We start from the raw sequence: 144,179 nt of genomic DNA, 5'->3' as shown, positions 1-144,179 counted from the left end.
GAGACGTTTTTGTAAACTGTTCACCGTAACGCTTGAGACGGTTTTGTAAACTGTTCACCGTAATGCTTGAGACGTTTGGGTAAACTGTTCACCTTAACGCTTGAGACGTTTCTGTAAACTGTTCACCGTAATGCTTGAGACGTTTGGGCATATTGTTCACCGTAATGCTTGAAACGTGTGGGTTAACTGTTCACCGTAACGCTTGAGACGTTTCTGTAAAGAGCTCACCGTAATGCTTGGGACATTTCTGTAAACTATTCACTGTAACGCTTGAGACGTTTCTATAAACTGTTCACCGAAACGCTTGAGACGTTTTTGTAAACTGTTCACCGTAACGCTGGAGACGTTTCTGTACACTGTCCACTTTTAGGTCTTAAGACGTTTCTGTAAACTGTTCACCGTAACGCTTGAGACGTTTCTGTAAACTATCCACCGTAACGCTTGAGGCGTTTCTGTAAACTGTTCACCGTAATGCTTGAGATGTTTTTGTAAACTCTTCTGCGTACCGCGCGAAAAGTTTCTGTAAACTGTTCGCGCCTTAACATGCGAGAAATTTCTTTAAGCTGCCCACAGAATATTGATCTGTGTCGTTTACTAAATACTCGCAGTTCTGATATTTTAGAGTTGCAATTGAAACTGTTATACTTTTATCAACTAGTACTGACAAGTTATGGCCGGGGTGATTTATGGAAACGTTGAACTTGCATTCACTGAGTGAGTACCGATTTAATCTACGCACGTATTTTGATTCCGGCAACTTTATCGCAATCTCACAGATGTGTTCCTCAAAGGAAGGCAAGTCCGGATTTAATCTACGCACGTATTTTGATTCCGGATACTTTATCGCAACCTTACAGATTTGTTTCTCAAGGGCAGGTTCGGATTTATTACTTTTTGGGCCCTAGGCCAAACACATCAATGGATCCCAAAATTTATAGAAACTTTGGCAGGTTTCAGAGCGAAAGACGAAGAGATATGCGGTTAAACTAGGTTCAATTTTATTTCAATAATTCGCTTTCACGTTTTATAATACGGAAGGATGGGGGGCGAGGACTTGAGGAAAACCCACGAGGTTGGACAAACGACCCTCTTCCTTGTCACGTACAAGCGGGTAATCGAAGTCACACCAGTTGACTAAATGGCAAACCGTATGATTTCATTTCCCGCGCACACGTTAAACCACTAGACGACCCAACTCCGCGGTAGATTTCAGTGTCCAATATATATTGTCATTGAATATATTATACAAGATGTTATACGCTGGCACGCAGATCTGTGAGCCCATATATACACGTAAACCCTATCCAGCCCTGCTCAAACGTCAGTATTGCGTCCCACTGAAATCTACGTTCGGAACTGGTCATCGGCCATTATCGAAGTCAGACGTTCCTTGATGCGGGAAGGGTGATGGCTGAATACCGAAAAACACCGGAAAACAACAGGAAAACTACCGGAAACTGTCATTGAGGTCCCGTGTACACATTGACGTGCACGTAAAAGATCCCTTGTCAGTTGGAATTCGGGATAAGAATAGGCCGTAGTGCCGCTGTCCTGGCAAAATTTCACTCATAGCACACTGTATAGCACATGCCCGCCTTCATTAGCCCAGTCAGAGCAGAAACAGTAGGGCGTTAAACCCCATTTCATTTAATTTAATTTCGACCCATCATAGAGAACTGTATACTGTGTCCCGTGGGCGTTTTTATGCAACAAAATGTACTTACTCCCGATAAAATTGAACCATAGGTTAGTCCTGAAATGACCTAGTTTGTGTCGCGTGAACGTTACCCCCATCTCTCTCTCTCTCTCTCTCTCTCTCTCCATGTACTTACTGACTGAACTCTCACCACTGTGTCCTGTGGTGTATTTAACATGATACATTATAGTGAATGACAGATTGACAGTGGCGGGTACTCCAACTGCGAGCTGTTAAGTCCTTGTTATGGAGTAATTCACTACCATGGACACAAGAGCTGATCTACGTGCTAGTTGATCCCTTGTTTAATGCACACAGCCTCATCAATGCCTCCATAATTGACATTTACGGTTATGTTTTCCTCTGACGTTACTGGTCTGGTTTGTTGACATGAAATGAAATGAAATGAAATGAAATGAAATGGGGTTCAGAGTGCGCCATATTGGTGTCTCTCGTGATTTCAGATTTCACTCGCTGGTCTGCCCGGTTTGGATAGGACGAAAAACCGAGATATACTCGGATACACGTTGGCTTTCATGTAAAGGAGAAGTCATTTTACAAAACGCTATCGCTGCACAAAAGTAGCCCCGCTTTAGAACAGACACTAAGCTAGTTGACCAACATTTAAAGTCCTAGATCGGCAATACTATACACCGGAAAACACGTGTTTTTCGGTGTTTTCCGGTGTTTTCCGGTGTTTTCCGGTATATAGTATAGCCCTCCTAGATCGACGTTTTAAAAAATAAGTAGTGTTAAGTAATGTATATTTCGAGGATTTTGAGGAGTATATATTCTGCTTTCATTTTATAAAATTGTGTTTTTCGGTGTTTTCCGGTGTTTTCCGGTATATAGTATAGCCCTCCTAGATCGACGTTTTAATCGAAAATACAAATTAAAAAATAAGTAATGTTAAGTAAAGTATATTAAGACGTATATATTCTGCTTTCATTTTTTAAATTGAAAAAGTTTAATTAGTCTTTTTGTGTATAACAGATGTGAACCGGAGTACAAAATAGTATAGGGGGGTTGGATGGCTGAATGGTTAGCACGTGCGTGCTGTATCATAAAGCCTGTCATTGAGTCAACTGGCGTGGTTTCGAATCCCCGGTTGTACGTGGCAAGGAGTAGGGTCGCCTGTCCAATCTCGTGGGTTTTCTCCGGGTCCTCCGGTTTCCTCCCACTGCTAAAAACCCTACGCGCAAGCGAATTATTGAAATAAAATTAAACCATATGTTAGTCCCAAAATAGTATACTAATTGCTGGATATGGGTAGCAGAACAGTAGGACGTTAAACCGCATTTCATTTCATTTGTTGGATATGGCGGCCATGTACAGCAGAGATCTATTCTCGAAGCATGACGTAGATGGATCTCTGTGACTTCGAATTTTGTCTAATGGTTTGGATTGTTCGTACTTGGTTTTATTTTATTTTATGGTCTCGCTGATCTGCTATATTTATTTATTTATTTATTTTTCCAAGAGGTAAATCAGACATGACAATAGAGATGATAATATAAAGTTACATGATAATAAAATGAGAAAGTTTTGACGAGAGAAAGAGTAATGATGTCATGTATGACCAGTCTCTTGAGGATAACTCAATAAAAACCTGCTTAAATTAAAACTAGGTTTATTTCCAATGGGGTCCTTGGAGGAGGATCAGAGGTCATGTTATCATCATAGAGCGGCAGATTCATTTATGAAAGATGAAGGGTGAAATATGACAATAAATAGTGAAGTATGTGTGTATCATATTGGATGTGAAGTACAAAGAGGTATTAAAGACATTGGGGAGTATACATACATAAACAAAGTACGACATTTATATTTGTTTTGCTAACAAGTGTTTTTTTAAACATTTTTCTTAAAGTTACAATTTCATATTTTCTAAGAAAGTCAAAACATAATTATTTCTATGTCTTTTGCTTAATAGGTTGTCAACTCACTATTATACGATCATAGGTGTCATTCTCACACTTAAAACTCATTTCCACCGGAAATAATAACACAATTAACTCCCAATTACCTCCCTTGTTTTTTATTCTCCACCATGGAGTAGCTAACTTCAAACGTTTGAATTTGTCGATGAAAATGATATTTTTGCCAATTTCTCAACTGGCAATAGTGAATTATAGGATTAATCTTTAACAAGGTAGGACTGTTTATAGATACCATCTATTTTAAGGCTTTATTTTAAAAAAATTAAAAAAGTGACAATATTCTCTATTGATTTAAGTTGGTTTGGAAGTTCATTCCAGGCCTGAATACTTGAATAGTAGAAAGTTGAGTATTGGGTATTATCTTTACATTTTGGTACAACATAATTATAAATGCTGCGTCTAGTACTATGTAGATGAGCATCCCTGACTAAACGGCAATTGGCTTTCATGTACACCGGAGACCCACTTTGACAAATTTTGTGAACGTGGTTCAAAGTCAGTTATTTGACTCTATTATCAAGACGTAAAGATACATTAGTTACTAGAATCGGTACAACAATAAACATATTCTTTAAGTAGCATTTAGTAACTGGGCAGATAAATAAACTATAAACATTCTTCTTGAAAACAGCTACTGATTTATTTAGGCGACGTTTCGAAGAGTATTCTCTCAACGTTTTCAAGCTAATACAATATAACAAAATTTGAAGCAAGATATATAGACAAAATTACAATAACAAGGTTGAAACCATACATGACAACAACAAGATCAAAGGCCTATGACACAATGGGGTTATGATATACAAAAACAAGATAAAAGGGACTAATTAACTTGTAAAAGCCACTGAGTAGTGGTGATGTGTAGATAATCTAAGTGTTGGTGATAGGGATTATCGGTGTTTACACAATATTATGTACACCACTTTAAGAAAACAAAATAGGCACAACTGATTAAGGATAGGGGCTTATGTATTGATAAAGCCAGATAATAATTACAGTATTTAATAACAGAGTGATTCCAAAGGAGGAGAGAAGGGAACTAGTGAGAACAATGGAGACCAACAACATACCATTCAACACTAAGAACCTACTCTTCCCGAGACCAGATCTGAAACTGCAAATCTTCGAACAAATCCACGCCCTAATGGACACAGTTGGACTAAGTAGAATAGTGAAGTAAGAGGGGGTCACGGTTAGACGGGCCCGGCATCTAAACACTAAACTACATAGGGGATTTATACCAAACTGGCAGGATAGTGGTGTAAGGGGGAGTCACGATCAGACGGACTCGGCATCTAAACACTATTCCACCAAAAACAGACACCAAACCTTCAGAGTGGGATAGTGGAGTAAGGGGAGGTCACGATAAGGCGGGCCTGGCACCTAAACACAAACCCCACAAAGATGACATCTACCAAACTAGCAGGAAAGTGGAGTAAGGGGGAGTTACGGTCAGACGAACTTGGCACCTAAACACTATTCCGCAAATAAAACTGATACCAAACCCAGAGAGTGGGACAGTGGAGTAAGGGGAGGCACCTAAACTCTAACCCCAAACGATGACATCTACCAATCCAGAAGCAGACGAGATCATCTACCAAACGATATGTTTTGTATTAAATAAAGGGAAGAACTTCCCACTAAACCAAATCCATGACCTAAGGCCAAATGGAAAGATTGCAAAATCATATTCTAAAAAACAGGAATCAGCTTCGGCTCTCCTATGTCTTGTCTGCGATATCACTCTTATGTGGAAGCAGACGTTAAACACCAAGAACGAACGAACGAACAAAGGTTTGGGCTGGTATAGGCATCTGATTGTACTGTACACCTTATTAAATAAATGGGACTAAAAACTAGTGGAGAGTAAACAAAAAAAAATGACAAAGTAATATTACAAGTGTGTAGTAATCAGGAATAAAATATTGCATATTTATGATTTGATAATTTGATCGTACGCGCTCGACAAAAATATCCCAATGTCGCGGTTAAGATCTGGTGTGCTTCTTCTGATATGTATCGCCTCAATTAGTTTGCGTGTCTTTTCTATGGGGATTGGGGAGATTAACTGCCAGGGTTTTGTATGACTGTATTCTATGTCCTTGGTTAGATTGGAGATGTTGGGCCACAGCTGAGTTAGTAGTGGAGGATTTAGAGTTATGTTGACTGATTCGTTTGTCCAGGGGCTGTCTAGTTTCATGTATATACTATTACACGAACAGTAGGTGGTGGTTTGTTCGGAGAAAGCTTGCCATCTGCCTTTAGGATGTCTTAAACAATAAACATAGTCTTGATTTTCCATTTTTGGATTAAAGATACATTAGTTAAGAGTTTAATAAAGAGTTGGTCATTCTTGCTATAATAATTAAAAAAAAATGATACAAAAAAGAAAATATTGAAAATTTCATTCAAATTACTTCATTTTTAGCCAAGTTATCATTGTTTGTAGTTTTGACAAGATGTGTGCACAGTGGTAACCAAGGCACTGGTATAATCGGGACTTAGCCTCGCTTTCCCATTTTTAAATTAATTTTTTAAATGGTGAACCGTTTTATTCTAGTTAAAATCTTGAGTATTCGAGGCCATCGAGAGTTGATTATGGTTTTGTTTTGTTAATAAATGTCTAATTAATAGTTTATATAACATTTAAGGCCTAAAGAAAGACCATCAATAGACAGATTTAGCTCTTGTATAATGTATGTTTAAACTATTTAGATCTTTATACCAATTTGGGTTAATTGAATTTCTTGGACCTAAGCCCTGTATGAATCGCATAACGTTGTTGTGAATAATTTGCATTTTGTTCTTCAGCTTCTTCTTTAAGCGGGATCATGGTGGCTAAGTGGGCAAGACACTGGCTCGCTAGTCTGGAGGTCGGGTGTTCAATCCCTGCATTGACCGATAAAGTTCATCCTGATTTTCCGGCGTGGTTCTCCCTTGTCAGTGATGCAAGACGGAGGGCCTGACAAGGAAAGCTGTCTAGTCGTTCCGATGGGACGAAAAACCGAGGCCCCGTGTACACATTGGCGTGCACGTAAAAGATCCCCTGACAGTTCGAATTCGATATAAGAGTGTTGATCATGGAAAATGTTTGGATGGTTCAAGGGTGTTCTACACGATTAATGGTTATCATCGCATCAACACGATTGCCATGACTGACCTCAAGCTATGTTAAGACCTTATAGGGTCACCACGATTACTCCATGATTAATCCCAGGCTTTCACGTGGTATACGAATGTCACGGAATTATCCCGAATCCACACTTTTCCGATTCGTAGATAAATCGTACATGATTCTTATTTGGTTCTTACATATTCGTATTGTCCGTAGCAGTTCGTAGCTCGGCCACGAAAATTGATATAGGTGGCCGACTGGGTTAACGCACGTGCGTTAGATCCTAGTCTGTCACTGTATGGCGTGATATCGATTCTCCGCTTGTACGTGACAAGGCGAAGGGTTCGCCTGGCTACCCTCGTGGTGCTTCTCGGGACTGTAAGTCTCCCCCGGTTTCCTCCCAATGCTAAAGAATCCTACGCGCTAACGTATTATTGAAATACAATCGAACCATATGTTAGTCCCAAAATAACCTAGTTTATGTCGAGTGGACGTTAAACTCTCTCTCTCTCCCCCTCTCCCCCCCCTCTCTCTCTCTCTTTAAACCCAGCAGAATCCAGACATAAATACCCTTACAGAGTGAGGGCAGAACATAATTATCTCGTTTGAACTATTTCATTTCTAGGATTAAAAAATCAAAAGTATTACAAATATTTACGCCCCAGATGTCGTCTCTCTCTCTCCCCCCCCCCCTCTCTCTCCTAACTAATAACGTTAATTATACAATATATTCAAGATACGATTACTTCCTTATTGACGTTGTAAAAGTGATGGATATTTCATACAATATAAAACAACAGATCTCCAGAAAGTAATCAACAAATAAAGATTAAAACATGTAACCCAGACAAACAATTAAAAATCCCTTTCATTTCTGACATCCATGGGAAATATAAACTTTAAATACATGAACAAGGCCGAATGAGACTATATTGCCTACTTCAGTCTAACAAATTGATGTCATTTCCGGTTATAAATCGTTCATCAGGAATGGCGTTTTCAATTGGTTACGTCGGTATTATGTCGATAATCAGGTTAGATATTTGTAACCCTAATTGAAATAATATCTATTTTTTTCAATAACCTCTTTCGCATTAAAACCGTTTTGTCAATCAAAATAAATTATTGCGAATATGGTAGATGTTACAACAGTAGAACGTCAAGTGACCCATTTCTGCAATAATTTCTTTTTTTATTTTCATCATCACCATAATCATTTCTGCCACTCCCCACCGCCTCTATCATTGTTAGAATCATTATTGATTAACGGCCACTCGACACAAACCAGGTCATTTCGGGACTAATATGTGGTTCAATTTTATTTCAATAATTCGCTTGCGCGTAGGGGTCTTTAGCAGTGGGAGCAAACCGGAGGACCCCGAGAAAACCCTCGAGGTTGGACAGGCGACCTTGCAGTCGGAGGAAACCGGATGTGCCTCATAGCACAATAGATAATGAAAAGGGGATGTCTTGAGAATTTCAGTCGACTATCTTTATTCTGCGCGACGTTAGGGTTGTGTGGAGAATAGTGGAGTCTCGATTGTCATTGCTACCATTGTTACGATCGTAAATACGGTCTCGGTTATCTATTCTTAGATTAAATCATTAATCACCAATCGTGTTTAAATCCGTTGAAAATCTCGAGCATCCGATGGCATCGAGGACTGATTATGGCCTTGCCAAGTTAATAAATGTCTAATTAATAATTCATATAACATTTAAGGCCTAAAGAAAGACAAATTTAGCTCTTGGATAATGCATCTTTAACTTCTGTAACAATAAGTTACACAGCGGTACAATGCAAACATGTTAGCAGCGCGCACAGATACCAGACGCCTGCTGTCAGCTTTACAATTTTCCAGATTCTTCAAATTTCGTTTCAGATAGATTTTGTTTTTCATAGGAACATTAGAAATAAACAGGAATAAAAAAAAGAGATTGAAAACAGGACAAGAACATCAATAAATCAGTGCCTATTTAATGAAAATAAAAACTAAATGCTGTTTAACGTCCCAGTGTTCTGCTCCGACTGGGTTAATGAATACGGGCATACGCCATACAATGTTCTATGAGGGAAATCTTGCTCGGACAGCGGCGCTACGTCCTACTCCTATATCGAATTCCAGCAGCCAGGGCCCTTATTCACGAAAACTTAAACTAAAATACAATCGAAATTTTAAGAAATACTGCAATTCGATTGGCTGACCAGTAAAATCAATTTGCATATATCCAATTTGCATATTGGTCAGCCAATCGAATTGCAGTATTTCTTAAAATTTCGATTGTATCTTAGTTTAAGTTTTCGTGAATAAGGGCCCAGGGGATCGTGTACGTTAACGTGACCTTGGGATTTCGTACTTTCCGAACCACTATGTGTTGTCCCTTGTCAGGCCTTCTATCCTGCATCCCTGACAAGGGGGAAGCACGTCGGAAATCCGATGAACTTTCTGGGCCAACACCGCAATTGACCACGGGAACAACAGGTTAGCGAGCCAATGTCTTACTCACCGAGCCACCGCGACCCCCGTCTTTAAGGCGCTATGCTCTAACTCGGTATTGTCCATATTATTCGAAATTACAAAGACAAATTATATTTCAATATTGATCCATTGCAATCTTGCCGCGAAATATGTAATCCTAATGTCCAATATTTAAGGGGGGTGGGGGGTGGATGGCCGAATGGTTAGCACGTACGCGCTGTATCATAAGGCCTGTCATTGAGTCAACTGGCGTGGTTTCGAATCCCCGGTTGTACGTGACAAGGAGTAGGGTCGCCTGTCCAGCCTCGTGGGTTTTCACCGGGTGCTCCGGTTTCTTCCCACTGCTAAAGACCCCTACGCGCAAGAGAATTATTGAAATAAAATTAAAACCATATGTTATTCCCGAAATGACCTAGTTTGTGTCGAGTGGACGTTAAACCCCACCTATCTCTCTCTCTCTCTCTCTCTCTCTCCAATATTTAAGACACAAATAACTGTTTTAAAACCTCCTCGATAATATATGCCACTTGTCAATGCGGAAAACATTTAAGATGGTTGATTCACAAACGACAAAATAATTAAAAAAAACAACAAAAACAACGTAGAGTGGACTAAGCAAGCGGAAACGACTGCCGTGCAATTTGGACTGTTCACGTATTTCACTGAACATAATTGAGTAGAAATTACAACAATGTTGAATATAAATCACTTTACATAAGTTCATATTACATTATTAGAGACTTTTGGCAAGCGGAATTTCTCCCATCCGTATCAAGTATCCGTGTCGTCACGTGATACGTTGCGTCAATGTAGTTTTAGAGTTTTGGCAGATTTTCGCGCCGAGTACGTATGGTTAGCTGAGCGCAGCTTAGTTCTTTTACAGCATGATGGCAGTTATCTACCAAGATTACCATCAGTACTAGGCAAGTGCCTAGCCTACAAATTCTCGGAGGGAGTAAAGTCGTTCGACAGTCGCTGAGCTATTGAAAAAAAATATTTATGTCGAATCTTATTAAAAATCTTCGATTCCTCAGCAATGTTTGGTTTCACTAATACCGCTTTACCATCGAATCACATCATATACAGATTTTGAAGGTACCATCTCCCTAAATTTAGCAGGTAGATCTGCCAGCAGGTAGACAGACAGACAGACAGCAAAAATATGAAAATTCTGAGATAAACTAACCAAAATCAATGATTAAATTCCAGTCTTTATCATGGTTAAAATCACATCAAATAATATACTGGGCGCCATGGAAAACGCATCACTTAGTTTTTCGTATAACAAAATGATCCTGTAAACATATCTTATTTATTTTGCTTCTTATTGTGAACAATATTCAAATGGGAACACATCAATAACAAAACATTTGTACACTTATGGATGTTTAATCTGTAATCAAGGGTATAAAGTCAGAGGGGTCAAAACCAAAAGTAGGACACAGATGTCAGTAGCGCGTGTGTCCTCCACGGGCCATCATCACGGTAGGCTACAGCATTAACGCGACCCCTGCAAATGTGTAGGTCGGTCCGGTGATGAAATGTGAAGTCTCCCCACACCATTACACTTTCCCCACTCCATCGATTCGTTTCGAAGACGCAGCAGTCTGCAAGACGTTCCCCAAAACGTCTCCACACACGTTGACGGCCATCAGTGTGGTAAAGATGAAAGCGACTCTCATCACTGAAGAACACACTTTGCCAGTCTACTCTTCTCCATGTCTTGTGTCCTTGAGCCCATATCAAACGCTGCTGACGGTGAAGATCCCCGAGGATAGCTCCAACATAAGGTCGTCGTGCACGGAGTCCTACTTCTCTTACACGACGTCTTACGGTGTTGGCACTTACTCGTCCTTGTCTTCCGACGACTGCTGCACCTGTTCGAGTCGCTGGGCGGAATCTGTCACGCAGATGAGTGACCCGGATGTAGCGGTCTTGAGCCTGGGTTGTAACGCGTTGTGGACCAGGCCGTTGACGGTCACGTGTTGATCCAGTAACTCGAACACGTTCCACCAACCTTACAATAGTGGACTGATGACAATTGAAGTGTCTGGCAATAGCACGTGTAGACATGGCAGCCCTGGACATTCCCATGGCTTCATTCCGTTGATTTTCAGTAAGTCCCGGCATCTCTAGCTCGATTCCTTCACACGTCAAACAACAAATTACGACAGATTGACGTTTCACATGTACTGCACATTAAATTGAAAACATGCTTTTAAAGGGCTCACACACAATGCTGCACGTGAATATTGGGTTTTTGGTGTGCATCTCGTGCATTTTTTTTTTGTGCACACGGGCCGATATTTTTTGCGTTTTGGAGCATTGTGTGAAACAATAGTTCATAGTATTGCATAATATTATACATACAAAACCACCTAGTAATAAAATATTTGGGAAAAAAAGTGATGGGTTTTCCATGGCGCTCAGTATATATACCTTAGTGTTCTAAGATACACATAGATTCAATAAAAACGCTATGGCACAAAATTTCAGCGTCTAAAAGTATCAAAAAAGACTGTAAAAAGACAAAGCTGTTCGATACGTGTGCCGTATCACGTATGATAAATACACACACATTGATGACGTCACGCAATTAAGGTTTTAAAGAATAGAGTTATACGCCCTTTAACCAGTCTGCGTTGTTATAGATCATCCCATGGAGTAAATCTGTAAGCTTGGTTGCATGTCACCAGCATTTGTCATTAAAAGCTAAATATATATTGGAATATGTCAACTGTCACTGGATGGATTTACCCTAATCTTAAAGTAATTCTGATCGATGTCCACCGTGATGTGCTGCTTGAATAAATAAAACCGGGAGATTATTTATATATAGCACACTATAAGCTACATTGAACTCTAGTAAACACGTTGTATATTAACGACTGTTCTTCTTCATGTAGGGGGCACCGGTTGTACGTGACAAGGAGTGGGGTTGCCTGTCCAACTTCGTGGGTTTTCTCCGGGTCCTCCGGTTTCCTCTCACTGCTAAAGACCCCTACGCGCAAGCGAATTATTGAAATATAAAACCATATATTAGTCCCTAAATGACATAGTCTGTGCCGAGTGGACGTTAAACCAATCTCTCTCTCTCTCTCTCTCTCTCTCTCTCTTGTGGGGAGTTGGGTGACTGCAAGAAAAATATTTCAATAGTTTGACACGAAATGAAATGGGGTTTAACATCCTACTGTTCTGCTCCGAATGGGCTAATAAAGACAGGCATACGTCATACAGGGTGCTATGAGAGAAATTTAGTCCTGGCTGCGGCACTATGGTCTACTCTGATGAGTTTGACACCCATTTCACGGAAAATTAAACTTGTTGTACTTATAGTGCGCTTGGGTGGTCTAGTGGTTGAATGTGTGCGCCTTAGATCATACGGTCTGCTACTGAGTCAAGAGGCGTGGTCTCGGGTAGCTTGTCCAACCTTGTGGGGTCTCTCGGGGTCCTCCGGTTTCCTCCCACTGCTAAAGACCTTTAAGCGCAAGCGTATTATTGAAATAAAATTGACCATATGTTAGCTCCGAAATGGCCTGGTTAATTTTCCAGTGGACGTTACCCCCCACCCCACCCCCTCTCTATGTTTCAATATTAGAGTATGTAGCGCCGCTGTCCGGGAAATATTTCCCTCATAGCACACTGTATGACGTATGCCTGTCTTTATTAGCCGAGTCGGTGCAGAACAGTAGGACGTTAAACATACATTATGCTAGAGCTAAATCTGCCTATTTCAAGTCTTTCTTTAGATTCTGAAATGTTTTCTAAATTATTAATTAGACATTAATTAACTGATTCAGACCATAATCAACTTTCGATGGCATCGGATTTCTCCGATATTAAATAGATTAGAACGGTTCAGTCATATTATATTTTGATTTGATTTAAAATTGGAGGAGCCAGACTTAGCCTCGAGCAACCAGTACGTTGGTTGAAATTATTGCACACGTCTTGTCAAACCTGCAAAAGCTAATATCTTCGCTCGCAATAAAGTAATTTGAATGAAATTTTCAAATTATTCATTTTACATTATTTATTTTCGAACTATCATATTAAGAATGACTAGCTCTTTATCTAAATCTTACATAATGTATCTTTAAACTTCATTTCATTTCATTTCAATTCACAATATTGTAGTGGGTTAACATTCTATCAACTGATGATGAAATGAATGAAAATGAAATGAAATGGGGTTTAACATCCTACTGTTCTGCTCCTATACTGGGCTAATGAAGACGGGCATACGCCATACCGTGTGCTATGAGGTAAATTTTGCCCGGGCAGCGACACTATCGCCTACTCTTATATCGAATTCCAACTGCCAAGGGATCTTTTACGTGCATTCCAATGTATACACGGGACCTCGGTTCTTCGTCTCATCCGAAGGACTAGACAGCTGTCCTTATCAGGCCCTCCGTTCTGCACCACTGACAAGGGGAGACCACGCCGGAAAACTATCAACTGATAACAAGAGGAGACAAATTACACCCAGTAAATGTATGCATTGAACAAAAACTATTGAAATGTTTTTATTTAAATTTTAAATGCTAAGTCTAGCCCAATGAATAATGAAGTGAAAACTGGGTTCATCATTTTGTTTTTTTATCTCATTATTTCTAATACGAAATAAAAGAAAAAACATTTTTTTTAGCTGATTGTTGAAACTCCAATTTTAAAAGGTTATGTAAAAGCCACGACCTACGCAATTGGAAAATATTGAATTATAATTTCCCCAGCTTTTTTTTTTTTTTTTTTTAAAAAGGGTATAAATGGGCATTATAGATGCTTTCATACATTTACAATTGTTTTCAGAATAACATTTAAATATTGTTTGGACAGAATCCTCACATTCTTATATAATTCTATATAAATATTTATAGTGTCATTTAGTATTGTAATATCAGTGGGAGGACCCGCTGCCGCCATGTGCGTTCGAGATGTCGATGATCTTCACTGCAATTCACATCACTTAACGCGTCAGGCCGCGCTCTTCATCGACGCACGAGGCGAGTGATCCAACGCCTACGGTCGTACGCTTTTGCTTTCATTAAGTCTGACGGCCGCCGGGATCACGTGGCTAAGTGGATAAGACGCTGGCTCGCTAGCCTGGAGGTCGGATGTTCGATCCAAGCATTTGCCGAGAAAGTTCATCCATACATTTTTTTCGGCGTGGTTTCTCCTTGTCAGTGATGCAGGAGGGAGGACCTGACAAGGACGGCTGTCTAGTCGTTCGGATGGTACGAAAAACCGAGGTCCCGTGTACACATTGGCGTGCACGTAAAAGATCCCTTGGCAGTTGGAATTCGATATAAGAGTAGGCCGTAGCGCCGCTGCCCGGGCAAAATTTCCCTCATAGCACACTGTATGGCGTATGCCCGTCTTCATTAGGAGCAGAACAGTAGGACGTTAAACCCCATTTCATTTCATTTCTGACGGCCGCCGAAAACAACGGCGAAGGCCCCGTGTCAAAGTGTTTCCATCATAGTGTGAAAAAAAAAATCAAGACCGTTGGAGGTCCCGGTGCTCATGGCCGAGACCCTTTGAACGTGCCCGCTTCCTTTCTCCGCCTACTTTTCAAATTCCAATTATCAAGGGACACATTTGACTTGCTCTGCGAATTTAAAACGAGTGGAAACCGCGGTGGCCCAGTGAGTAAAACGTTGGCTCGCTAATCTGAAGTTCCGTGTTCGCTCCCTGTGTTGTCCGAGAAAGTTCCTCGGGATTTTCCGGCGTGGTTCCCCTTTGTCAGTTGTGCAAGACGGAGGGCCTTGCAAGGATGAGACGAAAAATCGAGGTCCTGCCAAATTTATTCATTCAATCATTCATGGGCGGTTGGATGGCCGAATGGTTAGCACGTGCGCACTATATTATAGGGTCTGTCATTGAGTCAATGGTTTCGATTCCCAGGTTGTACGTGATAAGGAGTAGGGTCGCCTGTCCAACTTCGTGGGTTTTCTCCGGGTCCTCCGGTTTCCTCCCACTGCTAAAGACCCCTACGCGCAAGAGAATTATTGAAACAAAGTTGAATCGTGTGTTAGTCCCGAAATTACCTGATTTGTTTCGAGTGGACGTAAAACCCCATATCTCCCCCCCCCCTCTCTCTCTATCTCTCTCTCTCTCACACATTCATTCATTTGAACACGGGAACAATAACATTGTAAGCCTGGATGACCTGGCGCCTGGTACGTTCGGGCATTTTTATGCGCGAACTCTTAGGTTTTTTTTACTGGCATGCGCACAGGTACTATTTCTTTTTCTTTTAACAAGTACCCAAATCGGGGATTTCGTGCGGAGGTAGTTCGGAGGTAAACAGTCTGTGAAGTACAACACTTGCCACTGTACCTGTATATAGCTAATTATAAACCGAATGTGTGAAGACAGTTCATACATATCACTCAAAAATTTTTCAGTACAAACTCAGTTGATTCACGCTCGATTTGCTACTAAACAAACCCATCGGTTTATTTTCTCAACAGTGTGACCCGAAGTGACCGGGGATTTATTGACCTTGTATGAACTTATCCATAGCTATATCCTTACACCGAGAGAAATTATCTAGTCTCGGTGAAAAGAACCATGGTCATCTGGTAGAAAATTACTTTTGTATTTTTTGGAACGGAAAACAGTGTTTTTAGAAGCAAACTAACCTGCCGCACATGAGGAAGTCATTATACTAATAATAAAAGGCGAGACCTCTTTTTGCGGCGCAGGCTTATCACTGAGTAGTAAACCGTCCACAAACAATAATATAGGAAGCCTAGTGACGAGTGTAGTACTGTAAGTAGGCTATAGACTATAGGTTTGAGTCGAGATTACTCGCTTTCAGTTTACTCTGTTTTTGCGATAACCAATTATGTGAGAAATACCATACTGACATTCGGTTTTTAAAAGTTGTACGCGAACTAAATGCGTTTGTTAGATACTGACAGAGCAGCCCCGAGTCGAACAATCGCCGCCCGAGCTGTCTTCGTCAGCTAGTTTCACAATATCGTGCAATAGGTGTATTAATGTGATTTTTAGGTTTAACCCCGCAAATAATGCCAAAATAGTGTTTTCACTGCTTACAGAAAACTGAAATTTAAAAAAACATTTTTTTATGAGGGTGACCCTCCCAAACACTCCCTATCGAGCTGCCGCTCGGTCTGCGCAGCCTCATGCCTGGCACATACTGTCAACATTGTATATTTTTCGTTTCCGCCCTTCCCCCCCACAATATATATTTCACGGCTACGTTGCGACGGTACCAGCATACCCAGTTGTTGACACCCATTACATCACTCCTGTCTAACAAATCATAAAGCTGTGGTGTTACGGTGGCGGCATAGTATTTCACCGTAACACCACAGCCACTCTAACCATTCATAATACATCTAACTATCCCTTTACAGCACTTCACACCCTACACATTTCCCCTCATCCTACTTTCCCAAACGTCAACAACACATCTCATACATCCAGTTCGCTGATTAACCCTTGTACCACGTCTACTGGATGTGAGGTCAAGGTCAACTATCAGTTTGATTGTGAGGCCAGTGTCCGGGATACTAACTATCAGTAAATAATAATCTTGTGATTTATTTTATAATCCTAGTTATGGAGTTTAACGCCCTACTATACTGTTCTGCTTCGCCTGAAAGGAAGATGGTGGGTAATAACAGGTTGTTAATTCCTTCTTGTTCTCTAAAATAATTAATGAGTGTAATATTAGTTTGATGTCAACAATGAGACGAGTTGAGGACTAATTAGAGAGAGAGACAGAGAGAGAGAGAGAAATGGGTTTTAACGTCCACTCGACACAAACTAGGTCATTTCGGGACTAACATATGGTTTAATTTTATTTACGTAATTCGCTTGCGCGTAGGGGTCTTTAGCAGTGGGAGGAAACCGGAGGCCCCGGAGAAAACCCACGAAGTTGGACAGGCGACCCTACTCCTTGCCACGTACAACCGGGGATTCGAAACCACGCCAGTCGACTCAATGACAGACTTTATGATACAGCGCGCGCACGCTAACCATTCAGCCATCCAACCCCCCGAGCACTAATTAGACATTCAAGAACAGTCTTTACCTTATTCTCCATATTATATAAAGCACGCTTAAAGTAGCTAAGTCTCTAACTCAGTGATTCTTAACTAGTGTACCACGGCACACAGGCGTGCCGCGAGATCTTCCTAAGTGCGCCGCGAAATTTTGAACGGCACACTAATACGAAAATGCGAAAAACCACGTGATCCTAATTGTGTATTCACTGGTGTCGTAACTGAATAGCCATGTTTCTCCTCCTTTTTTTTTTGGTTTGAATAATTCTATGTGTCTATGCCTTGTCTCTGCCTAAGTTCATAGCTGTGTTTTTATTTTCCAAAATTCAAATATTTTTTCTATATATTTAGCCAGGTGTGCCATTATTTTTTCATGTGTCCCAAGGTGTGCCGGTGCCAGAAAAAGGTTGAGAACCACTGCTCTAACTCAATATCACCCAAAGTCTTACACGTTGAAAACACGAATTATTTGTCAATTCAAATCAACATTGGTGTTGTTATCTTACCGGGAAAGGGTAGGCTTCTGATATCCAATATTTAAGACAAAATAAACATTTTACCATTGGTACACGAATCAAGTACCATAGTGCGTTTCAGCGTCATTGGTAACAAGTGACCAGAAAGAACGAGGCTAGACATATTCCACAACTCATGTCAAACGGTGACGCCATAACTTATCTGGAGAGCATGTACAATAGACTGGAATAACCAGACCCTAGAAATTTCCATTTGGTTGAGACTCATGTCGTATTTCGCTGGACATAACTGATTTGAAATTCGAATCAAAACGGAGACAATTGAATGTAAATCAGTTTATATACAATCAGATTACATTATTATATGCGTTGTGATCCATTTGGGTCAATTTCTAAGGTCCCAAATATTAGTGATTTAGCTCATTTAAACATACATTATACAAGAGCTAAATCTGCCAATTGCAGATGTTTCTTTAGGCCTGAAATGTTATAATCTAAATTATTAATTAAACATTAATTAACGTATCCAGACCATAATCAACCCTCGATGGCATCGCTAGCCTGTGATATTTACTGGATTAGAACCCGGTCTCCTGCTTCTGATTAAATAAAAAAATGGATAATCGAGACTATGTTTTTTTTTATCGTACGAACTTTAGTAATGATAATAGAGGCTAGGCCGAAAATTCAATCGATAAATACTGGGTTCAGTGGGGAATTAATTTGACTGAAATTTTCTGCTAATTGCCTTTACATTATCTAGTTTTTAACTATTATATTGAGAACTACCAACTCTTTATCTAATCTCCCATAATGTATCTTTAATTAAAACACGTCGTGGAATCACTTCGATGGAAGCGGACGTTATATAAAGCACACTTAATTAACATACTTTGTCGATACCACTTCGGTGGAAGTGGACGTTATATAAAGCACACTTAATTAACACACGTCGCCGACATCACTTCGGTGGAAGCGGACGTTATATAAAGCAAGCTTAATTAACACACGTTGGTGATATCACTTCGGTGGAAGCGGACGTTATATAAAGCACTCTTAATTAACACACGTCGGCGATATCACTTCGGTGGAAGCGGGCGTAATATAAAGCATGCTTAATTAACACACGTCGGCGGTATCACTTCGGTGGAAGCGGACGTTATATAAAGCACTCTTAATTAACACACTTCGGTGGAAGCGGACGTTATATAAGCTCGCTTAATTAACACACGTTGGCGATATTACTTCGTTGGAAGCGGACGTTATATAAAGCACGCTTAATTAACACACGTCGGCAGTATCACTTCGGTTGAAGCGGACGTTGTATAAAGCACGCTTAATTAACACACGTCGGCGATATCACTACGATGGAAGCGGACGTTATATAAAGCAAGCTTAATTAACACACGTCGGCGCTATAACTTCGATGGAAGTGGGCGTTATATAAAGCACTCTTAATTAACACACGTCGGCGATATCACTTCGGTGGAAGCGGGCGTAATATAAAGCATGCTTAATTAACACACGTCGGCGGTATCATTTTGGTGGAAGCGGGCGTTGTATAAAGCACTCTTAATTAACACACTTCGGTGATATCACTTCGGTGGAAGCGGACGTTATATAAAGCTCGCTTAATTATCACACGTTGGCGATATTACTTCGGTGGAAGCGGACGTTATATAAAGCACGCTTAATCAACACACGTCGGCGGTATCACTTCGATGGAAGCGGACGTTATATAAATGACGTTAAACTAACACACTCCTTATAATGTAATGTAATATCATTTATCGCCCAATAATACATTCTACAATAGATATCGCATGTGTGATAAATTTCATAATCTACTATGATATCTCCTTAGAAGATATCGCTTTACATGAATTTGATTGGTCAATCAAAAAGGAACTACTTTTTTTTTTATTTTCAAGAAACAGTTCATTATTTATTAAAAGTAACTTCTTTCTCATTAAAAAGGAACTTTTTTTTATTCAATTGACCTTAACGGAAACACTGGGTCAATATAAAGAACTTTGCAATGGTTGAATTGCTGTCAAAAAATGATGTATCATTATGCCATAATGTAATCAGGTTCAGTAAAAAAGTGAAATCTATAGCAAAGAGTTACATTTATTTATTTATAAGAAGGGATTCGATGATAAATTAAATCTCCTACTCATCGTTTTTGATATCAAAAAATATCAACACTCGACTTGTGTTGATATATTTTGATATCAAAAAAAGACTGGTAGGATATTCTCTCTAAATGTAAATGTATTGTACGTTAAATTAAATCAACCTCTCCATAATGTCATATATAAAATGTATTGTATGTTTAATTTATAATGATCGATTCCCAAGTTCAAATTTGTTTCCCGATCCGGACAAAAATTCTGCCATTTTGAGAGTTCAATATACAGAAACATGGGCTACTAGTACTTTTTTTCTTTACATGACGGCTCTGTTAGGAAGACTCTGCTTAGATCCAGGAATGGACAGAGTGAGTTCCCCTGGATTCTCCTCCCCCATTCCATTTCCAGTGGTGCAGAACGGCCAGTTGGAATTCGATTAAAAGTAGGCGGCACAATCTCCAATCAAAGCACAATGAATAGCCATCTTCATTAATCTAGTTGGTGTGGTGGGACGTTAAATAACATTTACAAATTTTGACCAGAGAGAGGGAGAGAGAGAGAGAGAGAGAGAGAGAGAGAGAGAGAGAGAGAGAGAAATGGGGGTTAACGTCCGCTCGACACAAACTAAGTCGTTTCAGGACTAACATATGGTTTTTAATCTTATTTCAATAATTCGCTTGCGCGTATCGGCCTTTAGCAGTGGCAGGAAACCGGAGGACCCGGAGAAAACCCACGAGGTTGGATAGGCGACCCAACTCCTTGTCACGTACAGTCGGGGATTCGAAACCACGCCAGTTGACTCAATGACAGGCCTTATGACACAGCGCGCACGTGCTAACCATTCGGCCATCCAACCCCCTCAAATTTTGACCAGATTATATCAATTCTCTAAATAAACATCTAGTCACTAGATATAATGATTACCACCATTTTAGTTATACCGTATCCTGATCAAATGGAATGCCGGTGTCGACAAACTAAACCGGAAGCCAATTTTCCGTGAACCGGAAGTAAACGTGTTTAGCCGCAAGTTCTGAAATAACAAGGTTGCTTAGTTTCATGACTTGAGTGTATGCTGGTAATGATACCGTGTTTGCTGTCCGAACGAGGTCGCTCACCGTTTATTCATTGCTGACCTGAACCGAAGCACGTTCTCGGAGGAAATAATTTTCATTTCGTCATTGATATTTTATTTTAGACACGTATTATTATTTTTTTAAATCGGCTACCTATGCTGATACGAGTAAATATTCTTAACTTTGGTTTCCGTACGAAGGGAACTTTCTTGGAAAATATTGCAAATTTATCGCGGAAGATACTGCGATGATTTGCTGTACTTAATTCTAATCGTACATCTTTGAAGCTATTATTTAATATATTTTTTTATTGCCATTCGGTTTTAATATCTCACGTTTATCCAACATGCGTTATCGATTTTTTATAATTAGTGTCGACTTGAATCTAAAATGAAATCAGTGGATGTTAATGAAAGCGTGAAGATAAATAAAATACAAAAAGAAATGAAATTAAGGACGAAAATCGGCTTAAAGGGACAACTCGTTGGTGTTCGAGTGGTCTAACGCGTAAACTTTAGACCATAAGGTCTGTCATTAAGTCAAATGGCGATGTTTTGATCCCACGCTTGTACGTGACAAGGAGTAGGGTCGTCTGTCCAACCTCGTGGGTTCTCTCCAGATCCCTATGCGCTATCGAATTATAGAAATAAAATTGTAGCTTGTGTTAATCTCAAAATGACCTAGTGTGTGTTGGGTTGACATGAAATCCCATTTCTCTCTCTCTCTGTCTCTGTCAGAAAAATAAAAAGCCAGCAGTCTATAATAGATTTTAAGACCTCCTTTCCAAAGATTATTGAAATTGATTCTGTGAGTGATAGCCATTTACAGTCGTACTTTTCTACACCAACTGGGCTAGTGAGAAAGAGAGAGAGAAATGGGGTTTAACGTCCACTCGACACAAACTAGGTCATTTCGGGACTAACACATGGTTTAATTTTATTTAAATAATTCGCTTGCGCGTAGGGGTCTTTAGCTGTGGGAGGAAACCGGAAGACCCGGAGAAAACCCACGAGGTTGGACAGGCGACCCTACTCCTTGTCACGTACAACCGGGGAATCGAAACCCCGCCAGTTGACTCAATGACAGACCGTATGATGCAGCGCACGCGCGCTAACCATTCGGCCATCCAACCCACCCTGGGCTAGTGAAGACGGGCATACGCCATGCATGCAGTGTACTATGAGGGAAATTTGGTCCGGACACCAACTGAATTCCAATTGTCCAGTGATCGTTTATGTGTGCACGTCAATTTGTACGGGGGTTTTCGGGAGGGGGGGGGGGGCGGGGTGGTGGTGATGGGGGGGTCCATCCGATATCTCGTAAAGATAGAGAGAGAGAGACAGAAAGAGAGAGAGAGATGGGGTTTAACGTCCACTCGACACAAACCAAGTCATTTCGGGACTAACATATGGTTTAATTTTATTTCAATTATTTGCTTGCGCGTAGGGGTCTTGAGCAGTGGGGGGAAACCGGAGGACCCGGAGAAAACCCACGAGGTTGGACAGGCGACACTACCCCTTGTCACATACAACCGGGGATTCGAAACCACGCCAGTTGACTCAGTGACAGGCATTATGATACAGCTAACCATTCGGCCATCCAATCCCCCGAAATCCCGTGGAACTTTTGCGACCAATACCGGGATCGATCAGTTCAAGGACTTCCTGGTTAGCGAGATGGTATCTTCCTCACTGAACCATACACAATATCGACAGTAATAAATAGATGATTATATTTTTGACTTTTGAGACCACTTGTTCTTTCCTTAAAGATGCATTATGTAAGAGCTAAATCTGTCTATCGCAGGTGTTTTTCTGACTTCAAACCTTTATTTTCTCGACAAGACCATTATCAACTCTCTAGATAATCGGAAGGCGCCGATTTTAAATAGATTAAGACACCGCGGCCACCGCTTGTAGATAGGGGCGCCTTCTCAACCTCGTGAGTTTACTTCGGGTACTCCGGTTTCCTCCCACAGGAAAGATAAGATAATAAAATAGAATGAAAATAAGACAGCTTGTCTGCAATATCACCCTCGGTGGAAGCGGACATTAAACACAAAAAACAACAACTTGGCAAGACCATTATCAACTCTCTAGACCATCGGATGCCGGCGATTTTAAGTAGATTAGAACACCGCGGCCATTTAAGAGTTTGATAAAATAAAGTCGAGAATTAGTCTCAATTGTCAAGCACCGTCGCTACGATAATGAACAATCTACGCTGCATTTGTTAAAATCTTCAGACGTCGCATAAAATAATGCAATTTGACTGAAATTTCAACAAGAACGGCCATTATCTATTTTTGAACTATTATAGCAAGAATGACAATCCCTTTATCTATTTCTTACATGATGCATGTTTGGTTAAACATACATTATGCAAGAGCTAAATCTGCCTATTGCAGGTCTTTCTTTAGACCTGTTTTCTAAAGTATTAATTAGTTATTAATTAACTAATCAACTCTCGATGGCATCAGATTTCTCCGATATTAAATAGATTAGAATGGTTCAGCGATACTTTGATTTAATCAAATATGGAGGACGGAGACTTAGCTTCGATCAACCAGTACGGTGGTTGAAATTATTGCAGACGTCTGTCAAACCTTCAAAGGCTAATATCTTCGCTTGCAATAGAGTAATTTGAATGAAAATTTCAATTTATTCATTTTACATCATCTACTTTCGAACTATTATAGCAAGAATGGCTCGCTCTGTGTCTAAATCTTACATAATGTATCTTTAATGTTGGCTGACGTGAAATAAAAATTGCGACAAAATTCCAAAATCAGCTTAAAATTACAGGATGGCGCCAACGCCATTATTATAAAGATAAATATATTTGTGTTACAGCCACGAAGCATTGTTTATGGGATATCTATTATTGTGTGATATGATATTTAATAGTGTGCTGAAAAAGTATTATATGATAAATATAATTATATCCGAATGTATAGACAGAAATTCGATCTCTTGAGTGTAGATAATGTCTATCGATAGTAACATTATTTATAATCAGGCTCAAATACACGAAAATCGTGCACAGCTACCCACAAACACAAGATTTAACTATTTATATATATATAGGCCTTTGCCCGTTGTTCAATCCAATTCAGTTTATCGAATAAAATATTGTTTAAACTAATCTGTGATTTTTTAAAACTAGAAAATGAAAAGAAACGGTGTTCAACGTCCTAGGCGCAAGCGATTTATTTAACAATATGTCAGTCCCGAAATGACCTAGTTTGTGTCGAGTGGACGTTAACCCCCCTCTCTTTCTTTCTCTCTCGTTTGTGTAAATAGTCTAGTACGGCCTTTTGATTATTCGGCGCTATTATAAAGTCCGAGCTCTTCAAATCCAAGCAAGTAGGGTTAGGATGACCTAGTGGTCTAGAGTGTCGCGCTTCAAGCCCTAGCGGGCCGGTCATCTCCGGTTTGTGGTCAGGCCCTCAGTGATGCAGGACGGAGGGCCTGACAAGGACAGCTGTCTAGTCCTTCGGATGAGACTAAAACCGAGGTACCGTGTATACATTGGAATGCACGTAAAAGATCCCTTGGCAGTTGGAATTCCATATAAGAATAGGCGATAGTGCAGCTGCCCGGGCAACATTTCCCTCATAGCACACTGTATGGCGAATGCCCGTCTTCATTAGCCCAGTATAGGAGCAGAACAGTAGGACGTTAAACCCCATTTCATTTCATTTCCGGTTTGTAGTCGGGCGCCTTCTCTTCCTCGCGGACTTACTTCGAGCTAAGCATAATAAAATAAGACAACATGTCTGCGATATCCCCTTTGGTGGAAGCGGACTTTAAGCACTAATAGAAGATTAATATACATAGTCCAAAATGAACCAATCTGATTATAATAGAGATCTATATTTCGTTTCGCTTTTTTATACTTTCGATGACCTACACTACATGAAGATCTGACAAATTATAGCGATAGGTCACGTCAGGGGTCAAAAGACCGACTTATTACCTTTTTGACGTCAAACATTTGATTAACCAATCAGCATTGATGTTACTAGTGGATTACCCACAGTTCCGGGCAAAAAAGGTCAAACACTCGATTCGACAGACCATTTGATTGGCTGACCCCTCATTTCAAGCAGAACACAAGTTAAATAACAAGTCTTCCAGAACCAAGTATAGTAAAGACAAGTAAAATGAAATTTTGAACTATAAAAACGAAACGAAATAGGATCTGTGTTTTAACCAGATTGAAAATTATAACCAACCAAATTCTGCCTTGATGATGATCTTTATGTGGAAGCCGCTGTGGCTCAGTAAGTAAGCTGTTGGTTTTTTTACCTAGAGGTCTCGTGTTCCCCCCTTGATGATGATCTTTATGTGGAAGCCGCTGTGGCTCAGTAAGTAAGCTGTTGGTTTGTTAACCTAGAGGTCTCGTGTTCCCCCCTTGATGATGATCTTTATGTGGAAGCCGCTGTGGCTCAGTAACTAAGCCGTTGGTTTGTTAACCTGGAGGTCTCGTGTTCGATCCCGGGGTTGACTGAGAAAGCTCATTGGGATTTTCCCGTGAGGTTTCTCCTTGTCAGTGGAGCAGCACGAAGGACCTGGCAATGACCAGTGTCTAGTCCTTCGGACGGCATTAAAAACCGGGATCGCGTGTATACAATGGCCTGCAAGTAAAAGAGCAGACCGTAGTGCCACCCGACCGACACAGATTCTCTCAGAACAGACTGTATGGCGCATGCCCGTCTTCATTAGCCCAGCTGGATGAACTTTCTCGGCTTATGCAGGGATCGAACACCCGACCTCCAGGCTAGCGAGCCAGCGTCTTACCCACTTAGCCACCGTGATCCCCTAAAACAGTAGGACGTTAAACCTCATTTCATTTAAGTTATATATGTGACTGTTGACGCTGAAGAAATGTTCAACCAATCAAGTGCGTAGGTACTAATCAGGTTCATCCAGGCTTATTTTGATTTACGACCGTCCTTCTTGTTCACAGTCACCATGGTAATCAAAGATCGCACTTTCAGAAGACAAATCTCTCCCAAGGGAATTATAATTGCAAACACGCAGTATTCCATATCGGTAGGAAATGCGACGACGATTCCAACGGTGGGCTCAGGTGTGAAAAACAAAAAAACGACCAGATGTGACCGAGAAAACAAGGCTACAGATATGTCCTCCAGTTCGAGACATAATGATTTTATATCAGTATATTTATCATCTCAGATACTAAGGGGAGAGGAGGAGGGGCGGGGGGGGGGGCTGAATGGTCTAAATCTGACCTCCCCCCTCTCTCTCTCTCCCTCTCTCTCTCCCCTCCCCCTCTCTCTCCCTCTCTCTCTCTCTCTCTCTCTCTGTACCTAGATGACCTAATTTGTGTCGAGCAGGGGACTAAACTCCCCTCCTCCACCCTCTCTCACTGTCCCTGGACGTTACCCCCCTCTCTCTCTCTCTCTCTCCCCTCCCTCTCTCTCTCTCTCGCTGTACCTAGATGACCTAATTTGTGTCGAGCGGAGGTTAAACTCCCCTCCTCCCCCCTTTCTCACTGTCCCTGGACGTTAACCCCCCCCCCCCTCTCTCTCTCTCTCTCATCCCAATTAGCTCAATTATCGTCGACGATTTTTTAAGGTCTTCTAATCTATTCGTTTCTCCATTATCTTGTCAGATAGCATCCTGCACCCCCTCTAAGCGACATGTCTAATGGACAGAGTCAGAGTAAGTTATGGCATCAAAATGTATACACGGTTGTGACTACATTGCCGGTGGCTGTATAGAATGTCTTCTACCCCAGCGGGTTCTGGTCCGCTTGCTAAAAGCTTACACCTAAATATCGTCAATAATTACAATCAAACCTTGTTTTTCTCTTAGAACAAAAATCACAAACAAGCCGGTTTCACGTTTATTCTTGTCTTTGTGGACGATTATTATGAGCGTTCGTCATCATCCGTGGGCGTATTTCGGGTAATATACAAAAAATCGTCAACAAAACAGAGAGATAACTACATGGACAGAGGGTTACGTCATATTATGACCGACACCATTTCGGTCAACGGAAGTGAAAGGAAACGGGGTTTCACGTCCAACTGTTTTGCTCCGACTGGGTTAATGAAGAAATATCGGTCAACGTACACCAAAAGAGACGTGTTTATTTCCCATACTGTTTTAACTAATATAGGTTTATATCACAAAATGTTTTAACTAACAGTATTATGTTTATCGCCAATAATGTTTTATCTAAAAGTAACATGTTTATTTCACATAATGTTTTCTAAAAGTAACATGTTTATTTCACATAATGTTTTACTAAAAGTAACCTGTTTATTTCACATATTATGTTTATTTCACATAATGTTTTTACTAAAGGTAACATGTTTATTTCACATAATGTTTTTACTAAAGGCTAAAGGTAACATGTTTATTTTACATAATGTTTTACTAAACGTAACATGTTTATTTCACATAATGTTTTACTAAAAGTAACATGCTTATATCACATAATGTTTTACTAAAAGTAACATGCTTATATCACATAATGTTTTACTAAAAGTAACATGCTTATATCACATAATGTTTTAACTAACAGTCTTATGTTTATCACCAATAATGTTTTAACTAAACATGTTTATTGCACATAATGTTTTACTAAAAGTAACATGTTTATTTCACATATGTTTAAACTAAACATGTTTATTGCACATAATGTTTTAACTAAACATGTTTATTTCACATAATGTTTTAACTTAAAGTAACATGTTTATTGCACATAATGTTTTAACTAAAAGTAATATGTTTATTTCACATAATGTTTTAACTAAAATTAACATGTTTAATTTTCCCATGATGGTAGAAATTCCAAATTTCCGCCCAAATCGTCATGTAGCAGGGTTTCTAATCAAGGACGAAACGAAACACCAGGTCGTAGGTTCACTATTAAGTATATAATAGAGATAAAAACTCTGAAAAACATAAAGAAATGTATAAATAACTACAATAATGATAAATATTATATACATATTTTAAATTAAAGCGGGACCACATTTATTTGAAAAAGGAATCTATAAGATATTTACAATGAGTTCTTAACTAATACAAATACATATACATACCCTATAAAATAGGAGTTTATAAAAAGGGCTGATTATTTATATGGCTATCATACAAACAGAGTAATACTAGACTGAAATTAACAATGTGAATAGATTAAACTAAGTATAACATTCTAAAAATGAACAAATATAATTATAGAAATATACTGGTAACTAAGTTATTTCATATATAAAATATATTCTAATTATATTAAATAGATAGAAATAAAAGTCAAGACAAATGAATATAAAAGTTACCAAGGGATATAATTTGCTCCTCTTTGTGACAAGGTAATTGAAAGTGAAGCTGAGATGTGATTAGAATTGTTATTATAAAGACATTGTTGACCAGCTTCGAGATGTACTGTTAAAGGGATAATACCACAAACACCAAATATACCATAAATAACCAATATATTAAAGAGACAATAATACAACACATACTCAAGATACAATAAATACAAATATATTCAAATATACACTACCACAGTAATAAAATAGTATTCTCTCCATATGTAGCAATATTGTCGTTGCTGTTGTTGTTGTTGTTAGTTAGTTGTATTTTACGTCCGCTACCACCGAGGTGATATCGCAGACAATAACATGTTATGTATACAAGGTGCAATAATTTACAATGTGATTAGTGAAAAAGAGGATAATTAGGTTTTTATATATATGTACAGAAGACAATAGATAACAGCAAGAGACATGAGATAGCAGGTGCAAAGAATAAAGAGCTGCCAGTGGACGTTTACAAAACAGACGAATTTGTAACAAAACAGACATGAATGTGGACGAACATTTGGACAGAGACAAACATTTAGACATAGTATGTACATATATTATATTGACACATGTTTTGGCTAAATAACTCTTTTTATGTATATATATATATATATACATAATATATATAAATATATATATATTTAGGTCATTTTCGTCGGTCTGGTCGATTTGTCCGGTTGAATGGCAGGGCGGTGCAACTCTTCCTTGGGACTTGTTGGTGAGTGTAAGGCCTTGACCATTCTTCCTTCCATTTGATTTTGTTGTCCGGTATGGTGGTTGATTTCGTTATTATTTCTGTTGTTCATTCTTTGTTGTTGGTTCTCTGAAGGAAGAATCCAGCGCCTGAAAAGAGAAAGCTAGAGAAAAAAGAGTAGCTGGTCTTGTGATGGTTTTGTTTTTATTTCGTCTAGTAAGGCTTCGGGGGGGGGGGGGGGAAGAGGGGGCTGGCGTTTGAGGAGAAAGAAGAAAAAAAAAAAAAAAAAATGCATTTATGGCAAGTTAGTATGATATACATTCAATCAAAATTTATTAGGAGTTAATAAATACAATAATACATATATGGTGGCTTAATATGATCTACAATCAATACTTATTTAGTCAAATGAATAAAAGTGTAAAGAATATTTCAGGGTGTGTAGCGTTTCCCTCTTATGGGGACATTTTTGCGCTGTCACCCTGATTTATTAATTAATAGTTTTATTTGTGGTGTAGGACAGGTGGCGATTCCCTCTAGGGGACGTTTTTTCTCTTCATCCTACATTGTATAATTTGATTTATTAATTTTATCGGAGTTTTATTAGTAGTGTCGTTGCGGCATTGTTTTCAATTTATAGGCAAGGAATAGAGAAATAAGATGGTATTATATTTCATTAATTAATATCTTTGGCAAGTTGGTAGATTCCCACATATGTAGAACTGTACATGGGTTGACACATAAAAAGAGTTATTTAGCCAAAACATGTGTCAATAAAATACCACCAGATTACACGTGAGTGGAATTATTCTAATTGCATCATTTGGCTTAACGTAACCAATCATATCAGAAATTACACAAGTTCAGGACCATGAACACGCTTTCTTATGCGTGATATACGTGAGTGCTATATAAGATATCTATTTGAAACTTTAAGTAAAATTACATTAGATTCCAGAGAGGTTCCATCTGAGTTCCTAGACAGTCGCGAGGCTGGCAAGGGTGGAGAAATGGTTTTAGCTAGTATTGTTATTTATTATACTTGTATAAATGTATTCAGCTATATATATAACATGTAAAAACGAACTGTTGCATTGTTATAACTGGGAAGACAAATGTCTTAAGAAAACGGTAAGAAGTAAATACACAACGTGAAGCAGAAGTAAAGACAGCTGGAGACAATTCCTAGACGATCACAAGGCTACAGAAATATGTAGTAAGAAAAAATGCATGGGTCGTATGTAAGATGTGGCGACCGGTCTGCCACTACCCCGCTCTCCACGTCAGACAGAAGGCCCATGGTGCTACACATATAACCTTTACTATGTCTTTTATATAGTTTTTCGAAAATCCAACATGGCAGCAATTCAAAATGGACTAAAAAATGGCGGATTTTAAGTTAACCGTCATTTTGTCATGATGTATGTGGTTGTCGGTGTCGCTGGGTCTGATCTCAAAAATCAATTTCCAGAATCCATGACGGCAGGCAGAAATTCAAAATGAAATCAAAAATGACGGAATTCTATTTAATCGTCATTTGTTTCCGTTGGATATGGCTTGTAAAATGTCTTATGTAAGTGTTTTGAGGTTGCTGAGTTCAGTCTCTACCCAAAGACCTTGCCAAGATGGTATAATTTTAAAACGACAATCAAAATAGAATCCAAAATTGCGACTTTTATTGTTGTAAATATTGCTTGTAATAATATAACGTTTTCAGGGTTACCGAATTCAATATTGGGTTCAAAAATTAAGTTTATATAAGATTGTCACACATTAAATTTGTGCATAAGCTAGAAATTTCAAGACATACTAGAGAAAACTTAAATTTACAGTAACTTTTTCAAAAGAAATTTTGCGCCGGGGAGGAGAGAACCACAGCGGACCCCTGTGCAGTGGAAGCCCCTCGCGAGGCCAAGTACAAGAACCTTTCGGCCCCCGGTCCGTCTCTAGTATCATCTATATTCTCGATCGATTATAAACACGGGTTCATTTCTGTCTGTTCATTTCACGACAAGTTATTGCAATTGCCACGGTAATACAGTTTTTCGCTAACAATGGGCACTAGACAATACAGATATGATACCTAGGACAGGCTTATCTTTGCTCCGTGAGGTGAACGACGCGGTTCGAAATCTCTTTTGAAAAAAAAACAAAGAAAAAACGGACTATAAACGGTTCTTTCTAGACTATATTCTGGTGTTTTTAACTTATATTATCTTAACAATTCAGGGGGGTGGATGGCTGAATGGTTAGCGTGCGCGCGCTGTATCATAAAGTCTGTCATTGGGTCGACTGGCGTGGTTTCGAATCCCCGGTTGTACGTGACATGGAGTAGGGTCGCCTGTCCAACCTCGTGGGTTTTCTCCGGGTCCCCCGGTTTCCTCCCACTGCTAAAGACCCCCACGCGCAAGCGAATTATTGAAATATCCATTTTTTGATTTAATCATGAATTCGCGTCGAACAGGAAATCGGAACCTAATCCAATAAATATCGCAGGCTAGCGATGCCATCGAGAGTTGATTACGGTCTGGATAAGTTATTAAAGTCTAATTAATAATTTAGATAACATTTCAGGCCTAAAGAAAGACCTACACTTGGCAGATTTAGCTCTTGCATAAGGTATGGTAAAACAACTAGTGGTCACATTTTTGAAGATCCTGATCACTACCTCTTGCAATGCTCTTTATATTCAAATGCACGAAAGGAAACCATAGACAAACTACAATACGATCTCAAAAACATTAACTGTCTCCTGTTCGGGTCCTCAACCCACTGTATCGATGTAAACAACAATATTTTTAACCAGGTCCACAATTTTATCGATATGTCAAACAGATTTTAATCTTGCTTACTAGTTGTTTAATTTACAATTTTAATTTTAAATCTACTTAACAATGTAGCCTACAGTATATATTGTACATTCCCATCCGTCTCATTATATATGTATTTACACTCATATATGTATGTGTTTGTCATTTTAACTGTGTATATACACCCATTTTGTTCCTTTTAATACTATGTATGTATATTATCTAGGGAGAGGGGTTTTACATAGGCTAAGCCTGTTCCCCAATCCATACAGACATCCTGAAAAAAATATTGTTTAAAAAAAAAAAACTAGTGTGCTATGAGAAAAATTTGCCCAGACAGTGGCGTTACGAACTACTCTTGTTACAAATTCAAACTGCCAAGTGTTCTCGTACACGGGAACTTGTTTTTGGTACCATCCGAAGGACTAGACATTTTCTTTCGAGAACCTCCGTGCTGCAGCCTGACAAAGGGAAACCACGCTGGAAAATCCTGAGGTACTGAGCCACAGTTTCGGCCCAATTCTGAACAAACAGAATAGGTAAATTCTTAACTAGATATATATCAATCAATCAATCAACACAGAATTTGTATAGCGCAAACAATACTTTGATAAAGTTCCTAATGCGCTTAAAAGGTGTTTTTTTTTTATTCTTTTAGTGTTTATTTTCGTCAAATAGATGTGTCTTCAAACGTGACTTGAAGATGTCTAGAGTTTTTGATTCTTTGGTGTCTAAGGGTAGAGAATTCCAGAGAAAAGGTGCTGCAAAGTGAAAAGATCGTTTCGTCCGTTGAAGTTTGACAGCAGGAGTAACTAATAATGACTTGTTCTGAGATCTTAAGGTTCTACTGGATTCATATGGAAAGTAGATCTTGAATGTATTGTGGCGCTTGATTGTTGAGTGCTTTAAACGTCAGTAAAAGTATTTTGAATTTGATTCGCTGTTTTATTGGTAACCAATGGAGGGTTTTTAATGATGGCTTAATGTGATCCCTTTTCCTGGTTCCAGTGATGAGTCGAGCTGAAGCATTCTGAACATATTGAAGCTTCTGCAGATGCCACTGTGGTAAACCATACAATAAAGCATTATGGTAGTCCAGCCTTGAAGAGATCAAAGCATGAACGAGGATTTTTAGATTTTCACATATTAGATACTTCTTTATCTTTGCTAATTTGTAGATCTGGTAAAAAGCTGAAGAACAGATGGATTTGATGTGGGTCTCAAAAGTTAGCGTGGAATCAATGATAGCACCGATGTTCTTTGCCTTGTTTGTTGGTTGAATTAACTCCCCAGCAATCGAAAGGCTCCCCCTTTTTATATATATGCAAAGGTATATTAAAATTCCTCCCGTTTTGCTGATAAAATATTAAATTTTGCCTTCTGATCTGCGAGATCTAGTATAATTAATTCCAGTTGCTCCCCCCACCCCCAAACTACTACGCCTTTTTTTTTTTATAATAAGCCAATCCAAGAAAAAGATTCTTTAACAATTATCTACGATATTCAAAAATTATTTTTAAGGTAACATAAAAGTTCAGTTATCCTGAAAACCTAATAAAGGACATATTACAAGCCATACAAAACAGAAAAATGACGTTCATTTTAGGGAAAGTCTTGTTGCCATCTCGGATTTTGAAAACTCTTATTTCAGTGACACCGAAAACCCTCTAAATGGCATATTACAATGCATATCAAACAATAAATTGACGATTATCCGAAGCATCGAACATTTTAAACCTTATCTTGCGCCATACTCACCCATCCTAACTAGAAATTCATTTTTCGTTACATTTTGGAAATCGGACAGAACTCCAACCGAGAATAACGTCACAAAAGTAACATAATCTCAAAATCGTCGTCGGTGACAAAGTTCGCCCCAGAAACAACTCATCCCCAAATATCGTTTCGATTGTGACACCCCTAGCTAAACGTTCACTCAATTGGTACCCTGCCTCGCCGACGTTTAAAAGTCTACTTAAGACGTTTGTTGTGTTGAGTTAGCGGCCACCGCAGCTGTACAGAAAGGACCACTGGGCGCTTTTTTGTTTTATGCAAGATGAATAACTGAACATGATTTGTTAGTAAATCTTGGAAACAAAATGCCAAAACGTTGCTTTTTCCAGAATAATCTGTTGATCTGGAAAATATATGATTCATTCAACAACAAGTATCATATAGCAGTAAATGTGAGCCATATTCCTTTTCCATAGGTCAATATATATGTTCAGGAGTTATGAAGGTTTCTCTGACGCGCCAAATTTCAATGAAATAACGGCGGCATTTTTAAAGATGGCCGACACGATCGAATTTAACAAAGTGACCTGGAAGTTCATCAACCGAGTTAAAACACTTCAGGTACCAGGCTAACTGAAAATCATGGTTGAATTTATTCATCAAAAATTGGTAATGATGCTCCAAAATCCACAAAAAAGAGCGCACACAACTATACACAAAAGTTCATTGACCCTACGTTATGTTTTGTTAATTTTAACAATGGATTTTGAAAAGTTGAGTTTTTAATCTAGATTTAAAGATTGGCAGAGTAGTCACAAAACGCAAGTCAATTCCATCCTGCAGTAGGGACAACATCATATGTCCTTTGTCCAAAGCTAGCAAGCTACCACTTTGTTATCATCACTAGCTGCTTGAGATTACTAGCCTTAGGCTTTGGGTCATGATGTTTTGTTTTGTCTTTGTTAAGTTATGCAGTTTCTGCGCCTTATCTATAAGAAACAGGGGACCTTTAATTCAACGACAATCTTCACTTAAAAAAAGAAACCAATTGTCAAGGGATCTTTTACGTGCATGCCAATTACTACACGGGACCTCGGTTTTTCGTCCCCTCCGAACGACCAGACAGCTGTCCTTGTCAGGCCCAACGTACTGCATCACTGACAAGGGAGAACCACGCCGGAAAATATGGATGAACTTTCTCGGCCAATGCAGGGATCGAACACGCGGCCTCCAAGCTAGCGAGCTAGCGTCTTACCCACTTAACCACCGCGGCCCCCCTATAATGTATAATGTTTCAAATATACTGAACATTTCATTCAAATTACTTTATTCAGGTCTACCATTGATCCGATAATGAACAAATTCTCGACTATTCATTTTTAAATTAAATTATTAAACGGCGATTATGTTTCATTTCATTAAAAATCGGAGCTAATGAGGGTTGAATGTCCTACTGTTCTGTTCCAACTGAGCTAATGGGGGGTTTAACGTCCTACTGTTCTGTTCCAACTGGGATAATGAAGATTAACGTCCTACTGTTCTGCTCCAACTTGGCTAATGAGGTTTAACGTCCTACTGTTCTGCCCCACCTTGGCTAATGAGGGTTGAGTGTCCTACTGTTCTGTTCCAACTGGGCTAATGAGGTTTAACGCCCTACTGTTCTGTCCCAACTGGGATAATGAGGTTTAACTTCCTACTGTTCACAAGGGAAGGGGGACCACGGCGGAAAATATCAACCAATCTTCTCGGCCAACGTCGGGACCTCCAGGTTAGCGAGCCACCGCGACTCCCCAGGAAGTTAAGCCCCATTTCATTTTTAAATTTTTTAAATACCTGCAGACCAGATAAACAAATAATACTGTCTAATAAAATTGTTTTAAATTTATAATGAAGATTTATAGCTTCGTTAAATACGCTGGAAGATATAAACACATATTTACGTCTATTATTTGTGGAATTCGCGAAACATTATGTAAGTCTTAGATCGAGGTTATACTTGTCACAATTCTATGGAATACAATTACTGCTTGAGATAGAGAGAGTTTAACGTCCACTCGACACAAACTAGGTCATTTCGGGACTAACACATGGTTCAATTTTGTATTTCAATAATTCGCTTGCGCGTAGTGGTCTTTAGCAGTGGGAGGTAACCGGAAGACCCGGAGAAAATCCACGAGGTTGGACAGGCGACCTACTCCTTGTCACGTGCAACCGTGGAATCGAAACCCCGCCAGTTGACTCAATGACAGACCGTATGATACAGCGCGCACGTACTAACCATTCGGCCATCTCCCCCCCCCTAGATAATGACTGTATTGAAAATTACAAACAAATTACATTATTCTTAGAGAAAATGGCGGCGACGACGTCAGGATTGGTTCCTGGTCCATATCTACGAACTTGCATAAAAAATGCATAAATGCAAGAGCTAAATCTGCCAATTGAACGTCTTTTTTTAGTCCTGACATGTTATATAAATTATTAATTAGACATTTTAATATTATAAAGACCCTAATCAAATCTCGATGGCATCAGATGCCTGCGTTATTTATTGGATTCAAATACGTTTTGTGGTGGATGCGGTAACCGTAAAAATCGATAATCGAGACTTTGTTTCTTATCGTAACAACGGTATTAATGACAATCGAAAATACCCTATAATTAAATCTTCGATACCTTGGCTCAGAGTGAAGTAATTTGACTGAAAATTTCAAAATATCCTCTTTTCATTATGTATTATTTAATTATTATAATTTTTAACTACTATAGCGAGAACTATCAGCTCTTTATCTAATCTGGGGTGGTGGGGGCGGGGGTAGTGGGGGGCCGAATGGTTAGCATGTGCGCGCTGTATCATGAGACCTCTCATTGAGTCAACTGGGGTGGTTTCGATTCCCCGGTTGTACGTGACAAGGAGTAGGGTCGCCTGTCCAAGCTCGTGGGTTTCCCCCGGGTCCTCCGGTTTCCTCCCACTGCTAAAGGCCCCTACGCGCAAGCGAATTATTGAAATAAAATTGAACCATATGTTAGTCCCGAAATGACCTAGTTTGTGCTGAATGACCTAGTTTGTGCTGAGTGGACGTTAAACCTCTCTCTCTCTCTCTCTAATATCGCACCTTATGCCGCTTTAATGTAGTTTATAGCAATCATAGAAATAAACGAAATAAATATTGTAATCTTATTTAAAATAGATTGGAAGTCTGGTCGGAATAAATAGTTTATAGTAAAATGCTTAATGCTCATTATATTGTTTAACACTTACTTTAAAATAGTCTCCAGAGGGAGTTGTCTCTTCTTAAAGGGGCTGAATCGCTAATAATTGGGACCTAGAAATGGACACAAATGGGTCGCAACGCATATAATAATGTTACATGAATGTATATACATTCAATCGCTTCTGTTTTGACTGTAATTTCTAATCAGTTATGTTCGACGAGAGAGAGAGAGATAGAGAAATGGGGTTTAACGTCCACTCGACATAACTAGGTCATTTCGGGACTAACATATGGTTTAATTTTATTTCAATAATTCGCTTGCGCATAGGGGTCTTTAGCAGTGGGAGGAAACCGGAGGACCCGGAGAAAATCCACGAGGTTGGACAGGCGACCCTACTCCTTGTCACGTACAACCGGGGATTCGAAACCACGCCAGTCGACTCAATGACATACTTTATGATACAGCGCGCGCACGCTAACCATTCAGACCCCCCCCCCCGTATGTTCCACGAAATACGCCAGAAGTCTCAATCGAATTGCAATCTCTTGTGTCTGGTTATTCCATTCTACACCGATAGTATTTATTGTGCATTCTCTCCAGATAACGTGTGGAATATGTCTAGCCGCGTTCTTCGAGTCCCTTGTTACAAATGGCGCTGAAACACAATCTAGTACACGATTCGTGTACTAATGGTAAAATGTTTATTTTGTCTTAAATATTGGATATCAAAAGTCCATCTTTTCCCGGTAAGATCACAACATCAATGTTGATTTAAATTGACAAATAATTCGTGTTTTCAATGTCGAAGATTTTGGATAATATTGAGTTAGAGATTTAGCTGGAGGTCGTCGGTTCGATCCCGGTGTTAGCCGAGAAGGTTCATCGGGACTTGGGGGATCACGTGACTGAGTGGGTAAGACGCTAGCTCGCTAGCCTGGAGGTCGGGTGTTCGATCCCTGCATTGGCCGAGAAAGTTCATCCAGATTTTCCGGCGTTGATTCCCCCTTGTCAGTGATGCAGGATGGAGGGCCTGACAAGGACAGCTGTCTAGTCGTTCGGATGGGACGAAAAACCGAGGACCCGTGTACACTTTGGCGTGCACGTAAAAGATTCCTTGGCAGTTGGAATTCGATATAAGAGTAGGTCGTAGTGCCGCTGTCCGGATAAAATTTCCCTCATAGCACACTGAATGGCGTATGTCCGACTTCATTAGCCGAGTTCGGAGAAGAACAGTAGGACGTTAAACCCCATTTCATTTCATTATGTTTATTACACTGAGGTTAGCCACAAACATGTTTACGTCACATCTATTCGAAAAAAAAAACCTAACAGAAAAACATGTTATCTATCTATATTTTCTCACCTGGTTATTGCCAATATTAGTACAATTACACACATCTATAACCAGATAAAGAAAGGCTGCCACCTGTGGCTATAGTCGCCATTTTGTTACTCTATCTGCATTTTGTAATACATCAACATTAGAGCAGAAGAGAGAGAGAGAGAGAGAGAGAGAGAGACAGACAGAGAGAGTGAGAGAGAGAGTTTAACGGCCACTCGACACAATCTAGGTCATTTCAGGACTAACATATGATTCAATTTTATTTCAATAATCTGCTTGCACGTAGGGATCTTTAGCAGTGGGAGGAAACCGGAGAACCGGGAGAAAACCCACGAGATTAGACAGTCGACCTTACTCCTTGTCACGTACAACCGAGGAATCGAAACCATGCCAGTTGACTCAATGACAGACCATTCGCCCCCCCCACTAGTTGGAACTTGCGATATATTTAATTTGGCTTTTAGAAGATGACTTGTATATTCATATCTGTTCCTGATAGGAATATTTAAATATTTCAAAATATACTCTTAAAAAAAGTTGGGGATATTGAAATGCAAATTCCTATGCAGGTTGTGATATGATAAATAGTCATGGACACTTGACATGCTCTGGTGACATGTTCACAGATGAAGAACTTATCGCCCCAACAGAACCACTGAGCTGCACATGCGACACTCAATAGCGCCATACACGTGGGAGGGGTTCGTTGTCAAATTTGACACTTCAAGCAAGGGTTGATGAAAACTGCCGCGTGCTGGTTTATCTATCCATGTTAGCATTCCTATCGGTTCTTGCATAAGATTTACTGTTTAGCGTATCTTTGCTTTAGTGTGTTACGTTTAATTTGATCGGGAGACGTGTTCGTCGACGTCAACGTCAACCGACAACACTGCAAGAATTGGCCGTGGCACTGCAAGAGGAGTGGGTCAGATTGCCCCAAATCGTGATTGGACGGTTGATTAGGAGCATGCCACGACGAACTGCTGAATGTCCGAGGATTGGTGGAGCAATTACTCATTAAGACAAAAATCAAAAACGTCCATTTTCACTTTTGACAGTGTATCTCTTTGCGAGTGAAATGGGGCCGTCAGATAAGCCGCCTCTATGAACTGTTTATGTTCATGTATAGACAATTGGTCTGTTATTAACATACACTGGTTACCTCTAATAAAAACAGCTGTGCATTTTCCCCTACTTTTTTGGAAGAGTATATTTTAGAAGTCACGAAAGGCTATGAATATTGATTGATAGCCTAGTTGATTTTGCGAGTTAAAGAAAATAAAAACAAATGAATTTAATTGTGTGTTTTTACAGAAATATTTTCCAATAATGACGATACATCATATCATTCAACTCATAAATATCAAAATTATACATTTAGAAAAAAAAATATGATTATATTGCAAACTTTGCATAAGTTTACCAAATTGTGAACAAAAAAAATAATTCTCGAGCAATTTCTGGGCAAGAGATCTCGAGTTTTTAAAGAAATATTTTCCAATAATGACGATACATCATATCATTCAACTCATAAATATCAAAATTATACATATAGAAAAAAAAAATATGATTATATTGCAAACTTTGCATAAGTTTACCAAATTGTGAACAAAAAAAATAATTCACGAGCAATTTCTGGGCAAGAGATCACGAGTTCGTGCAATTCTTTTTTCCCAATTTAACTTTTGCTCAAATATTTGACTATCATATTACATGACTAATCGAAATAGATCATCGATCTTATTATTCATGAGTTTTTCGTTTGGTCACGACATGAACCTTTCAACTATTGCATGGATAATTGTTGATATACAATCCTGCATCGTTTTAATAAACACTAAATTACTCTATCTATTAGTAAAATAAACCCTCTATATCATATTGTTTTAATCTTGAAGACGAGTGTCACCACTCTGTGCTACAATATCGGCGAAAAATCGATAGAGTCCCAGTAAATTGCCGTCAAGGTTTACTATCTAGCGAGTTAGCGAATCAGCCGCTTACAAGAAACTGCCGTCGAGAGGTATTTGATGTTTAAAACGCCCAGAGTTGGAGGGGAAACAGTAGCGTAGACTTGTGGAAGCTGTTGGCTAGAACCGTTATATCAGATGGGAAGCTAATTGGTTGGCACACTCTGCTGTATATTACAAAACCATTTGAGTATGGATCTTATCTCATTCTAGCAAACGATAGCTCAAGTGATCAGGCGATGAATACAAGTTGAGAGTATTATTGACAAAGTTCTGTTATGAACAGTTATTGTCTAGATGTCGGGACGGAAGTACGATTGTCTTGTTAATTAATATCACGGGCCATGCCGTTTGGACACGCACACCTTTTCTTTCACTAATTGACCAGGCCAGTTAGGATTTGTGTGACGCGGTCTTGCCAGGTTCTTAATTGCAAAATATAGCTGATGAACGAAGCAGTCACTCTCTTCAGAACACGTGGGCGGTGGATGTATTTTTGACTTCCATTGATATTCCTTTTTATATCCATTCCTTAATATCAGGAACTTGGCGATAAAGTGTTGATGAGTTCCGCTGGTTATCTTTTGTGAAAGTTCATTCAAACAGAAACTATATTGTGTGAAAGACAATTATTTTGGACTCGGAACATTTGACGTTTTAGCGAATTATGGGCTTATTAGCAACGCCAACTGTGGACAAAACTAACGAGCGAGCTATTCATTTTTCCCGTAATGACAAAATGACATCCAAGTCTATATCTGTTCCCATCTCAATACCTAACAAAGCTTGGATCAAAAAATCACCAATCGCTGAACGTAAGTATATTTATGCTTTATCTCTTGTAATTATCAATCATTTAAATTTACATACTAACACATGGTACAAATTTCTGGATACGCCATTATTGAGTTTAATACTAAGCGATGTTTCGACGAGGCAATTCTCGTCTTTATCAAGCAACTGATACAGGTATGTGAATAGTAGACAAATATATACAGAATATGCAACAAAAATAACAATCAAATACAATTAAAACTTATGGCTAAGCGACGTTTCGACGAGGCAATTCTCGTCTTCATCAAGCAAATGATACAGTTATGTGAATAGTAGCAGTATTAAACTCAGTAATTGTGTATCCATAAAATTGTACCTTGTGTATCCATCCATAAAATTGTACATTGTGGTAATTTGATTTTATTTGTGAATGTGTTTTGAGGATAACGAAGATATACAAAGTTGACGTTCATAATCAGAATTTTTAGGGTTTCAGTAAATTTTACAACTCTAAACAAATAAAAGCATTGAGTTGAAACTCGTATCGCAAAGAAAACTCGAGAACTTCTAAGCAAAACATTAACAAAACAGATAATTATACAAGAAAACGACACAATTAAATTATATATACGTTTCACTTGGAGAAGATATTGAATTTTAAGACAAAAACGCATGAGTTTCCACGTCAGTACGCCTTGATGATCAAAGCTGTCAATCAAGAAACAATCCTATATATGTTTTGCTATTTTTCGTGAATATTACCATTACAATGATCCTTTCAAGTTATATCATGGATTTTATGTTCGTCGTTTTACATTGGAAATTGTTATAGAACAGTCTGTAAGCCCATTATCTTCCATCCGATATAAGCGCAATTCAAAACGAATCGATTCCGTAAATATTTCTGAAAATTAGGCAAACTATCTGGAACACGGCTTGGCCTTATCTCCGTGATACCTATAAAGGCTTTTAGTGTTTTCGTAATTTACTTTTGGTGTTTGTGTGTTATTTAGGAGACATGCGTAAACGTTGTCTGAGAGGTATAAATTGCAATTACTAGTAATTACATATATTAAAAAGTCATACAACAAAAGGAATACTTAGAAAACGTATGCAATATTCAACGCCTCGTTGATTTCTAATAACGTTCATATTGATCTTTAATAGCACAATAGTAAAAGGTTTCAATACGGTCTTTCATTGTTTTTCTCTATCATTGTCTGGCACTACCGGTTTATTATATTCTTATTATGACGGGGGGTTGGATGGCTGAGTGGTTAGCACGTGCGTGGTTTCGAATCCCCGGTTGTACGTGACAAGGAGTAGGGTCGCCTGTCCAACCTCGTGGGTTTTTCCGGGTCCTCCGGTTTCCTCCCACTGCTAAAGACCCCCTACGCGCAAGCGAATTATTGAAATAAAATTAAACCATATGTTAGTCCCGAAATGACCTAGTTTGTGTCGAGTGGACGTTAAACCCCATCTCTCTCTCTCTCTCTTATTATGACTAGCAGGTCATTCCAGGGCGTGGGGAGGTAATTTGTATATCGTCGGTGAAGTGTCCAAAGGGTGTATCTCGGGAAATTAGTCAAATACACTTTTTTTTGCATTTTTAAAATCTCCCAATTAATATGCACATTTATGTCTAAGCTGTGTATTTCTACGCCAATTAGAACTATTCTGGGTATCATGGAAATTTTGAAATGCAAAAGGTTCTAGAAATTCTTAGATACACCCTTTTGACACTTCAACGACGATATAGGGCTGTAACCTGGAGAATTGTTACCATAAAACCCCCCCACGAACAACTTAAATCTGAATACGAATTTATGTTAACAGTAGTAACAATGAAAAATTAACAAATTAAATATCTAATGAAAAATTAACAAATTAAATATCAAATGAACAATTAACAAATTAAATATCTAATTAACAAATTAAATATCTAATTAACAAATTAAATATCTAATGAATAATTAACATTAAATATCAAATGAACAATTAACAAATTAAATATCTAATATTAAATATCTAATTAACAAATTAAATATCTAATAAACAATTAACAAATTAAATATCTAATGAACATTTAAAAATTAAATGTCTAATTAATGAGCAGCATTCGGTGCACAATGTGATCGTCAGAAAATATACTGAAGTTATAAAATGGTTCGCTTGTTTGTTCCGTGATTCTTAACGCCGGCTTCCATATTTTATAATCGATCTTAAGGCTGTCGTATATAAATTGGTTGTTGATACACTTTTAAAACTTCGACAACTTCTTTGATAGGTATTTTCCGGTTTCCTCCCACTGCTAAAGAACCCTACGCGTAAGCGAATTATTGAAATAAAATAAAACCATATGTTAGTCCCGAAATGACCTAGTTTGTGTCGAGTGGACGTTAAACCCCATTTTGCGATCTCTCTCTCTCTCTCTCTCTCCCTCTCTCTCTCTCTCTCTCTCTCCCTCTCTCTCTCTGGAACATAAGTTTTTTTTATCGACCGGCGAACATCTTCAAAGCGCTCTAATATCTCACACCATTGAAAGAACCGAATTATTAAAGACTCTTTGCCTACGCCGTGTAATTAAATTCTCTTAAATCTGTTTTGTGAAACGTAAGAAAAATTGAAATGGTATAATAATAATAATAATGTGTCCATTTATATATCACCAAATACATGAAACATGCTCATAACGCATACACAACAAAATACAAATGTTCTTTGGTTCTGAGTAAATTTGCAGTAAATTTTTAAAAGAAAAATTTAGAATCGAGAATTGAAGATTGAAGTAGTCACAAAACGCAGTTCAACCGGGAGTGAATTCCATCCTGCAGCAGTGGCAACAGCAAACGTCCTTTGTCCAAAGATTAACAAAGGAATTTCAAAAACGAAGTTCTACTGGAAGTGAATATCATTGGTTTTCCTGCAGTGGCAACATCCAACGCTCTCTTTTCATATGTTACACAGAGAATGTGTGTGTGTGTGTGAGAGAGAGAGAGAGGAGAGAGAGAGAGTGAGGGTTTAACGTCCACTCGGCACAAACCAGGTCATTTCGGGACTAACATATGGTTCTATTTTATTTAAAGAATTTGCTTGCGCGTAGGGATCCTTAGCAGCAGGAGGAAACTGGAGGACCCGGAGAAAACCCACGAGGTTGGAGAGACGACTCTACTTGTCACGTACAACCGGGGATTAGAAACCACGCCAGCTGACTCAATGACAGACCATTCGGCCATCCCCCACACCAACAAAAACAAAAACCAAAAAAACAAAAACCAAACGAAATTCAACTGGTCCATATGTTACAAGTTTCAAGACACATAATATGTGGACCATATTTATAAAATAAAAGTCTTTTATAAGAGTAGTTTGGATTCTGAATGTTCGAGCCTGATAAAAAATATATCCTTCCGCCAATTTTGATTTTCTGTGAAGTAAATCTGTAATAGCTAATGCGGTTACAGCTTATGCACAATAGGTATTATTACGCGTAATAGCCTAGCTCCGCATTCCAATTGTTTTCAAGGAAGTAACCTATGAATGACACGCCATGTGTTATGTTTGTTTTTTAATAACAATATTGCGTGTATTTTTTTTTTAAATTACCGTCTGTATTATTTTTCATAAAAAGAAACGAAACTATTTTTTGTCGTTTTATTTATGAGAGTTGTTGGCGTTTAATCACCACGTTTGTTTTTAATCGCGTTATCAGTTTTTACGAACTGTACTTTGCCTGTTGCATTTTTCTAACAAACTGGTTATTAAATACTTCAGAGTTATGGAACCCGCCAATTTTCTCCCAGAAGATAAGAATGTATAATTATAGCGTCTCCGCTAATCCATCTCTCAAAAGCTATTTTGGAATATTTGATACGTTTTGAAAGGATTGTTTTATTAGTTTCCGGGGGTGGGGGGCGAATGGTTAGCACTTGCGCGCTGTATCATAAGGCCTGTCATTGAGTCAACTGGCGTGGTTTCGATTCCCTGGTTGTACGTGACAACCTCGTGGGTTTTCTCCGGGTCTTCCGGTTTCCTCCCACTGCTAAAGACTCCGACGCGAAAGCGAATTATTGAAATAAAACTGAACCTTATGTTAGTCTGAGCAGAAGAGTAGGACGTTATCTGCAGCGTTCTGTTAATGCTAAATTGTCATAAGACTTGCGAATCGGTTTAAAAAAATATATGTTAAAGAGACATTAGATGACGTCAAAAGTAAATAGTTATGACGTCATGTAACACTAGTATTTATAACTATTCTCCTGACCTTTGACCTCAAATAATGTGTTAAGCCACAAAGGGAGTTAATTACAGCTCTATTTTCATCCCACTGTGGATAAAATTAAAAGATAGAGTCCCCAGATAACTCTAGTGTTATCCGAAACAAATTCAAACATGGTTTCTAGTTTTCCTTGCATCGATACTTTGTTGACTTCTTTCTAAGGAATTAAAGAACTGACACAATGAAATCTTAGCTTTTAGGTGTTTTAGATAACTTTTTAAGCAATTTGCAAGAATGCTGGGTAGAAAACGACTTTAAAATATGTACGAAGCGTAAAATGGTTTGCCTCAAAATCTGCACACATTAAAGAGTAGCATAGTTGAGTAAAGAGTAAAACACGACCCATCCACTTAAAGAAAGCGCCAAGCAACAAAGAAGACAAAATATTGACTTTCGACGATTGCCACACCCATAATTCCTTTTTTTAGCAACTCTACGATAGAGGAGTTGAGTCGATCCCCTCCCACCCTCCGCCAGTCGCCCCTCGCTCGCCCCTTGCTCCCTCCAAACAAAAGAGCCAGAAAGAAAATAACAAACCGATAATTGACCATCGACGAATGTCTCTTTAAGCACTATATGATATTGCACTAGAATAAGTTGACAAGTCGTGATAAGGATGGTATCAAAATTCTAGTACAGCGTTTGACTGAAGAAGAACTTGAGTGTTTTTGAAGTATTTCTAGTATCCGATATCTGAATAGAATGGTTACTTCAGTCGAACATATTTGCCTTCCATATTTCAATTAATACGTGGCCAGTTATTACCAGATACAGAACTGATTTATTCCCTCAAGCACAATTAGATCCGAAAGTAGGACATTTGTAATGTAACTGACAAGTTCTATCTGAAAGTAGGACATTTGTAATGATCTGAAACCGTCAAATTCTATCTGAATCTAGGACATTTGTAATGATTAGAAACAGTCAAATTTTATCTGAAAGTAGGACATTTGTAATGATTAGAAACAGTCAAATTTTATCTGAAACTAGGACATTTGTAATGATTAGAAACCGTCAAATTCTGTCTACAAGTAGGACATTTAAAATTATTAGAAACAGTCAGATTTTATTTGAAAATAGGACATTTATAATGATTAGAAACCATCGGATTCTATCTGAAAGTATGACATTTGTAATGATTAGAAACCGTCAAATTCTCTCTAAAACTATGACATTTGTAATGATTAGAAACCGTCAAATTCCCTCTAAAACTAGGACATTTGTAATGATTAGAAACAGTCAAATTTTATCTGAAAGTAGGACATTTGTAATGATTAGAAACAGTCAAATTTTATCTGAAAGTAGGACACTTGTAATGATCAGAAACAGTTTTTATCTGAAAATAGGACATTTGTAATGATTCAATTATATGCTTAACTTACATTGTAGAATAGGCACACGATAAATTAAACAAGTTAATTAATACAGAGCGTCAATTAATGCGGCTATCGTTGCTCTGTGGGTTTTTGAATTACTCGCACACTGTTCGACAACGCCAACTGTAGTCCTATATTTGTCCTCCTGTAAGCAGACGTGCAATGACAAATTTGTTACAATGTGACAATTGTCATAAAACTAGTATCCAGATGTAAGGCGAAAGTCGGCGGCAAACCAGCATGACACAAACGCGACGATCAGCGATCTTTTCGTAGTGTTGTCTTGCCGGCGACTGGCGACTTTCAAAACATCGGTATGAAATAAACAACACTAGTCCTCTAAATTCTAAAAAGGTTTTTATCTCCGTCTTAATAACATTTATTTTATTATTCAGAATAATGCCTCTTTAAGTTTAAAGATGCATTCCCAACGTACTGTGTGATTTAAAGATGCATTCCCACGTACTGTGTTATTTGATGAGACATTTGAACTAAAAACTAATTTGTCAAGAGTTTGTTCCAATTATCCTCGACACATTTTGATATCCGGAAAACTACCACGTGCCCTAAGAATCTATTTTAAACAGCCTTGTTTGTCGCGTGACTTGATTGAGGGGGAATCCATTTTGAGTTTGTATTATTCGCTGTCCATTTACCATAAATATCGATAAACATCTTGTCCGCCGTTAATCGCAGAGTGTACTGTACGTCAAAGGCTCTCAATGTTCTTACAATCGCTAGCCATTCGATCAACACATACGGAGTGGTCCTTACGTCACTCGTGGTGCAAAACAGAGGGTCTGACAAGGACAGCTAGTAAGACTGACTGTCTCTACTTTCTATTTATCACCCAATAAAACATTCTACAGTAGATATCGCTTGTGTGATAACTTTCATAATCTACTGAGTGATATGTCCTAGATCGCTAAAATCTATATCAAAGATATATTCCTAGATTGTATTTATCACCCAATCCTTTCGTACACGCACAAATAAATAAATATAATTCTTTGCTATAGATTTCACTTTTACCGAACCTGATTACATTACGACGTAGTGATACATTATTTTTTGTCAGCAATTCAACCATTGCTAAGTCCTTTATATTGACCCAGTGTTTCCATCACGGTCAATTAAATAAAAATAGTTCCCTTTTAATAAGAAAGAAGTTACTTTTAATAAAAAATCAACTGTTCTTTGAAAATACAGAAAAGGAGATATCCAGTAGATTATGAAATTTATCACACAAGCGATGTCTACTGTAGAATGCATTATTGGGTGATAACAAAAAATCTTCTACTTGTCTTTCTTGATATCAAAAAATATCAACACTCATCGATAAAGTTAAAAAAAAATGACTCAGCAAAGCCCCGGCCTTTTTTTTTACATTATCGACTTCTGTTGATATTTTTTTGATATTAAAAAAGACTAGTAGGAGATTCTCTATATATACAAATATTGACAAACATTTATTTTAAATAAATACCCAATTCGTGGGAATATATCTCTATGGATTTGCCAACGGCACACCTTGGCACATGAAAGAATAGCGGCACACCTGAATATATATACATGTATATATATATATATATCCAGAAATATTAGCACAACCGTAAAGCTGCACTGCTTTGTTTCACGATAAACCATGAAATGATAAAAGGTATGCCGAGACAAACTGATTTCAACGCTGGTTTAATAACATTTATACATTTTAATAAATTGAACATTATCAAATTTCGTTCTGAGGTTGTCGTTTGATGCCAGGAGTGACCTGCTTTCGTTCACTGTATTAAAGAAGTTGGGATGTTGGGGGTTATGAGTCGCGACAAAGGTAATGATATTATCCGAACTGTCTTTTGCTTTAGTAGCCCTCAGTGTTTGGACACAATTGCCAAAGCCTTATTTATCATAACTTCTATTACCTCGAGGGGGTAATACTATTTCAATAAATTTCTTTTTAGCCCATCTAATCTGACAACCCGGAGGTCTTCATCTATCACAATGGTGCATATTTTTCTAGCTAAAGAAAAAGGTATATTATTTTTGGTATGGCGTGGGTGACATGATTTATATGAAAGATAGTTTTTCGTATCTGTTTCTTTAGAATACATATCCGTTATAAGGAGTTCTCCCCTTCGTTTCACTAGTGTGCCGCCCAAAATTTCGCGGCACACTTAGGAAGATCTCTCGCTGAACACAATCACCGGATTAGACTTACAACAATAATAACCACTAATATCATGTCGTTCGACTTTAGGAAAACAAAGTTAAAATTGATTTCTATTTGTCCAAGAAGACAAAAATAACATTTGAATTATATTGGAATCAATCAACAAATAAGATGTTTGAAATTGATTTCTATTTATTTATTCAAAAAGACGAAAATAACATTGAATCATGTTGCAATTGGAAATCAACAAAAATTAGAAGATGTTTAAAATTACTCATGGTCTGAGTCGATTCCAATATACGAGAGAGAGAGAGGGGTTTTAACCTCCACTCGACACAAACTAGGTCATTTTGGGACAAACACATTGTTCAATTTTTTTTCAATAGTTCGCTTGCGCGTAGGGGTCTTTTGTAGCAGTGAGAGGAAATTGAATGACCCGGAGAAAACCCACTAGGTTGGACAGGCGCCCCTACTCCTTCCATTATATATACGACAAAATATAAATATAGAAGTATAAAAAAAGGGTTGAAATGATGGTATGATTATTAATAAAACCAGATTAATGTCTTGGTCTTGGATTCCAATGATATTTATTTCATTAAAACTAATTGTCTGACCTTTCAGAGTATATCGTAAATGATTACTTTATTAATAATGTTTATATGATCGCTTTAGATCTCTGTGGTTATTGTCTTTGGAATATCAACATTGACCTATAATCAAATTCATTAACCTAGTTAATGGTATTTATTCCATGAAGTTCGAAGAGTTCAGATTGATTGAAGTTCAACGTTTCAATCTCGAAGGTGGCCATGATGGCCAAGTGAGTAAGGCTTTAATTCATTAACCTTGATGTCGCGGGTTTGAGAACTGTTTCGGCCGAAAAAGTTTCTTGGGATTTTTCAGCGTGGTTTCTCCTTGTGGAGGAGGGGGGGGGTTGGATGGCTGAATGGTTAGCACGTGTATCATGGATCATAAGGCCTGTCATTGAGTCAACGGGTGTGGTTTCGAATCCCCGGTTGTACGTGACAAGGTGTAGAGTCGCCTGTCCAATCTCGTGGGGTTAGTCCCGAAATGACCTAGTTTGTGTCGAGTGGACGTTAAACCCCATGTCGCTCACTCTCTCTCTCCCTTGTGGAGGAAGGTGGGCAAGTAAAATAACCTTTGGCAGCTGGAAGTCAACAAAGAATTGACGACAACGCCGCTTTCTGGCCAAATGTCCTCATTAGACAATGAATAGCGTTTTGGTCAAATGTCCTCATTAGACACCGAATAGCGTTCCGGTCAAATGTCCTTATTAAACACTGCATAGCGTTCCGGTCAAATGTCCTGAATAGAGACCGAATAACGTTCCGGTCAAATGTCGCAATTAGACACTGCATCGCGTACCGGTCAAATATCCTCATTAGATACTGCATAGCGTTCCGGTCAAATGTCCTCATTAGACACTCCATAGCGTTCCGGTCAAATGTCCTCAATAGACATTGCATAGCGTTCGGGTCAAATGTCCCCATAGTGTATACCCGTCTTCATTATACCGGTTGTTACAGACGTTAAACCCCCTTTTTATTTGTTTCCATTCTATTCTATATTGAGATCGGGGGCCACGGTGGCTCACTAAGTAAGATACTGGCTCTCTAACCAGGGGGTCATTAACCCAGTCTGAGCAGTTCATTTCATTTTTGTATAACCGCCCTGGTAGTTAAATAAACGTCTCTATTTCTCTATTTCTACAATAGGGGGAGGGGGTTGGATGGCCGAATGGTTAGCACATGCGCGTTGTATCATAAGTTCTGGCGTGGTTTCGATTCCCCGGTGGTTCGTGACAAGGAATAGGGTTGTCTGTCCAACCTCGTGGGCTTCTCACTGTCCCCTAGTTTCCTCCCCACTGCTAAAGTCCCGAAATGACCTAGTTTGCGTCGAGTGGACGTTAACCCCCCTTCTCTCTCTCTCTCTCTCTCTAGCTCTGTCTGTCTGTCTCTCTACAATAGCAATGGTTACTGTAGGTTCAGTGGCCTTTACGATCTCGTTAATAATTCAAAGAGAAGATTTGGATGAGAATGCGTATCTAATTCTATATAACTAATATTACAGCCATCAACTCGTCACATTTTTATTCGTGTGTGTGAATCAGTACCAGGAATTTGTTGTTTGGCTAGACTTAAATTTAGCACACTATGAAAACGTGCACGTTTCTATCATAGTATTATTAATATTACACGAACGTGACAAATTCTGTTTATTCAAGATTTTCTTGTAACGTCTATACATTTAGATTCTGTAACTTTTCACCTGACTGCCCATTAAAATAAAAAAAAAAATAAAATAAAAAAAAACACAACCCCCCCCCCCCAAATCGCAAAAAAACCCCAGAACAACAGAATCTTTATATAGAGTGAGAAAATCGAGTTTAATGTCCTGTTTATTTGGCACCGTCTTGGCTGGTAATAAAGATGAGCATACGCCATTCAATGTGCTATGACGAGGGAAACTTTATTGAAACAGCGATGCTACGCTCTATTTTTATTTCGAATTCCAACTGCCAAGGTTTCTTTGACGTGCAGGCCAACGTGTAAACAGGAACCTGAAAAAAGTAAAGAAACATTCTCGACCAATAGAATTAAGAGAGAGAGAGAGAGAGAGAGAGAGAGAGAGAGGGAGAGAGAGAGAGATGGGTTTAACGTCCATTCGACACAAACTAGGTCATTTCGGGACTAACATATGTTTTTTATAAATTTTTATTTCAACAATTCGCTTGCGCGTAGGGGTCTTTAGCAGTGGGAGGAAACCTGAGGGCCCGGAGAAAACCCACGAGGTTGGACAGTCGACCCTACTGCTTGTCACGTACAACCGGGGATTCGAAACCACGCCAGTTGACTCAATGACAGGCCTTATGATACAGCGCACACGTGCTAACCATTCGGACTTCCAACCCCCCGGAGTTTAATGTCCTATTTATTTGGCACCGACTGGGCTAGTAATACCCCCCCCCCCCCAAAATCACAAAAAAACCCAGAACAGCAGAATCTTTATATAGAGTGAGAAAATCGAGTTTAATGTCCTGTTTATTTGGCACCGTCTGGTCTCGTAATAAAGATGGGCATACGTCATTCAGTGTGCTATGACGAGGGAAACATTAGCCTTATTTCGAATTCCAACTGCCAAGGGTTCTTTTACGTGCACGCCAACGTGTAAACTGGAACCTGAAATAAGCCAAGAAACATTCTCGACCAACAGAATTAAGCTGTACCCAATAACATAACAATTTAAATTTTTTATCAGGATGCTTTTCCGTTATCAGTACGTAGCATATATTTTATCTTTATTCCACTATCGGTAACATGATTTCAAAAGGTTATTCAGTAAAAGATGGTATCATTTAATAAATTACATTACCTTTAAGATGCTTTTACATAAACACTGACTTTGAGAAGAAAGAAGTTTGCTTTCATTCCAAGAGATAGGAATAATCAGGGATAAAAATTGTTCAATCGATACAAACACGGATAAAAAAACCCCTCTGATACATGCTTGGATGTAACATGGTTACAGGTGTTACCCAAATTTAATTTTCCTTCAGCAGTTCCCGGTAATTAATGACAAGATTTTAAAATGTATTTTAGTTCATCCTGATAAATAGGGGTGTGTGGGTGGTCGAGTGGTCTCACGCGGGTGGTCGAGTGGTCTCACGCGGGCGGCTTAGATATCATGTGATCTGCATTCTGCATTGAGTCAAGTGGCGTGGGTTCGATTCCCAGCTTGTATGTGACAATAAGTAGGATCGCCTGTCCAACCACGTTGGTTTTATCCCTGTCCTCCGATTGCTCAAGACCACTGAAATAAAATTATACCACATGTTATGCTAGTTAGTCCAAAAATGACCTAGTTTGTGTAGAGTAGCTGTTAAAGCCCCTCACCCCTCTCTCTATCTCTCTCTCTCTCTCTCTCTCTCCCTCTCAAGTCTTTGTACAAACCATTCAAAGTTGTAGATTTTTTAGGCCACCAATTGGCCCCCAAGCGACAATCATCTTGTTTTTGTTGTTGTATGTGGGGGCGGAACTCTTCCATAAAAGACATGAAACTTGGCATGCTTGTTCCTTGGACAACTGCGCTGCGATGACTTCATAGTACACTGATAATTGTTATCATGACACGTGGTCTATAGTTCAAATAAGATGACTCAATTAGGACAGCAATGCATGACACGTCAACCCAATAGCTGTGTTAAATGGTCGAAAAACATTAGATTACAGAAACCGCTGCCAATCACCAGTTTCAAATAAAGTGCTCTTAGTACATCACGCGGATGAACTTCCTGTTCCCCTGTTCTTCACAATGAGCCGTATAATTCACCCGGAACGCCCTCGGATCAACCCAGCGGCCACGCGAATTGAAATTACTGTTCAGCACGAACAACCATATTGAATGGCCATATTGAGAGACAAGACACAATCCTTTTTACCCAAGGTGAACGTATTGAACTATTAAAATCGTTATGATCCGCATTCCATGACAAAATCAATCATGCTGACGAACATTGATGAATTATGGCAGTCGACCTTCTGGTTGGCATCAATAAGTCAAAAATATCATCAGAAATTATAATACTTTATCTTATTATCTGATTAAAACACAGATCCTACTTCGTTTCGTTTTTATAGTTCAAAATTTCGTTTTACTTGTCTTTACTACACTAGGATCTGGAACAGTTGTTATCATTATCGTGTTTTGAATGGTGTGAGGAATTAGCCAATGAAACCGTCTGTTACGGCGAGCTTTAGTTAATCAAATGTCTGACGTCATAGGACCAAAAGAAGCTCGTATGACCTCTGACGCGACCTATCGCTACAACCGGTCAGATCTTCTTGTAGTGTAGGCCATCGAAAGTATAAAAAAAAACGAAACGAAATATAGATGTGTATTTTAATCAGATTTTTTTTTATCTTATTACCCTGTTGTATATGAAGAATCCGGGGTATGATTCCGGTGTTATACTGTTTCCCGGGGTTTTCCAGCGTGGTTTCCCCTTGTCAGTCGTGTAGGACAAAGGGCCTGACAAGGACAGTGTCTAGCCTGGTTCGGATGGGACGAAAACCTGGGGCACCATGTACATATTCGATATAACAGTAGGCTGTAGAGCCACTCTCCGGGAAAAATATCCCTCATAGCAAACTGTATGGCTTATGGACGTTAAACCCCATTTCATTTGATTTCCTGTAAACCTGCATGTTTTGTACATAAACGTGAGAAGGTAAAACTCATTTGACAGTTGAAATTCCGGGGATCACGTGGCTAAGTGGGTAAGACGCTGGCTCGCTAGCCTGGAGGTCGGGTGTTCGATCCCTGCATTAGCCGAGAAAGTTCATTCAGATGCAGGATGGAGGGCCTGACAAGGACAGCTGTCTAGTCGTTCGGATGGGACGAAAAACCGAGGTCCCGTGTACACATTGGCGTGCACGTAAAAGATCCCTTGGCAGTTAGAATTCGATATAAGAGTAGGCCGTAGCGCCGCTGCCCGGGCAAAATTTCTCTCATAGCACACTGTATGGCGTATGCCCGTCTTCATTAGCCCAGGTTAGGAGCAGAACAGTAGGACGTTAAACCCCATTTCATTTCAGTTGAAAGACTATTTTTTCACCATTGTAATCCATATTTCAGACAAACAGACGTTTTTATCTTTCATTAGAAAACGGAGTCTTCATATTATAACATTGTTGAAAGTTCCAAGTTAGGGAAAGCCACATACTAATTGACTTCTGTATATAGGGAAGAGTTTACAAGTGCAGTTTCACTTGCTTCCCAGTAGAACATTTTTTTGTAACGTTAACCTTTCATGAGGTTGTCTGGCGAATGAGAGAACATAATTATTCACAACCACAAAAGGAGTAAAAAGAAGCTAATGGCTGCCGACGTGTGGCGTTGTTTTATTCATAAAGCGTTGTATGATGTGAGTGCATTGTTAATTAAGTTACATAATCTGCTTGTTCTCAATTCTACATGATCCAACCCAGACAAAAGCTGGTTCTTACAAATTCACTTTCATTGAAAACGCTCGAAGCATATAACTGATAATATGTAGTATTTCAGTCCATGTAGTCGAAAAGGAGATGAAATGATATGAAAAGGGATTAACGTCCTACTGGTCTGCTCAGACTGACACATGGTTCAGTTTTATTTCAATAATTCGCTCTCGCGTCGGAGTCTTTAGCAGTGGGAGGAAACCGGAAGACCTGGAAAAAACCCACGAGATTGGACAGTCTACCCTACTCCTTGTCACGTACAACCGAGGAATCGAAACCACGCTAATTGACTCAGTGACAGACCTTATGATACAACGCGCACGTGCTAACCATTCGCCTTCCCCTTCCGATCTATTAAGACTGACAACACCATGTCAGTAAATTCTGGGCTTTGTTTTAGGCCTACGACAGGGCCGGTTCGTGCCAGAAATATTTCATTGAAAGTCGGTTCGCACCAAAAATCTTTCATTGAAAGAGGGTTCGCACCAAAAATCTTTCACTGAAAGCCGGTTCGCACCAAAAATCATTCATTGAAAGCCGGTTCGCACCAAATTCCTTTCAATGAAAGCGGGTTCGCACCAAAAATCTTTCATTGAAAGAAGGTTCCCACCGAAAATGTTTCATTGAAAGCCGGTTCGGTTCGCACCAAATGTCTTTCACGGAAAGCCTGTTCGTACCAAAAATATTTCATTAAAAGAGGGTTCGCAGCAAAAATCTTTCATTGAAAGTCGGTTCGCACCAAATACCTTTTATTGAAAGCCGGTTCGCACCAAAAATCTTTCACTGATAGCTGATTCGCACTAAAAATCTTTCACTGAAAGCCGAATCGTGCCAACGCTCTGAGCGTATAATTGATGTATAGTAAAGAAGAAAACAAATCCAGGATTCCATGTATCCAGGCAGGTAATCATCACCATATTGATGTGAGAAGTTCAGATCGCCCGGGTTTCCCTGTGCCAGATTAATCTTTTACAATCAAGTTTCATACACGACACTAGTAAATAGTCCAAGCACGCTAACTCACATCCTGCTGTCTAGACGAATGGCTGCTGTTGACTGAATACTAGGCAACGGTAAAACACTAATTGGGGATGACTTCCCATTGCAATTTGATAGAGGGTATAATTTCTGTAATCAAGGCGAATTAAGATCCAATCACACATGTAACATGCAATGTCCTAGAAGAAAATCCGAAAACAACACGGTAATCAGGCTCAACTCCATTGATCTTTGTCATTCAAATACAGTTAACTAGACATGTCCTTATGTCCTTGGTCTATTAGAGAGAGGGAGAGGGAGGGAGAGAGAGAGAGAGAGAGAGCGAGAGAGAGAGAGAGAGAGGGGGGGGGGGTCAAATCCACTCGACACAAATTAGGTCATTTCAGGACTAACATATGGTTCAATTTTATTTCAATAATTCGCATGCGCGTAGGGAGTCTTTAACAGTGGGAGCAAACCGGAGGACCCGGAGAAAACCCACAATATTGGACAGGCGACTCTACCCCTTGTCATGTAATACCGGGGATTCGAAACCACACCAGTTGACTCAATGTCAGTCCTTATGATACTTCGCGCACGCGCTAACCATTCGGCCTGCCCCGCCCGGCCCCACTTTCTCTGTTACGACAGACAACAGCATGACAGTTAATTCTGGGCTTTATTTTAGGCCTACGGCAGGGCCGGATTTAGACCAATAAAGAGGAGTAAAGCACTTAACAAATTTCGGGCCCCAATATAGGCCTATATGTATTTCCAAATATAAACAATAATAAAGCATAAAATTAATTTGTATTTTTTCATAATGAGGATTTATATACACGTCATAAATAATTGAAGCAAACGCAGGCAAAACTGTAGCTACAAATGTCGTACCGTTAAACTGTGTTTAACGCTACAATTGATACAGTCTAAAACTCCTTACGCAAGTACAAATATGTTCAAACGCACAATTGTCAACTCATGTAATAACAGTTTGTATTGCCATAGGTAATTTCTATCACAAATGTAGTTATTAAACAGTTTTTCTTTGTGGTAATTATGCGTTCTACATTTTCAAAGCGACTTTTCTTTTAATGTAAGCCGCCATGACACCAGCCAGATGAAATCTCGCCAAATTTCGCGTAACAGTTGGATTTCATCAAATCATATGCGGTAAGACTTCACCTTTATTTCAATGGGAATTTGTTTATTATAATTATGTTAAGCTATGTGCAGTACAGTTTGGGGTCACTTATGTGTAAATTAAGGGGGCTATAGGCCAGTAAACTTTTTGTAGTCATTTGACTAAAAAACTTGCGCAAAGGAACTCCGTAGGACGAGCCACTACTGTGGCTGGAGTAAGGCGGAAGACATCAGTAGTGGAAATGAAATGAAATGAAATGGGGTTTAACGTCCTACTGTTCTGCTCCTAACCTGGGCTAATGAAGACGGGCATACGCCATACAGTGTGCTATGAGGGAAATTTTGCCCGGACAGCGGCACTACGGCCTACTCTTATATCAAATTCCAACTGCCAAGGGATCTTTTACGTGCACGCCAATGTGTACACGGGACCTCGGTTTTTTGTCCCATCCGAACGACTAGACAGCTCTCCTTGTCAGCCCCTCCGTCCTGCATCTGAATGAACTTTCTCATCTAATGCAGGGATCGAACACCCGACCTCCAGGCTAGCGAGCCAGCGTCTTACCCACTTAGCCACGTGATCCCCGGAATTTCAACTGTCAAATGAGTTTTAACTTAATGGTTAATCCACCCCTATCCGTCCGTCAGTTATCCTTAACTGCTTCTCTGAAAGTTCACTACATTTGTCCGTCGTCTTTAGGGGGGGGGGGGGGTCACGGTGGCTCCGTGGGTAAGACACTGGCTCGCTAGCCTGGAGGTCGGGTGTTCGATCCAGATTTTTCAGCATGGTTTCCCCTTGTCAGTGGTGCAGAACGGAGGGCCTGGCAAGGACAGCTGTCTAGTCCTTCGGGTGAGACGAAAAACCGAGGTCCCGTGTATACATTGGAATGCACGTAAAAGATCCCTTGGCAGTTGGAATTCGATATAAGAGTAGGCGATAGTGCCGTTGCCCGGGCAAAATTTTCCTCATAGCACACTGTATGGCGTATGTCCGTCTTCATTAGACCAGTATAGGAGCAGAACAGTAGGATGCTAAACTCCATTTCATTTCATTTCCGTCGTCATTAGCCCAGTCAGTGCAGCACAGTAAGACGTTTGTAATTATTTATTACCAAATACATAGTGAGAGAGAGAGAGAGAGGGCGAGAGGGAGAGAGAGAGAGAGGGAGAGAGAGAGAGAAAGAAAGAGAGAGAGAGAGATGGGGTTTAACGTCCACTCGACACAAACTAGGTCATTTCGGCACTTTCATATGGTTTAATTTTTTTCAATAATTTGCTTGCGCATAGGGGTCTTCAGCAGTAGGAGGAAACCGGAGGAAACCCACGAGGTTAGACAGGCGACCCTACTCCTTGTCACGTACAACCCAAATACATAGTATATAGGTTTTACAAAACAATAGTTCACAATAAAGTAGTGATGGCGGAGATGTACAATTATATAGGGTGTCTTTATAAGCGAGATTTCAGCGCAAAATGTACAAATTTTCCTAAATTATTTAACAATATACAATGTTCATTATTCAGCAGTTTTAATTTAAACCCTACTTCATTACGACGCTAGCCCCATCTGGACTAATTTAATTACGTCATCTGCTAAACACCCTAATTGATAGTTAGTACACTGTTTCTAATTGGTTCACTGTGCAAACAATATGGCAAAATACTGACATCAGGAAAACGTATATTTTTTACCAATATGCTATTTTTAAATTAAACATACATTAGCAAGAGTTGAATCTGCCTATTTCAGGTCTTTCTTTAGGCCTGAAATGTTATCTAAATTATTAATTAGACATTAATTAACTTATCCAGACCATAATCAACTCTCGATGGCATCGCTAGGCTGCGATGTTTATCGGATAAGTTACCGATTTGCTGTTCGATTTCCATTCATGATTAAATCATGAACTGGATAATCGAGACTATGTTTTTTATTCTACCGACTTTAGTAATGATGATCGGGGATAGGCCGAAAATTCAATCGCTAAAACCTCGGTTCAGAGTGGATCAATTTGACTGACATTTTCAGCAAATTCCCTTTACATTATCTAGTTTTTAACTACTATAGTGACAACTATCAGCCGTTTATCTAATCTCTCATAATGTATCTTTATTAAAAACTAGAGAATCTTCGTCGAAACGTCGTATATTAATAAACCAGTAATTGTTATTCCATAAATAATTTTTAATCTGTTATTAGGTTGTTGTTATTTGATCATATTGGGTAGTATGTGATGGTATTTAATGAGTATTTGGTAGTATTGTATGGAAGACCAAACAGCTCTTTATTCAATCCTTAATTCTTAATTAATAGTCTATAACACATACTTATGGAAGAACAATTACTGATTTATTTGGGCGACGTTTCGAAGAGTATTCTCTCAACGTTTTCAATGCCTCTAAAAGATCATAATTAATAGTCCTTAATTCTTATTTCTTCATTTGTTGTCGTATTTCGACATTTGTACACTAAAATTAGCATTTGTATTTTAAAATCAATATTTGTTTTACAAATCAGACATTTGTCATATCAGATTTGTAAAATGTATTTTAATTGTATTTTAATATAAAAATAAAATTTATTTTTGTAAATAAAAAAAAAATAATCTACATTTACATTTCATGATATACATACAACGAAAAACAAATCTTGAACAACAAATCTCCAAATACAAAACTTGCAAAACATTTCTCCAAAAACACTTCTTTAATAATATTAATAACATTTCTCCAAAAACATTCCTCGAAATTCACCAAACCGGAATATTATGACGACATAAGCGGATATCAACCTGGCATACAATAAGTCACCATACAATAAAGGATAATCGAGCAAACATATATATAATATATTCTTTAAGTGGCATTTAGCGATCAGGGAACAAATTAACAGAACACAGTTTTTATGGGATACAATCACTAGTTTATTCTAAAAGCACGACGTTTCGACAAGTATCCTCTTATCGTTATCAAGGATACTTGTCGAAACGTCGTGCTTTTAGAATAAACTAGTGATTGTATCCCATAAAAACTGTGTTCTGTTAATATATATAATAACAAAAAATCGCTCTATGACCGTGACTTTGCCCCCCCCCTCTCCGCTAGCTACGAGCCTCACCTGTGTCGTTAACCTGCATACTAATTGGCTCTCAATGTTATATTCTATACCTACGTCAGGTGTTATGTTCGCTTCATCTCTTTAGATCTCCGCGTTAAATACGTTAATTACAAATTGATAACAATAACAACTTCATGTATTGTGAAAAAGATGACGACATAATCACGTGCGGCCTGTTAATAACAGATTAACGCGTGTACAATAAGCGTGGGGATCACGTGGCTAAGTGGGTAAGAGGCTGGCTCGCTAGCCCGCAGATCGGGTGTTCGATCCCTGCATAACCGAGAAAGTTCATCCAGATTTTCAGGCGTGGTTTCCCCTTGTCAGTGATGCAGGATGGAGGGCCTGACAAGGACAGCTGTCTAGTCGTTCGGATGGGACGAAAACCCGAAGTCCCGTGTACACATTGGCGTGCACGTAAAAGATCCCCTGGCAGTTGGAATTCGATATAAGAGCAGGCCGTAGTGCCGCTGTCCAGACAAAATTTTTTCGTCTCACCCGAACGACTAGACAGCTGACCTTGTCAGGAGATTTGATATAACTGTCTTTGTATAAATGTTCTAACTTGGTGACATTTTGATGAGATTTCCCGTCTTCATTAGCCCAGGTTAGGAGCAGAACAGTAGGACGTTAAACTCCATTTCGTTTCATTTCATTGATGAGCTTGAAATATTTCATTGTTTTTATTATTTTGGGTATTTCATGTATTGATAAATAAATAGAATGACTATGTTTTGTGTACATTCAGGGTATTCTGTATTCAGTGTATTGTATTGAACAAAATATTTATCCGGCCCGCGTTCGGCATTCTTTCAGTTATATCTGGCCCACTATGAAAAAAGTTTGGTGACCTCTGATGTAGAGTGAACGTTACTCTCTCTCTCTCTCTCTCTCTCTCTCCCTCTCTCTCTCCTCTCTCTCTCTCTCTCTCTCTCTCAATAATAGATGTCTTAATGACATCGAAACGTCATAGCCAACCAAAGTTTAGACATTCTTTTCGTCCATAATATCCGGTTAGTCGCAATATTATGCAGTTTGAAAAATTGGGGAAGAAGCAAGTTTAAAATCAATTGTATATAAATATTTAACATATTTATCAGTTGAATTTTTGACACGAATTTTTGGACATCTTTTGAGGGCCTTGCAAGAATGAGACGTAAAATCGAGGTCGCACCAAATTTATTCATTCATTCATGGGAGGTTAGATGGCCGAATGGTTAGCACATGCGCGTTGTACCATAAAGTCTGTCACTGAGACAACTGGCGTGGTGTCGATTCCCCGGTTGTACGTGACAAGGAGTAGGTCACCTGTCCAACCTCGTGGGTTTTCTCCAGCTCTCCCGGTTCCCTCCCACTGCTAAAGACATCTACGCGCAAGCGAATTACTGTAATAAAATTGAACCATATGTTAATCCCGAAATGACCTAGTTTGCGTCGAGTGGACGTTACACCTGCCAACTCTCTCTTCGGACTCCGCAGAATGAACCGAAGGTTGTAATATAACATATTTCTGAAATTAACTATACATTAGTGTCCCTCATATTTATCGTGTCTGAGATAAATAATAAAACAAGGAATCTAAAGACATCGAAAGTCTCGATGATCATTCTCCCAAACATCTTCAATTGACGTGACCTTCTCGCTTAATGCAATTTGTTGAGCTTACGTCAAATTTAAACACTTGATATTCCATTGTTTCTGGGACAGATTTGACAAGTGAGCTGATAATACAATAAAAAACGTCTGGATTTGGAAATGTGATCCAGGACATTCACTTAACTAGAAAATTGCAGATTTATTCTATGCAGTTTTCTTTTTTGAAAAACTTTTATAAATTTTATGATGTGTCACAATTTAAATAAATCTTATGTCGACTAGAGGAATCTCAGAGAGAGAGAGAGAGAGAGAGAGAGAGAAAGAGAGAGAGAGGGAGGAAAACCCAAGAGGTTGGACACGGGAACATACTTCTTGTCACGTACAGTTTGGGGTTCGAAACCACGCCACTTAACTCAGTGACAGACCTTATGATCCAACGCGCACGCATGAGCCATTCCGCTACCCAACCCGCCAAAAGCTACGAGGGAAATTTTGCCCGGACAGCGGTGCTTTGGCCTGCTCGTATATCGATTTCCATCTGTCAAGGGATCTTTTACGTGTACACGGGAACTCGATTTTTCGTCCCATCCGAACGACTACACGTTATTCCTTTCCAGGCCCTCGGCCCTGCACCACTGACAAGGAGGAACCACGCCGGAAAATCCCGATGAACTTTCTTGGCCATCGCAGGTATCGAACACAGGACCCCCAGGTTAGCAAGTCATTGTCTTACTCTCTGAGCCACCAGAGGCATTAAAAACTTTCTACTTTAAAGTCTGATTACTGGGCATTTCATATTAAATGCAGACACGAACTAGAACAGGTACTTCACATATGATAGGTTTTATCCTTGCGGCATGTTCTTTCTTATGTGCTTTTTACAAAGTCAATAAACACGCATACTCCTCTCAGTGTTTCGTTTGATTAGACCTCATCCCACTCTAACACTGCTGTAACGAAAGCAAATTTTGGTTCCCAATTATAACTGGTCAATAGTCCGATTAACAACCAATATCTAACTGCGTAACAATATCATTCGGCTTTAAACAGAGCTCCTGATCTGTTTACATAACGTTACGCCACGACTCGCGAAATTTATTATGCCCAATTAACCAGTGCATAGCAGAGTATGCCGAAAAACTAATTGTGTGACAAACGAAGCTATCAAAACGGCAAACAATGTAAACAATAGTGTTTGGAGACGAACAAGAACTGCATGTCAGGGAAATGACACGGTAGGGAGGGTGTATCTCTCGAACCACAGATCAAAGGTGTACATTTCCGAAATGAGCACTGAGTGAAAACGGCGATCTGAAAGTAACAGATTTGGTTTCATTGGTTGTGTCGACATTAATATGAATGTGAGTCATCACTTCCTCAAAACAAATTTTCTCGTTTGTTTTGTTATGTAACCAAGTTTTCAAACGGTCTGTTTAGACTGCAATATCAAACGTACAAAAAGTTATCATTCAATTATTTACGTTACTTTGAAGTATATTTTTTGTTTTATCCTTATTTAAAAATATAGACGTTGTTATAAAATGCATGAAATATCATAACAGCGAATCTGTTAACCGATACAGCTACCTTTGATAACATTTCATTGATCTCCGCTTGCAACTTTTACAATTTCTAGCAGGAAGTAAACACGTTTAGACCAAGTTACATTTTATATTTTTTTCTTTTTTTCTTATGTTACCATGGTTCCCAGACCTTTTCTCGTTTCCGACATATTTTTCATCGGCCTGCATACGTGGTTTGTTTTCCTAAATATTTACGTCTCGCGCATCACTGATGCATGAAAAGGGCTATTTTTGTAATTTCGCGTGCCACAATATTACCATGGTTCCCAGACCTTTTCTTGTTTCCGACATATTTGTCATCGACCTGCATACGTGGTTTGTTTTCCTAAATATTTACGTCTCGCGCATCACTGATGCATGAAAAAAGGGGGGGGGGGGCTATTTTTGTAATTTCGCGTGTCACAATTTTAAACAATTAACATCGATAAATCATTATAGTTCCTACAATCAAAGGAAATACGGAATTAAGTTTTTGTTTTGAAATGAAAATGAAATGAAATGGAATGGAGTTTAACTTATGGAGATGAATTTAAATAAGCTATGGCTTGTTTTCAAATCCACAATATAAGTATTGTAAATACTCATGATATAATAGGGGGGGGGGGGGTTGGATGGCTGAATGGTTAGCGTGCGCGCGCTGTATCATAAAGTCTGTCATTGAGTCGACTGGCGTGGTTTCGAATCCCCGGTTGTACGTGGCAAGGAGTAGGGTCGCCTGTCCAACCTCGTGGGTTTTCTCCGTGTCCTCCGGTTTCCTCCCACTGCTAAAGACCCCTACGCGCAAACGAATTATGTAAATAAAATTAAACCATATGTTAGTCCCGAAATGACCTAGTTTGTGTCAAGTGGACGTTAAACCCCATTTCTCGCTCTCAGGATATAATAGAAATAAAATATTGTTTATACCAAATTCCTACTTTTCTACAAAAACCGGGATTATGGAGACTATCGTACGGTTTATTATTAGGATAATTTTGCCCGGACAGTGGCACTACGGTCTACCCCATTTCTGTAACAACAAAGGGCAAAGTCTAAAAGTTAAAACTGTTATGCTACCACTGGGCTAATGAAGTCGGGCATACGCCATACAGTGTGCTATGAGGGACATTTTGCCCGGGCAGCGGCGCTACGGCCTACTCTTATATCAAATTCCAACTGCCAAGGGATCTTTTACGTGCACGTCAATGTGTAAACGGGACCTCGGGTTTTCGTTCCATCCGAACGACTAGACAGTTGTCTGTGTCAGGCCCTCCGTCCTGCACCACTGACAAAGAGAGAACACGCCGGAAAATCCCGACGAACTTAGCCCAGTGGGAGCAGAACAGTAGGACGTTAAACCACATTTCATCTCATTTCTGTTTACTTTGCCGCCTCTCCACCACACCCACGACCTCCGGCGGTATGGTTTAGTGGCTTAAAGATCGATAATCATCGAACACAAGCGACATTATCTGAGAGCAAAAAGCCAATTATCGACATTAAAATTATATCACCAATCTTGATTGTTCCCAAGATAACACTCAACTCTAAATACTTAAGACATCAATATTTAAAGAAGATAATTAGCTAAGGAGAGATATAATCTTTTCTATAAGTGTCCATTGTTAAGACCAGGACAGGAATGTGTTAAAATCGACGATCCACGATTTTGCTGAGAGAGAGAGAGAGAGAGAGAGAGAGAGAGAGAGAGAGAGAGATGTGGTTTAACGTCCACTCAACACAAACTAGGTCATTTCGGGACTAAAATATGGTTTAATTTTATTTCAATAATTCGCTTGCTCGTAGGGATCTTTAGCAGTGGGAGGAAACCGGAGGACCCGGAGAAAACCCACGAGGTTGGACAAGCGACCCTACTCCTTGTCACGTACAACCGGGGATTCGAAACCACTCCAGTTGACTCAATGACAAGCCGTATGATAGCTAACCATTCGACCATCCAACCACCCGAGAGAGAGAGAGAGAGGGGGGGGGGGGGTTAACGTCCACTCGACACAAACTAGGTCATTTTGGGACTAACATGTGGTTTTTAATTTTTTATTTCAAAGTGGTCTTTAGCAATGGGAGGAAACCGGAGGACCCGGAGAAAACCACGAGATTGGACAGGGAATCGAAACCACGCCAGTTATCTCAATGACAGGCCTTATGATACAGCGCGCACGTGGTAACCATTCGGCCATCCAACCCCCCGATTTTTAATAGAATTCAATGAAAGAGCTTAAGATTAATATTTTATTTCACGAAAAGGTATCCGGATTCATATCCATATAGTTTTACGGATTTAAACTGGATTGGATGATCCCATCTTCATTGGCGCAGTTGGTGTAAAAAAAAACCGTAGCACGTTAAATCCAATTTCATTTCATTTTCGTGTATTCCACGTTAAGTCGAAACTCCATTAGGGTACAAATCAACAGTACAAAGAAATATTGACAGTATGGAATAAAAAAATGAAATGAAATGGGGGTTATCGTCCTACTGTTTAGCCCCGACTGAGCACGCTATGCAATGTGCTATGAGGGGAATTTTGCCCTGACAGTGGCTCGGGGACTTCCTCTTATATGGAATTCCAGCGGGCGTGGTTTCGGCTCCTGCCTTGAACGTGACAAAGAGTAGTGACGTCTGTCCAACCTTGTGGTTTTTCTCCGCCCCCCCCCACCACCACACTGCTAAAGACCCCTACCCGCTTCTCTCTCTCCGCCAGTGTACTCGCTGTGTTGCGCGTACAAGAAATCATGAGAGTTTGACGGGAATTCCACAAAGAGTCCGGGGAAACACTGTATGGTACACCACCCGTCTTCACATCTCCGGGTATAATACCATCAATAGTATCTATTAACTGGGGGTGGGGGGTGGGGGGGGAGGGTTGGATTGCTCGAATGGTTAGCGCGCTTTTATCAAAATGCCAGTCATTGAGTCAACCGGCGTGGTTTCGATTCTCCGGTTGTACGTAACAAGGAATATGGTCGCCAGTCCAACCTCGTGGTTAGTCCCGAAATGACCTAGTTTGTGTCGAGTGGACGTTACCCCCCCACTCTCTCTCCCCGTTCGCTCCTCTCATCGCGTCTGCTCCCCCCACCCCACCCCACCCCACCCCGTTTGTCGGTACGCGCATCTCTCTCTCTCTCTCTCTCTCTCTCGCTTTCTCTCTTCCATTAACTGACCGCATTAGTGATGTTCATGATCATTTCTTTGTCGCTTTGTACACTGTTGTATTATAAACTGGAAATCAGAGAATTTATATCCATACAGGGGATTCGTCCTAGGTTTTTTATAAGTCTTCCTGGTATTACTATCCATTCATCTGTATTTTCTGTTGGCTAAGGGTATTAAGTATCAGTTTTTATATTTGGTCTTGAAAAAAAAGAAGTTTCCGGTGACCATTTGTCGTTAATGGAAACCTGTTGAAGGGAATTAATTGAGCGGGAATATTCGAATTAAGTGCTTTTTTTTATATGATGGATTTTGCGAACTCGTCTACAGAAATTCTCACAGCTTCTCAATGTTATCTTCATAGCGAAGATGTTTGGAGGGAGATAGACATGGGGTTTAACGTCCACTCGACACAAAAGGGGTCATTTCGGGACTAACATATGGTTCGATTTTATTTCAATAAGTCGCTTGCGAGTAGGGGTCTTTAGCAGTTGGGGGTGGGGGGCTGGGGCTACTTAGAGAAAACCCTCGAAGTTAGACAAACGACCCTACTCCTTGTCACGTACAAGCCGGGAACCGATACCACACTATTTGCCTAATGACAGACCTTATGATCTAATACGCACGCGTTCAATCATTAACCCCCACCACCGGAAAATAAATTTGGTCATATTGTGTCAGGAACTGTGGCAAATCATCACTATCATCATTATCAGTACCACTATCATCATTGTCAGTACCACTATCATCATTGCTAGTACCACTATCATCATTGTCATCATTGTCAGTACCACTATCATCATTGCTAGTACCACTATCATCATTGTCATCATTGTCAGTATCACTATCACCATTGCCAGTACCATCATTGTCATCATTGTCCGTATCACTATCATAATTGTCAGTATCACTATCATCATTATCAGTACCACTATCATCATTGTCAGTACCACTATCATCATTGCTAGTACCACTATCATCATTCTCAGTATCACTATCATCATTGTCAGTATCACTATCATCATTATCAGTACCACTATCATCATTGTCAGTATCACTATCATCATTGCTAGTACCACTATCATCATTGTCAGTATCACTATAACCATTGTCAGTATCACTATCATCATTGTCAGTGTTCCCATCTTCGTGTTTCCCATTCTATTTTATTAAACTTTATGTAGGGCCGTGATTATTTAATGATGTGATTGTGTTTCTTGGAATTCGGGAACAAATTGTGCCTTTTTGAATCACCACAGTGCCACCTCTCATATTTCTGTGATGTGAAAACTGATGCTATGAAATTCGAAGACGAGTAAGTGGAGACACCGGAATGGGTTTAACGTCCCTATATTTCTATTCCGATCGGATTGTAACTCCTCACCTTCACCCGTACGTTAATCCCAACTCAAACATAGCTATCCATGGTTTCAATCATATTCCTGAAGCAATGGTCCGAGAAATCCCTCTCTGGCCATTGATAGATTGGCTTCTGATACTTAAGCTTTTGAGGAAGTGTGTTTATTCTTCTCGTCAAATCGAATACACCCCAAGTACAGCAACATGACAGCCCTTCGTTTATTCTGGGGTCTTCCCTAAAACTTTGGACAGTGATTTAAGTATTAAAAACCTTCGTCTCCAAGCAGTATTGTTTACATTGTAGCCAGTTTGATAGTTTTTCTGGAATATTCTATGGACTGGTTAATTTGGCATAATAAAATCGTGAGTCATGACGTGACGTTATGTAAACATTTTTGGCCCAATTTAGAGCTCTGTTTAAAGCGTTATGATATTGTTATGCAGTTAGCTATTGGATGTTAATCGGACTATTTACCAGTCATAATTTGGAACAGAAATTTGCTTCCTTTATAGCAGTATTAAGTGGGATTAGATATAATCAAACGAAACACTGCGAGGAGTATGGGTTTCAGTCCACACAAACATCGTTAGTACATCATACTTATCTCTTTGATATGACATCTAATAATTATTATGGTGTACAAGTCACCATTGATTGATAATAATAACTTGTGGGTGGAATAAATATAAAAGTACAGGACTTTGAGTTCTTGTAGCTTCTTTAATATGGACAGTCTTATGACATGATTGATATATTCATTGAATACATAGTATTTATAGGGTAATCCCATCTTGACAGTGATCTAATAGAATATAGACTTCTATACCAAGAACACGTGATAGATACTGCGAAATAAAATGACATGGGGGTTTAACGTCCTACTCTCCTGCGCCGACTGTGCTAATCAAGATGGGTTGTTCGTCCCATCCGAATGACTATACGTGTTCCATTGTCAGACTCTCCTCTCCGCCCGGCACCACTGACAAGGGGGGGGGGGGGGATCACCGTGGCTCCCTTGAAATTCCAGTAAAGTCGTCTTGGAACAACGTCTTCCATAACAAAGTTAAGGTTAAGTGTGAGTAACATACATTTGTGATGCCAGAAGACACATAACTGGTGCGTGTGTAGGATTTGATAGAAAGGGGTTTTGAAAGGCCCTGTTGACTCTGTATCTACCAGGATGGGGAAAACGAATTTCCTTTTTGTGCTTGCGCCCCCCCCCCCCTCGCCCCTGTCCAGTCCCATCTGGGACTAGTCTCTCGAACACCTCTTTATAATAAAGATTTGATTAAAAGGGGTTCCGAAAGGCCCTATTGGACAATGTATATCTACGAGGGTGGGGTAACGAATTTCTTTTTTTTTTCGCCGCCCCCTCCCCTCTTTCCAGCCCCATCCTTTACTAGCCCCCCGAACACGTCTGGCATGTTTCTTAGGAAACATTTGTCTACCATATCACCTTAGATAAAAGAGAATTTAACCCATATGAGTGAACGAAAGTACACCATTTCATTGCTCTATTCCCCCCGCGGGTTTACTAAAAATAATCGAATCAAAAGGCTGCTACGCTAAGAAATATCGGGCTGTGTTCTCAGGAAACACGTGTCTGCAATATCACCCTGGGGGAAAGCGGACGTTAAACCCTATGAATGAACGAAGGTACACTATTTGATTACTCTATGCCCCCCGCCGGCTTTGCTAAAAATAATCGAATCATTCGACGGATAGCCTAAGAAATATCGGGCTGTGTTCACGGCAGACTTTGATGTCGTTTTATTAACTCTAGCCAATATTCTGATTATTTAATATGTAGTTGGACATGAAAGGGAGACCCCAATCGCCGCCCGAGTTAGCCGATATCGCACTTTAAATTAACATCAATACCTTATAGCTGTTTCGAATCACGTGCATGATTGGGCCATATTTTATTCATTAGAGATGTCCATAACAACCTCATATTAACCGTCCTAACATTCGCGGCTTTCACCCAGTGTCTGACTCCTTAAGACTAACACTCCACTGGGGCGTATCTCTTCAAAAATGTTGTCAATGCCTTCACCGCGCTCATTCATAACCGGGGAAGATTCCGTTTGATCCTCTCTCGCAGAACTATCAATAAACTCGAGCACGAATTCCATCAACAATCAACAGCGCCTGAAGCCGAGGTTACTTGTCATTCTATGTCATCCCGAGACTGGATAACCCTGACTTTTAGCACCACGTGTCAAAGTTCCCAGCCTATAACCTAGAGGTAATTGAAATGGTATTAGGATAAGAGGTGCTAGCGGCCATTTTTATTTCATCGTTATAAAACGTGTCATTATATGACGAGTGTTGCCGGTCGAACTCTCGTCGGTCTTGCGGTCGTTATAGATCTATGGCAAATTATCGGCTTGTGTTGTATGCTTTGCTCACGGTATTCCTTTAAATCTTTCTGCACTACTAAACTAATTTTACGGAAACCAAGTTCCTTATGCAGCCGCGGTTTACCCATGTCGCTAACGTGTTTACAATCGGCCTGATTGAGCAAACTTTCGCGAGGCCATTAGGTTTGTGTTGATTTATGAATGAAGTTCTGAGCGTAACCATCAATTCCTTAGGGTGTTGATGTCTTTATACAATGTAACTAGTCATTCATTAGCGGCGATAACTCTCTTTCATCTCCTATCCTTCCAGACAAACAGTTCCCTTGTCTAGCAGAACGAGAGATGGAGCGAGAAGTTTGCTTAAACGTCTTAAACAATGTTGTGGAATATTTTTTTAAAAAAAATTAAAAAATTAAATGATTCGCTTTAAGAATGGCGTCGATAACACGTTATAGAGTATCTGGACAACAATTAATTGTAGGTGGATGGTTGTTTCGACCACAGAGGTTTTGGTCAATGTCATTACGACCACAGAGGCCTGTCATTTCGACCTCAGAGGTTTCGGTCACAGTTGTTTCGACCACAGAGGTTTTGGTCATTGAGGTTTTGATCATAGTCGTGTTGACCACAGATGTTTTGATCACAGAGGTTTTGGTCAAGGTCGTTTCGACCTCAGAGGTTTTCGTTAATGTTTCGACCACAGAGGTTTCGACCACAGAGGTTTTCGCCTCGACCACAGAGGTTTCGGTCAAAGTCGTTTCGAACACAGAGGTTTTAAAATCCTAGAGGTTTCGTTAACTGTCGTTACGACCACAGACGTTTTGGTCACAGAGGTTTCGGTCACTGTCGTTCCGAATCTAGGGTTTCGGTCACTGTCGTTCTAACGACAGAGGCTTTCGGTCACAGAGGTTTAGATCACAGTCGTTTCGACCACAGAGGTTTCGGTCACACTCGTTTCCACAACAGAGGTTTTAGTTCTAAAGGTTTTGGCCACTGTCGTTTCGACCGCAGAGTGTTGGTCAATGTCGTTTCGACCACAGAGGTTTCGACCCCAGATGTTTCGGCAACATAGGTTTTGGCCACAGTCGTTTCGACCACGGAGATTTTGGTCCCAGAAGTTTCGGTATCAGATGTAAAATGAGTGCTAACTAGTTGGGGTTAAACACCCCGGCATCCGAAACTTCGTCAGTTCCAATGTCTGTCCATTAATTTGAGATGCTTGTGTGGATGCGATCTAATTGCTGGGCTTGGTTGATAACATGTTCCTGAAGCAACGACAGCGAGTTTCACAACATCTGGCCGTTGCTTGTTTACTTCACAATTCCCGAACTTATAGCTATGTTATCTACAGACACGTGAGCAGTAGCGTCCAATCAGAGGTTGTGACATCGTGACCCCCACGGAAACCTCAACATTGGATGAACCTTGAACTTTGCAACTCGATTATCACAGGTAGACATTTTAGCTCGAAACACCGAGACTTGGTTTTCGCGACGATCGAGAAATCTGATAGGCTCACAAGTTGGGCTTGTACCCAATCGAAATTAGTGCTGAAATATGCAGGGTATTACGTGAAGGCCTTGATAAGATGGGCGTAGTTAAAGCGAAATCAAGCCTTCTATTGAAGATGGATTGATAAGTAACCAGGAAGTCCGAGACTTGCTGTTCCATTCCGGTATGTTCCAGCGTGGTTTCTCCTTGTCATTGATCCACGGCAGAGAGAGAAAGGGCGAGAAACCAGGGCCCTGTGTACACGTAAACGTGTACGTTAAATAACCCTTGCCTTCATAGCACACTGTGTGTCGGTACAGAAAATAAAATATTAAATCCATTTTATTTCAAACAGTAGGACGATAAACCCCATTTCATTTCATTTTGAATCAATGTATGAGTTTTTTGTGTGTGTGTGTTTTTTTTTACATAGTTTGATTATTGATAGAAAAACATCCATCTATATCCATTTGTACATGAATAGAATATCTGGAAGATGTTAATGGATTTCTCGAAAATAAAATCTGCCCATTTTGACACAATATAATATTACGAGATATGGCTTTTTGACCATTGTGAGGCAACAATAGACTTCATTACTCATGACTGCTAACAAAAACTCGACTTTCTAACTTATGTATGTACATGCATTGGCTTTTATTCTGGGATATTTATGTAAACGTATATATCTAATACAATGTTTAAAGTCAAGGATAAATGTGTTGGTGATCACGGTGGCTAAGTGGGTAAGACGCTGGCTCGCTAGCCTGGAGGTCGGGTGTTCGATCCGTGTTCAAATTGGCGTACACGTAAAAGATCCCTTGACAGTTAGAATTCGATGTAAGAGTAGGCTGTAGTGCCGCTGTCCGGGCAAAATTTTCCTCATAGCACACTGTATGGCGTATGCCCGTCTTCATTAGCCCAGTTCGGAGCAGAACAGTAGGTCGTTAAACCTCATTTCATTTCATTTCATTTGTTTGTTTTTAACTTCGATGACCTTGTATGATGCTATTCAAATGTTAAAGGTACTGATGGACTTAATTCCATGAGTATCTACGGTGGCTCGGTGAGTAAGACTCTACGGTGGCTCAGCGAGTAAGACGCTACGGTGGCTCAGTGAGTAAGACGCTGTGGTGACTCGGTGAGTAAGACGCCACAGTGGCTCGGTGAGTAAGACTCTACGGTGGCTCGGCGAGTAAGACGCTACGGTGGCTCAGTGAGTAAGACGCCACAGTGGCTCGGTGAGTAAGACGCTGCGGTGACTCGGTGGCTCGGTGAGTAAGACTCTACGGTGGCTCGGTGAGTAAGACTCTACGGCGGCTCGGCGAGTAAGACGCTACGGTGACTCGGTGAGTAAGACTCTACGGTGGCTCGGCGAGTAAGACGCTACGGTGGCTCGGTGAGTAAGACGCTGCGGTGACTCGGTGAGTAAGACACTACGGTGGCTCGGTGAGTAAGACTCTACGGTGGCTCGGTGAGTAAGACGCTGCGGTGACTCGGTGAGTAAGACGCTACGGTGGCTCGGTGAGTAAGACCCTGGCTAAACAACAAGAAAGTCTGTGGTACGATCCCGGTGTTGAAGGAGAAAGTTCCTCTAGATTTTCAGTGTGATAGCCTGACATTACAAGAAACACAATCTAGTCCTTCGTGTGGGATGTAAATCCGAGGTTCCGTGTACACGTTGGTATGGACGCCAAAGAACCTTAGCCATTTTGATTCGATTAAGGGTATGCTTAAAAGCCGACGAATTGTCTCACGCAGAAATATACGTGTCGTTTATTTTATTATTAGGTGCAGAAACCAAGGACGTTAAACCCCATTTCATATCATGATTTTTCAAATTACTATAATTATGGTTATTCGATACACAAATCATAATATATTTTGAATTACGGACCTTTTGGTTAGTGAGTGGCTTGCCTACTTGGCTCCCGGCAACTTGTGGCTAGTGAGCCGACGCCTAACGCATGGAACCAACATGGCTCCCGCAACCTCCTGGCTAGTGCGCCGGTGCCTAACGCATGGCGTCAACATGTCTCCCGGCAACTCCTGGCTAGTCAGTGGCGCCACCTTGCCTTCCGTGAAGTCTTATTAAGACGACTAGTCCCGAAACGACCTAGCTTGTGTCGAGTGGACGTTAAACCCCATTTCTCTCTCTATTAAGACGACCGTGGTGATTGTGGAGGTATGTGTTCCAGTAAATTTTAGTATTTCTAGCCACCTATGAGATAAAGATTATAGGGTCTAGTATACAGTTTAGTGGGTGGTCCAGTGGTCTAAAGTGTTGCGCAAAGATCTCTAACTGACCGGTCGAGAAACCTTATTACGAACATCAAAGCAGGCCAAATATTTTCTGGAGCCGTGTTCAATTCTCCATAACCCATGCAAAACAGATAAATGTCTAGTTATGTAGTTTTGCGCCGGTGAATATGCATGTATTGGTTGCGAACATCAATTCTTTCCAAATATTGCATGGCAAATACCGAACCGTTAGTGCAATTCTAAGGCATCGATGCAAACTGAATCTAGTTATTTGGCCCCGGCGAGCAGGTGTGTGTTTATAAATGCTCAACTACCATGTTAAATGGTCGTGCTGTACCCGGCATCCGTGTATGACTCTACCGATTCCCAATGAACATCGTAGGTTGCTGTTAGTTAATTTAATGAGCTCGGTCCCCGCGGAGCAATATTTAACCAGAAAAATATCTTCCTATCATTCAGCTTATTGATGGAATTTAATAGATCGTTTAAAATGCCAGGACTGTTTTTAGAATTTGAAACAGTTTCTACTTGTTTTATTCAGATAATAGATTGGTTGTTTTTTAAATTTGTAACAAGCGTTTTCCATTTATCTTATTCAGAATTTAATGCGCCCGAAGATCACAAGGGACGACTTAAAGGGACCCTATATAATTTTTATCATCAATAATTAATATTAATTATGAATAATACTCTTTTCAAATTAACCTTAATTATTGCGATTTAGAGAGAGAGAGAGAGAGAGAGAGAGAGATGGGATTTAACGTCCACTCGACACAAACTAGGTCATTTCGGGACTAACATATGGTTTAATTTTGCATTTCAATAATTCGCTTGCGCGTAGGGGTCTTTAGCAGTGGGAGGAAATCGGAGGACCCGGAGAAAATCCACGAGGTCCGACAGGCGACCTTACTCCTTGTCACGTACAACCGGGGATTCGAAACCACGCCAGTAAACTCAATGACAGGCTTTATGATACAGTGCGCACGTGCTAACCATTCAGCCATCCAACCCCCCTGTTCTAGGTTTGCTCTATGAAGAGCCACGGTGGCTAAGTGGGTAAGATGCTGGCTTGCTAGCCTGGAAGTCGCTTGTTTGATCCCAGCATTGGTAAAGAAAGTTCATCGGGATTTTCCGGTTTCCCCTTGTCAGTGGTGCAGGACGGAGGGCCTGATAAGAACAGCCGTCCAAAAACTGAGGTCCCATATCATCACTGGCCTACACGTAAAATATTTCCTTTGGCAGTTGGATTTCGATATAAGAATAGAGCGTAACGCCGCTGCCCGGGCACAATTCCCCTCATAGCACACTGTATGGCGCATGTCCTTTTTTCATTAGCCTAGTCGGAGCAGAACAGCTGGACGCTAAATCCCATTTCATTTCACTTGTGACAGTTCACCACAGGGTGTTTGTTATTCATTATCCCGGTTGGGCCGAGAAAGTTCATCCAGATTTTCGGGCGTTGTTTCCCCTTGTCAGTGATGCAGGACAGCGGGCCTGACAAGGACAGTTGTCTAGTCATTCGGATGGGACAAAAACCAAGGTCCCGTGTACATATTGGCGTGCACGTAAACGATCCCTTGGCACTTGGAATTCGATATAAGAGTAGGCCGTAACGCCGCTGCCCGGGCAAAGTTTCCCTCATAGCACTCTATATGGCGTACACCCGTCTTCGTTAGCCCAGTTTAGGAGCAGAACAGTAGGATGTTAAACCCCATTTCATTTCATTTCATTTCATTAACACTTAATTGATTTTTGGCCTTTCAATTCAGATATTTTGCGCTCTGGCAGTTTATCACAATGTGTGGTATTAGAATATTAATTATAAATCATAATTACACTACATTAATACGTTTATATACATGCAGATATAGATATTAAGTTGCTATGATTCGTGATTGCTCTCCTAGACAGCTGTGGTGAGTTATATTCACCAATCATATTTCATCTGATGGGTGGTGGTCCCGAGCTGCTTATCACCTACAAAGTAATTTTCAGGCCAAAACAATTGATGGATGGGTTATTAGAACATTAATTATGAATCATAATTACACTTTGCTCTCACTTCCCAGATCTTATGAATCGGTTTAGCCGAGCTTTGTTTTCTGCATTTGCACAGAATAATAAGGCGAATCTGTTTACGGTTACGTATCGGAGCCTATTGTGGGGGAGGTGTGTGTGTGGGGGTGTGTGGGTGGAGGTGGGATCATTTTGTCCTCTCATTTCTAAAGTCATAACAATCGACCTTGGCGTGTTTTAGTGCAGTCGACACTGAAATTTATGTAATCTGAGTCTGCGCTATTTTCCGGAGCCATACTCAGTACTTATACTCAGTACTTGCGCTAGAAATGCTAGGAAGTGAATAGTATGCACTTGTTTTGCCTAAATATGTAATGTGTCTGTTTATATTAACCGTAAACAACGTTTTGTTTTGGTGGTGGCCTTGTGGTGTCGCGCTTCCATCTCCATCTGCCTGGTCCCCACTGACTTAAGGTGTTAACGTATGTGGTTTTGAGTGATGCCTACCGAACCTCGAGAGTTGACCACTGTGTCCTCCCACAGGAAAGATCCCCTGCGTCCTCAGGTGCGCATGCGGGTGAATATACTAACATAAAACAACTTTTTTTTACGATATCACCATGCAAACAACAACTGTATTAGTTTGTTTTTATAATGTACAATGATTCAAACGGTGGAAATACAGAATGTTTCACCATATGTTACAGACCCTACACCTTGTCACGTACAACCGGGGAATCGAAACCCCGCCAGTTGACTCAATGACAGACCGTATGATACAGTGCGCGCGTGCTAACCATTCGGCCATCTAACCACCTGCGCACAAAACAAGAAAATGAATTGGCGTATAATAAAATATAAGACCCTACTGTCCTGCCCCGACTGAGCTGATCAAGACGCGATAAATATTAAATATCAAACACGCAACGTCTTCTTAAGTTTACTAATAAAACTAAAATCGATGAACTTTTTCTATTGTTGTTTGTTAGTTGTATTTTACGTCCGCTCCCACCGAGGTGATATCGTAGACAATCTTTTCCTATTAAAAGAAAACAGATCTTATAATTGTAGCAGGTTTTACCACTATGATCCCAAGGTCGGAACCTCTCCCAGTAAACAATCTTTTACATGTGTAATACTTAGAACCATTTCATTAAAGCTGTCCTAAGATAAAAATTGACCAGGATTCTCTGTCACGTTTGATCCACCGTGTTCGTTGGAAACATATACAACCAGTGTGGCGATGAGTTTCATGAAAGGGAAACCTATCTTCTTAATGGCCTGTTATTTGTGCCGAAACAGTCTTCTGTATTGATCAAAACCGAGTGATTTTCCGTGGAGTGGTTATAACGACACCCCTTTCAATACACGATAGGCTGGAGAACATCTCCGTTGACAGCCCGTTATTTTACCAAGTCTACGACTTTTGTGGGGATTCCTATTGCCTTTTGTAATCACTCGACGTTCACAGACAAGTTTTTAGATTGAAAAAAAATTAGACGAGAATTGAATGAACTGGGTGCTTTTCATGTCTATAAGAAAAGGTGTTTTGTTACTTTTACTTCTAAACCAGACGCCGTTTGGCCTGTGTAATGCCCGAAGTACTTTCACACGGTTCATCCAATCTCCAAACTGTCAAAGTTTTCCCTTTAAATTTTTGGTCAGTTGTTTGAGTGAAGTGGCTGAAGGAGTTCGAGTGATGCTCATATCAGCATTCGTGATTGCGAAAGATCAATACCGCATACTCGCGCGGATCACGTGGCCATTTCGAGCGACGGCAATGAATCGCGGTTTTCATGCAAAGCTCACAATGAACATTCTCATGTAGTGTAATGGTCGTGTAAATTAATTTTCAAGTTTAACGATGGACATTATCCTTTCTCATCATGGATCTTTATTCCATTTATAAATTGATATTTCATAAAAGAACACCAGAGCACAAGAAAACTACGTAAGTTTATAATATTATTTTTTTTTTATCAGCGTGTGTGTTTTTAATATCGTTTTTTCACCCACAAAACACGCGAATATCTTTAATGTGTAAAGTTTATTTGGGAAACTGAACACGAACTGTTATGTTAGCATCTCTTACTGTCAGTTATCTCAACACGATTTTCTTGTGATAAAACACGTTTTATTAATAGCGTTTAGATCTAATCGTGTTTTCTTACTTCACTTCATGTTTTTCTTTCGTTCCCTTTTATCAAATCCAAATTTTTAATGTTTTCTGTTAACGGACTTGGCAGGAGAATCTACCTAGTATCATGTTCAAATCGGGGTGGATTTCAGAAACTTCTTTGTAATTGATTTACGTGACAGCTAACTAATGATTCCTTTGTTCAAGGATATAGAAAATAAACATTCCCTTTTAAAAAAAAAAAAAAAATATGGAAGATTCCGATGATGGATAATAAATTTTAGACGTTTAATTTGATTTCGAGAAAGAATAATTTGAAAATATACAAGCATCATTCTATTGGGGTGCCGTTTTGGAAATAAATTAACTAATTATCTTTTCATGCCAGCTTGTCGGGCCATAAATTTTCTGACTAGCTTGTCTGTGTAGAAAGGCTTACAAGATGAATAGTAGTAACATAAAGTATGTAAAAATTTTAAACAGATATCTTATATTTAGCTGGCCTATTGCCAGATCAAAATTTAGAATACGCTAGAGTAAAATATTTAAAAAGATTATCTTGTCAAGCGTCACTCGTCTTTCGAATTAAAGATTCAGGAATTTAGTGCTTTTCTTGAATGGTTATATGTATATGTTTTTTTTTTCTTTATTAAATTCATGAAATTTTGATATAGCTATAACCCAAGGTATAAAATACAACAATTATATTTTCTTGAATTGATGGGAAGTTGGTATAAGGATATTAAGATTCGTTAAAATTTTTTGTAGCTATCACTAAAGAAATGAATTGAAATGGGGTTTAATGTCCCACTGTTCTTCTCCGGTTGGGCTAATGAAGGGGTTGGATGGCTGAATGTTTTACAAGAAAAAAGAAGCACGTGCGCGCTGTATCATAAGGCCTGTCATTGAGTCAACTGGCGTGGTTTCGATTTCACGGTCGTACGTGACAAGGAGTAAGGTCTCCTGTACAACCTCAGGGGTTTCCCCGGGCCCTCCGGTTTCCTCCTACTGCGAATAATTGAAAGAAAATTGAACCATATGTTTGTCCCGACATGATCTAGTTTGTGTCGAGTGGACGTTAAACCCCATTTCTCTCTCTCTCTCTCTCAAGAAAAAATAATTGTTGTATCTTCATACTTTAGGCTATAGCTTTATAAAAATTTCATGAATTTAATAAAAAAACCCAACCCAATCCATATACAAATAACCATTCCAGAACAGCACTTAATTCCCGAATTATCTCTCTCTCTGGGCTAATGAAGACAGAGCTATCACCAATTGTATATGAGATTTATATTAGCACGGGTAATACTGAGTGTTAATTCCCGGGTTAATAAACCCTGTAATTAACAAGTCAGCCGTTAATGAGAAATATATTACCTTTCGAATCCCCGGTTGTACGTGACAAGGAGTAGGGTCGCCTGTCCAACCTCGTGGGTTTTCTCCGCGTCCTCCGGTTTCCTCCCACTGCTATAAAGACCCCTACGCGCAAGCGAATTATTGAAATAAAATTAAACCATATGTTAGTCCCGAAATGACCTAGTTTGTGTCGAGTGGACGTTAAACCCCATTTCTTTCTCTCTCACCCTCTCTCTTTATTAAAACAATTTTGCAATAGAAAAAAAACCCCATTGAAATCGAACACGGTTGCATAGTTTGAACTTAAACACCGTCATATTTATGTGTCCTAGACAAAAAAGTAATAATAACTCAATCTTTTAAGTACACACGTACAAAATAGTAGTATTTTGAACTTTTCAGATATAAATGAACGATCTATGCCTTAGAAGAATAGAAGGCTGGAGGAGGCGGGGGGAAAATGGTTACCGCATGCATGCGCGTTGGATCAGAAGGTCTGTCATTGAACCAAGTAGCGTTGCGAGGTTTCGAGTTTCGATTCCTCGCTTGTACGTGACAAGGATTAGGGTCCAGTGAACGTTGCCCCCCCTCTCTCTCTCTCTCTTTAAAGAATAGGTTAGGATCTCACGTGTTTTCGTTTAACGTGGTTTCCCCTTGTCAGTGGTGCAAAACGGAGGGCCTGGCAAGAACAGCTGTCTAGTCCTTCGGATGAGACGAAAAAATGGGGTCCCGTGTATACATTGGAATGCACGTAAAAGATCCCTCGGCAGTTGGAATTCGATATAAGAGTAGGCGATAGTGCCCGGACAAAATTTCCCTCATAGCACACTGTATGGCATATGGAATTCGATATAAGAGTAGGCCGTAGTGCCTCTGTGCGGGCAAAATTCTCTCATAGCACTCTGTATGGCGTATGCCCGTCTTCATTAGCCCAGTATAGGAGCAAAACAGTAGGACGTTTAAAAACCCTATTTCATTTCATTTCGTTTTCGTTTAATTCATCTTGCACCCAACTCAAACTAGGTTATTTTGTGACTAACATACAATACGTTTTTATTTCAACAAGGTAATATAATGACTCAGTGAATGACACGTTGTCTTGCTAGCCTGGAGGTTCCATGTTCGACCCCGATGTTGACCGTGTAAATTCATCGGGATTTTTCGGCGCGATTCTCCTGTGTCAGTGGTAACTGTAACAAATAAATCCGTGAAAAAACGTTAAAAATTCCGGAAACAAAAAATACCAGGAAAATTTTATCCGTATTTGTTTTTCCTGTGAGTTACAGAAATTCCTTCAATTAACAGAAATACCATTTTCAATAAATACAGAAAAAAAAATCCTGGTAATTTTTGTTTCCTGAGCATGAAAGTGATAAAAATTTCACTGAATTAACCATTGACTCTATACGCGCGTGTGAAATAGCTTTATTTAACGCCCGCTTCTTTATACACAACCTTTTGCCGCTAATATAAGAATACGGAATATCCCAATCGAGGGAGACGAGCGCAAGGTATCATAAACCGCTACTCGTCTGTGATTTGACCGGTTAGAAGCTTTCAGATGTAGGCTTGCCGTAGTAGAGGCAAACCGGCTTATACTAGCCAATCGGTTAAACTCTCTGGATTTAAGCGTACTTGATTACCAGATAGTATAACCTATACATACAGATGTGGTTGGTTTCTGGGGGTTTTACGTCCACTTCCACCTAAGGTGATATTGTAGGCAAACATACAGAGCGTTAAAACATATTTTTATACATTTATAAAAATACTTACAATCTGATTAACGTATGACGAATAACGATACACTTTATAGATCTTATAAATAATGGAAATTAGATATACATGAAATGTAATATACCATAATTTACAAAATATGACTCTTCATATTATGGTTAATAAATTGAAATGAATATTATAACATGATAATTATCAGGAATGATTATATAAGTACGACGATTACTTATCGTTACATTTGCAAACAGAAATAATCTGTAAATGCCTAGTCATTCCACAGTTTACCCCGGAAAATAGCAGAATTAAGTTCATTATAGAATGGAATAAAACATTTTATCCCTAAATTTCACGGAAATTCCTGGTCATTCCAACGTTTATTCCGTAAAATAAGAGAATTAAGTCCATTATATAGAAGGGAATAAAACATTTTATCCCTAAATTTCACGGAAATTCCTGGTCATTCCAACGTTTATTCCGTAAAATAACAGAATTAAGTCCATTATAGAAGGGAATAAAACATTTTATCCCTAAATTTGACGGAAATTTCCTGTTTAATACTGAATATTCCATAGAAATACATAAAACACGTAATTTGAAGAAATAATTCACACTTTTAACACATGTTCTCCAAAAAAGTCATCGATTAACACAGAAAAACAGGTGTTAAACTAAGGACTTCGGCCACATAAAAAATGGATATTTTTTCAGCGTGGTTACCGGGCAGATGTCCTGACAATTGACAATGTATATATAGTTGTTCGGATTGGACGCAAACCCGAGTTCCAATGTACGCACTGGCTTGCACGCATAATAACCATTGGGAGCTGGAATTGGATAGAAGTGTAAGCCGCAGAACCACTGTCCGGGCAAATCATTCCGCTTATCACAGTAAAAGATCAGTAGGACCTTAAACGCCATTTCATTTAATCTCTCTCTCTCTCTCTCTCTCTCTCTCTCGCTCTCTCTCTCTCTCTCGCACACACATGGTACAGTATAGAAGATCAGCAGGACGGTAAACGCCATTTCATTTCATCTCTCTCTCTCTCTCTCTCGCTCTCTCTCTCTCCCCCTCTCCCTCTCTCTCTCTCTCTCTGGACAACCGATACCACTACTGCCAAGACTAACAGTACATAAATCATCAGTCGGATGACACGCTGTGAAATTACACCTGCTTTTGATGAGGTTTTATGATGAAGAAGATGGGGGTTAGAGGGGTCACCATTTATCTCGGATTAATTATAGATCATATATCCATAAAGCCTGATAATTACCCTTTTGATTAATATTGTTAATCACTAGAAAGGACAACATTAGCAAGAGGAGATCTATCCTTTATTAAAGATTCATTATGGGAGATTAGATAAAGAGTTGGCAGTTCTCACTATAATAGTTAAAAACTAGATAATGTAAAGGGAATATGCTGAAGATTTCAGTCAAATTGATCCACCCAGACCAAATTAAGGTCAAATAAAGGGTACGATGGACGTATTTGTCCGGGAGGCCATTTCAGAAGAGCCTTGGTTCGATGTGACTCAGATAGTTTTACCCGAAATTGGTTGTTCCACAGAAAGCTTATACAATTTGCTACCAGATGGCGCCATTAACTGAGGTCCGTTGAAAACGTGACTTCGATCGTTCTTCCCCGGGACTCTTCAAATGACATCGCGTCGTTGTTAAACAAGAGATGAGAGAGAGAGAAATGAGGTTTAACGTCCACTCGACACAAACTAGGTCATTTCTGGACTAACATATGGTTCAATTATATTCCCATAATTCGCTTGCGCGTAGGGGTCTTTAGCAGTGGGAGGAAACCGGAGGACCCGGAGAAAACCCAAGAGGTTGGACAGGCGACCCTACTCCTTATCACGTACAACCGGGAAATCGAAACCCCGTCAGTTAACTTAATGACAGACTTTGTGATACAGCGCGCATGTGCTAACCATTCAGCCACCCAACCCCCCAAACAAGAGATTAGGCGAATGCAAAAGAATGAGTTTAACGACTAGGCCCCCGGATCCATTCAGTTGATCTGATATATGTGCGTTTGTTACGTGTCTGTATATAGTGTCGTGTCCGTAGGTTTGTCTTGTGCAATCCCTCTCCACTTACTATTACGTGTCTGCACGGACCGGTATAATGGCCATGCATAGCGTAACATCCGACGTACTAGACACCTTTCTATTCCAACCTCCCTTCCCACACCAAGGACAAGGGGAACCCCAGCTGGATAATCCAAAGACACACAGGGATCAAACCCTAACTGTCCCCTTTCTACAATATTGACTTAATTGTCCCCTATCTACATTTTAAACCTACCCGACCACTTTTTACAATATTATCCTAATTGTCTTCTTTCTACATTATTACCCCAATTGTCACAATTTAAACCTAACTGACCCTTTTCTACAGTATTACCTTAATTGTCCCTTATCTACATATTACACCTAACTGTCCCCTTTCTGTAATATTACCCTAATTGTCCCCTTTCTTCATTTGAACCCTAACTGCCTCCTTTCTACATTATCACCTAAATTTTAAACCAAACTGTCCCCTTTTTGCAACAATACCCTCATTGTCCCCTGTCTACACTTAACCCCAACTGCCCCCTACAATATAACCACAATAACTGCACTATGACACTATACCTCTTCTACATTAGCCCGCCCGTCTTCATAAGCCCAGTTTAGGAGCAGAACAGTAGGACGTTAAACCTCCATGTTATTTCATTTCATTTCATTTTATTTCATTTCTTTCTACACTTGTCGATATCACTCTGAAATATTGCCCCAGGCAGCGCTAACAAGTCACATTTGTCGTGCACAAGGCCGACAATGCCTGATATCAGTTTTCATTTGAGTGGCCCACCGATAACTAACAAATGCGTGTCAGATTTTAGTGTTAATTATATACCGTTCTATTTAATATCAAACTACCCAGAGTATGTATACATGTAGATCGATATAGGTTGTTGTCCACATATCATTTTACATTGAGCGTGAAATATATATATATATATATATTTTTACTTTTATACGAGTTCATAGCTTCACGTCTAGACAAATTGTTCATGCCTAACGCATATACTCCGTATATTAATTCACAATAGGCTACTCACAAGGCTTTGAAATGGACCCAGGAAGCATGTGATATTTCCTGGCTTTTAATGAAACCACCGAACTATGATGCACGCATGATAAATTAGCAGCCCTGCCAGTTCGGTCAATAGCAGGTTAAATCAACAATCTAAATGGATAACTGTAAACAGTAAGGTCGTTGATACAGTGTTTAAGAGAGATAGAGAGAGAGAGGGAGAGAGAGAGAGAGAGAGATTTATTTCAATAATTCGTTTGTGCGTAGGTTGTTTGTTTAGCAGTGGGAGGAACCCAGACTAAATCCACGAGTTTGGACAGACGACCCTTCTGTTTGTCACCTACAACCGGGGAATCGAAACCCCGCCAGTTGACTCAATGACAGACCGTATGATACAGCGAGCACGTGCTAACCATTCGGCCATCCAAACCCCCAGAGAGAGAGAGAGAGAGAGAGAGAGAGAGAGTATATCGTCCAATCGACCCAAACTAATCCATTTTCAGACTAACATATGTTTCAAATTACGGCGTGTATTCGGTGTGAGGTGCACGGAACTGTGGGTAACCCATTAGAAACATCAACATCGTTTGGTTAATTAAACAAATGTCTGACGTCATAGGGTCAAAAGTCGCTCGTACGACCCCTGACGCGACTTTCCACTACAACCGGTCAGATCTTCAGGTAGTGTAGGCTATCGAAAGTATTAAAAAAAAAAACGAAACGAAATATAGATCTGTATTTTAATCCGATTGGGAACATGGTCATATCCAAACTCAGTATGTTTTCGCCTCTTTATTACCGAAATGAAATGAAATGGGGTTTAACGTCCCACTGTTCTGCTCCTATGCTGGGCTAATGAAGACGGGCATGCGCCATATAGTGTGCTATGGGGGAAATTTTGCACGGGCAGCGACACTATCGCCTACTCTTATATCGAATTCTAACTGCCAAGCGATCTTTTACGTGCATTCTAATGTATACACGGGACCTCGGTTTTTCGTCTCATCCGAAGGACTAGACAGCTGTCCTTGTCAGGCCCTCCGTCCTGCATCACTGACAAGGGGGAAGCACGTCGGAAAATCTGGATGAACTTTCTCGGCCAATGCAGGGATCGAACACCCGACCTCCAGACTAGCGAGCCAGCGTCTTACCCACTTAGCCACGTGATCCCTCTTTATTACCGGGACATAGAGCGTATTTTAACTGGTGAATAAGTGACAGGTCATTTTCTCCCCAAAATTGCATCGGGTGCGAGGCTCCACATAAACAGGGTCCCACCGAAAACCACGTATACAGAATTTTAACCAAAATTTTGTTTGGTTGGTCCGATTTAGTTACCTGCGATGATAGAGATTTTTATCAGAAGTCACCTGGGAACAGAGAAATGAGACACCGGATGACAATTTAAGCGCACACCTTTGGTGTGAATACCGGAAGTAGTAAATTGAATTATATAACGGACGTTAGAACCATAATTGAACATACATTATGCAAGAGTTAAATCTGCCCATTACAGGCCCTTCTTTAGGCCTGAAATGTTATCTAAATTATTAATTAGATATTAATTAACTTATTCAGGCCATAATCAACTGTAGATGGCATCGCTAGCCTGCGATATTTACTGGATTAGGATCCGATTTGCTGCTTCTGATTAAATCAAAAAATGGATAATTGAGACTATGTTTTTTTATCGTATCGACTTTAGTAATGATAATCGAGGCTAGGCCGAAAATTCAATCGCTAAATTCTCGGTTCAGAGTTGATCAATTTGACTGAAATTTTCAGCAAATTCCCTTTACATTATCTAGCTTTTAACTATTATAGTAAGAACTGCCAGCACTTTATCTAATCTCCCATAATGTATCTTTAATATTGTTAGAAATGTTAAAGTTTCTTACGTTCCATCATTTTGGAAATTTAAAATTCAAATTGTATAGGTATTTTATCTATACCAAGTACATGTAAAAGATATTTTATATTCAAAAATCTTGTAAATTTGTTGTTCAATTTATTAAAATGAAAAATTAAATCAATCTATGGATTATCCTAATCTTATTTTACACCTGTGTCAACTTTTACACCTTTTTCCAGGACAAGCCGCATAAATCCTTTCCTACTCCTGGAGATTTAAAAAGTCACATGTATGTTCATAATGGATTTTGGCCCACCATAATGTATCTTTAATTTAGACCGGTTTCCTCCCACTGCTAAAGACCCCTACGCGCAAGCGAATTATTGAAATAAAATTGAACCATGTGTTAGTCCCGAAATGACCTAGTTTGTGTCGAGTGGACGTTAAACCCCATTTCTCCCCCTCTCTCCTCTCTCTCTCCTCTCTCTCCTCTCTCTCTCTCTCTCTCTCTCTCCCCCTCTCTCTCTCTCTTACTCTCTCTCTCTCCCCCTCTCTCTCTCTCTCCCGGGTCCTGACAAATCGAATAAATGTTAATGATATGAAATGGGGTTTAACGTCCTTGGTTTCTGCACCTAATAATAAAATAAACGACATGTATATTTCTGCGTGAGACATTTCGTCGGCTTTTAAGCATACCCTTAATCGAATCAAAATGGCCAAGGTTATTTGGCGTCCATACCAACGTGTACACGGATCCTCGGATTTCTATCCCACACGAAGGACTAGGCTATGTTTCTTGTAATGTCAGGCTATCACACTGAAAATCCAGAGGAACTTTCTCGTTCAACACGGGGATCGTATCACAGACTTTCTTGTTGTTTAGCCAGGGTCTTACTCAGCGAGTCACCACAGCGTCTTACTCACCGAGCCACCGTAGCGTCTTACTCGCCGAGCCACCGTAGCGTCTTACTCACCGAGTCACCGCAGCGTCTTACTCACCGAGCCACTGTGGCGTCTTACTCACCGATTCACCGCAGCGTCTTATTCACCGAGCCACCGTAGTGTCTTACTCGCCGAGCCACCGTATTGACCTAGTTTGTGTCGAGTGGACGTTAAACTCCATTTCTCTCTCTTTAATTTAGATTAATAATAAGAATACTAAACAAGACAAATCCTTTATGCCCACAGTAATGCTTGTTATTAAAATATCTTTAGAATCATTAACAGCAACAAAATCATTAATTAAGCTGTTTATCTGTTTTACTTTCCTTATCGGAGCATGATTCTCTTAGTTTCATAATTAGTGTGTGTGAAATGGCTTTATTTAATGTCCGCTTCCACCGAGTTGATATCGCAGACAATTCATAATTAATGTGTGTTAAATAGCTTTATTTAATGATGATGCAGCAGGTAGGACGAGGAAAACGAAATGAATTGAAATCGGGTTTAACGTCCTACTGTTCTGTTCCGAACTGGGATAATGAAGAAGGGCATACGTCATACAGTGTGCTATGAGGGAAATTATGCCCGGACAGCGGCACTATGGCCTACTCTTATATCAAATTCCAAATTACGTGCGCGCCAATGTGTACACGGGACCTAGGTTTTTCGTCCCATCCGAACGACTAGACAGCTGTCCTTGTCAGGCCCTCCGTCCTGCATCACTGACAAGGGGGAACGACGCTGGAAAAATCTGGATGAACTTTCTCGGTCAATGCAGGGATCGAACACCCGACCTCCAGGCTAGCGAGCCAGCGTCTTACCCACTTAGCCAATGTGACCCCCGACGAGGAAAACATGTAACGCATGAAGCGTTGGGAAAGCATACGTTATTCTACTTTAATTAAGCTTGTAAATGAAATGAAATGCTGGTAAACCTCCTTCAATTCCACTCCGACTGACATGGGGGAAGCAGGCCGGTATAGAACACGCCATAACAAAGAAATCGCCGAATAAGATAATTAATATGGCCAGATATGTGCTTTGAGGAAAATTTTGTCTGGACAGCGGCACAACGGCCTACTCTTATAACGACTTCCAACGATCAGTGGTTCTTTAACGAGCACGCCAACGCAATGAGACTTCGCCTTTCCGTCCCATCCGAGAGATCATACGTTACCCCTTGCCTGACCCCCCGCCCTGTACTGCTGACAAGGTTGGTCCATGACGGGATCGAACACGGGACTTCCGGGGTAGCGCATATCAAAGACACCGCGAAATAAGATAATCAATTAATATGCCGACATGTATCAATGGGGAGTATTTTAACAAGTATAAGCCTACTGTGGACCAGGAACCACGCACGGCGATATATTAAAAATCGAAGTCAGCCAGTCGATGATCAATTGTCAAAGATAAAAAGCCCGTCATGTTTCTAGTCATCGATGAGCAATTGTCCACGAAAAAAAGCCTGCCAAGTTTCATGGCGATCGTAATGCATTAGCGGAGACGTCGGTAATTATTTTCAAATAGCGTCGTCACTAAGAGAGATAGAGAGAGAAATGGGGTTTAACGTCCACTCGACACAGACTAGGTCATTTCGGGACTAACATATGGTTTAATTTTATTTCAATAATTCGCTTGCACGTAAGGGTCTTTAGCAGTGGGAGGAAACCGGCGAACCCGGAGAAAACACACGAGGTTGGATCATCACTAAGAAGAATAGCACGACGAAGTGTGGTGCTCGCGGCCTAGTTCCTCGTTTGAAAATAATTACATTCTAAATTCAGAAAAAGATAAAGAAAAAAATTCCAACAAAGCAAAACCCATTCGAGATCCTGGAATCAGACAGCGGGAATGCAGGAAGTAGAATTGCAAGTAGCTAATTAGCTGTCTTAATCTCCATCGCCATGGAAATATTTCTTCTATTTCAGTGAAATATAGTTATGGTCTGCGTTCAGACGAATTTGGAATAAGAAAAAAAGCATACTCGGAAATACAGAACAGAAAACTACGCGAGTTGAAAATCTTTCAATTCTGGTGGTGACATTTGGGACTTTAAATTATTAATTGAAAATACGTCGAACTGTAATTACAGGCTCATATAGTGATAATAACATATTCAGTTACTTCTCGTATAAATGGAATCGACTTAATAAAAAAAAAGAAGTTAAAATCGATTTATCGATGAGGTCTGTGGATATTGATACAGTACAATAATATACTCTAATGAAATGAAACGGGGTTTAATGTCCTACTGTTCTGCTCCTAAACTGGGCTAATGAAGACGGGCATACGCCATACAGTGTGCTATGAGGGAAATTTTTCCCGGGCAGCGGCGCTACGTCCTACTCTTATATCGAATTCCAACTGCCAAGGGATCTTTTACGTGCACGCCAATATGTACACGGGACCTCATTTTTTCGTCCCATCCAAACGACTAGACAGCTGTCCTTGTCGGGCCCTCCGATACTCTATTGACCTATGGTGAATGTAGGATATCTGAAAAAGGGAAGGGGACGGTGAAATGAAATGAAATGGACTTTAACGTCTTACTGTTCTGCCCCGCCATGACGACAATATGTTTAGAAGTTGACAACAGACTAAATTTTATTAAAATAACCGTGGACAAGACACAGTTCATCATTCCGTCTGTTATCTGGACGGGGACCCGTCGTTCAAAATCCATCCGTTAATTGTCGTGTTCCAATCGGTGAACCGAGCTTCAAAATAAAACGAAATCAGCGATAAACACAGGAACCGTCTAGACAATAACACTTTCATATCTATAAAATAAATTGACGTCATTATCCCAAGATAAATAAAAACATGAACGGAATATTTTTTCCATATTAAGTGGTCTCAAGAATGCCGAAAACGGTGGCCAATTTGTAATTCTGAGACGAGTATAGTTACTTGGAATTCACCCCTACAGTATATCTATTAATTCTCCCCTGGCGCAGTAATTAGGGTTTAATGCCTCATAACATCGTAAATATGGACGAAACATAACAGAAAGAGACTGGCATTCACAGCCTGTGGTGGAAACAGTCGCAAAATAAAAAGACAAGCAAAAAATGCCCTGTGGAATATGGATTGGAAAGTTGTATCTACACTATAAAGAGTTCTTTCTTTTAAGAGAGAGAGAGAGAGAGGGAGAGAGAGAGGGGGGAGAGAGAGAGAGGGGGGGAGAGAGAGAGGGAGAGAGAGAGAGGGAGGGAGATGGGGGGAGGGAGAAGGATTATGAAACTAACACATATGGTTTAAATTTATTTCAATAAATCGATTGCAGTACGAGAACCCCCCCCCCCATCCCCCTCGCGGTTGGACAGGCAACCCTATCCTTGTGACGTCGATATTCCCCCCACCCCCCAGGATAAAAGAAACGAACAGACTAACAAAACACACACAGAGTAGCGGTTAAAATCGTTATTCTGGAAACCGAAAAAAAAAGTCTCTTTTATATAGATGTATAGATTTTATATATGGGGCTATTTATTTTGTATTTGGTGCAATATCGAATACCGGTTTTGACTATTAATGATTAATGCTTTATTATTGATGTTAGAAAGAACAATGGAAATTATTCAGCCCGGTATCTCAGCTTGTTTTATGCAAAACAACAATTTCACTAACAATCGTGAATTTTTAAACCTTATTAACAGCTCTTTTTATGAAAGTCAATTGCGGATATTTTTCAATCCAATTCCAGTTCATTTCAATATTAAAAAAAATGTAGGCATGAAAATTTATGGCGGATAGTTTTCAATTCATTTGGATTGACAGCAGTATTGGTTAAACATACATTATCCAAGAGCTAAATCTGACTATTGCAGATCTTTCTTTAGGCCTGAAATGTTATCTAAATTATTGATTAGACATTAATTAACTTATCCAGACCATAGTCAACTCTCGATGTCAACGCTAGATTGCAATATTTACTGGATTAGGATCCCATTTGCTGCTCGACTTTCATTCATAATTTAATCACGAAATGGATAATCAAGACTATGTTTATATCGTACCGACTTTAGTAATGATCGATCGAGCCTACGCCGAAAATTCAATCACTAAAATCTCGGTTCAGAGTGGTTCAATTTGACTGAAATTTTCAGCAAATTCCCTTTACATCATCTAGTTTTTAACTATTATAGTGAGAACTACCAGCTCTTTATCTAATCTCCCATAATGTATTTTTAAGTACGACCCACTTAAAATTAGCAACAGATTGCGAAATCTACAAAATATACATAATCATCTGAAAAGTACCTATTAAGTCATCTTTAGATTTGTAAGCCGATTTATAAATTCAATTCTAAATGTCAATATCACCATTACCAGTCCATTTACCATAAAATAGCTTCAAATACAGATTCTATTTGTAATGTTACTTAGTTTCTTTTTGTTTTATATTAATGGTAATGGAAATGAATTGAGGGTTTAACGTTTTGTTATACTGCTCCGACTTGGCTAATGGAGACGGGCATACGTCATACAGTGTGCTATGGAGGACATTGTGCCCGGACAGCGGCAGGGGACCTCGGTTTTCGTACCATCCGAAATGAAATGGAATGGGGTTTAACGTCCTACTGTTCTGCTCCGACTGGGCTAATGAAGACAGGCATACAATGTACGGTGTTGTCCCAGCTGAACGACTAGACAGCTGTCCTTTTCAGGCCCTCTGTCCTGCACTACGTCGGCAAGTCCCGACTGCAAGATCGACCACGCGACCTCCTGGCTGGCGAGCCAGCGTCTTAGCCACCGTGACCGCCCCCCCCCCCCCCAAGTCCACGTCCCATCCGAACAATTATACGTTGTCCTGCACCACTGACAAGGTGGAACCACGCCGGAAAATCTCGATAAACTTTCCCGGCCAACGCAGGGATCGAACACTTGACCTCCTGGTTAGGAGCCAACGCCTGACTCACTGAGGCACCGTGGCGAATTATTGTTTCATAAATATTAAAAACCTTGTTCAGAGGTCCCCTAGATTTTGAATAACTAGGCAAATGTGACATGTTCGTTTAGCTTTTATTTTATATCTTAAACAGACATAATGCAAGAGCTAAATCTGTCAATTGCAGGTCTTTCTGTAGGCCTGAAATGTTATCTACATTATTAATTAGACATTAATTAACTCTCGATGTCATCGGTAGCATGTGATGTTTATTGAACTAGGCTCGGATTTGTTGTCTATGATTTAATCATGAAATAGGTAATCGAGAATGTTTTTTTTTTATCTTAGCGACTTTAGTAATGATGATCAATCGCTAAAATCTCGGTTCACAGTGGATCAATTTGACTGAAATTTTCAGCAAATTCCCTTTACATTATCTAGTTTTTAACTATTATAGTGAGAACTGCCAGCTCTTTATCTAATCTCCCATAATGTATCTTTACTTGTCATACAAAAGAACCAAGGTTTGCTAGATGACATTTGAGTTAATCATCTTGAAGAAAAAAATTATGTTCCCGAAATAGCTTTAAAATACGCCATGTCCGATGAATGACTACTGCATTAAATATCAAAAGAATTTGTCGGGTTTTTTTCACAGAAATTTGAGACATCAACAAAGTAATCAATAGTTAAACTGTCAAATATTTTCTGGTTTAAATCGGTCTTGTTTGAAACGAACATCCGAGTCGTAAATAAGACCATAAAAAAATAGTATTTGATAAAATGCTCCGAAAGATAGGAAAAGTTGTTTCTTGCATTCATGGGGGGTTGGATGGCCGAATGGTTAGCATGTGTGCGTTGTGTCATAAGGTCATAAAGTCAACTGGCGTGTTTTCGATTCCCCGGTTGTACGTGACAAGGAGTAGGGTCGCCTGTTCAACCTCGTGGGTTTTCTCCGGGTCCTCCGTTTTCCTCTCACTGCTAAAGACTCCTACGCGCAAGCGAATTATTGAAATAAAATTAAACCATATGTTAGTCCCGAATTGACCTAGTTTGTGTCGGGTGGACGTTAAACCCCATCTCTATTCCTCCCTCTCCCTCTCTCTCTCTCTCTCGTAAAAGAACTCTTAATAGTTGGAAATCCATGAATAGTGGGCGAAATGTCCCATCCCATATAGCACTCTGCATGGCGTCTAGAGAGAGAGAGAGAAATAGGGTTTAACGTCCACTCGACACAAACTAGGTCATTTCGGGACTAACATATGGTTTAATTTTATTTCAATAATTCGCTTGCGCGTAGGGGTCTTTAGCAGTGGGAGGAAACCGGAGGACCCGGAGAAAACCCACGAGGTTGGACAGGCGACCCTACTCCTTGTCACGTACAACCGGGGATTCGAAACCACGCCAGTCGACTGAATGACAGACTTTATGATACAGCGCGCGCACGCTAACCATTCAGCCATCCAACCCCCCTGCATGGCGTCTGTATTTCTTTATTATCCCGCTTGATGCAGAATGGTAGGACGTCAAACCCCATTTTACTTCCAGGAATATCTCTCTCTCTCTCTCTCCTCTCCTCTCTCTCTCTCTCATTGACTGTTACAATACTCTACAGTAGATTATTTAAATATTCCCCGTTTTCTCTGGGGATGTTTTTATCAATATGTGTGTCATGCCCCTGTTGTTTTCTATTGATTCATTAATGTCATAGAGAGCCTGGAAATCTGTCGAGAAATTGGACAGACATCGCTATCTTTCTGGGGCAATTTTTAGGTGAATAATGGCAAATTGCTGTGGTCTATTATGGTGTTTTCGCTTACAGGATCTCTCGAGAAATTGGACAGACCTCGCAATGTTTTTTTGTGCAATTTTTAGGTGAATAATAACAAATTACTGTGGTATATTAAGGTGTGTTCGCTTACAGGATCTGTCGAGAAATTAGACAGACATCGCAATATTTTTTGGTGCAATTTTTAGGTGAATAATTGCAAATTTCTGTGGTCTATTATGTTGTGTTCGCTTCAAGGATGTGTTGCAATTATATCAATAAAAACTCAGGAAAAAAGTTACCCGGCGTTATTAAATATTGATATAATATTTAATATTTGACATAGACGAGATACGAATAAAAGTGAAATATCAGATTGCTTACGGCCACGGCGTCACTTGAGAAAATTTAATGTCGAACCATCGATTTGTCTATTTCCTTCTTTCATATAATCTAATAAAATGTTCAAAATTATGAAACGAGTAGTCTTTGTAAGCAATGGGACAAAGCGGTTATTTTTAGAGTTCATAAAGAAGCAGTAATAACTGTTGTAGAGGCACCCAATTGCAATTTGATTAAAATAAAGATCTATATTTCGTTTCGTTTATTTTTATACTTCCGATGGCCTACATTACACGAAGATCTGACCGGCTGTAGTAAAATGTTGCCTCAGAGGTCATACGAACAGCTTTTGACCCTATGAAGTCAGACACTGATTAATCAATCAGCGTTGACGTTTCTAGTGGTTTACCCACTGTTCCGTGCATCACACGGCAAGACATCGTCTGCACTGATGGTTTCATTGGCTAATCCCTCACGCCATCCAGAACGCAGGTTATATAACAACTCTTCCAGATCCTAGTGTAGAACAGTCAAGTAAAACGAAATTTTGAACTATAAAAGAACGAAACGAAATAGGATCTGTGTTTTAACCAGACTGACCCAATTGTAGCCTGGATCTTTGGATATTTTGGCGAATTATAAACTACATGGTACCCAACAGCGCAAGCGAATTATTGAAATAAAACTGAACCATGTGTTAGTCCCAAAATGACCTAGTTTGTGTCGAGTGTACGTTAAACTCTCTCTCTCTCTCTCTCTCTCTCTCTCTCTCCCTGCCTGGAGGTCGGGTGTTCGATCCCTGCATTGGCCGAGAAAGTTCATCCAGATTTTCCGGCGTCGTTTCCACTTGTCAGTGATGCAGGGCGGAGGGCCTGACAAGGACAGCTGTCTAGTCGTTCGAATGGGACGAAAAACCGAGGTCCCGTGTACATATTGGCGTGCACGTAAAAGATCCATTGGCAGTTGGAATTCGATATAAGAGTAAGTCGTAGCGCCGCTGCCCGGGCAAAATTTCCCTCATAGCACACTGTATGGCGTATGCTCGTCTTCATTAGCCCAGTTTACGAGCAGAACAGTAGGACGTTAAACCCCAATTCATTTCATTTCATTTCTCTCTCTCTTTCTCTGATATATGATGGTAAAGTGTATAGTTTGTGTGTAGTGCGGTCTTCCTTCATTTACTACCACTAAGAACAACATATTATTATATCAGTGTTCTACCTATATATCACTGTATTACATCTGACGTATTCTCCTCATTTATCAAAATTTACAGGGTTTTATATCCACCTGTTTCCCATTCAAATGTCTACATTCTATATTAAATGTATAGTAGTCACTATCTATCCAGGCAACAACTTGTGATAAATGTAAAGTAGTCGCTATCTATCCAGTCAACAATTTGTGATAAAGGGAGAAGAGCTGGAGATTAATGGGAAATCGTGTAACAGTTCAACATAGAAAAAAAAATGAAATGAAAAAATAAAAAAAAATGAAATAAAATTCGGTACAACAATAAATAAGGAAGTAGCTATGTACAGTTTTTTTTTTAACACAGAAAAAAGAAACCACAACAAAAAAAAAACGAAAAAAGAAAAGAAGTACAATGAATGAGAAAGCTGCGATATTGGAATATTGTTGTGAAAACATATTCAGAATTTTTTGTCGGTCAGACGATATTTTCAATTATTGCCCAAATCTCGACCGTACTCCATTTTGGTTTTTTTATTAGCACCGTCCGAAGTACAAAATTACCGAGATTATGGAACCAATTATTGTTTCCCCCCCCTCCCCAAAAAAAAAGTTACACAAATGTGATACCACAGACAAGATCTAGGAGAGCCGCCTTCTTTAAAAACTTTAAATAACTTGAATCTTTTCAGGAAAAACTTCTCCTTTACCATAAATCTACTCCAAATATATTATCCTAAAAAAGCCCCCCCCCCCCGCCCGTATTTCTTATTACACGTATTTGTACATGTATTCTGTATATCTCCATATTATAAGCATGTACATACATGATAAATATCTATTTATTCAAACTTTCTGTTTTATAAACTTGCATATATACTTAAAATTAATCTTTTAAGTGATTTGTATATATTTTCTTCTATTGTAAATTATTGTGGTGTGTTATTTAATGCATCAGTCTATATCTTTTGTAGTATATTTTCTATGAAGGGCAGGATGTTACAAAGGCTATTATAGCCTAATCTTCAACCCTTCTTAAATAAAGTCATTATTATTATTATTATTAATATTAAGCTTCTTCCTGTATTTTTAGAACATGATTTTTCAATCGTTCCACATGCGGCCTCCAGCCAAGGATTGATTTAGTTGGACGTTCTTACCTTTAACATACATTATGCAAGAGGTATATCTGCTTATTGCAGGACTTTCTTTAGGCCTGAACTGTAACATAAACTATTAATTAGACATTAGTTAATTTACCAAGACCATAATCAACTCTCGATGTCATCGCTAGCCTGCGATATTTATTGGATTCAAATACGTTTTGTGGTGGATGCGGTTACCGTAAACGGGATAATCGAGACTTCGTTTATTATCGTAACAACGGTATTAATGACAATCGAGACTACCCTATAATTAAATCGCCGATACCTTGGCTCAGAGTGAAGTAATTTAACTGAAATGTTCAAAATATTCTCTTTACATTATCTCTTATATTTAACTATTGTAGCGATAACTGCCAGCCCTTTATCTTATCTTCTATAGTGTCTCTTTAATTAATAAAAAAGAAACACCGTTTGGTATTAGAAGTTAACATAGGCAATTGCATTTACAATTATATTTTTTGTTGAGCTACGGTGGCACAGTGACTAGGGTGCTGGCTGACTAACCGTATTTTTTTACAGCAAAATTTGACCTGTGACTGGAATATTTACATCACCATCAAGTCTCCCGTCAAAAGGCAACACTTAGTAACTCACGTTTTTCTTATTTTGAGAACACAAGGGAAAACGTAATGAATGAATATTAAACTCCAGCTTATCCATTGATTTGACTATTGAGTTACTAGTTTTTCTGTGGCATACTAGGCAAATGAAGAACGTTGCTAGGTTGTTTCATGGGTGTAACTGCTTACAAAATGAAAAGATTGGAATATCTAGTACAACAACAGGAAGCACATACCCTAGTAACTACAAATTTGGTCCTAAGTCAATTTTGATAAAAAAGTGAGTTACTAGGTTTTGACTTATGACGGGAGAAGTAAGGTGCTGAATTGTAATGACCCCAATAAATAACTGTATTATAAAAGTATTTTAATAAATAATATAAATTTAGATTCAAATCAGTTAATAATAATAATAATAATAATAATAATAAAAATATTATTGAAGTATTCTAACCAATAATATAAATTTAGATTCCAGTCGTTCAACAGAAAAAAAAACCATAATAATTTTATTATTAAAGTAGTTTTAAAAAAATGTTATGAATTTAGACTCGTTTAATAGAAATAAAGTACTTTAGAAAATATATTATTAAAGTATTCTAACAAATTTGGATTCAATCGTTCAATAGAGGAAAAAACCCTAATAACTTTATTATTAAAGTAGTTTTAAAAACATGTTATGAATATAGACTCAACGGAAATAAACGACCATTTATAAGAGATCACTTTGTAAATGTATCAATATATTTAGTATTTCCTGTACAGTATTTCATTTTAGTATTAACTGATGACACATCAGAATTCATTGAAGGCATCAAAAATAGTTTTTAATCTTGTATAAACGTCATGCATGCATGGATGTTAAACCGGTTATAGTTTCACTGTAAATAGATATTCTACTTTCCACACCGATTATACTGTTTTTTCACAGTTTATGAAATCTGTTTCATTTTATCAGACAGATGTATCAAGCAAGGATAATATGTTTCTTGGTGATAGAGCTATCTACGTACGCTCACTATCTTAAAAGGCATTCGATGTTCTGGCAGTGACGGTGTTCGTGCTGTCGACTTATAAATCACCAGCAGGCTATCTACAATACGCTATTTGTTCAAACAAAACCATTAGAGCATTTCATATTCTACTCTCCCCTGATAATGCGGTTTCTAATACTAGAGATTGATTTGCAAGGCTTACATTACTTGAAAGCTAAACATCTCACTGATAATGGCCCGTTTACCATATATATACTCCACTCATTGTTCAACCTGTCAAATAATACATCAAGTTAAACACCCCTATTGAAGTTTCTCACTGAAATAATTATTACCAGCCTTATCGGCAGCGTTAAAAAATCATTTTCATTATGTTGGGATCTATTTTCTATTGACATGACTTATTAGGTGTAAAACGCAATCACCAAGAGTGTTGTTTCCTCCTCCAGATAAATGTTTGAAAGAGGTCAGAGAAGATAAGGTATTGGAACTGTTCTCTTCTTGTACTAGGAATCGTCGTCTTCCAGCAAACTTGATGTATCTTTGTGTACGTATCACGAACCTTTAATGATTTTCGTTCACCGGGAATCATCGTTTACCAGGAATAGCCATGGTCATGTTCGTTTATTCGTCAGGTCCGAGGATTCGTAGTGTTAGTGTGCTCAAGAAGATTCTGGGAACAAGACGATTTTTGGTGCAGACACGTTCCTGATACCGATACACCAAGAATCACCGTGATCCAGGAATTTTCGTGTACCGGGAATCTTCGCGAGTCTTCAACTGTGTACCAGGAACAAAAGTAACCTTAAAGAGGCACTAGCTCTTTGGAGATCTGGCATCTGAATTAACTATTTTTGGTGCAGACACATTCCTGATACCGGTACACCTAGAATCACCATGATCCAGGAATTTCGTGTATCGGGAATCTTCGTGAGTCTTCATCTGTGTACCTTAAAGAGGCACTAGCTCTGTGTGTATCTGGCCTCTGAATTAAAAATGATGGAGAGAAGCAATGCATCCGACCTTTAATTGTGAAAATCTGGTGGTAACCGAAAAAGACAAAAGAAGAAGTAGTAACGCGACAAGGAGTAGGGTCGCCTGTCCAACCTCGTGGGTTTTCTCCGGGTCCCCCGGTTTCCCCCTACTGCTAAAGACCCCCTACGCACAAGCGAATTATTGAAATAAATTGAACGGTGTGTTAGTCCCGAAATGACCTAGTTTGTGTCGAGTGGACGTTAACCCCAATCTCCCCCCCCCTCTCTCTCTCTCTCTCTCTCTCGCAATAATTGTTTTTAAGGTTAATTTGAAAAGAGTATTATTCATATTTTTTTTTTATTAATATTAATTATTGATGATAAAAATTATATAGGGTCCCTTTAAGTCGTCCCTTGTGATCTTCGGGCGCATTAAATTCTGAATAAGATAAATGGAAAACGCTTGTTACAAATTTAAAAAAACAACCAATCTATTATCTGAATAAAACAAGTAGAAACTGTTTCAAATTCTAAAAACAGTCATGGCATTTTAAACGATCTATTAAATTCCATCAATAAGCTGAATGATAAAATATTGCTCCGCTGGGACAGAGCTCATGAAATTAACTAACAGCAACCTACGATGTTCATTGGGAATCGGTAGAGTCATACACGGATGCCGGGTACAGCACGACCATTTAACATGGTAGTTGAGCATTTATAAACACACACCTACTCGCCGGGGCCAAATAACTAGATTCTGATTTGCATGGATGCCTTAGAATTGCACTAACGGTTCGGTATTTGCCATGCAATATTTGGATAGAATTGATGTTCGCAACGAATACATGCATATTCGCCGGCGCAAAACTACATAACTAGACATTTATCCGTTTTGCATGGGTTATGGAGAATTGAACACGGCTCCAGACCACTTTAGACCACTGGACCACCCACCACACTGTATACTAGACCCTATCTTTAACTCATAGTTGGCTAGAAATACTAAAATTTACTGGAACACATACCTCCACAATCACCGCGGTCGTCTTAATTAAGAGAGAAATGGGGTTTAACGTCCACTCGACACAAGTAAGGTCATTTCGGGAATAGTCGTCTTAATAAGACTTCACGGAAGGCAAGGTGGCACCGTGTGTTAGGCACTGGCTCGCTGGTCAGGAACCATGTAGGCGCCATGCGTTAGGCGCCGGCTCACTAGCCAGAAGGTGGCGGGAGTCATCTTGGCGCCATGTGTTAGGCGCTGGCTCACTAGCTAGGATATACTGGGAGCCATGTTGGTGCCATGTGTTAGGCATTCCACTCACTAGCCAGGAGTTGCCGGGAGACATGTTGACGCCATGCGTTAGGCGCCGGCGCACTAGCCATGAGGTTGCGGGAGTCATGTTGGTACCATGCGTTAGGCACCGGCTCACTAGCCACAAGTTGCCGGGTGCCATATGTTAGGCAAACAACTCACTAACCAAAAGGTCCGTAATTCAAAATATATTATGATTTGTGTATCGAATAACCATAATTATAGTAATTTGTATTAATAATATATATATTGATTTTAAAATTTTCGTCCATGAGGAATAAAATATTCCAGTCATAGGACAATTACAAGGTAATGAGACACTTAGTGCTGAAATGTTATAGGAATACTATGAAAGTTATAATTTGTGGATCAAATAACATTAATTGTAGTAATTTGTATATTACTAGCCATTTATTCCAGATAGGTATATATAGGCATTAATATCAGGTGCCCTTTAGATCTCTTTACTCACAGACAAGGCCTCGATTCCACGGCAATTACGTGCTTACAACCTTCTAAGAGTCTGACAATTTGTAATTCAACAAGGAAATCACAAGCTTTTCTACATATAACGGATATTAAAAGAAGAATTTAGGGATTTGTGCATCCATACTTATCTCATTTACATGATTATTATTTGTTTCGCATTTCATGAGATAATTCTGGACATGTCCGTTAAAGCTTTTTGGCAATGAATCAGAGCTTAGCTAAGCCCAGATTGACTCAAGGTGAACTTTTGTCTGAGTCAGTAAGCCTAATCGCAATACAATACTGTCCATTTAAATAATTAACTTTTGGATCGTAATGCACGGGCGTTTATGTTTCCTAGTTTTATCAGCACGGTGTTGAATAATCTTTATTAACAAAAAATGTTTCATCGTGAAGACGATACTGATAGAAATATATAGAGGATATTTGTCGTTTTAGAGTGAATAACATATTATGTTTCATCGAGAAGCAAGAAAACTTATATTTATAAACGTTTTCTTGCTTAGAGATGAAATAAAATAAGTTATTCACGACAAAACGACAAATTTATTTTATGATTTTACAATCATTTTAGGTAAAAACAACATGGACTACTGCTAGCCAGTGGAATAACACTTTTATTTCACTGATAAAACGCGGTATTCCACTACTGATCATAAAATAAAGACACCTCTCTCTCTCTCTTTCTCTTAATATGGCCCGAAGAGGCTCAAGGGGACCGAAAACATTAGCCACCTTTACTTGGTGCCATTTATTTTGTATCTGGTGCAGTTTTGAATCCTCTCTCTCTCCCTCCCTCTTCCCCTCTCTCTCCCTCTCCCCCCTCTCTCTTAATATGGCCCGAAGAGGCTCAACGGAACCGAAAACATTAGCCACCTTTACTTGGTGCCATTTATTTTGTATCTGGTGCAGTTTTGAATCCTCTCTCTCTCCCTCCCTCTTCCCCTCTCTCTCCCTCTCCCCCCCCTCTCTCTCTCTTAATATGGCCCGAAGAGGCTCAACGGAACCGAAAACATTATCCACCTTTACTTGGTGCCATTTATCTTGTATCTGGTGCAGTTTTTAATTCCCTCTCTCTTTCTTAATATGGTTTGAAAAGGTTCCATGAAGAGAACCGAAAATATTAGCCAACCTTTATTTTGGTGCTATTTATCCTGCATCTGGTGCAGTTTTTTAATGATGGGAATTCAAGATTAATGCTTCTGATGAAACATTTTAAAACGTACCAAACATTTTTATTTTATTTTACTGGCCAATACCTATCTCAAAATCACGACCATGTAGGACAAATTATATGATAACTATGATAATCTCTTATATTAACTGTGCTTGAACTTACACAAGTTCGATCCTTTGATTACCAATAAGCATATAGATAACCCATTACTTAGTTTGGTGATCATAATCTTGATAATCAGGAAGCTGTACCACATATCTGTGATTATATTGCAATAAAATTGGCCAATTTCCGTAGATACGTTTGAAGACGATACACATAAAACGAAACGTAAGACCCTTCGAGATTAAAAAGGTGTGATTTGCAATAATTTCTATAAATGCATGAAGGGCTTAAAAAGAATTCCTAGAATAAAAATAGAAACATCTTAATCTTTGAACATTGATAGGGTAGTGAATTAAGATTTTTTTTCTCTGGTATCCTCGTATCTCGGGACGAACTGTGCTATATAACCATCATCCTCGTATAACGGGACGTACTGTGTTACACGACCCGATCTTACCGTGTAATACGACCAACATCCTCATATCTCGATACGTATCATCTTATACGACCAAAACCCCCGTATTTCGGTACTTATCATGTAATACGACCAACATCCTCGTATCTCGGGACGTGCTGTGTTATACGACCAACATCCTCGACTCTCGGGAGGTACTGTGTTATACGACCAACATCCTCGAATCTCGTGACGTACTGTGTTATACGACCGCCATCATTATATCACGGTACGTATCATGTAATACGGCCAACATCATCGTATCTCGGTACGTACTGTGTTATACGACCGCCATCATTATATCACGGTACGTATCATGTAATACGGCCAACATCATCGTATCTCGGTACGTACTGTGTTATACGACCACCATCCTCATATCTCGGTACGTATCATTTTATACGACCATCACCCTCGTATCTCGGAACGTACTGTGTAATACGACCAATATCCTCGGGACGTACTGTGTTATACGACCATCCCCGTCATCGTTAGCCCAGTGGAAGTAGAACAGTAGGACGTCAAACCATATTTCATTTCATTTATGCGACCATCATACTCGTTTCTTGGGACATTCTGTATTCTACAACCGACACCCTCGTATCTCGGGACGTACTATGGTCTACGACCCGCATCCTCGTATCTCGAGACGTCTTGTGCCCGGCACCAATGACAAGAGGAATCGGCGTTGATAAATACCAACGTACGTACTTTACCGGCTAATACGACAACACCTTACCCACTCAACCACCATGGCGCTCCCACAAATTAACAAGTGTTTAAATTGACTTACAAATTTTTGGATATTTGCCTGCTTAAGATACACAGAGACGATTCCTTATAATTCGACTAGATTATTACGTCACGCGATTCAAAAAAAAAGGGAAAATTTCAAGAAATCACTTTTCTCGCTATCCTGTCAAATTGTTAATCAGTATACATGTAAAAAGAGTGTATATTAATTAGGATCCATTTCCTCTGGTACATTTATACGTGTAGAATTTTATAAATAATGACTTTAAGTGAAGACTGCCAGAACATCGAGCTATAAACAATAAAAGTATTATATGGTAAAATGCCAAAATTGACAGCGTATCTGGCTTTTTTTTTTAAAAAAATATCTGTGAAATAAGAAATATTTATATGAATATAAATGATAATAATAATAATAAAAAAGGTTTATGATTTATGACATGACAACAAAATTCGGTCAAATATTATTTTAAATCACACTTTTAGAAAATCTTTTTTATTGGTTTTATTTTATCCTGAAGTATCTGGAAATAAATAAGGCAATCCATTATAATTGTATAAACACGTAATTTTACCATTTAGCAAATGTTAACATATTTAAATAAATGCCTGGCTGTTCTTTTTACTGAAAAGGATGAGCATAGATAAGTGACTTTAGATTACGAATATCATTTTCAATGCATAATGCGCGTTTGACGTGATTGAATAAAAACACCGCAGTGAAAAATTACATAAAGTCAAAACATTGTGGGTTGAAATTATTTCCAGGATTCCAAGAAGTTTTTGGTTTTCGCATGTCTGAATAAAAGTACCCCGGTGAAAAAATTGCAAATAAAGTCAAAGATATTTAAACCGACTATTTCTTAGTTGAAATTTCGCGAATCCCAAGCAGTTTTTGTTTTCGCATGACTGAATAAAAATACCACGCTGGAGAAATTGCGAATAGAGTATAAGAATGCACCAACTATTTTTATGGGTAGGTGAAATTATCGCCAGAATTTCGCTAATCCAAAGGAGCTGTTGCTTTCGCTTGTCTTAATCAACACTGAAAAAAATTCAAATAAATTATAATACGGTAATGCACACTGATGAACTTTCTCCACCAATACCTGTATCGAACCCAGCCACCGCAGCTCCTATCACCTATAATGGTGTAATGAATTTGATAGTCAGTCTCATTACCTGTATACACGCTCATTTGATGTCATTTCACCCCAGGTGCCATATTTATCAGTTTCAATTCACCTGTATATAGGGAGTCACAGTGGCTAAGTGAGTAAGACGTTGGCTCGCTAGCCTGGAGGTCGGGTGTTCGATCCCTGCATTGGCCGAGAAAGTTCATCCAGATTTTCCGGCGTGGGTCTCACTTATCAGTGATGCAGGACGGATGGCCTAACAAGTACAGCTGTCTAGTCGTTCAGATGGGACGAAAAACCGAGGTCCCGTGTACACATAGGTGTGCACGAAAAAGATCCCTTGGCAGTTGGAATTCGATATAAGAGTAGGCCGTAGCGCCGCTGCCCGGGCAGCATTTCCCTCATAGCACACAGTATGGCGTATTCTCGTCTTCATTAGCCCAGTTCGGAGCAGAACAGTAGGACGTTAAACCCCATTTGATTACATTGTATTTCCATATTTATTAGTTTCAATTGATCGTATATATTTGAAACATATGTAGGTGTTATCTAATAGATTTATATAAAGATAGATATATTATCCTATTATTTATTTGAATCACGTCTAAACACATTATATAATCACTCGGATAATTAACGTCGTAAAGTAGGATATAAACTATATAAATAGGATTTATTATTTTGGGACATGAGCGTATTATGTGCTACCTGGTTGCAGGTTTAGAGCGTCAGTAAATACGACGATCTCCGACAAACTATGTAATTTCAGTTTGATCCAAATAAGTCCATAATCCGATCAAGGATGTAATGTTTTAATTATGGTAAGATACCAGGAAGTGTGTCATTCGAGTCTGTAGGAATAACGGGTGTACTGATTGATGTATACAGTCCCGTAGGGTATAGAGTCCGCATCCACTGAAAGTGATATCGCAGACGAGTGTTTTTTTTAAAAATTATTTTATTTTAGTATATTCAGCGCATGCGCAAACCAGATTACCCGTAGTAAACCCATGGTAACTGGAGTAAACCCACGAGTGTAATATCGTAAAATATTGTCCTAGGCGCAGGGATATCTTTCCAGATTAAGCTAACACACACTCACACCAGTTACCCCTACGCAATTTTGTCTTTGAAGTTTTGAAGTGCCCATGGTTACAACAGAATGGCAATTAAGAACGCCGTTCCACGCCTATCTAACGCATTAAGACTCCATTTTATATTTGTCAAGGGAAATGTCAAAGCACGTTGGTAAGTAAATTAACAATATACGGGCTATTATGTAGGGTAAGAGATATTGTAGACACCGTTCGTTATCGTTAATAACAGTTCAATTAGATAATATGACGTCTTCGGTAAGAAACTGTTTCTTTTTACTATCTATATACCCTTCTAATAGACCGTCATTTTGTCATGTTAATGGGTTTACTAGACGATATTTGGAGGCCATAAAACGTTGTTCAACACATTAAATATTATTTAGTTGTTCTTTGGTAGCGCCCGCGGTAAATTATATAATTGAAAGAGGTATCAATTTTCCTTTTTACCTACCATGGGGGTTTTCCATTATCAGTTCAGAACGTCCTGAACGACTTGACCATTGTCAGTTCAGAAGGTTCCCAAACGACTTGACCATTGACAGTTCAGAACTTTCCAAACGACTTGACCATTGACAGTTCGGAATGTTCCAAACGACTTGACCATTGACAGTTCAGAACTTTCCAAACGACTTGACCATTGACAGTTCGGAATGTTCCAAACGACTTGACCATTGACAGTTCGGAATGTTTCAAACGACTTGACCATTGTCAGTTCAGAATGTTTCAAACGACTTGACCATTGTCAGTTCAGAATGTTCCAATCGACTTGACCATTGACAGTTCAGAATGTTCCAAACGACTTGACCATTGCCAGTTGTTCAGAATGTTCCAAACGACTTGACCATTGCCAGTTCAGAAGGTTCCCAAACGACTTGACCATTGACAGTTCAGAATGTTCCAAACGACCTGACCATTGCCAGTTCAGTATGTTACAAACGACTTGACAGAATTGCTAACGAGTGACACAGAATTGAGTCCTGTCAGTCGATTTTTTTGTTTCAATCTCGGATCATTCAATCGAGTACCCACTCCAGATCCCTTAAACGTTGAATGCTTTCTATTTAATGCAAAATTGATTTAGCCATTGGTCGGAGTTTGTTGAATCTTTTGTATTTAATGCAAAGTGAGTTATCCTTTGGTCGGATTTTGTTGCGCTGTATATATGAATAAATTATTTTCATTATAAAAGAAAACAAGCACGAGATGACTACATGAACCGGTAACTGAGCATGACGTCATCGCAGACATTTTGGAAATGTGATACCATATTAAAAACCAAACCGAAGTTGGATCAATGCGCAATTTTCCAAAGAACAAGCAGAGTCAAGTACCAAGTCGATCGAATTCGAATTATCGAAGGCTTAGTTTTTGTTGAAAAGTTGTCGCCTCCAAGAACAATTAGCCCCGATCTTTTCCTACATGCTTTACGACTGCACTTTAAGCCAATAATGGACACAATAGTTTGTGATATTAATAATATTGACAATAAATATCTTTGAGGTAATTTACCAAGGCCATTGACATCATCTCTGACGTACACAGCTTCCGCCGGATCTGCAATCAACAGGAAACTTAGTTTGGATATTTCTGTCATGAACTGTGCTTGATAATCAACAGGAAACTTAATTCGGATATTTTTTGTTATGAACTGTGCTTTATAACCAGCAATTAAAGGATTTATCACCATATTTTTGTGTGGAGGAATACATAGAAACCGCAGGAGATATATTATAATCAAAAAACACTCTTGCTTGTTTTGCGGTTAATTGGTTTGTCAGACGATTTCGATCTTAATACAGAACATTTTCAGTAAATTTCGAAATATATGACAGATACCGGAGCTCCAGCTGTCAAATTCCATATATAGATATTCAACAGTTAGCATGCTTACCAACGGATGATGAAATTTAATGGTAGTTTGTCTCCATTTCGGAATATATGACAGATACCGGTGCTCAAGCCGTGAAATTCCATATATAGATATTCAACATTTAGCATGCTTACCAACTGATCATGAAATTTAATCGTAGTTTGTCTCCATTTTCGGAATATATGACAGCTTCGGGTGCTCAAGCTGTAAAATTCCATATGTAGTTATTTATATAGTATATGATTACCAGCTGATCAATTGCGTCACAGTATTCTCGCTGTTTGTCCTTTTCACTTTTAGGATTGTCATAAATCAGGACATATTGCCCCACTGTCATAAACCAGGACGTATTGCCCCATTGTCATAAACCAGGACCTATTGCCCCATTGTCATACAGCACGACCTATTGCCCCATTGGCGTGTTCGATCCCTGCATTGGCCGAGAAAATTCATCGGGATTTTCCGACGTGGTGTATTGGTGCAGGACGGAGGGCCTGACAAGGTAGCTGTCTAGTCGGTCGGATGGGACAAAAAATCGAGGTCCCGTGTATACATTCTCATGCACGCAAAAGATCCCTTGGCATCCGTAATGCCGCTGCCCAGGCACAATTTCTCTCATAGCACACAGTATGACGTATGCCCGTCTTCATTAACTCAATAGGGACAGAACATTTATTGCCCCATTTTCATATACCAGGACCTATTGTCTCGTTAACTAGTCATAAACCAGGTCATATTGCCCAATATACCAGGACCTATCCTCCCGTTACCTAGTCATAAACCAGAAAATGAACAAAAACTCCAGACCATGTTCACTGTGTAGTATGTTTTCTAACAGCCAGACGTAACCTCGTCATCTAGCTTGTATCAAAGTTAGGACTCTTTGGAGACGTCGTCGACTCACTTCTTTAAAATGTCATGTCTACCAATTATCCTGGATACAAATCTTGGTTGGACGATCACCTGGGATTTCAGCGAAACGTATGTCTGGGTTTCAGTTAAACAAACCATCATAATTCCCTTATTTTTAAACAACCGACTTAAAGAGATTTTTGGTAGGAGTGTCTATATTTATATTTTTACTTGGGGGGTGGGGTGGAGGGTCAATGGCCGAATGGTTAGTACGTGCGTGCTGTATCATACGGTCTGTCATTTCGGGATTAACATATGGTTCAATTTTATTTCAATAATTCGCTTGCGCGTTGGGGTCGTTAGCAGTGGGAGGAAATCGGAGGACCCAGAGAAAACCCACGAGGTTGGACATGCTAGTATAGAAGAGTAAGACGTTAAACCCCATTTCATTTCATTACAACCAATGAGTTAAAATGAACAATCCCTTTTTCTTGCAACCTGTATTTTCTATGTCTGCAATTCAAAAACCGTTAATATGCTTGTTTTTCTCAAAACCTCCACGAACTCAAGCAACAGACATGTTTTGCCACATTTTAGACTTTTTAAAGACGGACAATCAACCCCAACTTCTTGCCACCAGTATTTTCTATTACTGCAATTCAAAAACCATTAAGCGTATTTTTCTCAAACCCCCCACGAACACCATCTACATACATGTTTTTGCCATCATTAAGACTTTGTTTACGCAGTATAATCATCCTGCTCATTCCCGAAAATCTCATCCGCCCGTTTGCACGGTTCAACCTAATTTATCACCTGTATTTTAAAAAACCGTTAAGCGTATTTTTCTCAAAACCTTCACGAACTCCATCCACAGCCATGTTTCTGCCACCATTCAGACTTTGTTTACCAAGTGTAATCAGCCTGCTCGTTCCTGAAAATCTCATCCAGGCTGTTTACACGGTTAACGCTGAGTGATTTGTGTGTTTGTGTTCAAGTACCAAGGTTGATCCAATATTGACCGACTACTTGTAAACTTTCATCATATTGTCTAAGTCAAATAATAACACAGATACAACAGTAGCAAACATGTAGCAGAACAGTAGGGGTGGGGAGAGGGAGAGAGAGAGAGAGGGGGGAGGGTTTAATATCTACTCGCCACAAACTATGTCTTTTCGGGACGTTTAACCCCATTTCATTTCATTTGTAAAACCTTTGAGAGAAAGAGAGAGAGAGAGGGGGGGGGGGGGGGTAACGCCTACTCGCCACAAACTATGTCTTTTCGAGACTAACATATTTTGTCAATTTTATTTCAACGATTCGCCTGTGCGTATTGTTCTTTAGTAGTTGGAGGTAACCGGAGTAGCCGGAGAAAACCCACGAGGTTGGACAGGCGACCCTACTCCTTGTCACGTACAGGCGGGGAATCTAAACTACGCCATTTGACTCAATGACAGACCCAGTGATCTAACCCCCCAAACACCCCAAGATTCAACAGTGTACAACCTACAATACCAATAGCGCTTAATTGGCTGGGGAAAAGGGACTCCCATTCTACAGTACAAATAGCGCTTATTAGAATGGAAGAAAAAGGGGGGTTGGGGGTTGGGGGTTGGGATGGTTCTAGTGGTCTAGAGTGCCGCGCTTCGACCTCTAGCTGGCCGGTCACCTCTGGCTTGCGGCTGTGGTTTCGATTCCTGGTGTGAGCGTATGTGGCATGGAGATAAGGGCGCCTTCTCAACCTCGTGGGTTTACTCCGGGTACTCAGGTTTCCTCCCACAGGAAAGACCCCTGCGCGTGCGCTAAGATGATAAAAAAATAAGACTTGTCTGCGATATCACCTTCGGTGGAAGCGGACGTTAAACACTAAGAACATGGAAGAAAAAAAACGATAAAAAATCCCAACATTATTAGAAACGATAACGGAACAATAACTAACCAATTAGGTAGCCCGGAGAAACGAGATTTAAGACTCGCGGTCCTCATTTCCAACAATTGGTTGTTTATTGTTATTGCTTCAGGGCCGGTCACACAGGCTTCCGCGAGTTGATCACGAGTGTATCGCGAGGAAGAACTGTCAAACGCGAAGTAAGCGCGGTCACAAGTGAATGACACGTGAATGAAACGTGGTGGACTCGCGAATAACAAGTGCGCACACGCGCGAAAAATTTTACACGCGCACGGAGTCCGATTTTATTTTTGAGCAGCACAAAAATTAGGCGCAACGGCCACCGCGTGTCGCACACGTGGTGTAAACGCTGTACAAACGCGGGCCAAACGCGATAACACGTGGTACACTCGCGGATCACAAGTGGACGACAAGTGGTCACTCGCGGGCAAACGCAAAATTTCTTCGTGTGACTGCGTGTGTAGCACTTGTCATCCACTTGTGATCCGCGTGTCTACAGCGTTCCTACCACCTGTGATAGCGTGTGCTCCACGTGTAAAAGGCTTCCTCAGGGATTGTGTCACGAGTCATCCGCGGGCCATTCGCGTGTTTTCGCGTTGAATCGCGATTGAACCACGACTGATTCGCGTGTCGTCCACGACCCAATCTCGTTTGTACCACTAGTTATTTCTGCTATAAAAAGATCGCGTGTGGGCCATTTTTCATCAGTTGTGATCAAGACGTTGAAGAGGCTCCGAGACTTTTGCCTTCGGCCTGGGCCTTGCTTGCCTCTTCATCTTCTTGGGCGTGGAGTTGCCCTTCTTTGATTTCGGTGCCATGATTTTGATCTTTACTCTACGGAATATTGATCGATACTGATCCAGAACACCGGACGCGGCGGCTTTTATACACGCGGGCGGCAAGCGGAGCACAAGTGATCGGCACGTGATTCACACGCGGAGCACATGTGGAGCACAAGTGATACACACGCGCTGCGTGTGACCCCATTTTCTGACCACAAGCGCTCACACACGGAGGACTCGTGGTGGACACGCGATGCACACGCGCGCGTGTGGTCCACTTGTCATTCGCGTGTCCAGCATGTCTGAGACAAATTGGTTGATTTTCACCGCGTGTAGAAAAAATTTGCAAAATTTATAGCAAAATTACACGTGATCAACTCGCGGAAGCCTGTGTGACCGGCCCATTCGTCTATATAGAAACCATAAATTTTTATTAATGGTCGAGTAATATTGTTTGCACAATCAGGGTAATCATAAAGTAAAAAAACCCAACGTAATTGAACAACAGATGTCAGTGGTATTGGTTTATAAGTAATAACTTCTCTAATATTTGTTTAATATCATGGCCAGTTAATTACCAACTTGGTTCAACACTGAGAGTAGGTTATGTCATTTTGTGACTGTAATTGGTTGTTCTATATTGGATTATTTACCCGAGTAATGCACTAATGACGAACATTAGCGATCTGTTTACTTTTGATCAGGGTGTGGGCGATTGTTTTAACGCTTAGTTTGGGATCACAGTGGCTAAGTGGGTAAGACGCTGACTCGCTGGCCTGGAGGTCGGATGTTCGATCCCTGCATTGGCCGAGAAAGTTCATCCAGATTTTCCGGCCTGGTTCCCCCCCTTATCAGTGATGCAGGACGGAGGGCCTGACAAGGACAGCTATCTAGTCGTTCGGATGGGACGAAAAACCGAGGTCCCGTGTACACATTGGCGTGCACGTAAAAGATCCCTTGACAGTTGGAATTCGATAAAAGAGTAGGCCTTAGGGCCACTGCCCGGGCAAAATTTCCCTCATAGCACACTGTATGGCGTATATGCCCGTCTTCATTAGCCCAGGTTAGGAGCAGAACGGTAGGACGTTAAACCCCATTTCATTTCATTTCATTTAACGCTTAGTTTATAGCTTTGGGGGGTGGGGGTAGTAGCTGAATGGTATAACGCTTAGATCCTAATCCTTGGGGACGTGGGGGGGGGGGGGATATAGCCGAATGGTTTAACGCGTGCCTTCAGATCTTGGTTTCTGTCATAGAGGCGAGTGGCGTGGCTCCGCTCACCAGCTTGTACATGACACGGCGTAGGACTCGACTGATGGAAATGAAGGATCCAGGGGAAGAACGATCGAAGTCACATTTTTGTCTTTTCGCATAAAAGACAAAACAGCTTTTGGACGAGAATGTTTAACGCGAGTGGGTTTAATTACAACTTCAAAATGTTGTTTAATACGAATCATAATTACCAGTACAACAACTGACTTCTACTTTTCAGGCAAATTAAGGTTAAAACCCACGAGGTTGGATATGCGACCCTACTCCCTGTCACGTACAACCGGGGAATCGAAACCACGCTAGTTGAGTCAATGACAGATCTTATAAAATGGGACGCTTACGCAAATGCAATATATATATATATATATATATATATATATATCTGTTTCAGTGTTGTTTACCCGACAGAGAGAAGGTAAAAATGATGTAATATATATATATTATCAAGAGTTTTTTTTTACCAACTTAAATACGATTGTCTGACGTTCATAAAATCTGACGCTCACGCAATTGCGATAATAAGCAGAACTTTATACCTCCTTTAGTTCACGATGGCCGTTAAACAAAGTGAAAAGATTATATACAATGTCAAGATAAGGGGGAATCGTGTCTACCAGCCTTCATAGATGGATCTGAACTTCATGAAATCTGAGGCTTCTGCCACAGCAATTGTAGTACTATCGGACTTCTGTTCTTGTTGTGTTTGTTTCTTCGTGATCGTAATAACACTACAGGATAAATGGTTCTTACAACTTTATTGCTAAGCTGTAAAAGCTTTGAAGGTTCCTCAATAATAATGGCTGCTTGTAATATCTGGATCAGCTCTGACTAATCTCGTTCTACACCTTGTTTTATAACCACTAATTGCTGCAAGTCTTAGATAGACTTGACGTTAATTTCCATCCCAAATACGGAATAAACCACTTTATTTCACAAGACTAAAGGAGGGGACATTACCTTATTTGGTCTACCAACCATGGGTCAATTAACAGACAGAATTTGATTGATATTTTGACAATGGTTATGATTTTACCAAAATATCACTGGTTTTTTTTTATGTATAACTATATATTCCTGTTCATTAAGTACGTGTGATTTGACTCTATAGACAAGAGTGAAGCAACAATTTTTCAAAGAACCAAAATTGTCTTAATTGTTACATAATAACCCACATAATTATGTACAATGTCAAGATAAGGGGACTCGTGTCTACCAGCCTTCATAGGTGGGTCTGAACTGCATGAAATCTGACGCTCGTGCCACAGCAATAACCCACATAATAATTATATATGTCTCCTCCAGAGTTTAACACCCGGAAGACAAAAAAAAAAAAAAAAATATGTAATGTGTCAACTTGTCCGTTGTATTTGACAAGTTTTCACTCTAACTTGTCCAACAAGAAGACTGTGAAGTAGAATTTCTTGACTAGTTGAAAAGATAGGGAACGAATCACGTCTAATGAAGCCGGATTGGTTGAGAGTTGCCATTATTTGGGAGTTTTAAGAGGCAAACCCTTCAGTCTTTGGATTGGACATGATAATACTACTTCAACCAAATTGCTCTATTTTCACTCCATACACAACCACGGCTTCCAGTCTGTATCGGAACCATAACGAAGAGACGGCGTTTCTTACCACGTTCTCGGCTCAGCTTAGACGAGTATTTTACGTCCAGAAGCCAGCCAGTGTTGACTAAGCCGCGATTAATAATTTTTATTTGAAGTAAGGTTTTATCGCGCTATCGTTTCATTCCAGAAGCCATGGAAATGATGTTAATTGCTGACTACGTTAGACGATTTGACACTAAGATGACAAATTGCGTTTCCGACGCCTTGACAGCGGTACAGGTGATTCCACCATAACGTTTAATTATTCTGTACGTGTAAAATCCCTTAACTGTAATGATGGATGCGATTTCCATAAGTTGATTGATGTTCTACTATCGCACTTACTGACCATATGACGATCTTAAGAGACTCGGTTTTTTTCTCTCTAAAAAATGACAATTCCCTGAGCTAGTTCAATGAGTTATTTCCTCTTCAGGTTGTCAATGGTCGTTTGACTTTCTTGTCTAATTAAGGGAGAATAGTGTTTTCACCACAGCAATTGATTGCCAATAATCGTGCTAGGTGTTTTGATCAGATTTGGATTGACATTTATAAATAGAGAGAGAGAGAAAGAGAGAGGGAGAGAGAGAGAGAGAGACAGAGTTTAACGTTCACTCGGCACAAACTAGGTCATTTCGGGACTAACATATGGTTCAATTTTATTTCAATATTTCGTTTGCGCGTAGGGGTCTTTAGCAGTGGGAGGAAACCGGAGGACCCTGAGAAAAGCGACCCTACTCCTTGCCACGTACAACCGGGGAATCGAAACCACGCACACGCGTTAACCGTTCAGCCACCCAACATAATGCAGATCAATTAACCGATAGATTAATGGCCACTGGAAGATTTTTAATAATAGTTTTTTTATGAGCCGGTTGATCATTGTTCGTTGAAGACTATAATTTCATTAGGCTCGGCTCGTTGTTTGATTTGCATCAGTGAACATATTATTACTTCCAATAATCTAATAGTTTATTTATTGGTAATGATGCATGGTGAACAAAACGGTACTCCTATCACCCAATATCTGATTTCCTGCTCAGTTTGATTTTATTTGATTTCGTTCGTGTTTTGTCACATGAGACTGTTGACGTTTTATTGCTGATGATGCATGGTGAACAAAACGGTCTTCCTATCGCCCAATATCTGATTTCCTGCGCAGTTTGATTTTGTTTGATTTCGTTCGTGTTTTGTCACATGAGACTGTTGACGTGGGCGTAAAGCTTATTGTTTCTGCATCTAGATGCGGAGCGCCGCGGTGGCGTTGGTTTCCCAGCCTACAGATGCCGTTTTCGATCCCTGTATTGACCGGGAAAGTTCATCGGAATGTTTCTGAGTGGTCCCCCTTGTCATTGGTGCAGGACTGAGGGCCTGACAGGGGACAACGTATAGTCGTTCGGATGGGACGAAAAACCGAGGTACCGTTTACACATTGTCGCGAACATGAAAAACTCTCGACAGTTTGAATTCGATATAAAAGCAGGCCGTAATGCCGCTGTAGTGCAAAATTTCTCTCATGGCACACGGCATGGCGCATGCCCAGTCGGTGCAGAACAGTCGGACGTTAAACCCCACTTCATTTCATTTCATTGTTATCTATATTCCTAATTGAAGAAATTCATTTTAAAAGAATGCTTCACCAAACAATATCAAATGCGTAAGCGTACATTTGGAAATAGATTTGATCAAGCTCAATGGTTTGTCTCCGATAGACTGTCAGTCAATGTCGACAAGTGGGCGTTAAAATCCATTTCATTTGATTTCATTGTCAACCAGGTAATATAATGAAGCGGAGACCGAACGATAAAGGAATATCGTGACAATTTGAGTTGTCTCGACCGTTCCTGATGTATCGTAAGGTCTGTCATTGAGTCCACTGACGTGGTTTCGATTCCCTTGGTTGTACGTGACAAGGACTAGGGTCGCCTGGTTTTCTCCGGGTCCTCCTGTTTCCTCCCGCTGCTAAAGGCCCCCTACGCGCAAGCGAATTATTAAAATAAAATTGAACCATGTGTTAATCCCGAAATGACCTGGTTTGTGTCGAGTGGACGTTAAATCCCATTTCTTGCTCTCTGTCGGTATTCAACATGATCTGTAAAATGACATCGCAAGCCGATGTACGAAATGTTGTGATAGCCCAGACGTCCATATGCCTTCTGTTTAATTTCAAGGATTGTACAGACGTCATATTAAGCACGCGCCATCACTGTGCGTCTCTAGGGATGTCATGTATCACAGTTCGTTGGCGCATCATAGACTGACACCGTTTTAACTTCACTATATGTAACGTGACACGTAATGGCCATTTACATTTTGAGGAAGTCGCATTTAGAGCTCCATGTGTATGACTTCTGTTTTATTTCTATAATTGAATAGAAGTCCTATTAAACATAAATTATGCAAGAGCTAAATCTGCCTATTACAAGTCTTTATTTAGGCTTCAGATGTTATAAAAATTATTAATTAGACCTTTATTTACACAACAAGCTCAAAATCAACTCTGTAGACCCACGGGTGGCTTGGATACAGTTTGGATTTAAACAGTAGTCCATTTCAATTTAAATCAATAAATGGTGGACCAAGTTAACGTTTACCGTTAGTTGCTAATGTCACTACCGGAAATTAGTGATGAAAGGCCTGCCAAGCAAGGCTACCGTAGCCATTGGGCATGTTACTTGATAATCGAGAATATGTTGTGGAGTTATCGTCTATCAATCAAACGATCGCAAATTCTCAGACGGTGCAGACACAACTGATGCCTATTTCTAGTCCAAACATCCAAAGTAATTTGACTGAAATTTTCAACATTTTCCTTTTTTATCATCTGTTTTTGAATTATTATAGCAAGAATGGCCAATTCTTTGTAAAACTCTTAACTAATGTATCTTTAAGAGACATCGATCATAGCCACTTCACTGGTATATCAAGGGAAACGATTTCGGCCTATGAGGTGCTAACCGAAGCTGTCTGGCCCGAAACGGACCATATGAGGTGCTAACCGGTGCTAATAGAAGCTGCCTGGCCCGAAACGGACCATATGAGGTGCTAACCGAAGCTGCCTGACCCGAAACGGACCATATTCGTAAAACGAACACCGAATCTCATCTTCGCAATGTCAAGGTCGAATACCGATATCACACTGACTGCATTAAATTTTCGAATGATTTAACATATCTAAAAATAAGGTTGAGATAAAGAGCTGCATGCTGGGAATGCATTCAGATAACTTCCGCAGTACAAAAATGCCATCGGATGCACGCATATATCATACGAATGCCGCGTGATCGTCTCCTGAACAAAGGTCACATTTTATCTCATTCATAAGAACCAAAATAAAGTTCAATTTAGGGAAAAGAGACCATAGATACCAAACCCGTCAATCATCGTAAACATCAAAGCAAATCAAGAAAAACTGATATACTTTGGCGTATTAGAAATAATCCATATGTCAATAGATAGGCTCTTTATTCCCCGAATCCCCCGTCGCCTTGTCATTCCAAAATTAAACATTTTTGTGAGTTGCGTATTATCTTTCTAAAAACAAAATAGTCCCCTGGCGGTGTATTAATGATTAGAAACATTACAATGTTTGGTAGAGTTATGGATTTATAGCGGATGGGGGGGATAGGAACAATATATCACTACGCCGCCTATCTCCATTGTTCAGATTACCTGTACACAAATAACCGGATACGACACGTCAATACAGAGCTATTCTTGATATTGGAGGTTGTTTTGCGACATCTGGAAACACCCCGCAAACTACATTAGGAGGCATGGATTTTATCGGAATTTCAGACATCGGATAATAATTTGTTTATCTACTCTCGACCCGTTAATGAATGGGAATTTAGTGCTTGATCGACATGTTTAGACAGCATGAGTTTGATGTTGTTTCTCTCAATAAGAACGGAAAGTGTTGGGCAAATTATTTGAAATTAGCAAGAAGTAGATATACATTTAGATATTGAATCAAGTAACGATTTTACGTCTCAAGCTTTCTTCATAAATATGCAGGATGAGTAATTCCGTCTCTCTTTTTTTTTATCAATAAAGGATGGAATCTTTTCGAGAAAAAAAAAAGAAAAACGATGATTCGTGTTTGCGAGAAATAAATGGCTATTAGTATGGACTAATTACTTGTTTTTATGTTTTTTGTCAATCTGATTAAAACACAGATTCTATTTCGTTTCGTTTTTATAGTTCAAAATTTCGTTTTACTTGTCTTTACTACACTAGGATCTGGAAAAGTTGTTATCATTGACGTGTTCTGAATGGTGTGAGGGATTAGCCAATGAAGCGGTCTGTTACGGCGAGCTTTAGGCGTGTTTTACACGGACCTGTGGGTAATCCACTAGTAACATCAATGCTGATTGGTTAATCAAATGTCTGACGTCATAGGGTTAAAAGCCGCTCATATGACGTCTGACGCGACCTATCGCTACAACCGGTCAGATCTTCATGTAATGCAGGCCATCGAAAGTATATAAAAAAAAAAACGAAACGAAATATAGATCTGTATTTTATTCAGATTGGCTGTTTGTTGCTTTGGTTTGGATTTCATTGAGGTTTATAATGATAGAAACAGAGATAATTTGTGTATTTATTGTAGATCATTAAGAAACGAGCATCAATCAGTGACTATATCGTATACTGCATTGATCAAGTATTAATTCCAGGTATCGCCCCCCGCGGACGGACATAAACACAAAATATATCCAGTTTCGTTTTACACACTATTCTGTTGATAGATCATTGGTCAAGTATATTAATTCCAGGTATCCCCCCCTCCTCGGATATAAACACAAACTATATCTAGTTTCGTTTTACACACCTTTCTGTTGATAGATCATTGGTCAAGTATATTAATTCCAGGTATCCCCCCCTCGGATATAAACACAAAATATATCTACCTGTAGTTTCGTTTTACACACCTTTCTGCTGATTGATCATTAGTCAGGTGTTAGTTAACCGTGTCGCATCGGGGATATCAATACGAAATATATATCTAGTTTTGTTTTGAACACCTTCATAATGAAATTTTCTAAATCAAATTGTTTTGAATATTTTTAAAGATAGATCATTGGTCAGTTGCAGTGCCGGATTAACCTTGTGGGGGGCCCCGGGACATATCAACTGTGCAGGGGCCCCATTGTTGTTTGTCCAAATTGTTCGTACTGACCGCGGATCGTACTAGTATGTACTCCGCCGCCTTGAGTGCCTGGGGTGTTTTCCTCCAGGAACTTTTTTTTTAAAATTAGGATTAATTTCACTGCATCTGAGACAATTTAGGCAGCGATTTCCTGGGCCCCCGAAAATCTGTTGGTACCTACCAGTCCTGGGGCCCCCAATATCCCTTACTGCCCAGGGCCCCAATCCTCGCACCACCAGCCCAGGTACTGGTTGGCTCCCTCCGGGATAAAATATTAATATGACCCAGAATTGTTGGGGGTCCCGGGACATTTGTCCCACTTTGCCCCCCACCCCCCAGATCCGGTACTGGTCAGTTGTTAATTCCCAGTATCGACCCGGGAATAAAAACACAAAAATATGTAAAAAAAAACCCCTCAACAAATTTTCATTAAATTCTTTTGAATATTGCTAAAGATATATTGCTTTAAAAAGCTGGGTCGTTATTGCTATAATAGCTTAAAATAGATAATGAAATATGAATATGTTGAAAATTTCAGTCAAATAGAGTGTTTCGACATCGATTATCCGTTTTAACGTTAAATTTGTACATGGCACAGATGCTCTCGACCATTCAATGTCTCCACAATAGAACACACCTGGGACAAAGGTTTATTAATTGACAATCGATCGTTATATTGACAAACATGTTCATTAGAGCTGTTTGTTCAATTAAAATAACCACGCGTTAATAACAAAATATATGTACCGCATGTTAGCTTTATTTTATATTTAAACACAGGCAAATCATCAGACTATTATCATACCACTCTTGGTGATATCTTAGGCGTCTTTAGCATTTCACCTATTCGTCATGCGTTATACCCGTATTACACGTGCAGCCAGGGAATCGAAACCTGGCTGACGTGACGAGGAGTAGGGTCCTCTGTCCAACCTCGTAGGTTTTCTCCGGGTTCTCCGGTTTCCTCCCACTGCTAAAAAGCAGATTATTGAAATAAAATTGAATCATATGTTAGTCCCGAAATGACCTAGTTTGTGTCGAGTGGATGTTAAAACTCATCTCTCTCTCTCTCTCTCTCTCTCTCTCTCTCTCTCTCTCTCTCTCGCAATAATTGTTTTCAAGGTTATGAAATTGAACCATATGTTAGTCTCGAAAAGTCATAGTTTGTGTCGAGTAGATTTTAAATCCTCTCTCTCTCTCTCTCTCTCTCTCTCTCTCTCGGATGTTTAACCGCATTGAATTTCATTACAGGAATTCAGTATTTTAATTAACTAACTATAGACAAAATTTAATGATTCTTGTTTCTTTTCGTACGGGGAATGTAAGTTGTACAGGCTGTATTGGAATTTACAATCTGATTGAAACACAGATCCTATTTCGTTTCGTTTTTTTTAAGTTCAAAATTTCGTTTTACTTGTATTTACTACACTAGGATCGGGAAGAGTTGTTAATCAGTGACAGATTCTATTTCGTTTCGTTTGTTTTAGTTCAAAATTTCGTTTTACTTGTCTTTACTACACTAGGATCGGGAAGAGTTGTTATCAGTGACGTGTTGTGGATAATGTGAGGGATTAGCCAATGAAATGATATTTTACAAAGAGAAGTTTGCGTGAGGTGCACGTAACTCTGGGTAATCCACCAGAAACATCAATACTGATTGGTTAATCAAATGTCTGACGTCATAGGGTCAAAAGCTGCTCGTATGATCTCTGACGCGACCTCCCCAAACAACTGGTCAGATCTTCATGTATTGTAGGCCATCAAAAGTATATATAAAAAAATATGAAACGAAATATAGATCTGTATTTTAATCAGAATGTGGAATTTACGACCACCCGGTTCAAAAGGGTCACAGAACAAAAACCCCGTAACTGCTGGCACAGCATCTGTATTAATTAAAGTCCATGTCTATACGTCTTAGAACACAAACAGAAAAAATGAGCAGGGTGAATATGTTCTAGATATTTGAAAGGAAATCGTTAAACTTATTATATATCCTACCAATGGAAACCCAAGTCATTTCAGATGTTGCCATTTTTTCTTTGACCCTTGAATACAAAAATAAAAAGACTTCGATTTTTCCTGCCAGACAACCTTCATGGCCATTCTATATATGAACATAATTATGGATTAGATTAAGCTATTGTCAATACAATGAACTGCTCTTGAAACAGATAAGTAGAGAAGCTTTGGTTACGGGTCGTCGCCATGATTAATACAACTGCCCGATATGGTGGTTTAAAGTTTTCTGAATCCGAAACAATATCTGCCCGGACGTCATTTTCCACGTCTCGTATTCAACTTCCCCCCTTTTTCTACGGTTTGTTTTCGCGTTACCGGTCTAGTTCCCCATCTATCAATTTCTTCCATTACCTCGACAGCTCACGATCGGCAAGCAACGGCTCATATAAAAGTAATATCAAAAGGAGAGTTGCCCTCTGGCCTCTGCGCCATTCATTGTCCATTGTGTGACGATCTTTATAATCATATTTCCATATCTTTGGTTATTTTTGATCGTTGGTGATACACGCGCCTGATGAGAACACATCCCCTATAAGCAGTGGCTTTTATCGTCAGTCAGAGGTAACCAATCAAATCCAATAATGTAACAACTACGTCAAATTTCTCTTTTTTCTTCCAACACAGAAGCATAAAAAATAAATAAAATCAAACGCACTGATATATATCATTGTTAAACATTGCATTCTAATTTGATTCAGTGTAAAATGATCGTTTTGGATCTCTTTGTTTTTTTATTACAGAAATTGACTGATGGCGATAACATCTTTCTAATGGATCGTTCATTTTTTTCTAAGATTAATATCTCCATAATTTGAGGCAACAGAATTGTTTTTCTTTTTTCAGATTTTTTTTCTCTCTCCAATTTAAAAGAGAAAAGATGATACGTTATGACACTTTTCAATGAATCAGAGATAATTTGCTTGACCTTCTGTTCAGTACAAGATATGCCGATTGCAACAGCACACACACTCAATCAATCTATACTCAGATAGCGATAAAGCACACTCAAACCATGGTCGTCATCAGAAAAGTGTTCATCAATAATCGCCGCACCCACTCTATGGAACGATCTGCCGCCTAGCATACGCACAATAGACACATTATCATCTTTTAAAAGTTCCCTAAAAACTTTACTTTTTAAAGAATACTATTCTTCGAATTTTAAATCTTAAAGTATTTTTATAGCTTTTTATTTTTTATTTTTTTTGATTGGATATTTTGTGTTGATATGTACATGTGACTGTCTGTAAACAATAAATTATTGTTACTATTATTATTAATATAAGCTGTCCGTGCCGGTCTGTCATTTAGTCAAGCGGCGTGGTTTCGATTCCCCTCTTCTACGTGACAAGGGGTAGGGTCGCCTGTCCAACCTCCGGTTTCCTACCACTGCTAAAGACCCCTACGTGCAAGCGAATTATTGAAATAAAATTGAATCATATGTTAGTCCCGAAATGACCTAGTTTTTGTCGAGTCGACGTTAAACCCCGTGTCTCCCTGTCTCTTTAAAACAATTGCTACTACTTTGCTATGGCAACGTCAGCTACTTGGGAATGTTGCCCTGGTGTAATATTACACCAAATATTCGTTCTTGTATTTTCGGAGAATTCATATAACATATTTTTGAAAACCAGGAACACATTGATGATTGGATACAACTTTCTGCGAGTTTGATGGTTAAAACATTTTCTTTTCTATTTACAGAATAATGGTGTTGATTTGGTCGATTTTTGAGACATAATCCACGACTTTGTTCTATCTATTCTAAGGAAGAAGAGCGCGAGTTTCAACACAGTCCTGTCTTTAAAGAAGGATCAACAGCAATCCCTTCAACTAGAGTTTTCAGAATTTGAACTATGACCAATTACGAGTATCTGACCGGTGGAAACGTGACCTCAAGTCCGCCTTTAAATCATACGGAAAGTGCGATGGAAGCCCCGCCGACGGCCTTGGTGGAATGGCAGATGTGGTACCAGCCTATTCATGGCTATGCAGCACCAATAGTGTGCATTTTTGGAGTGGTGGCCAACATCCTCAACATCGTTGTTCTTACGAGGAAAAACATGTTATCACCCACAAACGTAATACTGACTGGTCTGGCCATCTCGGATGGTTTAACAATGGCGGCGTATTTTCCATACGCCATAATGATGTACCATGTGTATCAAACATCGCCAGCACCGCTTTCGTTTGCCCGTTTTGTGCTGTTTTACGCCATTTTTAGTGTTATTGTACATTCAATTTCAATATGGCTGACTGTGTCGTTAGCATTGTTTCGTTACATATTTATCCAGTGCCCAAGACAGGGGACAAAACTGTGCAGCATTGACCGCGCCAAAATAACCGTTGTCATCGTGTCCATCGTTACGTCAATTGTTTGTATTCCGAATGCTGTGACGTATGGCTTATACCAGACGAAGTATTCAGGCACGAACCAAACATCATGGCATCTAGACGTCAAACAGAACACAGAAACAGAAATCATTCTGAAAAAGTTCAATTTTTGGATACAAGCCATCCTAGTGAAACTGGTGCCATGCTTTCTACTCACTATTCTGAGCATTCTCTTAGTAAAGACAATGAAAGATGCCGAGAGGCGCAGGAAAAAATTGATAAGCAAACCGATGAAGGGAAGCGATGACCCAAGAAGACCAAGCAAGACGAACCGTACCACGCGTATGCTACTCGCGGTGGTCATATTATTTCTGGTAACGGAAATTCCACAAGGAATCCTCAACCTTCTCAGTGGTATTGTTGATGGTTATTTTCACCGAGTCTACCAGCCACTGGGCGATTTAATGGATATTCTGGCGTTGATAAACAATGGTATCAATTTCATATTATACTGCACGATGAGCAAACAATTCCGAGACACATTTATCAAAATATTTTTGAAAGATATTGTTATGGATAAGAGAGGCAATTACATGAGTACTCAAGCTACTCGAGATACCGATTTGTAAATACCTGATAATATAATAGGTTATAAACTCACCTCACAAAATCTAGTCAAAACTGTGCCTCTCTTCGCTCAAGATTTCTCGTCAGTGAGTGCCTCAGAACAGAACTAAAAAAAAAACCCCAAACATAAACAGTTTGTAATTGAAGGTGACAATGTGTAGGACTAATTCGCTTAATTTTATAAGTTATTTGTTAGACATGAAAGGAAGCACTTACATCGTATTATCGTGCAAATTATCTTTAAAAAAACAACAAAGTGCATTTGTTACGTCAGTTGGTAATTTTCCCCCAGTTCTGGCTTCACACCAACGCCTTGGTCTGATTATGTAATGAAATTACGGACGTCGTTGGTATCTCCGCGATAGCACATTAAACGCCTGTGTTTGGTAACAAGACTATGTTTGGGGATATTCCGCTGAAAATTAGAAAAGTGCAGATCTCCAATGACGAGACAATGATGGTTTGACGTAGTGTCGCTTAATTTAATCAAATACTGTTCTAGATTTGGATGTGTTGTCATGGAACCGTGATTTAAAGAACGAAAACATTAAGAGAAGGAACCACTGAAGAAAGCAAAACAATGGGATTTAAAAGTTCAGAAAATACTGACACTAACATGTTGCTATTTTTATTTATGTGGCTACATGTGCAGTGCGAGGCAGGGATTTGGTGTGGACAGATGCCAAGAGATCACTGACATGGAAGAGTGAGTGGTACTCAGTATATTTGTGCTATCGGAACAAGAAGAAATGAATCTTTCATTTTTGTTTGTACCGGTAAACGTTATCCCGAAGAAGTGAAAACGGGGCTTGAAAAATCCAAAAAAATTTTCTACACTCACGAAGGGATTCGAATCCCTGAACCCCTAATTCACCGTTTTATAACCACGCAGTAAGCGCGACTTCAAGAACCATCGGATAAGGAACTGTCAGTCGCGACAAACGCTATCACTTAGACGTGTGACCTGGGCTTGAACAATCTAAAGATTAGGAACCCTTCATTGTTTTAAACCACAATGTCCAGAACCTTTAGAAAATAGTTTAACGACAAGAAGCTGGTAGTCCCAAAAACTCTATCTCTATTGAAGGAGAACAGGGCTTGAATAATCCCAAACATAGTTTAACGACAAGAACCTAGTAGTCCCCAAAACCCTATCTCTATTGAAGGAGAACATGGCTTGAATAATCCCCAAAAGTTAGACCCATTTATTGTTTACAACCCACACAGCAATTGCGATACCAATAACTACCGGATAAACTTATGAATATGTAAAATTGTACATTGATGTAAATAGTTCTACGTAATGCCTGTTCAACCGAGCTGATTTAATGCCATTGGGCAATCATGTAAAGGAAGAGAAGTTTTAATTACAGACTAAAAAAGTATGCGAATTAAGCACTTGTACAACTAAATCGATAGAAATTCCATCCCAAATTGTGTAAGCAGGCCTTAAGTAGTGATGTTAGTGCTAGCTAAGCCCCCTGTTTAATACCTTCAGGCAATATTTTATTTCCAAGATCTATTACCATGGAAACTAATAATGGCATGAACGCAGGAACAACAAGATTGTCTAAAATTAGTCAAAGGAATTTTAGAAATAAGTTGTTGGTAATATAATAGGTTTGTTGTTACCAGCTCGTTCAAAAAAATAATATAAATAAAAAATAAAAAATCCCAACCTAACACGTGATTTATGATCCGGTAAGACGTTTCTCCATCATAAAACAGGTGGAAATCTATGAATAGACAACAACGAGTGTTTTTCAACAGGATTTGCTAACAAAAAAAAAAAAGAAATAATAGCAGTTCCGCTTGGTTTTCATAAATTCTAGTTATTGCAATATTCGTTGTCGAGAGAAGAATTGACTTTTAATTTCGTCCAGGCTGTTACTACCATATTTTACTGGTTAAAGACCTCAACTAAAGTCTAACAGTTGGCTGTTTCTACCATATTTTACTGGTTAAAAACCTCAACTAAAGTCTAATAGTTGGCTGTTTCTAACATTTTACTGGTTAAAGACCTCAACTAAAGTCTAACAGTTGGCTGTTTCTACCATATTTTACTGGTTAAAGACCTCAACTGAAGTCTAATAGTTGGCTGTTTCTAACATTTTACCAGTTAAAGACCCCAACTAAAGTCCAATAGTTGGCTGTTTCTACCATATTTTACTGGTTAAAGGCCTCAACTAAAGTCTAATAGTTGGCTGTTTCTAACATTTTACTGGTTAAAGACCTCAACTAAAGTCTAATAGTTGGCTGTTTCTAACATTTAACTGGTTAAAAGTATACTAGTTGGCTGTTTCTACCATATTTTACTGATTAAAGACCTTAACTAAAGTCTAACAGCTGGCTGTTTCTAACATTTTACTGGTTAAAGACCTCAACTAAAGTCTAATAGTTGACTGTTTCCAACATTTTACTGGTTAAAGACCTCAACTAAAGTCCAATAGTTGTCTGTTTCTACCATATTTTACTGGTTAAAGACCTCAACTAAAGTCTAACAGTTGACTGTTTCTGACATATTTTTCTGGTTAAAGACCTCAACTAAAGTCTAATAGTTGGCTGTTTCTAACATTTAACTGGTTAAAAGTATACTAGTTGGCTGTTTCTACCATATTTTACTGGTTAAAGACCTTAACTAAAGTCTAACAGTTGGCTGTTTCGAACATTTTACTGGTTAAAGACCTCAACTAAAGTCTAATAGTTGGCTGTTTCTAACATTTTACTGGTTAAAGACCTGAACTAAAGTCTAATAGTTGGCTGTCTCTACCATATTTTACTGGTTAAAGACCTGAACTAAAGTCTAATAGTTGGCCGTTTCCAACACTTTACTGGTTAAAGACCTCAACTAAAGTCCAATAGTTGTCTGTTTCTACCATATTTTACTGGTTAAAGACCCCAACTAAAGTCTAATAGTTTCTACCATATTCGACTGGTTAATGAGTCAAATACCTTAGTGATTAACCGCCAACGGTATAATGTACAAGCAAACATCCTTCCGTTCCTTATTTAACATCAAAAGTGAAACAGAACAAAAAAAAAAAACAAAAACAAAAAAAAACCCAAAAACGAAAAAAAAAAATCCGCAAAAAACAAAGGGATAATTAATTGTCAATTAGATTTATATGCTTCCTGGAAATAAGTTTCGGATCCAATAAAAACATGAGAAAATGTAAATATTGTAAATACGTACTATAAATAGATAAAGGAGACATTATACATTGACTACTTTATTGGAACAAGAACTGGCCCCGAACAGCTAATCATCCTGGCCCCAAGTTCACAAAGCATTCTCAGACTTTAGTTCAGAATTTACTCAAAATTGTTTGCTTTATTTTAACTAAAATATAGCCCTTTATAAAACTGTTGTTGTTTTAATGTATCAAATACCCTAATAAGAAACTGTGTACAAAGTTTTGTGTTTCTGGATCAAAGAAATTTCTCATAAAGAGTGATTGAAAGTTGAGTAAATTCTTAACTTAAGTCTGAGAATGCTTTGTGAACCCGGGGTCTGTTCTTGTGACAGTTGTTCTTTGGAGCGACACTTTTCGAAAAAGAAACTCTGCATGCTTGTTCTGGCGATAAATGCGCGTGGATTTGTGTTATGACGTTACAATTTCAAAATGACTGCGATGACGTCATAGTCAGTTCCTTGTCCATAGTATGGCGGTACTTGTATTAGATCGTGTTTCCTTTTATAAATTATTAATATTATTGCTATTATAACTATTATTATTATTATTATTAATATCTATTGTACGATATATAAAAGTATATTAGCTGTTTTCATTGTATTTATGTGGATATTGTATATTGTTTAAAATAAATTGTTTGAAAAGGATAGGCTTTCTGGAGATTCAATATTCTGAAAATATTTCTTTGTGTACCGGTACTGTAAAAAAAAGCCCGACCAAAAACCGAATAATTTTAAGGATACGGTCGCTTGATTGGTTAAAAGTTAAAATGTTAGTACACGTTCACTCGACAAACCAGGACAGGCTCCGCTAAGTGATATGTACCTACACCGATACAATTGTGATGCAGCTACTGGTTTACTTATTAGGAAAGCATGCCGCTTTCAGAAAGAAGTACTCAAAATGGCGTCGTTCGAAGAGTGTGTAGATTTTTCATTGCAAAGTTGTCCTTTGTTTAAAGAAAATCGGATTAACTTGAAAGTACATTACAAACAATAGGCAGTTTATTGAGACAAAACACTCTTCACAGGCATCTTTATGGGCGCGGCCAATTTTAATCCGGGAACTTGAAAGTAGTTCCAATGACGGAATTCGTTATACAGCCGAGGTTAGCTGTAAGGTACCGGAGTCTGCCGAGGTTTGTCGAGTGAGTACACGTTATCGCTCTTAGCCAATGAAAAGCCCGTGTATACCGGTACTGTACCCCGCCCCCTCACACCACACCCGCAACTAAACTCCAGGGGCCTTATTCACGAAACGTTAAACTAAACTATTTTAAGGATACAACCGTTTCATCGGTTGAAAGTTAAAATGCTATTACAGGTTATAACTATTAGCCTATGAAAAGCATGCATTCTTAAGATATTTCAGTTTTTAAGTTTTCATGAATAAGGTACCAGTTCTTATAATTCAACGCCCAAGTCGATTCGCATCTAGGCCCATAATTTTAGTAAGGGTTGACTTTAATTCTAGCATTGCCAAATGTTCGGGACTAAACAGGATATCAACAATTTGCTGACAATCACAAGTATTACTTCCGGTCTGCAGCCAATCATTCAATCATTATATGGAGTTAGGTTAACGTCACATTTACCCGCCATTTTCTTCCGTCCCCACAAGGAAGGTCCTAAACACCTCTACTGTAATTCTGTGTATGTGGGCCTTTATCGAAATTTAAGATACGTTTTTCCAGGCGTTTTGGGTTTGGGGGGTTGCATATCAAAATGTGTGGCCTCCCTATTTTTACTAATTAAGTGGCCCAGTGAGTAAAACGTTAGCTCGCCAGCCTGGAGGTTCCGTATTCGCTCCCTGCGTTGCCCGAGAAAGTACACCAGTATTTTGCCGGCGTGGATCCCCCTTGTCAGTGGTGCAGGCTGAAGGGCCTGGCAAAGGACAACGTATAGTCATTCGGATTGGACGAAAACCCAAGGCCCCGTGTAGGCTGCTGCCCGGGCAAACTTTCTCTCGTAGCACACTGTGGCGGTTTCATTTCATTTCTACTCATTAGGAGATAAACACTTCCTGTTTCGCATTTAGAGGGGTGTTATTGTCCAATAGACATGTCCTCAGGTTCTAATGTAAAATCCCAGGACATGTCTATTGGACAATAACACCAGAGGGGGTGTTATTGTCCAATCGACAGTGTCAAATTGACCAATCAAAACGCAAGATTCATCCTTAAGCATGTTACAATTAAGTAGTGTTTCGCTGTGACTAGAAATCATGAATCTAACTGAGTGCCATCATTGGAGATACTCGAGTGAACGTTCCGGAATTGACAATCGATTGAAAAGAGGATTTTGGGTTACAACACATGCGCCGACATCGGAAACATATTCGTTGTAACTGACAGAACTAAATTACAAGTCAATCCGGAACTGTCCTAACTCAAAATCATGCATCCCCATTACAATGTTATTGGGATTGTATTTCGCTGAAGCTGGGCATTTGTATATACATGCTTCTACAGAGGTACCATGAAAACATGAGGTTTAACGACCTGGGGCCTGTTTCACGAAATTTTAACTAAGATAAAATCCAAATTTTAGTAATTTGATTGGATAATATTATATTGATTGTAGTGCTAAGCCAATCAAAATTGAAATATCTACTAAAATTTGGATTTTATCTTTAGTTAAAATTTCGTGAAACAGGGCCCTGGTCCCAGGATCACAAAGCATTCCCAGACTTAAGTTAATAATTTACTCAACTTTCAATCACTGTTTATGAGAAATATCTTTGATTCAGAAACACAAAACTTTAGTTACAATAAGACGAACTTTTTTGATTAAATTCTTAGCTTAAGTCTGTGAATGCTTTGTGAACTCGGGGCCGGCTTTTCCTCACAAATCTAACTAGTGTAGACTGGCATATGCCATGCAGTTTGCTATGAAGAAAATGTTGTCTAGGCAAGTGGATCGGTTTCGATTTCCAGCTTGTTCGTTCGGGCCGTATGACTAACCTCGTGGGTTTTCTCCCGTTCCTTTCCTCCCACTGCTAATGACCCCCACGCGCAGGCGAATTATTGAAATAAAATTAATCCATATGTTAGTCCCGAAATGACGCCCACCCTTCAAAAAAGCACCTGGAAAACACCGACCATCTGCCGGTCTACGTGACAGATATTTAGTATATGATTTCGTTCAATTACTTTCGGTTTCACATTTATTTGTCGCTATTACCCAGGAATCCGGCCATAATGCTTTCAATGACCAGATATTGAGTTGCATTATTTTAATTAAAGTTCTCTTCGCCACATTAATTTGATTTCGGGGGGTTGGATGGCTGAATGGTTAGCGTGCGCGCGCTGTATCATAAAGTCTGTCATTGAGTCGACTGGCGTGGTTTCGAATCCCCGGTTGTACGTGGCAAGGAGTAGGGTCGCCTGTCTAACCTCGTGGGTTTTCTCCGGGTCCTCCGGTTTCCTCCCACTGCTAAAGACCCCTACGCGCAAGCGAATTATGTAAATGAAATTAAACCATATGTTAGTCCCGAAATGACCTAGTTTGTGTCGAGTGGACGTTAAACCCCATTTCTCTCTCTCTCTCTAATTTGATTTCCCAGATGATTTGTTCAAGACAATGGACTCTATAACATTAGAGCGAGTTTATGGAGAAAAAAAGGCGCTGCATTGCTTTACTCTTGTCAGTGTGTGGTCGTATGACTCCTCATCGCTTTACCCTTGTCAGTGTTGTAACGCGCTACATTAATTTTCCCTTGCCTGTGGTGCAAGGGACAGTGTCAAGTCTTTTGACGAAACCCATATAACGCGCTACATTGCTTTACCCTTGTCTCTGGTACAAGGAACAGTTTCTCGTCTTTTGACGAAACCCATATAACGCGCTACATTGCTTTACCCTTGTCTGTGGTGCAAGGAACAGTTTCTAGTCGTTTAGATGAAACCCTCATATAACGCGCTACACTGCTTTACGCTTTGTCTGTGGTGCAAGGAACAGTTTCTAGTAGTTTAGATGAAACCCTCATATAACGCGCTACACTGCTTTACGCTTTGTCTGTGGTGCAAGGGACAGTTTCTAGTCGCTCTGATGAAACCCTCATATAACGCGCTACACTAATGTGTTTACTAGAGGTTTAAGAATTTCAAATTAAAAGTGCAAAGCACAGCTGTACGCCCCAAAACCCAAGTATAGGACCTAGTACGTAGAAATGTGAGAAATGAAGACATTTTAAATATCTCAAAACAGATAAAATAAATACATTAAATATACATTATGGGAGATTAGATAAAGAGCTGACAGTTCTCACTATAATAGTTTAAAGTTAGATACTGTAAAGGCAATTTGCTGAAAATTTCAAATTGATCCACTATGAACTGAGATTTTGGCGCTTGAATTTTCGGCCTAGCCTCGATCATCAATACTAAAGTCTGTACGATAAAAAACATAGTCTCGATTATCCATTTCATAATTAAATTATGAATGGAAATCAAACAGCAAATCGGAACCTAATCCAATAAACATCACAGGCTGGTGATGCCATCGAGAGTTGATTATTTAGATAATATTTTAGACCTAATAAAAGACCAGCAATAGGCAGATTTAGCTCTTGCATAATGTATGTTTAATATGATTAATACAATGACGTCATTATTAATGTGACGTCATAATGTATGTTTAAGCAGAGCAATCGGTGCATCAAAGCTAACAAGGAAAATTTCAAAGATGAAAATGAAAGTCCCTCTGAGATAGATACCCGGGGCCGTTGCTGCCCCACGCCACCACGCCCCTACACGCCACTGAAGATCGACTCTATGCCCCCCCCCCTCATCAATCTCTGCACACCCCTAAAACAACTGGTGTTGACCATTCTGAACATCTGAGACACGCTACCTGCGGAGAAGTATCTCAGACACAGTCAATAGCCATGATATCCATATCACGTGATCTACACATCACAGGTCATAATAATAATAATAATAATACTAATTAGGCTTAGAGCCTGTTTACAATTTTGCCCTTTATAACAAAGAAATGAAAAAGACAGTAACAGAACAAGATACTTGACAAATACTCACACACAAAACATTCAAATATATATTGATAAGCTAAATAGTTTAACTTTAAAACTAAAAGTAATATGATAGATAATATGTAGTAAGTAGTTGATATATTAAATATAGGCTACAGGTTAAGAAGAAGAAATAACTTGCCTAGTGATATTTTTCTGAAATAAAGGAAGATTTTTAATATTTTTAAGTGAATATGGGAGAGAATTCCAAAGCACTGTGCCTCTATATTGTAAACTACATTTAAATATTTCATTATTAGGTCTACAGATAGAAAGTCTATTATTGAGAGATGAATATGGAGTGGTGTTATAATGAAAAATATTATATAAATATGATGGACAAAGTTTATGGATAATTTTATAAACAAAAATATATTTGTTAATTAAAAGTCTTTGATAAATAGTTTGAAGATTTAAGGATGAAGATTGACATCAATGGGTCATGAGGTCAACATTGTAAAGAATAGGTTTATCTTCAGCATTGTGTCCGTTGCACCCATAAAGACTATATAATTCGTACAGTCCCAACATGTTCTCTCTTCTTCCAATGATTTTTCACAAAAATAACATCTACAACTCATAGAATTGACGTTGTCTTCAATGACAGCGTCTGCGAGGGTTGTTCATAGAGGCCGCCATATTGCACTATTTTGTGCGTCGGTCGGGTCTATTTCAGATATACACAATCAATTGTGTTGATGTTTTTAGCGTTGGGATTGACTAATAGTTAATGTGTTTCAGTTTTAAAACAAATATTTTAAACTTTAACGCAAATTTAGAAAATAGCAAAATTCTGGCTGGGATTACTGAGCAAAATGGCCATTCACTGTATACGTGCGAAAAAAAAGCTAGCCACCAATTAATTTTCGTACGTTAGTTACGTACGGGTGTTGACTTGACTTTTATTACCTTGAACATCAGAGTTGATCGGAAGGTCTTGTCCAAAAGTGTATTTAGAAATGAAATGAAATGGGGTTTAACGTCCTAATGTTCTGCTTCGAACTGGGCTAATGAAGACGGGCATACGTCATACAGTGTCCTATGAGGGTAATGTTGCCCGAACAGCGGCACTACGTCCTACTCTTATATCGAACTCCAACTGTCAAGGGGTCTATTACGTGTACGCCAATGTGTACACGGGACCGAGGTTTTCGTCCCAACCGAACGACTAGACAGCTGACCTTGTCAGGTCCCCCGTCCTGCATCACTGACAAGGGGGAACCACGCCCGAAAATCTGGATGAAATTTCTCGCCCAATGCAGGGATCGAACACTCGACCTCTAGGCTAGCAAGTCAGCGTCTTACCCACTTAGCCACCGTGACCCCCGTGTATTAAGAAGACTCTTTAACTGCCAGTATGACATGCTATTGGAAATCTATCTTTATATTCCAATAGATCTTGTCCAAAGTGTACACATGGAATGTATTTTAAACATGCGATCAGAAAACACAAAGGTCAACAATAACACTGATAATCCAGCCAGATAAAATATTTATTCAACCGATGGGGAGTCACAGTGGCTCAGTGAGTAAGGGACAACATATAATCGTTCGGATGGGACGAATAAAAAAGGTCCATGACACGAGAGAGAGAGAGAGAAATGGGGTTTAACGTCCACTCGACACAAACTAGGTCATTTCGGGACTAACATAAGGTTTTTATTTTTATTTCAATAATTCGCTTGCGCGTAGGGGTCTTTAGCAGTGGGAGGAAACCGGAGGGCCCGGAGAAAACCCACGAGGTTGGACAGGCGGCCTTACTCCTTGTCACGTACAACCGGGGATTCGAAACCACGCCAGTTGACTCAATGACAGACTGTATGGTACAGCGTGCACGTGCTAACCATTCAGCCATCCAACCCTCCAAGGACGAATAGAGCCCCTTTGAATATCGTCCACTTCAGCTTCGCCCAGCACGGAATAAAAAAAAGGAAAAATCGAATTAACTTGTTCTAATTCCACTGACAAGGACATCTGTCTAGTCCTTCGGATGAGACGAACAACCGAGGTCCCGTGTAAACATTGGAATGGACGTAAAATATCCCTTGGCAGTTGGAATTCGATATAAGAGTAGGCGATACACGCTGCCCGGGGAAAATTTCCCTCATAACACACTGTATGGCGTATGCCCGTCTTTATTAGCCCAGTATAGTAGCAGAACAGTAGGACGTTAAACCCCATTTAATTTCATTTCATTTCTAATTCCACTGTGTTATCGTCGTGGTGCCATGTTAAGTGTATTTACAAATTAATACAGGGACTTGTGTATCATCCTACGTATATATACTTTAGCTTGATTGGCAAATAATATGATATTTACCGATTCATCGTGTAGGGTTTACTGATCATCAATAGATACGATCTATCTATTTATAATCACTGGCTATAACTTATAAGGTCAAACCAATTTAATTTTCATATATTCTGATAAATATACCATCACTTGAATAACGTGTTTCGTTTAAAATTTATAGAACTGAAAGATTTTGAACAGTGCAACCCCAACTAATTTTGGTTTTAAAATTAGTGTCCCCTAAAATAAATTATTGTGACCTAAGTTAGATAGGATTTAAAGAAATTAAACCTCTAAAGGAGCTAAATCTCTAACTCAATATTTTCCATAATATTCGAATTAAAAACAGTTATTAGAATTGAATACTGGTTCATTTAAATCAATATTGATATTGTTATCTTGCCATGAAAATATGCGATCCCAATATTCAATATTAATGACGCAACGAACATTTTAAAATCAGTACACGTGTCGTGTATAATATGCTTTCGGGCGCCATTTGTAATGAACAAAGAAAACCATACCCTACAAGGTAATTCGGGCGTAGTATGTAATGGCTGATTCGCAATCGACAAAATAAGAATTTAAGAAAAAAAAACCCGTCTAGAATGGATTAATCAGGCGTAAACGACCATAGTTTAATTTGGACTGTTCGCGTATTCCATCGAACACAATTGATTAGAGCTTGCAATATAATTTTGAAAGATTGAATATAAATCCCTTTATACACATTCATATCACATTAATATGTGCTGTTAGACCAATGTTCGTCTATTTTACGGTTCCAAAGAATAGAGTCGGACACCCTTTAACAATACGAGGAAATCATGCCAGAATGTTTTTCTCAAAGACAAAGTTCATCTCGCCCCTTAAGTTATTAAGTAGGTTTATGTATGATATATACAGTTTTAATTACTGGCTAATAGTTCTATCTATATATAGGATTATATACGAGACGCCACAACGCTAAAAGGCGTTATCCATCGCTGAGCTCCCACGGTAAAACTGGAAAGTGCAATTTCAATTGGTGTTTAGTTCCGGGTAACGTCTTGGCCCCTTAAAGGGTCAATCCGTGTCCGGATAAGCAGTTTTGAAGTTCAAGTCCAAATGACTCAATATTTTGAGCTGAAATTTTGAGACAAGGTAAATACACCTTTCCTCTCTATTTTGGCGCTTAAATTTCATACATACTCGGATTTATATTTTTGAGACTCTGTTCAAATCGGGATAGTCCCTTTAAACAAGTGATCTTTGCAACACAAATCCACTTATTCACTTATAATTTATACCGGCCAATTAGAATGCTGTTCTCCCAGACAAGCGGGACGAAATCCAACGGGTGGAACCAACAAGTGATCTACAAGATTGGGTATTGTCAAATGATGGAATATCTCGTTTGGCTCCCACCTTACAAAACTAACTGCAATTCCGTAAAGTTCCATAGCCCTTAACCAAACGATTCCTGCTTTATTCCATTAGGTTGTCGCCAAATTGAAATGTTTGGGCCCGTCAACAATTAAATCTCCGCCCCTTTTGTCGCCTGCTGTTGATTTTAAGCCTTTTAACACGTAGCACGTTAAACCCGTTTCATTTTAGTTAGTGCGACCTTCTTCATTATCCCGGTTGGTGCAGAAAAGTAAGCCGTTAAACCCCATTTCAATAAAATCGTAAGGTTTTCTATGTTAGTTTCACAATAACCTCTTTAAATCATGGAGGGGGGTGGGTGGGGTGGGTGGGTGGTCGAAAGGTTAGCAGGTGCGTGCTGTATCATAAAGCCTCTCATTGAGTCAACTGGCGTGGTTTCGAATTCCCGGTTGTACGTGACATGGAGTAGGATCGCCTGTCTAACCTCGTGGGTTTTCTCCGCGTTCTCCGGTTTCCTCCCGCTGCTAAAGACCCCTACGCGCAAGCGAATTATTGAAATAAAATTAAACCATATGTTAGTCCCGAAATGACCTAGTTTGTGTCGAGTGGACGTTAACCCCCATCTCTCTCTTTCTCTCTCTCTCTCTCTCTCTCTTTAAATCATAGCCCAATCCGTTACGCCAGGCAGGCCGATGAGTATAATTTGCCAAATTTCGGCTCGCACAAAGAATACGATACCTCTCGTGTTGTACTTGAGTGAAAAGTTATTAACGATAAGGATCTGCTTGAGGTAATCTAGAAGACATCGGCTCAACACACACCACGTGTTTACACAGAAAACTCCACTGACATGTTAAAAAAATCCCGCTGAGGCAATAACGATCAATTTTAGCCCATGGAATTGAATTATCAAATATGTTTTAACCGAAAAGAAATTCTTGTTCAAATAATAGTGAAGCGATTACTTTAGTCAATGGAAGATTTAATTTCGGCATTCCGAAGGGAAGGCATTGAAACATGCACGAATAGAAAAGAACAAAAGATTACAGGACTCCTTGAAGTTTAAGACAGGAATTTCTGTTTTCTCGAATACTCCTACTTCACGACGTCTAAACAGAGACGCCCCATCTGTCATTAAACGAACATATTGTTTCATTCATTAAGCAATTTAAACAGAATTATTTCTGGAATATAACTCACGTACAGCTATGAACTTTCTGTACTTCTGATAAATAGTGTCTGTAGTGGAAATAAACAGTGCCAGATTTAGACGAGGCGAGGCCCCGCTCAATCCCACACGACTAGAGGTCACGTCCGATCCCACACCATTAGAGGCCACGCCCTGTCCCACACGACTAGAGGCCCCGCCCAATCCCACACGACGTCCAATACCACACGACTAGAGGCCCCGCCCAATCCCTCACGACTAGAGGAAGATGAAAGTGTGTTTTAAATGAAATTGGGTTTAACGTCCTACTGGTTCTGCTCCGAACTGGGATAATGAAGACGGGCAAACGCCTTACAGTGTGATATGTAGGAAATTTTGCCCGGACAGCGGCACTACGGCCTACTCGTATATCGAATTCAAACTGTCATGGGATCTTTTACGTGCACGCCAATGTGTACACGGGGCCTCTGTTTTTCGTCCCACCCAAACGACAAGACAGGTGCCCTTGTCAGGCGCCCCGTCCTGCATCACTGACCAGGGGGAACCACGCCGGTAAATCTGGATGAACTTTCTCGGCCAATGCAGGGATCGAACACCTGACCTCCAGGCTAGCGAGCCAGCGTCTTACCCATTTAGCCACCCTGGCTAGCCATATTCCCGAAGCAATGGCCCGAGAAACCCCTCTTTAGCCATTGCTGTATTGAGACTGAAAACTTGAGTCTTTGACGGAGTGTGTTCATCCACATCGTCGAATCAAATCTATCCTGAATAAAATATAGTGAATTTTCACTGGGGTGACCTCTTTAAAAAAAATCCCAGTGTTTGTTAGTACTGATTCCAGTCTCAACTTTACCCTTGGATGCATCGGGAACAAACATCGATAGCAAAGTTAAATTTGTCCGAAACTCGCTATTGGATAATATTTATCCATTTTTGTGAAAAAAATCCATGAATTATTTATTTTATCAAAAAGCACACGTCGTATTTCTATCCAGTTTGTTGAAACACAATACGTAACATGACAGCCATTCTCTTTGATCTGCTGTGTGGTCAAAGAGATGATAAAAAGATTCCACGAACGCTGCGATTGCCAAATGTTCTGTTATGTACTACTAGTTAAATGAACGGAATACATTTCGCGCGTTCTGACGTAATGTAGCCGCGTTTGTCACCAGACACTTTACGGTAATATATTTAGAGCTCTGGTTAATCCCGATTGATTTTGTTACGTCGTCATGTATTGGTTGTTGATAGAACTGTTAACCAGTCATAATTTGAGACAAACATTTAAGCTGAGTATGACATTGTTTGAGTGGGATTAGGTCTAATCCAAGGAAACACCAAAGAGAGTGCGAAGACTACCGTGCGTGTACGGAAGGGTTATGACAGTGTCAAAATATTATACACTTGTCGAAGGGACCCCAGATTTTGAAACCCTAGGCTGCAGATTGCCATGCCTGTAGAAAAATCCTACACTGAAAGGGGCGTTGGATGGACGAATGGTTAGCACGTGCGCGTTTTATCATAAGGTTTGTCAGTGGGTCAACTGGCGGTTTCGATTCTCTGGTTGTACCTGACAAGGAGTATGGTCGCCTGTCCAACCTCGTAGGTTTTCTCCGGGTCCTCCGGTTTCCCCCCACTGCAGGCACTGGGCATCAAGGCGAAAGGACTTTTGTGTCCCGAAAGTAAAATCATGACAAAGACAAGGCCATGAACCCGGAGTGTAGTTAGTTCATTGTGTTCTGGTTATCCGCCATTCTGTAAACATAGGACCATCTACTTTGCGAATAGATCTCTACTCTGAATGGCCACCATATTAAAAAAATATACTATTTTGTTGTGTGGTTCTATTGTGTTTTACATCTGTCATACACACAAAGATTAAATAAAGATTTTACATCCAGCATACACACGAAGATTAAATAAAGATTGTACATCCGTCATACACACAAAGATTAAATAAACATTTTACATCCGTCATACACACAAATATTAATTAAATATTTTACATCCGTCATACACACAAAGATTAAATAAAGATTTTACATCCGGCATACACACAAAGATTAAATAAAGATTTTACATCCGGCATACACACAAAGATTAAATACACATTTTACATCCGTCATACACACAAAGATTAAATAAAGATTTTACATCCGGCATACACACAAAGATTAAATAAAGATTTTACACCAGGCATACACACAAAGATTAAATACACATTTTACATCCGTCATACACACAAAGATTAAATAAAGATTTTACATCCGGCATACACACAAAGATTAAATAAAGATTTTACATCCGGCATACACACAAAGATTAAATAAAGATTTTACATCCGGCATACACACAAAGATTAAATAAAGATTTTCAATTTTATTAAACAGAAGTAGATTAAATACTTCTAATATTCCTCAATGTTTTCGATTAAAATCGTCAATTTAAGGATTAAAATGTCGGTCAACAAGCTTCGAGTTCGTTCTTAATCTGAGCTAAATGTAGACAGACAGTGTAGGTTCGTATGATTAACCATATAACCTATGTAATTATGACAAACGTAAATATAGCCAGCTTATTAGCGATCTTTATTAATTTTTATTATTGGATTCTATTTGCTGCCATGTGTGTGTGTGTGTGTGTGGGGGGGGCAATGGTTAACGCGTGCGCGTTGTATCATAAGGTCTGTCATTGAGTCAAGTGGCGTGGTTTCGATTCCACGCATGCACGTGACAAGGAGTAGGGTCGCCTGTCCTACCCGGTGGTTTCCACCGTGTCTCCTACGGTTTCTCCCACTGTTAAAGACCTCTACGCGCTAACGATTTATTCAAATAAACTTGAACCATAGATTAGACTAAATTTCAATGGCTAATATCTCGGCTCAGCGTGAAGCAATTTGACTGAAATATTCAGCATATTTTGTTTTCGTTTCCAGCCTTTTATCTAATCTTACCTAATACCTATTTAAAGATGTCCAAATATATTCTACACGAAGTTATCTCATGTCTGCTGAACGTTTTGCATTTTTATCATCATGGATGCAAGATTCGGACAACTATAATCTAGTTTTATCTCTACGTGGTCTATTACCATTATTTACAACATCCCTCGCTGCCATTTGCTTCCTGCATGAACATCTGGACAACTATCATCCAGTTTGATCTCTGCATGCTGTATTGTAATTATTTAGAACCAAGTCAAGAGTATATATCGAAGCTTCTCTGATTTCTTTTAATGAAAGGAGGTGATGGGTAATTTCCCCTCTGTATCGTTCAACCCACTGAACCGAATATCACGAAAGCGCGGTGTGTATAATTACTGGGTCAAACGAAATGCGGGGAAATACGACTAGGGCTAATCAAATACACATTGTAATCAGCATTGTGAATTCTGTTTATCTTCATCCCAGGAGATGTGGAGCTTATATCACTGCGAAGTTTATATACGATGCGGTATCGTTATTATTCATATTTATCTGAATTAGATTAATTAAAATGAAGGATGGGACCCTGAGGCCTAGATCTGATCCCAAGTTCACAAAGCATTCTCAGAATTAAGTTAAGAATTTACTCAAAATTGTTCGCATAACAAAATCTTGCGCCCTTTACTGCGATCGTCCCACCACACCATAGGAACAGGGCGGGGGGGGGGGGGCGAATGGGTAGGACGTGCGCGAGCTGTATCATACGGTCTGTCATTGAGTCAACTGGTGGGGTTTCGATTCCCCGGTTGTACGTGACAAGGAGTAGGGTCGCCTGTCCAATCTCGTGGGTTTTCTGCGGGTCCTCCGGTTTCCTCCCACTGATAATGACCCCAACGCGCAGGCGAATTATTGAAATAAAATTGAACAATGTGCTAGTCCCGAAATGACCTAGTTTGTGTCGAGTGGACGTTAAACCCCATTTCTCTCTCTCTCCTTTAGGAACTGTCTCTGAGCGAACTATGTCCGCTGACAGTTTCTACCGCTTGCTATATAGCTACAATATGAAAATACGGTAAAATACCTCTCTTCCCCACCTCTGTTCTCGGGCTATTTTGGAACTCTTACCTTCTATTTGTCACCGTGAATATGTATTCTTCACAAAAGGAATCCTTTCTCGTCATTTAATATAGTGCAAAATAGTCGGTAAGGACTCAAAAATAGAGGTGGTGACGAGCGGTATATTTATATTGCAGCTGTATAGCAAGCGGTAGGTATATATATATAGCAAGTGGTAGTAACTGTCAACGGACATAGTCCGATCAGAGACAGTTCCTAAAGGAACTAACATCACCACTGCTTGGGTCAAAGTAAATCTGTGGAATCTGTAAAATCTGAGACCGCCGCGTTAAAGATACATTATGTTATAATAGTTCTAAAATATATAATGTAAAATGAAGAATTCGAAAATTTCATTCAAATTACTCTATTACGAGCGAAGATATTAGCCTTTAAAGGTTTGACAAGACGTGTGCAATAATTTCAACCACCGTACTGGTTGTTCGAAGCTAAGTCTCGCTCCTCCATTTTTTTTTTTAGCTTAAATCAAAATATGGCTGAACTGTTCTAATCTATTTAATATCGGAGAAATCTGATGCCATCGAGAGTTGATAATGGCCTGGATAAGTTAATTAATGTGTAATTAATAGTTTAGAAAACATTTCAAGCCTAAAGAAAGACCTGCAATAGGCAGATTTAGCTCTTGCATAATGTATGTTTAAAGGCTCAATACCACTCTTGTTGTAACTGAATACTATGTCCCAATCTTTATTCTGGTCAACAAATTGTACTATTTTACAGTATTCCAATTAATTGATGATACAAAATTCATCTTAACACACCTAATTTAAAAAATTGGAAAAATTCAACTAAATGATTTGAAAAGCCTAACGTAAACCTTTTCAAATGTGACTTGGATTTAAAAATATTTTCGAACCCTCTGGACAAGTAAAATAGGATGTAATGGATAATTTACACAACAGGTAGGACATCTAATACTTAGAATAAGGCTAATATTTATTTACTGGAGCTGTCAAGCCAGCAAGAGTGTTATTGTCCCTTTAAATAAACCATTAGTATAGTATTTAACAAAATGTCATGGTTTTAATGTCATAATTCATCAAATAGTGTAATTCAATAGGCTTACTTATTCAATATGACTAGAGTTAAAACAAACTGTGAATGTTTATAAATGAGAAATGTGAGAAGATGGATGATGAAACTCATCCTATTTACTTACAGTTTACATCAGTAAGATATTAAATTAGATATTTCTGGAATATATTATTGACATATGAATATATTCATTTTAATAGAGAGACGTTTAGTCTTCGTTGCTTAATTTAAAACCTATAAAAATATATTACCCAAAAAACATTTTGATATAAGGCTTTATACTGTTCTGTTTTTCTTCTGAGATTATAAATTCTATACGTATTTTTTTATGAATAGTTTTATTGGAGGAAAGACTGGATAGGGATAAGGGGAGCAAGCTTAAAGGCCTAACTTACAACCCGTCGTACGTGTTTTGACACGTACAGGTCGTAGGGTTTGGTAGCTCGACGACCAGCCGCAAGAAACCGGGTGAACATTTTTGTAAGTGCAGGACCAAACGTCTCCACGGCCAGTCTGCGATCTTCTATGGTGCCGAGCACACGCAAGTGACGCGTATGTCTCGCGCGCGGGTTTATTAAAATTTCCACCGTAGACTGTCCGTAGTAACACGTTGTGAGCTAAGCTTAAGCCAGTGTCGACCTTTGCACTATCGTTCCAACCTCGTGGGTTTTCTCCGGATGCTACGGTTTCCTCCCACTGCTAAAGACCCCTTGGCGCAAGCGAATTATTGAAATAAAATTGAACAATATGCTAGTCCCGGAATGACCCACCCAGTGTTGAGTGGACATTAGACCCCCCCCCCTCTCTCTCTCTCTCTCTCTCTCTCTCTCTCTAGTTTGTGTGTGTAGTGCCGTCTTCCTTCATTTACTACCACTAAGAACAACATATTATTATATCAGTGTTCTACCTATATATCACTGTATTAAATCTGACGTATTCTCCTCATTTATCACAATTTACAGGGTTTTATACCCACCTGTTTCCCATTCAAATGTCTACATTCTATATTAAATATAAAGTAGTCGCTATCTATATCTATCCAGGCAACAACTTGTAATAAATGTAAAGTAGTCGCTGTCTATCCAGGCAACGTTAACGTCTGCTTCCACGTAAATGATATCACAGACCTAGGGGAGCCGAAGCTACTTCCTGTATTTTAGAATTTGATTTTGCAATCTTTCCATTTTAGGCCTCTGGCCATGGATTGGTTTAGTGGGAAGTTCTTCCCTTTATTAATAAAAAAAGAAGCATAGCGTGTGGTAGTGGATCATAAGAAAAAAGAAAAAAAAATACACTAGAGCAATTTCCTTTTTTATACACCCACGTGGAACTGTGTTTCAGGATAGCTTGTCAACACACTGCATTTATCATCCGATCTACAATGTAGTTATAATATTTGGACACAGATCACCAAATATTCCTACGCCGTCAAGGGCCAAAGCTATTTTTAGTCTTCCTCTCCCTTTTCCTTATGTTATATTATCCAAGGTGTATGAAGTTGATATACAGTAATTCAAATTAGTAATTATCATTTCCGTTAGTTACTTCTAGAGTTATCTTCCTTGATTGACTTTGTAGAATCTGGTGAACGCCCCACCGAAGACCGTTATCACCAGGGCCCTGTTTCTCGAAATCTTAACTAAAGATACAATCCAAATTTTAGTAGATACTTCAATTTTGATTGGCTGAACACTAAAGTCAATCTAATATTATCCAATCAAATTACTAAAATTTGGATTTTATCTTAGTTAAAATTTCGTGAAACAGGCCCAAGATCTGTTTGAAACTGTTATGCATTTCACGTCTATTAATAACCTGAAGAGTTAATGGCTCTGGTTTCACTTTGTAGAAGAAGCCGCGATGGCTCAGTAGTGAGTAAGACGCTAGCTCCCGGTGTTGGGCGAGAAAGTTCACCGTGATTTTCCAGCGTGGTTTCCCCTAGTCAGTAGGGCAGGACGGAGGGGCTGACAAGGACAGTTATAGTCGTTCGGGTGGGACAAAAATTCGATGTCCCGCGTACACATTGGCGTGCGCGTAAAAGGTCCCTTAGAAGTTGGAATTCGATATAAGAGTAGGCCGTAGCCTAGTAAAACGAGGCCTATTTGAACGCTCCAACCATTATTCAAATTCATTTAAAGATTCAACTTTCACAATACCAGAAACTTTAAGCAAAGAAGATTCGGGCAAAGCAATAACAATGCGGAGAGCTAGCAAAAGAATAAGAAATTAATTGCCGTCTGAGACTCGGTCAAAATTCTTGATAGACAGCCTTCACGAATTAACCATACGCTCTTAGTTAACTGTCAAGTTTGTTCTGATGTGGGAATAGG

General features: G+C 39.4%; 2 protein-coding genes and 1 pseudogene across 3 annotated transcripts; 1 reads left to right on the top strand and 2 right to left on the bottom strand.

Moving 5' to 3' along the window:
- Positions 1–14,111: 14,111 nt before the first annotated feature.
- On the bottom strand, positions 14,112–14,261 carry LOC126828909 (5.8S ribosomal RNA; annotated as a pseudogene).
- Positions 14,262–40,158: 25,897 nt separating this feature from the next.
- Positions 40,159–127,609, top strand: LOC126827271 (G-protein coupled receptor dmsr-1). 2 transcript variants are annotated; one of them, XM_050556552.2, is made up of 2 exons: positions 40,159–40,880; positions 122,447–127,609. In XM_050556552.2, exon 2 carries the CDS (start codon positions 122,599–122,601, stop codon positions 123,703–123,705), a length of 1,107 nt encoding a protein of 368 aa, XP_050412509.2. In that variant the 5' UTR covers positions 40,159–40,880; positions 122,447–122,598; the 3' UTR covers positions 123,706–127,609. The 2 variants fall into 2 exon arrangements, with proteins under 2 accessions (XP_050412509.2, XP_050412510.2); XM_050556553.2 differs by lacking the exon at positions 40,159–40,880 and adding an exon at positions 77,564–77,695.
- Positions 62,953–68,210, bottom strand: LOC130013590 (prostatic spermine-binding protein-like). Its single transcript, XM_056102343.1, has 3 exons — positions 68,206–68,210; positions 66,972–67,351; positions 62,953–62,957 (listed from the first exon to the last, which is right to left on the bottom strand). Exons 1-3 carry the CDS (start codon positions 68,208–68,210, stop codon positions 62,953–62,955), a joined length of 390 nt encoding a protein of 129 aa, XP_055958318.1.
- Positions 127,610–144,179: the final 16,570 nt, after the last annotated feature.

This window comes from Patella vulgata, chromosome 7 (genome assembly GCF_932274485.2).
Source record: "Patella vulgata chromosome 7, xgPatVulg1.2, whole genome shotgun sequence".
NCBI lineage: Eukaryota > Metazoa > Mollusca > Gastropoda > Patellidae > Patella > Patella vulgata.
The sequence above is the reverse complement of the archived record's forward strand: the minus strand, read 5'-3'. Positions and strand labels throughout refer to the sequence as shown.

Bases quoted from the DNA above. Each gene is read 5' to 3' on its own strand.
- LOC126827271 (XM_050556552.2), top strand. From the start codon at position 122,599: ATGACCAATTACGAGTATCTGACCGGTGGAAACGTGACCTCAAGTCCG.